Here is a 126,863-nt window from a genome sequence, read left to right on the forward strand (position 1 = left end):
ATTGGATGATAATGGTCTAAATATCAGCGCGTCTTGTATTACAGCCGGTTTAATTGTTCAGCTTCACTACAAAAATAGAACTAAATGTAGTTAAAATGTTCTTGAAATGAATGCATTAGTCCTTGATTTGAGTAGGCAAGTTTAAGTGATCTGCCAAAGGAATAAGATTTTTGCACTTAAAATAGGAACAACTCATCTCCATCCCCTCATTTCAAGGTCAGTATATTTAATCATCTTATTGTAGGGGTAAAATTACTAATTCCATAGTTAAACTTATTTAACTGTTCAAATCAAGGACAAATACACTAATTTCAAGTAGATTTTATTTACTTTTAGTCCCCTTTTTGTCGTGTTCTCCCTTGTAACCTTAAGTGTAGCAGGTTCTATTGCTTATGTTATGTGTTACATTTTAAGCCTAAACCTTTGACCAGCTACCACAGCATCAGAATTAGCCTTTTTCATTTTGATTCTAAAATTATTTGCTGCCATGATGACAAATTACACAGCTAAGTCAAAACTATATTAACGTATTATGTTTACACTGCAAAAAGGGAACTAAACGTAGGTAAAAATTTCTTAAAATTAGTATTTTTTCCTTTGATTTGAGCAGCTAAATAAGACTATTTGCCAAGGGAATGAGTATTTTTACCCCTAAAATAAGATAATTAGACATTCTGCACTTGAAATAAGATGATACAGATGAATGTTCTTATTTTAAGTGCAAAAATCTTATTCCGTTGGCAAATAGTCTTAATTAGCTGCTCAAATCAATGAAAATATACTCATTTCAAGAGGATTTTACTTTTAGTTTCCTTTTTGCAGTTTAGAAAGGCTCCGCTGTAATCTCAGTAATGACAAGTATGCATTTGGCACAACAAAGTGAGCTTTATGATAATGGGAAAAACAAGTTGTTATCTAGGTAAAATATCAGAAAAAAAGCCTACTCAAGTTTTGGACATTCTTTAAAGCTGTGTATATATATATATATATATTGTTTTTATTTAATCAGGCAGTGCTAAGTAAGAACATTTTATGTTTACAATTTATTTTACTTGGCAAATTGCAGGACCTCTTGAGAAAGGGGAAAAAGAGTTGTGATAAATGGAAAAAAAATTAAACAATCAGAAAATTCTAAGCACTGCACTAAGAAAACATATTAACAAAGACCTTTACAAAGACAGTCAAATAAAACACAGACTATTGCAATCCTGACAGTACCTCTGTAAAACTGAATTTGCTTACCATTTGCATCATTAGTTTGATGGATTTGATATCATATATTTCCATGCGTTGTTTAAGATTTTCATTTTAAAGAACTCATTCCACTGAATCGAAAACTACCAGAAAGTGCAAATTCATTTCCCCCACATATATCAAGGCTGCATTATTTCATGTTTCTTTTCACCTCTTTGGGACCATGGCAGTCATCATGACGGCATATAATGACAAATAAAAGATACCTGAAGTTTAGATATGCAGATATATGGTTTGTATATCTTCAGTTTGTTTCTCTGCTAATTGTCATTTTATTTCAATAACAACTTTTTTTGAGACAAAAGTAATGAAACATAATCTCTTGAATTAATCTGCTCTTCAGGGGAGAAGAATATCCAATTAATTGCTGCAAAGTCCAGGTTCATTATTTTCTGACAGTCTCTTTCTTGCATGATAAGAGGTTCCTGATGCTGTGAATTGTTTGGAATGGCTGTTCACAACAGCAAAGATTCTTTCTTGTTCTTCTATTCCACAAAAAAGGGTATAAATTGTATAGAAGAAAAGGAAAAGCACAGAGACGAGGACATAGCAGCTCTGTTATTATTATATTGATTAATATATCTCATAGCAGAGCTTTTTAAAAATATTTTTTTTTTACTTTTTTAATGCTGCGGTGCATCATCGATTTTTCAACTGATTCTCTAGATTCTTTAGAAGATGTTTAATAACTAGTAGTTATTTTTATATGCAGGATTAGCTGGTCGAAGTGTCGGCAACTTAGGAGGACACAGTGTTGCAGGTGAAGCCCTGGAGCAATATTTAGGATGTTTAAAACCTGCCTTTGATCACCAGGAGAGAAAAAAAATGATGTTTTCAAATAAAACTGACAAGTGCATTGAAGGTTAAAGTATAAAGACATCAGAACTGTAGTATTGTATTTGGGATGATTATAGAAACATGTCATGAACTTTGCCAACATTTCAAACACCGTTAACCCACAATCAAAAAAAGAAAGAGAAAAAAAGGTTGACTCTGGGGACGTTAGCGTGAGGAAGCAGAATTAGGGCACAGATCTGCAGAGATCTTAGCGTGATATTTAAAGATTTAAACTGTGCTCATTTTTCTGCGACACTACCAGCTTAGAAACACTTCACCTGCTCCACTAAGGAAGAAAAATGCTGAATCTGCACGATATAAATGCAAGACACACATACAACTTTATTTCAGCTTTGTTTTTTTTTCATGATTTGTTGTAATACAAAGGACATCCTAGTTGCATAATTGGCTTTAATAATAAAAATAATTACCTTCTATCTTATATTAATATTTATTTTACTCATTTTTGTTGTTTTTTGCGTTGATCTTGTGTAATAGACTGTATAAAAAAACATCTATAGGGCTCAATTTAGTGACAATTTAGGGATCAATTTAAAGAAAATGAATTCAATAAATTTCTTTTGAATTTACTTTAGATTAAAATCAGTTGGCAATTAACTAAAATTCGAGGAATTAAATGAAAAAAAAAAAACATACATAATTACTGTATGAATATAGTCCAATAAAACTGAACAAAGGCAAAAATTGCGTCTGTTTCCACACATGACTGTTTTGATGGTCACACAGCCAGTGAGGAGATGAGAAGTCGGAACATTAACAGAATTTAGTAACATCTGATGATGATGATGATGATGATGATGATGATGATGATGATCCAAACCATAGTGGTTAGCTGAGCAGTCAGGAGGAGCATGATGTATACATTGTTTAAATGTCATGCAGGCGCAGGTCTGCAGCTCTGTGAAACCAAGTTATTAAAAGGTCAGCCGCCTTGTCACCATGATTACTATGACATTTTGTTTAATACAGACACCTACAATGTAACACGGATACATTTTTACATTTAAATTTTTATTACAGACTTTTGTTGTATTGGTTTAGCAACAACTTTATGGCAGCCATAAAGGTTTTGGAAAGAAAGTTATGTAACATGCTCTATTGCATATCTTATGCACTTAGAAACAGTCTGATAGGACTAACAAGTTGGTTTTGCAGCAGTTTTCATATCTGACGATTAAAACTGGGAATTCAAATTTTCCATTACCTGCAAAGGCAAAAACGTGTGGAAAAGAGTTGACTTACAGCCTGGTGTGAAATTGATGTTGAGTGCAGATAAAGATGAGGAAGCCGGATATTTCTACTCTGAGCTGCAGGCTTGTAAGATTGCAGCAGGTCGAGCTTGTTGAATGAAAGATTTTCAGAATTCAGTCCAGAGAAAAAGTTGCACGGTTTCATTTTATCAAGGTTACTTGAAAGACCTTAATAAATAATAGAACCACTTGAAAATTGAAAAAATAAATAAAAAAAACCCTTCTTTTCTTTACATGCAGCCTCAAGATTGGTTCTTTGAATTAGTTTTTTTATTGCTTGGTTTAGGCAGAGAACATACCTAGTCTGCAAATGAAAAGACCACCATTATAACATATTCGTTTAAAGGTTTTAACAAGTTGTTGTTATTAACTTTTGGCTCAGATAAAGTTAAAGGTGATAGCATAGTAAATAACCAAGTGCTAAAGATGAACAGACTAAACATTTTTAATGATGGTCGAGCTTTACCTTTACAAAATAAGACCAAAATCCCATACGGTCCCTTGCAAATGTATTCGTATCCCTTGAACTTTTTTACATTTTGGCCAGTGTCATCCACAGACTTCAGTGTATTATGTTGATATTTGACGTGACAGACAAACAAAAACCACTGTGCATGGCTGTGAAACAGAAGGAACATCATACATTAAATAAATATTTTTAGCCATGAATAAATATCTGAAAAGCGTGGCATGCATTTGCATTTTCTCACAAGTCAACCATTTGTAGAACTCCCTTTCACTGCAGTTACAGCTGGAAGTATTTTTGGGCTTTGTCTCCATCAACTTTGCTCAGACTGAAATATTTGAGACTGAGATATTGCTCCAGCTCTGCCTGAGTGGATGGATGATGTCTGTGAACAACAAATTTCAGATGTAGCCACAGATCCACAGTTGGATTTAAGGTCTGAACTTTGACCGGATCAAACTACTTTAGAAGGCAGTTTGTCCAACTGATCCCCCCCCCCCCCACCCAGGAGTTGAGTAGATATGCACACACCATACCGTGTATTATTACTTGATCTTCGCAGTTATGCATTACATTAAGTAAGTATAGAACGTAAAATTCAGATTAAAATATAGCATGGATAGAAGTTTGCTGTTGTGATCAGACAAAATGTAAAGAAGTTATTACTTTTGCAGGGCTCTTTAAAGAATCAAAAACAAGTGGGAAGGTGAGGGTCCACAGATGCCAGTCGAATCAATGAATGAAAAACAAAACGCATCCTACTGGAGGTATTTGAGTCTGCCCTGACCTCACTGTGACAGCCTACGCTAACTCAACAAATGCAGATACTTAGTATTATTATTAAGATTATTATTACAGGAGTTGGGGTGGGGGGCAATTATTGCTTACCCTCCCTCCAGATGTGCCTAATATTGATGCAGCACAGAATAATGTAGTATCTCAGTTAGAACAAACATCACTTTGAGCAAGTAACAGTGTAAGACACAGCAGGGAGCTGCTCACATCAAATCACAGCTGCCCGGGATGACAGTGTGCTCAGATGATCTCAGGTGAGGCAAAGGCAAAGCTCATTTGCTTCAGAGGGGCTGGGGCAACGCTCCAATCAGCAACAGAAACATCGTCAGGGATTAGCCAACACTAAAGAAGATTTATTCTAATTGATGCCTTGTCAAAAAGTTTAGTATTGCCAAGGTGTGATGATTTGATGAAGCAAAGATATAGATACAAAACATACTGATTGCATTAGCTAGAGGTGTGTTTTTTTTATTTCTGAATGTTTCAGTGAGCACCTTTGGGGCAATACTCTAAGATTCACCATAACACAGCCACAGCCAGGTGCTCCTTGCAGCTTCTCTGACAGCGAAAGAAAAATATATAATGACGAGACTTGTACAAGAGCAAAGGGACTCTCTCTAAGACTTTCAAAAAGTCTCATAATTAACAACTAAAGTTTTTAATGAGAAGAATAAGGAATATATCCAACCACAATGGCCTACGTGAACTCTAAGTAAAAAGCACACTGAAGCTTGTTTCAAGTTTGCCGCAGAACATCTGGACAAGCCAGTGAAATATTGGGAAAACGTAATCTGTTTAGATGAGACAAAAATTGAACTCCTTGGCTCCCACCGCACTGCACACACCGTGTTTGTAAAACAATGATCCCAAATACAGCCGTTGAAACGCTAGTTTCAGAGAAAGAACATGTAGCTGTTAGAGCGGCCCAGTCTGCCATCTGGCTTGAATCCAGCTGAAATGTCTGAGAAGGAGAGAAGATCAACGTGTGTAGAAGAGGCTCTCAGATCCTTCAAGATGTGAAGACAGATTATGTGAAAGAATGGGCCAAAACTAAACCTGAGCAATGGATGCAACAATTACTTAATTACACACAGTAGATGTTTTACAATTGTCACCACACAGATGTTTTTTTTCTGATGAGTTGTAGGAAAAAAAACTCAGCATGTTAAGTTATTTAGCAAAATATATATTTTATTACTACTAACTAAAGTTATGGACTACTATCATGTAATAGCTTTTGAAGGATACTTGGGTTTTTAACATCTGTTGTGAATTTCCCATCAACAGCCTTATGATAAATATATTTATTAAGATGTTGTCAAGTGTCATGTTCAATGCTTTTCCAATCTCTATTGAGCTTTTATGTGATGTCCCATCCTGTATTCATTAAACTGTCGCACACATTTCTTACATCCTGCTGTTTCATATTGTCTTACACATGACCTTTCTCTACATATAAAAAGTTATATATTTTTTTGTTTGCTGCGACATTCCTGACAAATGACAAATACTTTTGATTATTAGGATTATTATTTTATATGTGAACGTGCAATTGAATGACAATAAAGTCTGTCTAAGTATATTTTAAGATATTTATTGCATTGATAATTTGAGGGGTGATTTTAAAGTATTTTAAACAACCTCTTAAAATTCTACAGCCCTATCCTCGATCTACAGCTCTGACCTTTGATAAGCCAGAGCCTGGTTTCAGGTTTCAATTGAGGGCTTCAAAAGGAAAGAAGGGAAAGGACTTTTGCTGTCCCAGGCCGCAAGACTTTGCAAAGCTTCGACTATAAGTCAATGTCATCTTTCGTAATCACCTCTCAAACGAGATCTGCACAAATTCACTTGCATTTCCTTTTATTTCTTTTTCTCCCCTTGCTTCTCCTCACTGGAGGGAGAAGGAGAAGAAGTGCTGGAGGACTAGGCACACGAGCTGAGACGCAGACACAGGAGCAGGAATAGATGGATGGCTGGATAGGAGACTGTTGAGGAGAGGAATAGAAATGTCCTGAATGCTGCTGCAGCAGGGTGTGCTGACGTGAGGAGTGTTCCCAAACACAGTTAGTAGCGACTGCGGACCAACTGCATTACCATACACACACACACACACACACACACACACACACACACACACACACACACACACACACACACACACACACACACACTCCCCCCTGACACGCAGCGCCTAAGGGAGGGAGCTGCTTCCAGCCATAGCTAAATAGAATGGGGACAGACTCTCCTGTTCTGGTCCTGAAGAGGTCACTGTGTACCTCAGCATTATTTGTGAATGTGTATATGAGAGTTGAAGTGCGCACTCAGGTTTATAAACCCCTATTTCTGACATTGATAATGATTTAGTCCTGCTCTACAGGTGTGTGAAGCCATGCGTGCTCACCCACTAATATCATTCTATAGTGTGTCTCCCCTAGTCCCCCTCTTTTTTTTCTTCTTCTTTTTTTTTTTCACAGTCCGACAGAGCTAGGTGCATATCATTGGATCGGTAGCTGCTGCCTGCCACACTGTCCAATCGCATCTACGAGGAGAACATAGAGAAAGAAAGAGAGGCAGCAAGAGTGAGATGGGGGAGGAGAAAGGAAGAAAGGAAGGGAGAGGGGGAGAGAGAGGGAGATTGATCATTTAAACGTCCTGGGCCCTGTGTTCAAGGAAGAAATACTTACATTCCTACATTCCAACTATCTGCGCTTTTTTTCTTCCCTCCCCCTCGTCGCTTTCACGTTTGAGCGGACTAAAAGAGAGGCTGGAGGGCTGTGCTTTTTTTTTTCTTCTTCTTCTTCGCTTTTTTCCTTTTCTCTCTTATATGGGTTATTCCTATCCAGGAGACGTGTCGGCACCAGCAGCACGTCTACCAGCAGGAGCAGCAGGAGCAGCAGCAGCAGCAGTGTAGGGATATCTGCCCATGCACGTCGGATCAGCCGCAGCAGCGAAAACACGAGGCGATCATTGCGGTGGACTGGAAGAGGAGAACATGCACCGCGGGATTTCACTCCGCTCACCCCGGTTGGGTACGGTGCCTCTGTCAATTGGGGATTCTCTTTTTTTTTCATTTTTTATTTACTGCAGCGGGGATGCAGATTAAGGGTTTTTTTTGCATTTTGATGTGTGTTCGTGAAAGGACGACAAGGAGGGGGGGAAAGCAGGAGTGTGTGTGTCTGTGTGTGTGTTTTGCCGTAGTCAGCTTCATTGCCGGTAGAGATACAGACGGGATATTCTGCCTCACTAGCCCCCCCCCCCCCCCTCCCCCCAATCTTCTATCTTGTTGGTTGCTGCTTTTATAAGTTATTTCCATATGAAAATACACCAAGGGGGAGGGTGGCAGGCGGCGGGTCTCGCTTGACAAATGGAGCCTTATTCATCAGCGTGTGTGCGATCACCACTGGAATGTTAACTAGCACCTTGGACAGCACCAACACGACCCAGGAAGAGAGGAGATGCTGATGATCATAGCTGTATTCTGACGCGACCGCTGCTCGTAGTGTGGTGAACGTGTGAGAGGGATCATTGTGTGTGTGTGAGATTGTAATGAAATGTCTCCAAGTGTGTGTTAATATTCTGTCCTCGGGCCCTCAGAGGGAGCCGGCTGGGAAGCAGCTGTTTGTGTGTTTGTCCCTTCTCCCTTTGTATGTCAAACGCACACAGTGTGCGAGCATGGAAGGTGACCAGGGCTACAGGCTGAATCCCATTTCCCGAGGTTACCCCTACCCCTAGCTCTACGCCCCTCCCCCCTATCACCGGGCACTTGACTTCTGGTAGTGGTTGAAACAAGATACTCTTGTTAAGATGCTGACACATCATCTGGCATATAAACATACAGGTGCAGCTCATAAAATTAGAATTTCATTAAAAAAGATTGATTTTCTTTATATTTAATTCAGCTAAAAAGTGAAACATGAGTATTATATTACAAACAGAGTGACATAATTCAAGCCTTGATTTATATGAATTTTGATAAGAATGGCTTTCAGCTATGAAACCCCTAAATATGTTTTCATAAAATAATTACTACATAGAAGCAATACAGATATAAATACAGAATCATACACAGTCACTGGAAATACTGCTGAATCTGTCCAGCAGGCTTCCATTGCCACCTGCCACGAGGAGGCTAAAATTATCATTAAAGTAGTTGGCTGTACTCAATGCGACGCCCAAGAATGTTAATGGAACATTTAGAGGAAGGAAAAAGTGCGGTAAAAAAAGATATACAATGAACAAGGATAACTGCAGCCTTGTCAAGCAAAGCCCACTCTGCCCTTTGAAGGATATTCACAAGGTGTGGAGTGTGACTGGAATCAAAGCTTCAGGAGCCACACACACACACACACACACACACACACACACACACACACACACACACACACACACACACACACACACACACACACACACACGAGCTACAATTCTCCCATTTCTTGTGTGTAAGCCGCTCCTGAAGCAGATAGAATGCCAGAAGTGGTCGACTTCAGCCAAGAGGAAAAAGGACAGGACTATCGTTCAGATGTCCACTGTCCTCTTTTTATATGATAATACATTTTGCATTTCAAGTGTGAAGTTTCCACACTCAGTGATGATTTGGAGAGCCGTACCATCTGTAGTTTACTATCAGTTCCAGTGTCAGCGCAGCCAGCTTGCATTGGCTAAAAACAGAAACACAAAATTTAAATAGATAACACTGTGTAATGAATCCATGCATTAGATAAGTTTATTTTTTAATATTCTAATCTACAAGGATACATCTGTAAACAGAAATGGCTTAATATGCCTGTGCATGTCGTATAAACAGTTATCAATGTTTCAGCAAGCATCAGCATACATCATTTTCATGCCTGTTAACGAAGACCAACAACATATCGCCAAATGTAATTTACTGAGAAGTTAATGTGCTTTGAAATATTAAATTAAATAGATTTTTTGGGGGAAAAACTGTTTTAACAAACATTCAAGATTTTTTCAAGCTCTAAAAGAACAGACTCATCTTCAAATATACTCTGTATGCTTGTATACATGGCAATACACATTTTTTACAGTATAAATGTTAGATCAAAATACATCAAGTCAACGTTTTTGGTGAGAAGAACTGAAAAAATATCAAACAACAATGACATGCATTAAATTACACATTCTAATGGTTGTTGTATGTCAAATATTTGATCTCTGCCATTTGAAAAACTGCACATCACAATAGTTATTGTGGCACCTTAAACATAGCCCAACATTACATTTGGGAGTGTGTTTCAAAGCCCCTATCTAATTTATCTGTTTCTGAGCACAGAAACAGAAACAATTGGGATGCTCTACCCCTTAGAAACATCAGATTTAAAGCTAAGAATGATGGGAAACAGTGTGAAATGGGATTCGTGTCATTGTTTGTATGACGTGGAGGAAGAGAGACGGTCTGTCTGGAGGAGAAACAAGTGTGTGTTGGTGTCACATGTGTCCAACCTTATGCTACATGCAGGTCAGGAGCCCCATGGTGCATTCAGGATTTAATTAAGCGTGTGACGTGACACCCACCCCCACACACACTTACACTACCCCCTTCCCCCAACAAGGTCCTGTGATCTGTGAAAGCGTCTGTAGTGAGGATGTGGCACAGCAGCAGCCCCTGACAGTCTGACACCGAGTTAAGCTGAGCGGACAACATCTCGTTTGTCCCATCTATCACTTTCATATCTATTTTTAAAATTGAGCAGCAAGCAAGGTAGCTCAGTGTATGCCTGATGACGTGTGTGTGTGTGTGTGTGTGTGTGTGTGTGTGTGTGTCTGATTAATTAAATTAATCTTTTATTTCTATTTCTCTCCCTCCTTTCTCTTACTTCCAGGAGGCAGTCCAGGCTTGTTATGGGGTTGACCGGAAGGGGATAGTGACAGAAGAACAGTGATGCCACTGTTTACATAATGACACGCTCACACACATGCATCAACACACGTATATACCCACAGACATAGATGCAGGCTCGCATTGCCAGTCCTGGACACACACACACTCACTTAAACGCTCCAGCACATACATGTGTACACTCACGCAGACTCAGTGACTGAGTCACTGCACACACAGAGGCAAAGACTCACTGACTCACACGCAGACACATACACAAGGGGAAAAGGTTGCTCTCAAGAGACAGGACTGTGTGCAGTGTGTGTTATGGGCCAAGCTGAGCAGCAGCTGTGCATTAGGGTTGGATACCTCTGAGGGGTCAGCACAGACGCAACCCTCAACCTGCCTCCAGAACCTCGCCTTCCTCCCCTCTTCCTCCAAGTTTTCCGGCTAAACAAACCATCATGTCTGAGCTGAGGACCAGCAGAACTGTCCCTCCTTCATCCCTCTCCTCCCCCCTCGGATTTCCATCCCTCCTCCTCTCCCTTTGCTTTTCCCTTTCCCTCCAGCCGACCTCATTGTTGGCTGAGCAGACTGTTCCTGTCGTTTCCACGGCGCAGGGCCGCATTCGCGGCATCCTGACCCCTCTGCCCTCGGACCTTCTGGGGCCTGTCATCCAGTACCTGGGAGTACCGTACGCCAGGCCACCAACTGGAGATCGCCGCTTCCAGGCACCTGAGCCGCCTCTGCCGTGGCCGGGAATACGGAATGTGACACAGTTTGCTCCAGTTTGCCCGCAGTCTTTGGATGAGAGGAGCATGCTGGGAGACATGATGCCATCCTGGCTCACGGCAAACCTGGATATAGCAGCAACTTACCTCACTCACCAGAGTGAGGATTGCCTCTACCTCAACATCTACGTACCCACGGAGGAAGGTGAGTGAACTTGGCGATGTGCACAGAGTTTAAGGAGCTGGGGTGGTTAAATATGCATGCGGGGTTAAGGTTGGGATTACATGTTATGGTTCATGCCCTGAGGTGAATACAAGCTAAGAGAATGATACCTTTGGCTGTGACAACTGATTAAAACAAGGCAGTGAGCTGTTTCTGCGCGTACTCAGGCTTGTTGAATAAATAAATAAAGATTTTTTTAAAATGGCCTTGTTTTCGCTCCCCCTACAACATGCCGCTGGTTGAACCGACGCTTAATATGCAGACACCTGCGTCAGTCGCTAAGGGGTTTACGCATTTACTTGTGGAGGAAAATGGGAAGGACACAGGCTTACTCATGCATACATATTGGTTGATACACATGCATGTGGACCAATGCACATACACACACACACACACAAATCAAGGACTGCTCCCTCTGGCATTTGGTGGTTAACTAATGTCACCTTGATGATTTGAACACATTGGTAATCTGTCTTTTCTATCTCAGACATCCATGAGGAGGGGGGTCAGCGGCCAGTGATGGTCTACGTCCATGGAGGTTCGTATTCTGAAGGCACGGGGAACATGATGGATGGCAGTGTGCTCGCAAGCTATGGCAATGTCATTGTCATAACCCTCAACTATCGCCTGGGAGTTTTAGGTAAAACAGTCAGTTATCTCTGTCTAATACATATTCCGTGTAACAATGTGCAGATCATCATGCTATTACTTAGCAGGTAGCAGCGTATGAGTTTAAGGTTCTAGCTGCTTTTCCTAAATAAACCTGAAGGTAATTTTGTGTTAGATTTATTGCATTCATTCAGTTATTTCTTATAGTGTTGCAAGTCATAATCAACATATACTTTGCTATTCAACAGTAAAGCAGCAGTTTTGTTCTATACATCGTTAATGCTTCATATGTTTGACATGTGAAAAGTTCAAAGAAAGCTCACAGGTGTCCTGCAACCATTACTTTCCTAGTACACTTTATATCTAACATGTTGTTGAAGCTTGATGTGTTTGGAAGTCCACAGACATATTAAACACAAGATATGGCCACTTGTATTGTTATGAAAGCAAAATAAGTCAACTGAAATCATTTTTATAGTCATCAAGTTGTTGAGTTAAGCTTTTGTACGTTACAAATTATAGCATTTTCATTTTGGAATCGCCAGTTCAGACAAAGTTTAAAGGTTTCATTAAGTCTGAAAAAGGATCTTTCTGGACCATTTTGAATTTACTTTCGATGGCTCCTTTGTCCAAAAGGACAAGTGCACAGAAAAGCTGTATTCCCTTTCATCCCTTGCCCTTACTCTATAGCTGTACCACTTTAATTTGCTCATCCATGCCAAGGTTGCTGGGTTTTTTATTCCTTTTTGTAATGTTAAGGGTTGGCAGAGAGGTAGCACTACTTGGCTCTTCAAACAGAGATTTGCTTAAAAAACCAGGTATGACCTGAAATACATTTTCCCATGGGCCACTCTATTGAGCATCTGATTTATGTTTCTGTGTAGCTTATTAGTGTAAAATAATTTACCAGCATTATCCTTCTATACATCTGATAATGTAGTGTTTCTAAAGTGATTTCCAGTTAACGCAAGCTCCTTCACATTGTTGGGACACATTTGATAATTTTATAACACGACATGCGTACATTCACCGTACGTATGCTGCAATGACTTCAACATAATGTTGCCTAAACTGCCTGATCTAATGCTATGATGTCCTGTTTACACTGATGAGGATTCTCTCAACTCAGCATGCCGAATGCTTGATGTGGGCACACTCTGGGGCAGTAGTAGACTGTATGTAGTGTTGAGCTTTCGTCCCGAGATGGTCAGGCAATTATGATGTTTTCAAAGAAAATCAGAGAAAAAAAAAGAAGGAAAGAAAAATGAGAAAAAATCTAATTGTCTTTGTTCTGTAGCACACAGTACATTATTCCCCCTTCATTCTAATGCACACATTAAGACGGGGGCGCATGGTAAACTACACACAAACATACATGACAGGACTTCATGTTTCACAAATTACGCTTTATCTTTTTCATTTAAACCCACATAAAAAGATACATGACAAGATGCTTGTTTGTCAAACCTCAATGACATTTCAGATCATCACAAAATTATTCTGAGTGAATACAAAATACGATTTAATTTATTGAATAAAAAGTGATCCAAAACCACCTTACCCTGACTAAAAAATATTATTGGCTCCCAAAACCTAAAACCTGGTTGTACCAAGAGCTGCCATTTTGTGTTTATGATAATTGGCAATGATGCTTACACATCAGTGTAGAAGGATTTTGGCTCACTCTTCCTTGCAGATTTGTTTTTATTTCGGCCACATTGTAGAGATTCTGAGCAGAAATGACCAATTTAAGGTAATTTCACATAATTTTATTTGGACTTAGGTCCAGACTTTGAATAGGCCTCTCCAAAGCCTTGATTTGTTTTAAACCACGCACAGGTGTTCTTGTTGGTGTGTTTTATATCATGGCTGCATAACCCAAGTGCAATTGAGCCGAAAGTCACAAATTAATGAACAGACATTCTGCTTCAGGGATTTTTGGACCATATTCACGGTTCCATTAATCACAGCTAGTCGACCAGGCAAAAAAAGCCTGGTCGATGTATGGCTACAGGTATGATATTATTTTTCTGACGTGCTATGGTAGCTTTACAACTGGATCTACACCTTCCACGAAGTTCTGCTTTTGTCTTGTCCATCCACAAGATATTTTCCAAAAGTCATAGAGATCATGGTCTTTAGGATTTTGCTTGTCAAATATAAGACGAGCCTTCATGGTGTTGTTTTGCTCCACAGTAGTTTTGGAGATCTCCCAGTTTGTGGTTAGTACAATCAAACCCAGAAATGTGGTTAATTACAGTTCATAATTTAACAAGGGAGAGATAACATTTTCACATAGGGCTAGGTGTATGTGGACTGGTGTTTCCCTGAGGAGATTGAATCATAAATGTGAAAACTGTTGCATTTACTCAGGTTATGATGATTTGGTTTTAAAATTGGTGATCTGAAACATTTTAAAGCCCCACGAAGTAACATTTTTACCTTAATGTATCCTCTTCTGAGTCCCTCTGATGGTAATCTAAGTGTTTATGAGACAATTGAGGGGTCTGTCATCTCCTCCTAGTGTCTGTGGCCAAAAACGACACTTTCAACTTTCTGTCTGCCGGCACAGAGGCGGTCATGTGATTCTGCTCTCTCGGTAACACAAACAGCTTTATGGCAGCCCAATGTAAGGCCACTGGCATCAATGACAGTGTTACCAAATCTGCTTATTATGAGCGACGTCTGGCTTGTTTTTTGAAGTCTCTTGTAAATTATGTGAGTCGCAGGTTGCTGTTTATTGGGCTGGTTTTTGAAAGTGAAGTCTCTTATTTGGGCAACAGATAAGAAACTATGAACAAGAGCTAAAAATAGATATCACTCCCGCTGCTCTACAGAGAGCGAACCGGTGACTCTGGTCACTATCCCTCCGCATATACACATCTCTCTCTCTCTCATCTCCTACTTGTCCCTCTCCTAAATAAACAAGATCCTAAAATATAATCACCCGCGATGCGTTATGCTGGGCTCACAGTGAGCTGGGTATTTCCGTCCGCATAGACAAATCTCTCTCTCTCTCTCTCCGTTTCCCTTCAGCTGCTTTGAAAGTGAGGCTCCATCTGAATGCCCTTAACAAAAGCTTCTAGCTCTTGTTTCTTGACCTTTCATGGGGTCAACGGTAAGAACTCTATTGTTTGGCAGAAAGGAGCTTCGGACTGCTGTGCCGAATTCAGACAGCCTTTAACTCCAAAAACATTACGTGACGGAAACGCACATGGATGACGCGAGTCAAATTTGGGCCTAAAGCCTTCCGAAAATTAATTAGTGCATGCTATCTTCTTTCTGGACATTTAAGTAGATTTTTGTGAGGGGCCTATGGCAAGCCGATTAGACCAATTATCGTCCGTACAATAACGCGCAGTTCCAACGCGTATTTTACGCGAGCGCACATTTTTTACGTCACCACACGTTTCCAGCCAGAATGCGCAGTGATGTAAAAAACGCGCGCTCTTTTAAATACGTGCTGTGGCGTTAATGACGTTTGGTGGCATTTTTTGCATATTATATTATCAGGAGGTTGTCTTTTACGTGCTCAGCCACTAGATTTGAAGGTATTTTACCCAATAAGAACACTGCAGCACCAGACACAACCAGGAGGTCCCTGATCGTTGGGGAAAGGCAGAAAGAAGATGCACCTTCCTTTCTGATCCTTTCTAAATCCTGCTTAGTTCAATAATAAAGTCTGATATTACACAAAACTCACTCTGATTGTTCTCCCTACTTATGCCCTTGGTGCAGAAGATAAATGAAATCTTTAACAGAAACGTTATTATTAATTCTGAAAATATTATCATGTGAATATAAATACAAAGCATACAGAAAAATGCAGCTTTATTAAGTGACCTGGTTTATTTTATTTAGCTTTTAATTTCTTTTCAACATTTAGTTCTACTACTTGGCTTGTGATTTGGTAGTTTCATGTTTAAAATGACAAAAGAAATATGGTGCTGCAGTGTTCTTATTGGGTAAAACACCTTTAAATCTAGTGGCTGAGCACATTAAAGACAACCTCCTGATAATATAATATGCAAAAAGCGCCACCAAACGTTATTAACGCCACCGCACGTATTTTAAGCTAGTGCGCGTTTTTAACGTCACCGCGCGTTCTGGCTGGAAATGCGCGGTGACGTAAAAAACGTGCGCTCGCGTAAAATACGGGTTGGAACTGGGCGTTATTGTACGGACGATAATTGGCCTGATCGGCTTGCCATAAGGGGCCTGTGCTGATACTTCATGTTACGTAAAGCATTGTGGGCTACCTAAAGGGTTCTTTACACCGGTAAGGGACAAAATTGGCCGTGAGAGACAGCTTACTCGCTACTTTTCCAACCTCCTTTCTTACTGACTGCATTATTCGGACAGCACTTATCATGGCGACCACTTATGCACTTCTGCTCTGGCTAAAGAGTCCTTGCTCTTAAAGGATATTCACACTGAGCCTGACAGTGTGCTGTAGCTGTGGGGTGCGGGAGGCAAGCTTAGGGGAGCCAGTATCTACGACGGTGCTATTTTCAAAAGGTCCAGTAGGGGTAGCGCCACTCGAAAATTACTTTGTATGGCTTTAAATGTGCAAAACAAGCAAAAAAATAAAAATTATAATCTGTAACACATTTTTTATGTTCTACAAGCATTCTGATGTATTACCTTTTAACATTGTTGACTGAACAAGCATAACAACTAGCAGAAAGGTATTTAAAAAAAAACAACAACAAATTGAAATGGCATTGAAGAGTCCTGGTCAAATATATTACATTTTCCAAAAACCATGGTAATGTGAAGTTTGGCGCACTCTGATCTGTTACATTCAATGTTGTTGATCTTTTAACCCAAGCATAAAAAAACATCAGTTCACATACTGGCGTCTCTTTCCGGCTTTATTTAGGTTTGTTGGGAACTTGAACTATAGGTCATCTTAAAAAATATAAAACTTTGATCTTTCTCTGGATGTTTTGTTTTGTAAGTTCATGATTCAAGTATTTATATACCTAAAATCTAAAATATTAAATGAATCTTTTCATCCACCTTAAATTTTATTATACTTCACTTTACAAACTGCTCCTCTCCAATGTTTACCTTGGGACAGGGCCAAAAGTGAGCGACAGACATCTAAAAGAGGGTAATATGTTGGACAAAAAAGAAAGCATAACAATATATTTAGAAATGAATAAATAAATAAAGGCATATTAACTGGAATGGCCACTACCTCCCCTGCTCCCATTGCAGTTAGGTCACCTTTAATGAGAACAAAACAAGCACTAGGAGTCTAAAACCTTTATTACTTAATATGCATGGATGTAATGATGTTGCAACTCTTTATATGAAGTAATCTGGCAACAACTCATGAAATATTGACTTCTTAAAGTATTAATTCACAGATGGAATATGTTAAAGCTGCAGCAAGGAATTTTGAGAACGCTGTGGACTTAGCCTGAAAATTTGAAAAAGCACAGTTTACAGGTCCCCCTTGCCTCGCTCTCTCCTGTGCTGCAGCCCTCGCTCCACAGCTCCTCCCCCACAGCGGTGACTGCTGTGCCGCTCCAATGTTTACCTGTCGTTGTTTTCTGAGCCGGTGCCACTCCATAAAATGTCAGTATTGCTGTAAAGCAGGATGCTTCTCTGCCATTTCTCCACACAGCTGCAGCCGCCCAGCAATCTTGAGCTTGAATGACAGTGGTGCTGTGCCAATCAGAAATGAACATTCCTGCTCACTCTGATTGGTCGTTTCTGTCTGGGAGCTGTGTATTTCTGCAAATGGCAATAGAACCCCTGGGAGGAACCAGATGCACTTGTTTTGTTCACATATTATCTGTCTCATATTTTACTGTCAGGACATAGTGTCAATTTTAACAAATAGATTAAATATACATTTATACATATGTTGCCTACTGCAGCTTTAATCAAAGTCATTTTAGGTGAAAGGTCATTGTTATGGGGCTAACACTTGTAAATGGAATTCATCCAAACCATTGACACTCTTTTCACTACATCAATTTGTGCATCAATTTTTTTCTGCTGTTGAATAGTTTCATTATATTGAAGAGGAGGAAAGGGGCAACAAAGATTGTGTAACAGAGTATGACAGGTGTAGCCCATGTCCTGGAAACATCTGTGTGTGGTGGCTCTTGAAGCATGGATACAAATGCTAGTCCATTAATTGTAAATCTCCTCTAGACTCTTGAATTCGCTTTACTACTCAGTCATCTCAAAGCTGCAATTAGCCTTGTTGCTAGTATAACTGTTTCTACCAGATTTTCCCTCCACTAAACACTCCATTAACATGATAAGATAGACTGCTATTGGTTTTAAGTAAACAATTTAGCACGCCACAATAATAAAAATGAAAAGAAAAGCACCCAAAAGATATGTAATGCATGTAATGATTTTATATAAAACTTTAACTTCTAAAAATTAAATTGCTGAAATAAATTAACTTTTCATTTATATTCTAATTTACTGAGATGTGCCCTCAGTTTTTGATTTGATTAAGAAGATTTATTATTTAAGTAAACAATTTAGCACGCCACAATAATAAAAATGAAAAGAAAAGTACCCAAAAGATATGTAATGCATGTAATGATTTTATATAAAACTTTAACTTCTAAAAATTAAATTGCTGAAATAAATTAACTTTTCATTTATATTCTAATTTACTGAGATGTGCCCTCAGTTTTTGATTTGATTAAGAAGATTCATTCAGTCAGGATGATAATTATCTTTTAACTTGTTTCCCTATTATCCAGGGAATGACTGATCACAGTTTTGTGTAAGGTGATATGTAGCTTTTATATCTCAACACAACAGCTCATTTTTGTGAACAAATTTATACCGTTTTTCACCATCTGGGTTATTTAATCCTTCAATGAGCTATAAAAATGTTCAAACCATCAGTGATTTGTTTTTTTTCCCCCCACAGCACAGCTTCTCTCCCTCTATTTCTTTTGTTTGAATGAAAACATGGTTCAGCATCCCTTGTGGAAACAAAACCTCCCTGAAGCCATTTTTCCCTCCACTACTGTCATCGACTCGAATCTGATCCTTTTTAACTCCATGGCTCTTCTACTCGTTGCCCTATGAACAAAAAAGAAAAAACCAAAAAACCCTTTGGTTTTTCTAATTTAAGTCAGCCCTACAAAGCCAAGGAGTTGAAAAATAGATCTTAAAATCCATTTAGGCTTTTTGTGGCTGCAGTTATCGAAAACGACATAGCTTAAGAAGGGTCGCATAAGGGTTAAAACATTTAATGCCCTAAAGCATTATTTACTTAGCTGTAGTAACAGTGGGACTATCGAGTTGTTTATGCGAGCAGAGTATCCATGGCCTTAGTATGATTAAGTACACAGGATGCATATTCAATAAGCTGGGTGATATTGATATTTTAGATTAAAAAAAACATAATTATATGTAAAAGGGGCCTTGTTTCAAGTTTGTTTATTAATGAAATGTTCTTTAAAACCTAAAACTGAAGCTAATTCTGCTGCTTGGAAGCATTTGATGACTTTATGAGAGGTTCTGCTCTCAGAAGGAAAGCCACATCTTTGGCTCAGGTTTAATTAAACAGATAATCGTTTTTTTTATTAGATCAGAGCGGCGGAGACAGGAAATGTGGAGAAAGACAGGCCGTAAAAAGTCTAGCAGACCTGGAATTGGTCTTGGGATTCGCTGCTTGAAGGCATTCATGCCCATGTGCCGTGCACCCTCACCGCTTAGCTATCAGGTCACCTCAGGCGGTAAATGTTTTCATGAAAATGTATAGAACCCTAGTTGAACACATTCAGAAAGATTTAAATGTATTTAAATGTTGAATTTCGAGGATTTCTTTAGATGCTGACTTTTTTTTTTTTTTACTCTTCCTGTGGTTTGAGGGGTTTAATTCTGACCTTGTGGAAAATTGATGCTGCAGATATGATTAACATTATGAGCTGAATTAAGATGCTTATTCTTGTCTTCACCCCCCTCCTCCCTTCCATTTTGTGTGTTTATGCCACCGCCAATACCATCGTCACCATTACCTTCATCATCACCCTCATTTCGAGTAGCAACATCACCTTCCTCCTCCTCCTGTTTTCCATCATCATGAGTGGATGCATGAGGTGAGCTCATTTACACAATGCTATGCACTATTATGTCAATGATTATTTTTTTTTGCTAACTCTGCAGTATTCACCCGGAAATGAAGCATAGCTCTGTGAAAATGCGAACTACTTAAACTGCTTTACTTAAATGTTGCTTGAATGCATATGATTCCGTAAACACTCGAATGAATACAATCCTTGTATTTTTCTTTTTGCTCCGATGAAATTTCTGACAAAATGCACATAAGTGAAGTAATGCACTACTTTAGCCTTGCCTTCACGGTTATTACACTCTTTTTGTGCCGGAGGTTCACAGAAATGAGCTTCTGCAGTAATGAGAAATACTGTGGCAAAATGAGCCATTAGGATCGTCTGTGTTTACTTAATAACATCAGTAGAAGAGGGAATAAGGGGCGGCTGTAGGTATAATGACAAGCGTGCACGGTTTTCTGCTTGTGTAAGTTCGCAGGAATTTGAATGCACCTTTGAGGTTTGGTCCAGTCTGAGACAAAGTAGGAAAACCATCTCTTTTTTAGATTTTCCCTTTAAGGCTATGATGAATACGTTGCAAATGAGTTGACATTTTCCATGTTTTGTGATGACGCAACAGCAGGCTTCATTATGCACTACAAGGATATTATGTGATAGACCAACTCAAAGTAGTGCATAGCTGAAAAGTGTGGCATATATTTGTAATCAGCCCCCTGTCACTCTGGTACCTATAATTAAAATCCAACGCGACCACTGTTAGAACCTTTGCCAAAGCACACAGCTCTGATCTGCAGAAAGGTTGTTCCACAAAGTAATTAACTCATAGGGACTAATACCACACTTTACATATTTTTAAAACAATGTATCTTCTATTTTACATGCTACATGCTATTTCTTATGCTATATATACACACACAAATGTAATGTTTCTATATAAATGTATTATTTATGATTAGAATGTTACATCAGGCTAATTAAAGACATGTTTGTTACACAAACGTGGTTAAAGATATTAGAAGCATGGTTGACCCCTGCTTAAAGGTTGTTATCGGAACATGTATTGTAAATCGCTGAATATGACTTTACATGTTTTGCAGTGTGTTATAATAATAATATAATAATACATTTTATTTAAAAGGCGCCTTTCTAGACACTCAAGGTCGGCGTACAGAAGGGTAAAAAACAGAATGTCAGGAACAGAATCAAAACAAAAAACATTTAAAAAATATGACTTCCTTTTATCTCTGCCTCCCTGCAGGGTTTCTTAGCACAGGTGACCAGGCAGCAAAAGGGAACTACGGCTTGCTCGATCAGATTCAGGCTCTGCGCTGGGTGAAGGAGAACATTGCAGCCTTTGGTGGAGATCCACACAGGGTCACCGTGTTTGGATCTGGTGCTGGTGCATCATGCGTCAGCCTCCTCACCTTGTCCCACTACTCTGAAGGTAAGAGTAAATCAGGCAACACTGTTTCACTACTTGCTGATGTTCCCTTTATTTTATGTAGATCTCCATTTCAGAAAGGCGGTTGTTACGCGTTAACATTTAAAAATAATAAGCACATACTGATGAGGGTGGGTGTGTTCCGGGAAGAGTAACACAATTAATGTGACAGTGTTATCCATATTTATCCGCATCCCTAGTAAATGCGTTTAAAAAGCCCTAGAAGCTATACTTTAAGGGTTTTCAAATTTAAAACTTACCTTTTTACTCGGACTTTTACTTAAACCTTAGTGATTCTGTCTTGTTTTTGTTGTATTTTATACATTATCACTTTTTAAGTAAGTGTATCTCTGTTTGGTTAAATTTTTAATTTGATCTTAATGCCTTTATCTTGTTATTGTATTGTTTTCACATCATTATGCATATCATATAATATTTAATTCCACATTTAGCTGTTATTAATTTGTCTTTTAGGTTTGAGGACATTATTTAATAGTGAATTTATTCATATTTTTAGAGTTCTATCACTTGAATGTTTCACCCATATGATTTTATTTGCATAATTTAGCATATTAAGTGTTTTTTTCCTATGGTTGTTTGCATGATTATTCCAAATTTTCACTTTGGCAAAAGGGCTTCCTGCTACATTTAATTGCATGAAAAAGGTTCCATAAATAACAGTTGAATGAGTGAATACAATAGATTCTCTTTTTATTTAAATCACAGTGAGATTAGGATATTTTTAACTCCAATGTGTGCGGTAACAAGATAAATGTTGGTCCTCAATCAGCCTTTGTCGCTATTCTGGCTGTTTTAAACTTTTGAATGATTGTTCCCTCTGCACATGTGAGCAAGTTTATGCGAATAGTTGTTTTCTTCTAGTAATTTAATGACTGAGGATTATCATACATCAACCTTATTTGAATGACATGTTCCCATGTCTTTCCCACTTTGAACAGTGGCTAACAGAAATCTTCTGTTTTGCATTCCATGGAAACAAAGAATTAAAAAGTATGATTTAAAGTTCCTCTATATGCTGATCAACATGAAAAGTATGTACGGTTGAAATTAGACATTAAACACATTGTATAAAAACACATAACCATGTTATTCTTACTTTCTGATTTTAAATCATACATTTCCTCTTTTAGGGTGAAGGATTTGCAAGAATTGCTATTCTTTTTTTTGAAATTCAGACATAGAGATGCATTTTCTGTTGATATTTTGTAGAATTGCAGTTTAAAGTGTAGACTTGCTTCCACCTGGATAATAAAACTCTTTTAACAGCTTCAGGCAGTGTCTCCTTTTGTCTTTTCCTTTTGGCCTGGTGTTGATAAACACATTTTGCATTAAATTTATCTCTAGTATGCAGTGCCTGTCCCCTTCCTTCATGATATGACAGCTGGACAATGAAAGAAAATGTATTTCAAGGCTTTTTACGCATCCCTACCACGGCTTCCAATAAACATGTGGATGTTGTTTGATATGTTTTAGGGTCTAATATGGAGACTGTTTTCCAAGTCTATAAAATGCTTTTGTAAAACAAAAGCTGTATAAATTCTTTGCATTTTTAATGTTAAAAGTACATTGGTGCATTTGTCTGTTGGTGAGTTCTGTGCAATTAATTACAACTACAGCATTTGTATTTTTTTTGTAACAGATCTGTTCCACAGAGCCATTATCCAGAGTGGCAGCGCTTTAGCCAGCTGGGCTGTCAACTACCAGCCAAGCAAATATGCCCAGCAGCTCGGTGAGAGGGTTGGCTGTGGCATTGAAGACAGCACTCAACTGGTCACCTGCCTCCAGGGCCGGAGTTTTCGTGAACTTGTGGAGGAGAACATAACTCCCGCCAAATATCACACTGCTTTCGCCCCTGTGATTGATGGCGACGTTATACCTGATGACCCTCAGATTCTGATGGAGCAGGGAGAGTTTTTGAACTATGATGTGATGCTGGGGGTCAACCAGGGGGAAGGTGTGAAGTTTGTGGAGGGAATTGTGGACTCTGAGGATGGCGTCACAGCCGAGGACTTTGATTTTGCCGTGTCAGACTTTGTGGATAGTCTGTATGGTTACCCAGAAGGCCGAGATACATTAAGAGAGAGCATACGGTGAGTAAAAAATAAAAGAAATCTATGTATGTTTAAGCAGCCATGTGACATTTTGCGAAGTATGATAATTATCCATCTTGCTTAGAATGAATCAGAACAGATGAACATGGGACAAGAGACATAAATGGATCCACATTATGCTCATTCAGTGGTGCATGATTTTATGTTAGACATATGAAGAATTAGCTACTTGGCAAGCATATGCAGATGCACTTTATAGTGATGAGTCTTAAGGTGGCTGAGGGATAATTGTAGCTGGACTTCACAGAAACTTTTCACAAAAAGCAGCAGACTTTTTATCTAAAAAAATATAGTAACCAAACATTATTTGCAAAAATAGAAGATAAAAGCCAAACCTGAAGCCCCAACTGTTGATGTTTATAGTCATATAATCTAGTGTTAGCACTGCAGCACAGCTCTCTAATGCAGGATTTTAGAAAAGAAGTGGTTTGAAATTCAAATCAGATTATTAATGATATGGTTATTGATTTCTATCATGTGGTAACCAGGCACAGATGGGTATGATATTGTTGTGGCTTGGATCCTGGAACATAACTGTGATGTCATGTTTTACAAAAATACAAAAAGGTAAATGTAGAAAAACAGTTCTTCTCTTATATTGCTGTTATATTTACGTGAAAATCAAGAATTATTTTTTACTGCTGCTGAAATAATCTGACATGTTGATTGTTTCAGTTACAATAATATCACAGTACCAAGTAAATAGTCTTATTGGTACACAGACTGATGCAAAAATTAATTAAGAGTTTTGCAAATGATTCTAAATATTAAAACTTGTGTGCAGTGTCTCTCTTAATAGAGTAACACTGAGAGCAGAGATGTACCATTCAGAGTTTTAGCGCTGAATACAGTTTGTTTTCTCCTAAAATCCCAAATTTCCATGATAGTCTGATCCAATATGTAGGGTCAAGACCCCACATGGGGGTTTGTTTCAACGCGTACATGAAAATAAGACTACATAAAATGCACAAACCAATAGTAGTAAAACAATATATAATGATGAATAAACATAATTATACTACACATTTTAGAAGAGATTAAAAACAGTGCTAGTAAAATCGATAAAGGACAACTGGTTGACTGTTGATACTGTTTGTGCTGTCTGTTATGCCTGTTTAACTGACTTATTTAAGGCTTGCATAATAAATTGTTACTCGGGGTCACCAGTCCTGAACAGTGGAAAATAACTATGATTAACCTTTTTTGAAACCTTTTTTTTATCTGGCCTTCTATTGAGATGCCATTAATTCTAATAATGTGCAAACAGGTCAGACAGAACATGTGACTGAAAAATAGGATTTTGATATTTTATTCAAAACAAAGACCAAATATTTAGAGCTGAAAGTGTCAGCTATCTTTTGCATCTTTTATTAGCAATTATCCCAAATACTGTGGTTAACATTATTAGACGTAAACAGCTCTCTCTGTATTTTCTAATACAAAATGAAAACCCTTTCTCTCAGATTTCCAAAAGGGTGCCAACATGTCCATACCCAGCATGTTCCATGACAGATGTCAAAGGCTCAAAACAATACAAAATTTCTGTAACAATTAAAACTTACCTGTAATCTGATTCAACTCCTCCGTCTCTTTCAAAGTACCGTAGCTGCCTTATTAACATCCCTTGTAGAAAATGCAGTTTCCTACCAGGTAACTACTTCACCTTTTAAGCTTTCTCTGACTTAAAATTATATAATTCTGAGGTTTCCAGAAAAACTACTTGGACATGGAGGACAATTTTTTTTTTACCACAACACCGTCCCACTTAGGTATGATGCATTCATTAAACTGAAAAAGAAGGTATTTTTTAGGTTCAGATGGGCCAGTTATGGGACAGCCATGTGTGGACAAGGCCAGCGTAACAGAGAAATGATGCATAATTTCTTTAAATAATTATACAGTCAGAACACTATTAATGAATCTTTGGATAGAGAGTAATGTGTCTGAATGGAGGGTACCAAAGTCTGGTAAGTTGCATTTCTATTTTTCACAAATAAACACAATATACATTTAGATTTTTCGCTGTAAAAACATAATTTACAAAGTCAAGCTAAGCATAACATCAATTCCATTGCAAATTAAATGGACTGAATTCATTTAGTGTTGTTCTAGTCCTACTGACCCCCCAAAGAGCTCTGCACTATAGCCACATTCACCCAATCCCACTAACTAACGAGCACACATACACCGTTACACAGATCAACAGGTAACTTTGGGTTAAGTGCCTTGCTACATGTGACAGTGGGAAGCTGAAACTGAACCCATAGCCTTGCAATTGTAAAACAACTATTATCCAGTTACCCTCAGTCGCCCCTTCATCCCTCCACTTTCATTCAGTGCAGAGAAACAGCTGCTGAGAAAAACAACCCACTTCTATGCCAGCAGATGTCAATGGTCTTTACGTAAAACAAATAAACTAAATAAATAAAAATCCACTTCCACAAACGATAAACATGGTAGATAAGACAGCTATCTCTGAGCAGTACAATCCCAGATATATTGTTCACACAGCAACTGTAGCCCATAAACCCCCATAATTTACTGTGCATACAAAGCTCTGTGTTGCCAAGTAACACAGTGATTGCTGGACTTCTTTCTGGACAGTAACATCCATTAGTCAATTTGTTGTACTCATTGGTCTGATCATCATTCTGCTCTCAACTCCTCTGTACTTCCCTCCTCCCTGCAGTAAAAAACACTCTCTAAAGATTTCAAATACTCAGCTATATAATGTCACAGTAGACATGCACGATTAATGAATTTAACATTTAGACAGATCCAGTGTGCACTTGTTGGTTATTGGTTGGTTATACACACATAGGCTGTGTTTGGTTGAGACCATTCAACTGGATCTCTCCTTAAGTTTTTTTATTTGTATTCTGTCACTGTTTTAAAAAAGGCTGCCAAGCTGATCTTTTTTCCCCCCAGACTTCCTTGTAGATGGCATCCTTCATTTTACTGTCTTTTTTTCCATTAAAATGCTGTTAGAAAACTGCTTTGCCAGCACTGGTGTGACTACTCGGCTTACACTACTCTTTACAAGCTGAAAGCTTTGTACTCAATGAGCAGCAGGGAAGAACTGAAGGTCATTTTAGAAAAATAACTTAATACCTTAAGCTAACCGTCTGTGATGCTAACGTTTGAAAAGATAGTGGATTAAATGCAGATACTTGTCCATGCAAAGAATGTATTTAGGAGGACAAGCTAGAAAATGTGAAATATTTAATTCAGTCCAGCAGCCGGCTAATGTCAAATGTGTTTTTTGAAGGTTCATGTACACTGACTGGGCGGACCGCGACAACGCAGAAACCCGTCGGAAGACACTGGTGGCCCTTTTTACAGACCACCAGTGGGTAGCGCCAGCCATTGCTACAGCTGATCTCCATGCTCAGTATGGGTCTCCCACCTACTTCTACTCCTTTTACCACCACTGTCAGAGTGAAGCCACGCCGCCTTGGGCGGATTCTGCCCATGGCGATGAGGTAAAACTGCTATTTCTTGCATGTTATTTGCTTTTAGGTTGGGAACATACATATTGGATGTTGAAAAAGAGAAAAGATACTGACTTCCTTTTTGTAGCGCTGGTGAGATGTTTCCATACACTCATCATGGTCATAAATGTAATTCTAGTTCTTATTAATTTATTTAAATATCTTTTGCAAAGTAAAATGATAATGCAATATACAACTTCAATAACTTTGGTGCACAAATGTGAAATTAATAAGGATTTTCTGCAAAATCAGGAAATCATAATATAGCAGTACTGGGAAATATCGCTAAGACAATATTAGTTCTGATAAAGCCACATTTTTCTCTCCTTGCTGCACTCTGTGACCGTTAGGCTCTCGGACCTTCAATGTCAGGTGTGGAGATCTACTGAATCTCCCTTTGGCATGCAAAGTGTGTATTAATGTCACTTTGCATTCAAAATAGCCAATAATTACTGCATCCAAACAGTCCTTTCCAATATTGATAGTGCACCCACTGATATTCAGACGCCAATATTTCCACAATATATATTGCACAACCCTACATATAGAATATAAATTCACCTTAACCTGTTTCACTTCCTCCAGATGCTTTTTGTAACAGTAAGCCAGCTTATTGAGTAGATATTTTGACTACCCTTCTTATTGAAAATGGTGGATTGTTTTCAAATTTGTTATTTTCTTGACATGAGCAAGTTTTTTAGACATAGTCTATACCAGTGGTCCTTATTCCCGGTCCTTGAGGTCCAGTGTCCTGAAACGGTTAGATTTGATACTGGTCAGACATACCTAAAGCTGGGTCCTCAGTATATAGTCAAGTTTACCAGAGTCCTGACAATGATCCAATTATTTGACTCAGGTGTGTTGAAGCAGAACCTTGCAGGACATTGGACCTGGAAGACTGGAGTTTAGGATCCCTGGTCAATACATTGAGGTTTGGGAATTTACAGAAGCTCAATGTTTATCCTGCTTTGTTCATTAAGAAAACCAGTTTCGGTCATTGTCCACTTGGTGCACGAGCTGATAGAAAACAGCAAATAGAATGACCTACATTCATTTTTGCTTGTTTTCTACTCCTCCTCCACCAACATATAATGTAATAGACAGATAGGGAAAACACGTATGGCTGACAGTTTGTCCCCTTTTGGCTTCTGAAATCAGAAATAGCAGCGCAACATGGGGCCTCCCATTGGGTGCACCAACACCTATGTATTTATAAACTACTAAGTCTAAGTTATGAGAACACTTTTGATGTGAGGTTATTAGACTTTGCCAGAAGGTATATTTGCTTGATTTTTGCTACTGATTTTTTATTTTTTTTTCTGATGTGAAATGTTTGGAAACAGTTGTTCATAGTTTGATAAAATCTTCAAAAATTGTTCGAAAAGCCTCAAACTTATCTTTTTATTTTGGAAGTCAGTGACATTGATACACTGATCTTTTATTCGTTAATAGGCTCCTCCCTACTCCTGGATGCTAAAAAAAAAAAACTGAAGTCAGACACTTTTTATGAGAGAACTTATGAGATGATTATTTTTTATTTCTTTATTTATCAGAATCAGAATCAGAAATACTGTAATAATCCCAGAGGGAAATTACAGTTCCAGTACAACCATCCATCACATACATCACAAACATTTCAGGGGAACAATTGACTGCGGCCTTGCTGCCGAGGACCCCGCCTGACACCGGTTACCATTGGGCGCTGCCTTTAACTCTGTGGAAAGATAGAAGCCACATTTGGGGAGGAAGAGGAAACAAAAGACATATTTCATACTTTATCCTAATTCCAGCATACAGTTTGAGATATCAAAAAACTTGCACGAGAAAAGCACATATGACGAGACAACATTTATGCAGGAGGTTAACCTTGGAGACTAGTCGCATTAAGTTTGTGTGTTGTTGTGGGCATCAGTTATGTGTGTCTGTTTGGGTGAAAGTTGTTATATTTTCATGAACATTCTCTAGAGGGCCATTGTCCTTGATGTTGTCAACTGGACCACAGTTCAGAAAGCATCCACAGATGTCCGCGGGGAGGAGGGAACAGGGGGTAGTTCTGAGCTCTATTGGCATAACATCAAGGGGAGTTTGTTTATTTTTTTTTGATAGGAAAGGCATAATCCAATACACAATTTGTCATGAGAAGAAGCTGCACCAATTTTTCCTTCAGCTTCAAGTTTTTTGTCGCTGGCTCCACATGGCGAATCCAATATTCCAAATTTGTTGGCTTTTTTCCACGTCTCACGTCCAGATTTTATCATATCTCCCCTTTGAGTTCAACCACCGAAGCCAGTCTGTGGTCCAGCGCATCCAGCTTGTGGCTCTGCTCCTCCAACCTACAGTTCTGTTCGTTCACCGCCATAGTGATCGCGTCATATGCAGCCGGTAGCCTGATCAAGGCCATAATTGCTACCGACATCTGCTGAGTTTGCCAATACATAAAAAATCCACCGAATCCAGTTAGCAGAAATCCAAGTATCATGAATCCAAACATGTATATGTCTTCCACATCCTCGACTGACAAAATCGAAAAACACACCATTTTCCATGTGCTCCAAGAATCTAGGGTGTATCCCACAAAGTGTGTCCCGTCAGGAAAGGACGGGTCCCCTCTTCCCTGCCTTCCCATCGAAAAAATTTGATCAATAGCATTGAGAGACCAGCTTAGGCAGATCCATAGTTTCTGGCGTTCGGGTGATATGAAGACAGTGCTCAGAAAGACAAGACACGGCAGCAGCAGGAGGGGGCGAGGGGGGCAGAGTCGGAGCAGAGAGAAAAGCGACAGTCTCCGCAGAGAGAGAGAACAAAAGGTTACTTTATGTACACTTTTTTCCCTACAAGTTTGATGGGCGCAGAGCCAATGTGGAGAACGAATGGTTCACTGAGAATTTAAACTCAGGGTTTCCTCTGTTCATATTACAGAGATATACAATTATATGATTCAGTGATTTCATTTGTGGTTTTTATCAAATATGCTTACATATTTGTTACAAAAATAATATCGTGACACCAACCTCAGCTTGTGATTAAGTGACATTAATCAGTACTAATTAGTGCTGTAAAGCTTCACAAACAACACAGATGGGCAGAGTCTACTAAACACAGTGCCAACATGACAATCTTTATGCTTTGCTAGATCACCACCATGATACAATCTTTTACGATCTTTACGATCATCCTTTATGCAATCAACATGGTATACAGTGGATATAAAAAGTCTACATGCAGTAACTATGAAATGTGTATATACCCATCATAAAATCGCATGTTTTTGTGATGTAAATTACAAGGACATTATAAATCCTGATCATCAAAGTTTGTTACCCCTATATTCTGAAAAAATAACTTTAAGTTAAGCAAAAAATAAATAAATAAATATGTTTACCATTTAGTCTTATTCTTCAAGTTCAGTTCATTTTTCCTATTGGTAAAATATTTTCAATCAAATGAAACGCAGCAGATTACATCAAGTCACTGACTTGATACAGTGTTCACTTCTTCTGGACAAGCATTACATTAGTGGACAATCACTTGGGTCGTGTCATTAACTTGCAGCAATCCTTTACAGTGAATATGCGTGGCAACAACGGAAAGAAAAACTGGGGATTTGAGAAGTCAGAGCATACACACCAAAAACAAAAAAGAAACACAGAAGCACTGATCTACGAGTAATCTCTATGTTAAAAAAATTGTAAGGTTAAAAGCAATTGTAGCTCCTGTACTGGCTTCATCTTGGAGAGAAACACAGCTAAGCAGTCAAGCCCTGGGACACTTTTCAGTCCTAGAAGACGAAAGTGAGAACTTACAGTTCGATACAATAAAAGCTCAGCCTATAGCAATGTCTAGGAGAGAGATAGTGTCAAAAAAGACAAGTGTATCATCTATAAAAAGAGAATATTAAGTTTTTGACATCAGTATTCCAGTCAGTGCTCTCCTTCAAGATGGTGTCACACTGGAAGAGAACACCAGGTCAGATGTATCTTTTACATCTGACCAGGGCGATGGTGGCACAGGGTTTAGGGAGTTTGTCCTGCAGGACAAAGTTTGGCGGGTTGCCGGTTCGATCCCCCACTCTGACTGTCACTGTCGTTGTGTCCTTGGGCAAGACATTTTACCCACAGGCTAAGCCTAAAGCAGCATAACTATAGAGATAGCTCAGGGTAACCTAAGCCACTCTAACTATAAGCTTTGTCGGAAGGAATGTTTTAAGCCTAGTCTTAAAAGTAGACAGGGTGTCTGCTTCAGGGACCAAACTGGGAGTTAGTTCCACAGGAGCGGAGCCTGATAACTAAAACATCTGCCTCCCATTCTACTTTTAAAGCCTCTAGGAACCATCAGTAGACCTGCAGCCTGAGAACAAAGTGCTCTGTTTGGAACATAAAGAGCATTCAGATACTGATGTATAAAGGAGTTTAGTGCTGAGGGATTTCTCTTCAAACAAATTTACAAAATCTACCTTGTCTGAGTTTAAAAGCACAGAAAGTAACGTCATCGACCTGTTTATGTCTCCATGCCAGTCTGTCTAACTTATTAGATTTATCAAAATTTAGGAATAAATACATTGTATACATGTCATGATACTCATACATATATGACTATCAACAGAATAACTGAGGAACTTTATGTTGGATTGATCAGGTTCACTATTGATGACAAATGTAGACAGAATTTTAGGATTGGATCAAAATATTATTCAGCAATGCATTATTTGAATGGTGTGCACACTCATGCAGTTAGGTTATTGTAGCTGTTCATTTTTATTTTTGACATTTTCCTTTAACAGCTTTGGTTTTTCTGTTGTGGAACTGTACAGGATACATGGAAAATGTTTTTAATAACTCATATTGGTCTATTTATCTACAGCAAAAAAAGCTAATAGGAGTGTATTCACTTTTCTTTTCACTCTCTGCAAGTAATTAAAGCTAATGTTGGCAGAAAAATAAAAAATACAAAATAATATAGCTTTAAAACTGTGCTCCAAATATACAATTGTGAGTTGTATTACATAGTTTGTTATTTATGATTATCAGAACGGTACACTAAACAGAAGGCTAAACAATGGACAATAAAAACACTAATTGGCTGTTTTAATTATAGCCAACTAATCACACCAAACCCTTTGGGTATTAATTCAAGGAATATCCAAACAAGAGCAATAACACGCTTAGAATGCAGCAGTTAGAGGCATCATAAGTTGTGCAAGTACCCAAAGAGATGATAAAGGTTTTAATGTGCATTATTTGCTCTGTGTTTTTGTTTCCCTTACTTATTTATTTTTCAAATTTGAAAAGGGTAAAGGAGCTGAAGTCTAATTTTCATTTAGACCACTTGAATTACAGTCTGTTGAGTGGTTGTGAAATTTTAGCTCACTGATGCCCAAAATCTACTGCTTTAAGGCTTTAAGAAGATTGCCTAAAAAAAGAAACTCTTTCAGGTCCGACATGAGCTGGAATCCTTTTAAATTTCCAAACGAATTAAGGGCTTTATTTTAAGTTCATTTGCAGATTGTCAGGTTTTAACACTGAAATAGGGATTGGTTGTATTGTGTAAGTTATTCCAGTGTGTGTGTGTGTGTGTGTGTGTGTGTGTGTGTGTAGGTGCCCTACGTGTTCGGCGTGCCCATGGTGGGTCCCACCGATCTGTTCAACTGTAACTTCTCCAAGAACGACGTGATGCTGAGTGCAGTGGTAATGACTTACTGGACCAACTTCGCCAAGACTGGGTAAGCTGAAAAAGATTCACTGATGTGAAACATCAATCAGTCGGAAAATCCCACTGACAGGGCTTTTCATTTTCTCTGTGCGGCAAAAACTCATGAAAAACAAAGCATCTCTCCTGCTAATTGGCTTTACTCTTATATCAATATCTAATCCTTGCCCATGAGCAGAAGAGGTCTTATTTTAATGAATGACGGCCCAGACATTTAATCACATTTTCGAATGTATAATAAAGTGCACTGATTGATTTTTCCTCCTCGTTTTTTTGTATGACTTCACAGAGACAAGGGTTTGGCAACATGCAGTGTTGTTTGTGTGAGTGTGGACAGCTTACTCTTGAATTTACAGGATCAAATCTCATCCAAGCTTGCAATGAGGCGGCCAAGATTCAAGTCTACGTTGTTATCAAGATAAACAGCTTTGTGCTTCTTCACTGTGGAGCACTTAATAAGCTTTACATATGTTGAATTTTTTAGTCGGATTAAAGGGACTCACCTCATAGATTTCCATACATATCCGCTTTCTTATTGCTGATAGAAATGTAGGATCACATTTATAATATAACATTTTAACTCCACACATTTTTTTAAGTATTTTAAATTTACTTTGGAAGCAGAGTATCCATCAAGGAAAGATGATTTTTACGACAATATTAGCAGAAAACAGTGTTAAGAGGAACAAACATAATGAACTGACAAGTGAGGGATGTGCTTTGTTTTTTTTTTTTTTGCTTCAAAGCATCTTTGGCGTGACGAGGAGATACTTATTCAAATAAAATCATGAAAGAAGTACTGCAGATTATTTTGGCAGTGGTTGGGCTGTGATGTTCTGTCAAAATCTTGACAGGCCTCTTCATTTTTGGGGGGGCCTTGAAGTTACTTACTCCCTTCTTTGCTCTACTCCATCATTTTAGAGGGATGGAGTGCTTACTCAAATTGTTAAATGAAAAACTACTGCCTCTAGCCAAATAACTCAATTTATTAAACTGAAAATTAAATGATCTGCAAGTGGCTGAGAAAAATAGGAGTGTATAAGAAAAATATCACTTTAAAACTTTGCAATCTAGACAGAAAATACAGTACCTTGCAAAAGTCTCTAACTTTTTATAATTCTTTTAATATTAAACAGCAAATCTCAATCTAATGCTTATATTTCATATTAGACCAATGCAAAGCAGTGCACTCATGTAAAGTTGAAGACAAAACGTGGTTTTCAAAATATTTTACAAAAAAAAATTTTATAGACTAGGATGAATCTGTGTAGATCCCTTTTTTTCTGATTCCTCTACATAAAATCTATAACAACAAATTACCTTCAGTAGTCACCAGTCTACCTGTGTGTGTAATTTAATGTCAGTAAAATTCCAGCAGTTATCTGAAGGCCTCAAATATATGTTAACAAACAGTATCATGAAGACTAAAAAATAAAGCAGGCAGGTCATGGATACAGAATTTTATAGTACGTTTAGGCTCCATCACAATATCCCATGGCTTTGAACATCTCACAGAATGCTATTCAGCCCATTCATTTACTGTCAATGTTTGTTAATGTTACTGGAGGGTTAATGCCTGCTCCCATTAGATATTAGGTGAGAGGACGGGGTACACATTGGAAAAACAAGCTTTCAGACATGCTCACTCTTTAAGGCCATTCAGGATGACCAGTTAACATGCATGTTTTTGGACAATGGGAAGTAGCTGGAGAACCTGTAGAAAACCCATGTATACATGAGGAGAACAAGCAAAATATGTGCAGAAAGAATCCTAGCAAGTGTGGGAACCCAAAACCATTTTGCTGCAAAGCATCAGTTCTAAGCCATCATGTAGCCAACTGTTTAATCCAAAGCTAGAAAAAAATAATCAGACACAACTTCAAACCTACACAGATGTGGCTATACACTTAAACGCACTAGCTGGACAAGGGAATCATTATTTAGAGAAGCAACCATTTGACCATTAACTGAGGAGAAGGGGCAGAGATCTACTGCTCAGGTGGGAGAATCTCCTGACACGAACAACCTGATCTTTATGAAAATGTGGCAAGAAGAAAGCCACTGTCGAATGAATGCTATAAGATTTTCAATCTTCTCGCCAGAAGTCATGTTGGGGGCACCTTCTTAGACAGCAGGCATTTAGAACAAGGTGCTCTGGTCAGATTGGACCAAAGCTGAACATTTATACCTACAAGTAAATCGTTATGTGCGGTAAAAAAAACTAGCAGTGAACAGAGAAAACATCATACCCATGTGAAATGTGGTTGTGGCAGCATCATGCTTTGGGGATGCTTTCCTTTAGCAGGGGGCAGAGAAGCTGGTCAGAGTTGATGATAAAATGGAGGAAGCTAAATGAAGGGCGATATTTGAGGAAAGCCTGTTCGAGGATAAAAAAACACTTCAACAACCTTCAGCATAGAGCCAGAAATTTTGAATCTGCTTTATTTGCTAGGATTGTGCACAAACAAGGAATTTGACTTTGGTCTCAAGTGCTCACAGCATACAGACAAAGTATAAACAAACTTTAGGGAAAGTTTAGGGGGAATAAAATAAAAGATAAAAACAATAGTGTATGTTTATATAAATCCAAGCTTGTTTTTATATTAAGAAAAGGAGCAAAGAAGAAGGCAGGTTTTGTTGGTGGAATATGCTTATTTTGTTTTACAGCAGTGTTGCTGACTCCTCAGGCTGTAGGGCATTGATTGTGTACACCAGTGAGATAGCCTGGGGGAAGAAATTGTCACAGTGGGTGGCTGTTTTTTTTTTCAAATAGCGTAGTGCCAACCTGAAGGTAAAGTCTAAACAGTTTTGGTCCAGGATGTGTGGGGTCTGCAGAGTTGTTAGTTGTCCCTTTCCTGACCCTACACCTGTACAAGTCATGGACAGAGGGAAGGTCAGCTCTGATTATCTCTTTTGCAGACCTAATTGTACATTGCAGTCTGGACCTTTTATGAATAACCCAAACAATAGTGATGGGTGTGCAAAAACAGACAAAAATGGCAGTGTAGAAGATGACCAAGTTGAAGTCCACAAATACGATCCAGGCCTACGTTGTTGGGTAGTCGAGATGGCACAGGATACAGTTGACTACAACATCTTCCAACTTGCTTGCCCTGTAAGCAAATTGCAGGGGTCCAACAGGGGGCCTATGATGCTATTCAGATACTTCCACACCAGTCGCTGATAGTACTTCACTTTACACTTTACTACACTTTATGAAGATCTGAATGAAGATTGAAGCAAGTTGGTCAGTGTGAGTTATCAGGCACAATGGGGAAATACCATTAGATCTCGGAGCTTTCCTGGTACTCTGAGGCTGAAACTCTTTCTTAATGATCTTTAGTACAAGCAGCGGGTCAGAGAGAAGGGGGGAGGGGACTGTAGAGTTGTGGGTTGGGGGTACAGCTAGTCCATTTGTGTAGGAGTGAGGTGTGGGCGAATGGGTATGAGGTGTGAATGGCTGTTTTTCAAACCTGCAGAAGAAGCTGTTGAGATACGTTGTCATCCAATCTTAATCACCGTGTGGAGGCACAGGCTCCTTTAGTTGTAGGGCGTTCTATTTGCCTCAGAACTTGAAAGTAGCAAGTCAACTATCAGGAAAGCAAGATTACTACCTTTTTGCGTTCCAGTTTCCTTTTTGTCGGATAGTAGGAATAAACAGAAAAAACCCATTGCTAAACATACAAATACAGCCAACCTGAGTCAAAGAATGCCAAATTTTATTGCTAAATCTTTGTCTTTTCTTTAGCTGTGCAGAACTGTTCACCAGAACATGAAATGTAAATAACAATGGGTGGCAATTCTTTATCGCTCATTTAGACTATGGCTACTGTTGTTAAAACAATAACAATCTCAATAAGACTGTTCCATGTGGTGTTTTGTGCAAATAAACTGCACTGAAACTTCCCATCTTATGAACACTGAAAAGTAGTATGTGTACGACTGACTAAATGATAAACAATAGAGAACTACTAAAAACAAAGTACGGAGTTTTGCTCAATGTTGCTGTAAGTAGCAGCCATCATGAATGTCAGGTATGATCCTCTTACACCGACCTTTTGACTCATAATTCCAACTTGGAGGTCAAAACTCCGACTACCGAGGACAAATGGAATGCACTCCTACAAACTGCAGTGGGGTCATTAGCTGAAGAGCTGCTTTTTAGCTTCTCTCTGTAGCTTCTCTCAGGTTCCCTGATCTCCTAGTCAGTTTGTTTCTTTCCTGCTCATGTATGACCCGGTTACCACCGCTGTAAGCTTTTTCTTTGGTCCGACGCAGCTTACTCAGATATGAAGTGAACCATGGTTTGTTGTTGTAGTTTCAGTAAGGTCAGTGGCTGAACACTTTAGTGGAGTGGTGGCCTAATGGTTAGAGAGGCCACGGATGTCAGCAGTTCGAAACTCTCTCCGTCACTCCGTCAACTTTACATGCTGTTTGTATTTTGGTAGCTCATTTGAGGAGTTTCCCCAAGAACAATGATGAGAGGGTCTAGGTATTTTCTCCCCTCGTCTTCACATCTCAGTGAGCTTTTTTCAGCTTCTGGTCTTGTTGTGTGATCTCAATACCGGACAGAAAATGCAAAGAAAAAGAAATAACACTGTGAAATAAGTACACCAACCTTCATTTGCACAAAAGCAAATTACACCTCCTCTCTTTTTCGTCCAAGAGCTCCCCGCTGCAGTCCGCTCGAAACGGCTGAAAGCCCGATATCTGAAGTGCACTATCCATGTTGTTTTCCCTGAACCAAGCTTTTGTGAAGCAGAGGGCGGCAGATCCATGGACGTCCGACCTTGTGCTGATAAGGACTAGCTCAATGTCCAGTACCTGGAGTTTTGTTTGTCAGGTAATGGACATTCGCCAGGTGGATAGACAGAGCGGAGCACGCAATCTCTCAGTCTGTCTGTGCCTCTGATAGTTCCCTCAGAAAGGGAAGAGTGTTTCTCCTTTTCCAGGCACTGATAAGACTTTTATTAATTTCTCACACTCCACAAAACAAATATAATGCTTCAGGATAACCCAAAAAAGTGAGAAATTAATTAATCAATTGAGGTTCACTCCACTGGGATCTGGGATACAGAGCCATCTTCAGTGTATACGTTGATCTAAATAAACACAGAGTCACACTATCTGACAACATAAAGAATGGCAGAAGCGCTTTAGGTGTTTTGGACTCTGACGTGTGAAAAAACTGCATCTCTAATGTGGATAAATTAAAGCAGTAACTTCGCATTAGGTTTGCAGTTTTTAGCACAGCAGAAAATTGTCCTTGCCGCCACAGCAAGCTGCTGAGCAAACTCACCAAAGGTGGGATGTGAAGAGTTCAACCCTCCCTTCAATTATCAATGGGGAACTTTCTCTGAAAAGAGATTTCACTCTGCTGAGAGCGCCTCAGACGATGATGGAACTCTGCGACAGCTCAATTTAACTGGCGAGAGGCGAGGCTCCCTGATGTACATTTTGTAAGCTCCGTGGGCGTTTCAATCCTCACCTTGTGCACTTGCTTGGGTGTTGGTAGGGCTTCACACTATAGCAGCCAGTAAACTGTATTTTAGTTTAAAAACTGGTGTTTGTTTTACAATATTTTTCCTGCTGATTGAAATACTGTGTGTTGATTAATACAAATGAATGTGTTCAGGCAGATTGATGATTTTTTTTTTTTTGCTTTTCTTACTTTATTATTAGAAATAATAATGTCTTTAATGATACATTTATTTGCATTTATAATAATACATGTCTTTGTTGACATAAATATCGTAACATATATATAGAAGTGGCTTCAACTGTGACATAAACTGAGCAAAAGACAGCTATTCACACATAAATCACCTTAGAGTTATGTTCAGGGGAAAAAACATGGCAAAAACAAATGTTTCCTTTGAGAATTTACTTGCTGCCAGTAGTTTGTTTCATTTCACCTTGATATTGATTGGATGGATGCCTGTGTGAAATTGTTGGCCAGCTTTGAGAGAAACTCAGTTCCCTCAGAGGACTTTTGCCAGCTAAGAAGAAGCGCAGAATCTTTTTTGGACTCCTCCAGCTTTGAGAACATCAAAGGAATAAATACATATAATACATTTCCAAAAAGATATGAAACACATAGGGTTGAACATGATTTACTAGAATAATTCTATTTCATCTTTATGATATAATTTTATCTAATGTAAATTTCTGCATTAAAAAGTGATCATGTTTAATGGCTTTATAGGGGATAAATAGATGTTCAAGTTAAGCTCCTAATTATTTTAGTGAATATCAGCTACCTTAAAAACATCACTTAATTACACTCACATCAGACATTTCACCAGTTTCACTGATTATCAAAGATCAAATCAGTCTTGTAAGTTGTCAGTGAGAGTAATTTCCTGTGAAGCCTGAACTCCTTTACCTTTTCATCAAGTTAACAGTTGAACATATAAAGAAGATTAAGTTTCTTAAATTTTATTCAAGGAAGAAAAAAAAATCAACATCATAAACTAAAACTTTAACTATTGACGAGAGAAAAAAAAGGGTTAGGGTAATGTTTCAATTCAATTCAATTCAATTTTATTTATATAGCGCCAAATCATGAAACATGTCATCTCAAGGCACTTTACAAAATCAAGTTCAATCATATTATACAGATTGGGTCAGATTATACAGATTGGTCAAAAATGTCCTATATAAGGAAACCAGTTGATTGCATCAAAGTCCCGACAAGCAGCATTCAATCCTGGGGAACCGTAGAGCCACAGGGAGAGTCGTCTGCATTGTACATGGCTTTGCTGCAATCCCTCATACTGAGCAAGCATGAAGCGACAGTGGGAAGAAAAACTCCCCATTAACGGGAAGGAAAACCTCCGGCAGAACCGGGCTCAGTATGAACGGTCATCTGCCTCGACCGACTGGGGTTACAGAAGACAGAACAGAGACACAACAAGAGAGACAAAAAAGCACAGAAGCACACATTGATCTAGTAATCTGTTCTCTGAAGATTAATGTTTATTTGCTGGTGATTAAATAGAAAAGCCTCAAACAAAACATTGTCAATGCAAGGGTGATGATAATTTGAAAATATTTAAGGTAAATTAATTAAAGCTGCTTAAAAACCTAAAAGCTTTTAAAAGACAAATAGTCTCTCAGTAGCCAAAAGGCAAATTATTTCTGGTAAAATGTAGATCTTTGTGACATATTTCAGTCTAAAAGGGGAGATTAAATGGGAAAAATTAAAGTTGCATGATTATGAAACACCAGAGAGTCTACCATCATTCACATCAGAATCCACTCAGGACAAGGTGAAAATACGTTATTGAGTTTGAAAAATGCTCTTTTTTGTTGCCTGTGGAAAAGATTGTATCCCTGAAGACACGGTGCCTGTTTCTGTAGCTCTGATATATATCAGAACACAAAGGACAGTGCTGCTTCTGTCGGCCATGGACATCACTATCAGAATAAAAATAAAAATAGAAGACCTCTTTTGGTCTTTTTGCCAGTCAAAACAGGCATGGTAAAGCAAAAAAAGGGCTGGAGGCTTAAACACACTACTGATAAACAAGGGTAATGTTGAAAAATGAAAATTGAGTCTTTCACTCAAACATGACCGACTCATCAGCACAAACAAAAGTGCAATTGTATTACTAATTGTCACAGTCCAGAGTGGTAACACTATCCTGGTTTTGACTTGATCACGTCCGGTTTCTTTGATCAACAAACGTTTCAGGTTCTGCCTGTGTCTAGTTAGCAGTTCAGCCTCTCAACATCAGAAGCTTCGTCAAGAGGGACGGATCAGCCATTCAGGAGTGGAATAATTTTTAACTTAGGCCACAAGTTCAACAAGCAAAAAAAAAATAATTAAAAATCAACATGAGCATGCATAAAAGTATGTTTTATCTGTCAGTGTACCATATGTGTTTAATCCCAGGGCTTTTTCTTTCTTTTGGCAGAGATCCTAACCAGCCAGTTCCTCAAGACACCAAGTTCATTCACACAAAGCCCAATCGCTTTGAAGAAGTTGCCTGGTCTAAATACACCCCCAAGGAGCAGCTGTACCTCCACATTGGCCTCAAGCCGCGTGTCAGAGACCACTACCGTGCCACCAAGATCTCCTTCTGGCTCCAGCTGGTTCCTCACTTGCATCATGTCAATGAACTTTTGCAGTCTGTCTCCTCCTTCACACACAGCCCCTCCCCACAAGATGACACCCCTTATTCTTACACCAAGCGTCTATCCAAAGGCTGGCCTCCTATAAGCACACGCCATCCAGGCTCACAAGGAGGCACGCCACCACCACCGGAGTCTGCATTGGGCCAGGACGGAGGGGAAAGTGGGATTCGGATCCCGAAGGAGGATTACTCGACTGAACTCTCAGTGACGATAGCAGTAGGAGCGTCGCTACTTTTTCTCAATATACTTGCGTTTGCGGCTCTGCTGTATAAGAAAGACAAAAGACGCCTTGAGCATCGCAGACCACGTCCGCTGCCTCCTCCTAGAAGGGACATAACACCCGCAGACGTTGCAGCTCACCTGCAGGGGGAGGGACTGATGTCATTACAGGTCAGTAATCTGTTCACCCATATGGAGTGTACATAGGCCAAATGGCCCTAAGTACACTCCAAAAACTTTCAAAACAGCACATTTTTTATTTGTTATTTATACAAATCCAGTCCGGGGTCAAACCCCCATTCAATCAAATCCGAAACTGAGTTAAATTATTTGGCTTGTGTTATGGGCTCAGTACAGCTTCCTGAGCAAGGATTAAGTATGAATATCAAGGCTACTTTAGTGTGGGCTTAGTTTTATTGTGCAAGAAAATTTTACCTACGGTTATAATCACCCAACCAACAAATAAAGAAACAATCTACCTAAGAGGAAATTTAATAAAATCATGTAACCAGCTAAATTATAAATATTGGTTAAAAAAATTGTTTAAGATATGTGATAAGAAAACTGATTGAAACCGACACAATTACACGTCATGAGACAATTATATATATTTTTTTCATCTTGGGAAAGAAGTTCAGTGACGTCTGATCAGGTTGTTATGAAGGAATATTAATGTCACTTTATCCAAAAAAAAAAAAATGTGTTTTCCAATACAGACAAAAGGTGAAATATTGAAAATTAAGTCATAATTTGATTTCAACAATACAGTTTAAATGTTGACGAAAGCAGTCAAAGGTTAAAAGAAACACTGGAATTCTGTTTGGTGATCAACGTAAAAACAATGAGAAAGAAGTGGATATAATATGTTGAAATAAAGACAAAAATCTTAAACTGCTGTGTTCTTTCCAAGCACTATTGGCATGCATGCTGACTAAGAGTTTGCATCTACGGGATATTTATATGTTAAAAGGAAAAGTATTTCTGTTAAATCTGTTGTTAAATCCTTACCCCGAGTATAAAGTTTTACGCTGATTTACAAAAGCATGGCTGTCACCGACCTGAGCTCAAGATCAATACTATATGTGAATCCTCAAATGAAGAATAAGATTATATCCAATTTCAAACGGACTCCGGAGCTTGTGTGGGGTTGATTACTGCGCCCCTACAAGGCTCTGAATAGCCAGGCTCCTGATTATTTGTGTCAGTGTTAACAAAACACTTTGCTGCTCGTAGCCTTCAATCCCAAGCCCAGAGACTCCTGGTTGTTCCTCGTACGAGGCTAAAAGCTAAGAGGGACAGACGTTCAGTCCATGGCTCCTAAACGGTACAACACTTTGCCCTGCAACTTTGCTTTGCTGACTCAGTTGATGCTTTTAAAAAACCAACAGAAAACCGTTTTGTTCTACCAGGCTTTTTTTTTTCTTGTCATGATTTTCATGTGCTTTTTTTATGCAAGTTTTTTTTTCTAAGTTTAAATTAAACGTGATTTTATGTTATATTGCGCTTTGTGACTTTGTGTCTTTAAAAAGCGGTTTATCAATAAACATACTTATTACTTACATATCAATCAGTCAACTTTTGGTATACAGATAATGATATAATAATTAGCTGACAGACTATTTGTATCACAATTTTGGGCCCATTGTTTTGCTAAAACTACTAAACTTCTGTCCAAACAGCACAAATACAGCATTTCCCTTAAAGAAATAACTGTTTTTATTTTCTTTCTGCATGAACTGATGAGTCTGAAAAGACTTAAATAGCAGTAAAAATTAAACAAAAATAATGAATTAATATGAAGCTGGTTGAAATGTCAGGATTGACGAAACTCTTGGCACAGCTGCTGGCAGATCGCTTCTCTGACTCACAGCCTGTCATCAGAGGACCTTATCAGTATGAAATTTAGTGAGAGCGTTCAGATCCGTGCGCATGTGTGAAGGGCGTACAATTGCTTGAATTGCTACAAATTGCCTCCCATTCATTCACTGAATAGTGTTCGACATGTAGTAGTTAAAAATACTACACAGTGAGTGAAGCTTTTAAGACATTTTTATGCTCGACAATTTCTAATAATTAGAAATGCAACTATGTTGCTCTGCACCACAGCTGCTTTTATGGCTTTTTCTGTTTCAATTATCTTATGTAAGAAAATAAATAATGAGCAAAACCATTAAGTTTCTGCACACATCATTGTCATTGATGCATGTGTTGAAGACAGGATAATTTGCTAATTTACAAGTTTGAGATGTCTGCTAGAACAGGTTTACAGGTGAAATATGCTTTCAAATAGGTAATATTAAGATTTAGTATGTGTTGGCTCTCAGAAAAAGGATGGATGGATGGATGTGTTGGCTCATTTTATCAATAGCAGAGCTAACTGAAGTGACCAATTGGTATCTAATGTCACTTGAATGGATAAACCAATTGCTCCACTGTTGATTAAATAAGATTTTTTTTTCATCTTTACTAGTGATTATTAGATTCAAAAGTCCAATGTTTTCAGTTTGTGAATGCACCGTAGTATTTAACTTGAACTAATAACAGCCTTTCCTCGCTAATTGCGGTCCTCAAAATGATATCAGAGGAAGAACAGGGGGTGTAAGGTGTTTCCTAACAGAAAGGTGGCCTATTTTAGCACAACATCTTTTGTAAAACCTTAACATTAAAATTGTTAAAGTCAAGAATCTGAGCATGCATACATTTCCAGTAAATTTACTAAGGTGCTAGTCTAACAGATAAGCTAAATACCTGCTCATTATGTTTAACAGTTGGACTCTGTTTTAAATTTAGATTAGTTACTAGTGGAGTTGATCTCCATTCAATGAGAGAAATGAAAATAATTTACCCATGCAAATCAGAAAACTCAGTGAAAGAGAAGTTACCCTATAAGCAGGGCCAACAATAAAATAATAGGAGCCTTTGGACACATGTCTAATTGACTGATGTGTCGTTAATACTGGGCCCCTTGATAAAGTGTTATTCCTTTATATCACTCTGTGATGCATTTGAAATCAGATAAATTTCTACTAAATGCAGAGAATGATTGGACAATATTTTTAAACATGTTGCTAAGTTTAGACTCTAATTCCATAATGAATACATGTCAAATGTTCACACGCTGTGGTACAGAGTCTTTTGGAAAGCATGTACAACACTGTTAGTTGTTGTTTATATGCTTATTATTTATTCATAGTATTGCTGTTGAACGTTTGCATTCACCAGTGTGCATGCAGTACACATCAGGATGGATAATTGATTACAGTCAAGTAACAGGGTTTCTGTTTCATGTCACTGTAAATTCAATACTCTTTATTTGTTGGGGAGAGAAAACACGTACAATCAAGATTACATACAGTGTTGATCAGAAGTTTACATATATTCAGCGTAGACGTAGGCATTTTATACATTTTAGGCCTTAACTGATGCATTTCAAGCTTTTAAAAACAAAAATGGGGCACAAGTATGGATTTTATTTCCGTTTCCACTTTTCGACACAAGTTAAACATTTTGCACGCAGGTTGATATACATCAGCGTTAATATCTGGATAAATATTATTCAGCTATTTGGAGAGAGACCACATGCTCTGTGCAATCCATTAGCTTCTGGTTTAAGTCTTGCTGGACATTTGACCACTCTTTTTACAAAAACTGTAGAGCTCCTTTAAATTGGTCTGTTTCCTGACACAGAACCCAGCTTTTAAACATAAACTAAATATTTTCAAGGTTAAGGTCAGGCCATCCAAGAAGCTTACAAGACCGGTTTTTATGTGTGTTTGGGATCAGCATCCAATTGTGTCTCCATGTTTTTCTTGTCTGACCATTTAGCTTTTCTTCAGAAGGCATTGGATATGTCAATATAAGCTTCAATCTTAAAGCTGTAGTTGGTAATCCTGTTCAGAAACACTTTTTGTTATACTGTGTGAAATTGTCCTTCCATCCTGAAAGTATGTATTTAGAAAGAGGTTAAAAACGCAGATCTCTGTGAAAACAACCAGCTTGTAGTTTTGGTTCTGCTCCCCCCCCCCTTTCCCCCAAGTTCTGGGGGTATCGGCGTCATATCTAATGGTTGTCCCACATGCCAGTCATTCTGACGTCATTCACGTAACGCCAGTGTCCGTGCTCATCCCTTGTTAGTTTCCGGTTGCTGGCTGCGCATGCACAGTTTTAGCGTTTATGTATCCGGTTAGCTTAGCGATTAGCTTCGGTGTTAGCCATTCATTGTAGCTCCGCTGCTCTCACCGTATACTTTGAACCCCGTTCATGTTTATGAGAAGAAGAGGAAGGTCTCAGTAGAAAGAAATAAGACCAGGAGTGGATTTGGGAGATTTTTTCACGCGATACCCCGAGGAGCGGAAGAGCAGGTAAGACGGTCATGCGCAGTTATTCAAACAGGGACTTAGAGAAGACTTCTGGAAAAATCGCAGACTTTACCTTTAAGTCCTGCTCAAAGGTTTTAACTTTTGAGATGGTTGAACCGTAGACACAGTTGGGTGTTCCAACAGAACAAAGACCATCAAATCTTTCTTTATATAACTTAACGCTAGTTGGGAAAATCTGCATTGATGACTGATATTGCGGTAAAATCTATAAATTTGCCTCCATCCTTCTCTTTTCTTTATCCTCGTTCTGTTGTCTTTCCTGCTATTCACGCTCCAGGTTAAGCAGCTCGAGTGTGACGTGGCCTCCGCGGACGAGAGAAACAACGCTCACCACCATCACACTCTGGACACGCTCGACGCCCTGGACGGCTTGGACACCCAGGACATTTACAGCACGCTGGACACCGTGCGCCTCACCTGTCCACCTGACTACACCCTAACCCTGCGCCGGTCTCCAGATGACGTTCCCCTCATGACCTCCCTGACCCCGGGCTCGCTGCCCGTAACCCCGGGGTCGCACCCTGTCACCCCTGCAACACCAATGACCCCAATGACACCTGGATCGGTGGCTGGGATGAGGATGGGCCACCCTCACCAGGGTTACACACACCATAGCCCGTATAGTAATACACACTTGCCCCACACACACATCTCCGCACACACACACTCCACCACACGTGTATAACCGCAGCCCGTCACAAACACACACAAAGTCAGAGCTCACACTCTAACGCACCCACACACGCACACACATTCACACACACATGCATAAAAACAGACTGAAATACCTCTAATAATTGCCCTGCAGGATTGTTACAGATTGAACCACGGAGAGACGTTTTTTCCAGAATGGGAGGGCAGCCGTGTGTGGGTTGCATGTTGGGGAACCGCAGTTTTACTGGATTCCCCGGAGGCACAGCTCTGTGCAACGTTTGCTCACAACCCCAATGCGTCAAGACCTGCTTTGGATTTTAAATAAGCTTTTTCTACACCTCAGGAGGAAGATGAAGGGTGCTCGGGTCAGTTATGGTCCTCCTCTACTGCACCTGAGTGACCATCCTGTGAATGAGGAGATCGAACACAGATGTAGAAACGAGTCGCGAAGTACCACACACAGACTGCTGATGTCATCTTGAACAACCTGTTAAAATGTGAATGTAGCATTTTTTCCATTAAAATAGATCAAAGGCCCTATCTGCCAAGGATCCAGCTAAGCTGAGAGGGAACGAAAAGGAGAGTTTCTTTTGGGAGTGATAAAGAAGAGGAAAGATTAAAAAGACGACATCGGCTGAAGGAAAAATTTAGATTGTAAGGGAGATGAAGATTTTATTGAGTGGGGTTCAACAGGAAGGGAAGCAGAAGAGGATAGAGATATAAATAAACAACATGGAAAGTTTGCCAAGAGACAGAAGTTAGGTTCAGATGAAGACCAGGCCTCTGAAGCATTGCCAGACTTCTTGAAGAGTCACTCTAACCAGCTATGTGTCAAACTCGTGTAAATAGAATGGAGATACAGATGATATATTATGATTTATAGCATTTATCTGCTACTTGCATTAAAACATGACTTATTTAACCACATTATTGCTTTCATTTCAAATATTAATATATTATTGTATAGATGTCCTGAAGCAAGGCTGGTTGTCTTTCCATCTCACCCCCTGTAGTATGTACACAGTACGTTGATATAAAAGCTATATTTGCTATGCAGTCATTTTAGTGTTTTTTACCTATGTGACCATTTAGATACTTGTTCAGTAGCTGAACTATAGAACATTTTTCACATCATCTGGCCTTTTTTTTCTTTTAACATAGACCAGTGCGCTAGTACTGTGTAGATAATGCAATATTGGTTTGATGATTAAACACCAGCCAAAAAAGAGAAGAAAAAAAACCACACAAACTCATTGACCCTATAACTCTCCTGTCCCCGATTGTTTTCTGAAGCCCAACTCTTAATAATGCCTTTTAAAGGTATTATTAATAATGCCTATTAAAGGATGTATGTTGATGATTAAAGGGGCCCTGCAATTTTATGGAACATCTCAGAAATTCAACGATGAATTATCTCTCTCACAATGCTTAGAAAAAGGAATCAAATCAAATTTTTCACGCAACAACCACAAACTTTAATGTATTTTAAGGTGTTTTTTTTTTTGTGACAGGCCAACACAAAATAGTAAATAATTGTACAGTTGAACAAAATGAACGATACTTCGTAGAATCACCTATTAGAGGTGTACATTTTTTGTTTATGTCACTGTCAGGTTTACACCTAAAGAGGCTTTCTGTTCTTTTAGATAATTTTAGATAATTTCCCCCCCATATTTCTTTGCAAAACAGTTCAAGCGCACATTAACTGTAAAATCTTGCCACAGATTCTCAATTGGGTTTATGTCTGGACTTTGACTGGGCCATTCTAACCCTCTGATACGAGTTGATGTAATTCACTACATTGTAGCGCTGGCTGTATGTTTAGGGTCGTCCTCTTGTTGGAAGGTGACCCTTCCCTCAGGCACCAAGTCTTTGACGGCCATTAAAAGTTTTTTTTTTTTTTTTTTTAGAATGTCCTTCGTTTAGCTTCATCTCATCTTCCCATTTTCTCTGACAAGCTTCCCTGTTACTGCTGAAGAGAAGCATCTCCACAGCATAAAGCAGCCACCACCTTTCATAATGAAATTAGAGTTTTTTGAGTGATATGTTGTAGAAGGTTTGTGCTAGGTCTAGGCGATACAGACAAAAAATTGTCATGCTATTTTTTCTGCATTGAATGGTTTTGAACTTATACAACATCTTAAAATAACCTAATGAGATTTATTTAAAAAAAAATAGCCTAAATTAAAGACTAAATTCCCTTAAGATTTGCAAGACTTTTTTGTCAATAATGTTCTTTTCTCAACTAGCTTTATATTGATGTACAAATCCACATGCCGAACTGTGTAAATATGTCAGAATTTTAAGGCAAATTCAGTTCACGTTACTAGTTGCTATTCTTTCCTCCATCATGTAAAAATGACTGTAAAAATAGTGGCCTTATGCACTGCTTGTTAGGCCTAATGTATTACCTGTCTTATTGAATTTTAAAGCCTACTGTATTATTACAATTGTAAAGGAAATTTTCTGTTTTTCAAAAAAATATTAAAATGGTTTTATTGGCTAGTACTAGTTTGCACCACACAAAATGTTTGCATGGAAGACCAAAACATCCTCTGACCAGAGGACCTTCCACATGTTTGCTGTGTCTGCCACATGGCTTGTGACAAACTGCAAACAGGCTTTTTGCGTTATTCTTTTAACAATGTTTTTTTCTTCTTCCCACTATTCCCATAAAAACAGATTTGTGGAGTGCATGACAAATCATTTTATATTTAACCGATTCTCTCAGCTGGGCGGTGTATATCTGTATTTATCTCCATGAGACGTTTGAACCTAACCTTGCCTCAAACTTCTCCACAACCTTACTCGGCCAACTTGGCGTGTCCCTCGGTCTCTGATGCCATTCGGTCACTAATCTTCTTAATGTAGCAATAAGCGACTTTTCACCACTAGGTGGGGCTTGAGCACTATCTTTAGACCAAAACAAGATGTGTATCAAGCCACGCCTCTCCCCACCTCCGCTCCAGCTGCAACCCGGCACCCATTTCCCCTCCCCTTCTCACCCATCGCCTCCTATGTGCATATTTGCAAAGGACAAATTAGAGCTGGACGATAATTCAATAACGATATATATCGATCGATAGACGTATATCGATGATAGAAAAAAGGGTCAGTAAAAAGTTCAATAGAATAAAAGTTTTCCTTCCTTATGCATTTTGGCTGTGTAGGTTAATATCACAGTCATTACATCCTCCCAACCGATCACAAACACAGACCCAGGAACCGCCATCACCAAGCTCTGCCCTCTTCAAAGAGTTCAGAGAGCACAGGTTATTTTTTTTAAAACTTTGGTTAAAAGTTGGTTGAATAATGGGTTGATTTTGAAATCTGTGTTTGTGTGTACTGTATCTAATAATAGGTTGCAAAGCAACAGCATAAAATGGCCAGGGCTGCACTTAAAATATATGTTTTGAATTTGTTGATAATTATTGATATCGATCAATATGATTTCTATTTTATCGAGATGTTTTTTTTTTTTTTCTGTATCGTCCAGACCTAGGATAAATACACAGCAAAACAGCATCACCCATCGGAGGAACATGTCTAGTGAAGAAGTAAGTAACTCATAAGTTTATAACACTGTTGGCCAGAGAAGGTTTTGATCCATGGGGCGGGCTCTCCGCCATTTTGTGCCTGGAGGTGGCATTTTATGGGCAGGGAGGGGCTAAGCCCTGAGTGGCAGCTGTTTACATGCACGTGCATGCATGAGTGGTCGTCCTGGCTATAAAAGCAAGGGACTAGAGAACAACACAGCGATGGTCTGTGATGTCATAATCAGAATCAGACATACTTTAATAATCCCAGAGGGAAATTGCTGTTTCAGTACCATCACCATAACATAACATAGTCGATCTAAAAACAGAGTTCTTAACAAAACAATTTTTTTGTTTGTTTTTGTTTTAACAAAACAATTTTGTAATTATTTCTATCTAAAATAATGAAATGTCCCTTATGAAGCCTTCTGAGACCGGTTTGCTGCTCTGGACCTTGATTGGGGTTATCAGAGTAAAGGGAGTTTGAACTGTTTTTTTTCTTTCTCATTAAAAACGTGCATTTTTTTCTTTCACTTCACAATCATTGAAATCTTTGTGTTGATCTATCACATAGTATCCTTTTAAAATATTTTAAAGTTTGTGGTTATTATGTAAAAGAAGTGTAAATACATTTGCAAGGCACTGTGCCTTATTATTTACACTTCACGACAAGCTCTGGTTTGTCAGGTAAAGCCCCTGATTGAACAACCAAGTACTGACTGAAATCCTGGCAGTGATTAAAAACAAACAAAAAACTTTGCTTAAATCAATTTTTCTAAAGCTGTAAGTTTTGGTTTACTTTCTGCGACCTTGGGTTGAAGCAAGACTTGATTAATGAGGTGAACATAAAGTGGCTTTGGGTTATAATGAGAGAGGCTCGACGCTGCAGGAAAACAAGGCTCCAAACATGCTGCTTCTTAAGCCTTAATACTCAGAAAGGAGCAATTATTTTAGGTTAAAAATGTTGCGTTAAATTAAATCTACCGCTCAAATCCCAACCGTCAGCTTGTGGACACAATGGCTTTACTTGAGGGTTTTCTTGCTGAATTCACTGTGTGTGTAGGAGGGCTATGGTTGTTACTGGTCTTAGTCATTAACAGAGGAGATCAAGCATTTCTCAAATCCATTATAAACAATTTACATGCACAAGTAAAGTATTTAATATGAAGAGCTCCCATGGAGACCACATTAAAGCCTTTTCCTGTGCTCCAATTAACCAAATGATTTAAGGGGCCCACAATGACTTTAGATCCAGTAACTGAACCAAGGGTCCTGACAAAGGTTTTGCAGCATTTCTGTATGACCCTGCTTTTTCTAGCCCTTTTCCTTTACCCAACGTTATTGTGGCCCTCTCATTTCCTTTCCCCTTTCTTTCTCAACATTAGTTACCACAAGCAGCTTTGTCACATTGAGGCCTATTTAATCTCTGCTCATCCTAAGTAACTTCCTCATCAGTTTTCCTCTGAGTTTTTTTTTTGTCAATTGTTAACTGAATATGTGAAAAATTTAAAATCGCTGAGAAATTTGTGGTGAGCAAAGAACTTTTACAAAAGTATACAAAAATAATATTTAAAGGACGTTTGATTGAATATTTGTTTCTTCTTATGGGTTTACCGTCTCAGCAGACGGATGGCGTGTGACGAGCCTAAAACATTTCTGCTGCATTTTTGAAAAATAAAAATATCAATATTTTACAATTTTTGTGCATTTTACATTTTTTATATCCTTGTTTTAACATTTGTGCCATTGTTTAAAAAAAAGTACGGAGATAAATTAGGGTTTTTACACGCTTAAAATGAATTTGCTCTGGGTTTATTGTCTCTGTAAAGTGGCAGTTCTTTCAATTATGACCTACATTTTGGGTGGTGTTGAATTTTAACTTTGGGCTTTATGCTTGGTTATATACAGTGACTGTCTTGGACCCTGGTTTATGACACAATGTAATTAAAATAAATCCACAAAACTGGACCTCCTTTTAAAAAACAAGGTGAAGAAGAAAAAAATCCAGTCTGAACATAATAAAATTCAGAATACGTTTTAAAACTTCAGTAAAATAAATACACTGATGTCATCAACAAAAAGCAACAGCTGCGAATTTATTAAATTTTATTCCACATTCTGAAGGAAAAACAGTATTTATCAGAAATTTTAATTTGGCAAAAATGAAAAGGTTTTCCCCAGCTCTGCTTTTAATGTTATTCAGACAACATGTTTCCTTTATTTTTAACTATTCTTTAACACAATGAACTGACTGTTGTACATTCATTATACAACTGTTTACTGCAAATATCTGCTGAAAATCCTGCATCAGTAGATATGTTGGAGGCTGTCCCAATCAACACTTTTCATCCCGAGAGTTAATCAAGTCAATTAAAGGACTAATTCCCAATCTGATACTTCATTAAAGGCAATAAAGCCAATGCCACACGTATGCATGAAAACTTGGTGGCTTACGGTGCAGTAAAATAACCCACTACTTTTCATAGATGTTACTAATTATTGAGCTCCAGTCCCGTATTCACAAAGAATCCTAAGACTAAAAGTAGCTCTTAGTGATGTTATTTTAGGAAAAATCTTAGAATTTCCCAAACTCTAGGGTTTTTATTAAAATTTTACCTCTGTAACATCAAAGTTATTCACTAAGCCACTTAGGCTTTAAGAGAGCTTCTAAGGTGAAAAACTGTCAGGGCTAGTGAGGAGGACTTTCAGCGAATCTAAGATGATGGAAACAGAGAGAGCTGACTGGCACATCCGCCACCTGAACAGTGGAGGAAATGAGCATATAAACTTCTTTAACAATCATACAATTATTAATATGTAGATAAGATAAACCTTATCATCCCCATAAAGGGAAATGAATTAGTTTCAGCAGGAGGACAGGTTAACTTTGTGGTTCTGGTAACGAAATTTTACTGAGGATAAATAAATAATAGGAAAAATATTAAATGATCACCAATTAAATGTGGAGAAATGTAAATTTTTTATATTATTTTAGAAATGTTGTCAATAATACACATTAGAAATGGAAAAAGTTACAGGAACAGAAATACAATAAATACACACTCTGGCCAAACTAAAAGAGGTGAGAAAGTATTTTCTGTATTGCACGTGATGATATCAGGAGCCTAAATGGTCATATGAAGTTCGCTTGTGTGATGCCATCTCCTCGCTTTGATAGCTGTATGGAGCGCTTCTTACTTTCCAGGCTGGTGTGTAAAAACACGAAGATGTGCAGAGAAAAGGCACATTGATCTGCTGCTATGTGCTTCTATTCTCCAGACCTGTGTGGACAGAGGCACTTTTTTACTCCACTTTAGGCCGGCTGTTTTGCCAAAAACAGCCGCTTTATTCAAACAGGCAATCACTGTAAAATGCTGACAGGTGAGTGCAAAATTAATATTAGAAGGAGTAAAATGACCAGTATGGTGAGTAAAGATAATAATAAGTAAATCAGATTAACGATGTAGATGTAAATAAGGTGCGTTGAAACATTATGATGAAGTGTGACAATTACTTTATTTTGCTAAGCTGCATCATCATGTCACAGATTTCTTTATCCAGTCTGATTGGTTATTTTGTCAGCTTTGATTAATAGGAGTGTATGTGTGTGTGTGTGTTTTCCCTTGTACTATCAACCAATCACACCTTTTAAAGACTGTCACACCTAGCAATGGGGTCAACCACACCTCCTCACTAAGTTAAACATTTCTGACATTTCCTTACTTGAAGTTGCTCTCAGCAGCGATCTGAATCACTCTTAAGCTAAGACTCCTAGGTAGGAATCTTTAGGCTGAGATAGAAGCTCACTGAGAAGACTCTGAGAATCTTTGTGAATACGGGCACAAGACGTCGCAGTCTGGATCAGTAGATCCATCATCAATAGATAAAATAGTTCAAAAAAAGCTCACAGCTTTATTTGTTTCTAACGGAATCTTTGACTGGACACATAAGGCTACAGTCTTTGAAAAACCAACATCTTCACAGTTAGACTGTTTTGTTGAAGTGTTGCTTGTGTTAGCATGTATGGTCTTTGTATGTATATTCATTGTTATTTTGACTTGGGACATTGCCGTGCATTTACGCTTATTTGTTCGTAGACGGAATTTACAGAAAATTGTTTTAGTCTTACTTCAGAAATGTTTTGGTTTATTTAAAAAAAATGCAATAACCGTTTAAGCTATGCTAAATGCTGCTGTATACGGCGCACAAAAACTGTCTGTGTGTGCATGAGTTCAGCTAGATCACATGACAAAGACAGGGAGGGACTGTGAATGGCATTGTAAATTGTAAAACAAAGACAGCCGTAGTCAATCCAGTTGGCCAAATATATATTAACCAAACACAGTTGGAATGCTTGGCCCCTCAATATAAAGACTGACCTAAGTCTTTTTCCATTGCAATACTTTAGACACTGAAACTGCGATGACAACTGAAATCCAATATCGTGTGCAGCTCTGCCTAAGATTGGATGGGGACATCCCTATTCTATATGTATCTGATTGAAGTCACCGCTGCAGAAGCAATTAGTAGACATAAATGCAAATCATCATGAACCATCAGCAACTGCCAGCTGGCCAGAGAGACCCTGTGAGATGTCAACAAACTAAACTCATGGCTGACTTCCAGACCAGATTGATGTCTCCTACATTGTGTCCCTCCTCTAATCCCATTAACCGCACTTAATTTGATTTGTGGAGGGCACCATGTCAGAATGCATGAGTTGAATCCGTGACCAGGTGTTCCTTTACTTCATGTCAAGTCCTGTTAGAAACTGTTCAGAATTGAAAACACGCTCTTGCTTTGTAAAGCTCGGCAACCATTACCTGCATGACAGGCAAACAAGGGACTATTAGAAACATGAGGACTTTTTTAGTTGATCTACTTGGATGTTTCCCACACTGCCATGCTATTAAATAAAATAGTCTGAAATAGTGCCTTTATAGTTGCAAAAATGGCGACTTTCACAGACATCCAGCTTGATATTTGATAATGAACTAAGAGTGAATTTTAGATGTATTTGATAAGATGACATCCATCTCAAAAGAAAAAGCTTTTCTTCTGTTTTTGTCAGTTATCAAAAATGCATCAAACTTTTATAAAGAGTGGTAACATTTGGTAAAAGGACTATATAATGTGCCATTATTAAGCCTTGGTGCAATTACAGTGTTCTGTTTCTGCTTGGTTTTTGTCTCACTTAAATGTTTCACCTGATCAAACTTTTATTAGCAAAGACACCTTGAGTAAATAAAATGTAGTTTTTAAAGATTATTTCAGTTATTGTGAAAAAACAAGTTAACAACACCAAATTGCTCATATGATGAGAAATGCCCTATAAACCTAATAAGTTGTTGTACAACTATAGGTGCCCAGAATTACCTTGAAGCATTTGGGATTACTGCAATGGGTCTTTACATCACTGTGGAGGAAATCTGGCCCACTTTTCTTTGGCCATTCCAGCATGAACGGGATGTTTATTTAGGGTTAGGCCTCACCATCTACGTTGTACGTAGGTTCGGTCTTTGAAGAGATTGCCCAAAACCTTCATTTTACTTTATTTAAACCACTTACAGACTGAATTGCTGCTTTTCTTGTGATCCTTGTCCTGCTATTTAACCAAAGTTGTCTTGATTCTACGAGCACAAACTGATGGCCTGACATTCTCCTTCAGGATTTTCTGGTAGAGAGTAGAAGTCATGGTTTCATCCGGCTGTCCATGTCCTGAAAGACCAAAGTAGTCCCAGTCTGCTGGTCCAGTGCTCCGATTCTGAAATTCTATATCAGTTTTACGCTAAATGCAACAGGGTAAACACAAAGCTCCACTTTTTTCTCTTCAGTCCGAGGCATATTTTCCATAAGTTCTGAGGATCATCAAGATGTTTTTTGGTAAATGGGATTTGGACCTTTGTGTGCCTTTTGGTCAGTAGGGTTTTTTGGATTGGAAGTCTTTCCTTGCCATTTTGTCTCTTTTTTATTGTTGAATCATAATCACTGACCTTAACTGAGGCAAGAGAGCTCATACAAGGCCTTTGATGTGGTGATTTCTTTTGCGTCCTCCTGGATGAGTTGACGACCTGCTCTTGGCAGCATTTTGCTAGACCAGCCTCTCCTGGGAATGGTCAGCACTGTTCCATGTTTTCTCCAATGGCCGTGGTTTGGTCTTAGAAATTGAAATAATAGGTGTCAATGTCTTTATTTGTCACCTATTCTTTAATTATTTTAAATGATGTGTTGCTTTTTGATGTCTTTGTCTGCTCCATGTTGTCAGAGAGGTTATTAAGTAATCAAGGCTGGGGTGTGACTGGTGAGATTGATTAATCACATCTCATTCATGATTCATGAAGGGCGGACGGGGTAGGGTGTTATTGCTGGATGGTTGAGGCGGACTATTCTTTTTAAACATAGAGCCTGGCTATTAATATAAATATCAGTGAGGTTTAACAGGAATTACAGTTATTTACAATTGCATAAACACTAAAAACAAAAGAATGACCTAATTATAAACACCTTACACTGAAGGAGCAAGGTGTTGGACCAGATTCTCACCACTATAAACACAAATTCAGCTCCACACTTTTTTGCAGAACCATACACACAGTGTATGGCATATTTCCCAAAACAGTAAACATACTATGTTGACGTCGTTTCCTTGCAATTCCAAAGCACCGACAAATCCAGGAGGCAGTGGATTAAACGCACACATCTGGCGTGCAAACACTTGATTGCTTTATTGTAGGCACACCGATCAGGTTTGAGCACTACAAAAGTGCAGCAGGTGGGTTCAACCTTTTTTTCCCTTCCTCTGCACGTAAGCAGAGGAGGAAGAGTGGGGGTGAGAGGAAGAATCCATGGAGGATGAACAGCAGGTAGAGGTAGAGGAAGACATGAAACGGGAGGAGAATGTCATCAAAGAAGAAGAGGACCAAATATGTCAAACGTCAGCTGTGCAAGGATGGATTCATCATGCAAGACGGTCCTTCCCACATTGTCTTGTCAATGAGGATATCGCCTTCGATGTATGAAATTTTCTGGCCAAATCCAGTTAGGATACTGTAATTTGTTTTATTCTGATGCTTTTTTTGTTATCTTCTTTTACTTTACAGTACTTTTAACCTGTACTGATTGTATAGTATTTTTTATTTGTCTATTTTCTGGGCTTACACTGTTGGGACATGTTTTGCTGTGATTGTCTATGTTGACTGATTTTAGTTATACAAAGATAAATATGTCATATTTTCAATAGTCTGCAGCATTGATTATGTGTTGTGTTTGGTGAACTTACTATGTTGCATAGTTTCACTTTCTCTGTGTACTTCACTTACAGTAATCTAATCACCGAGAGGTAGAATTGTCAAAAGTGTTTTAAGTTAAACACAGCAGTGTGTAACTGGTTCAAACAGAAATAGGCCTTATGAAATGTGTCTGTTCCATATGGTAACATAATCTGGTTTTTATAAATGTGTGTATAGTTTTTTTTTCATTTTGTAGAGGATCTGAGGTGTTCTGCATATTGTGTGTGTGGCTGTGCTATTTGTGTGAAGTGTTTTGAAAGTCTGAGCTCTGTTTTCAAAATTGTGCTTAAGCAATCATAAAAGAAACTATAAGTATTAACTGTAACAAGTTGAAGGTCTGAAGTTCAACCACCATGACTGACTCTTTTTATGCTAGGAGTCCTTTAGAAAAACAAAGATTTGTTTTATCCTGAATGTATTTAGGCCAAATTTAACCAAGAAAACTGTGAACACGTTCATGTTTTTAGAAATCTGTTCAGCTGAAAGAGCTTTGGAGATTAAAAAGGAGTTAAAACCAAGTTAGATGAGAGCAAATCTTAGTCAGTAAATACCACAACTTTTTCAGTAAGACGTTTGGAAAACATTCTCCCTCGAGGACGTTGGATTGCTCCTCTGATCTGGCTTGGTGTGATCATCTGGGTCAAAATGTTCCAGCAATCATGGTGGTGTTTGTTTAATAGCAAAACTACAACAAACTCTGCAGGTTTCTGCCATTCAAAGGTGTTCCATATACTTATGAGGACACAGGTTGATAGTCTACCTGCTGGGAATTGCTGCATGTCGCACCTGCAGCGATGGCTTTGAACTTAATATTGTACGGTTCAAGATTGCGTTACCACACTTTGGGAAACCGAAAATCACAGCCCAGCCTTTGCTTTTGTGAAAAACATTTTTCCTGTTAGAAAGTGGTCTTCCTGCATCAATGTGCGTAGGCAGTCTTGTCTTTCAAACATTAGTAATATTAAACACGACCGTAAAATTAAACCACTGTAAATTTCTCTCACTTGATTTCAAATGAGAGGAATTAGAGCGCATCAGAAGGGACAAATACTTCAAAGGTGAGACAGGACTTGCTATACCAAAACTGCCCCAATAATGCATTACGGTATTAACCCTGATTTGACTCTTGGCTGGGGTGAGGAAAATTGTTCTCAACATAGATATGGCTGCAAATCTTCAACTCCATCTGTCCATCCATCCGCCCACCCGTCCATCTGGTACCTTTAACCATCGGCCATTGAAGACAAGTCGCCAGTCCAACTAACACAAAATTGAACTCACTAATTCATATATATATATATATATATATATATATATATATATATATATATATATATATATATATTTTAAGTTATACATAAACTATAATATGCATTGAAATGAGTTTAGCCAAATCTTAATGAACCATTCAGTCATTAATCTCAATGAATTTGTTCATGTAAATGAGTGAATAACTTGGAAATATTTCTCTCCTGTGCAGCTTTGTTTTAGATCCAGTGATGTTTTGAGTTAAATAATAGAATCAGCATGTTAACCGGCTTACAAGTACTTAGGGAAATTACAGCTGAAGCAGATGTTAATTTTGCAACAATTTGGTCTTGAGACAAAAGATCACCAAACTCATTAACCTTTCTCAAGGGAACATGATTTTCTGAGCAAAATATCATGGCAGTACATCCAAAAGTAATTACAGTCTCAGCCGTCCCTGCAGAGCTGTCCTGTTTAAGGCAGTTAAGCAGCTGTCAAACATACACAAACACTGATTTAATAGGGAATATGTTCAAAAGCAGTCTAACTCAAGATGATTACATATCAAGCTTCAGGTCTGATTGAATTACATTTACTCGTGTCACATGCCACAATCTATAATGCGTTCACCATGTTATTTCTTTAGGATTTATTTTAAATTTAAGGCAATTGAGTAGGCAAGGGTAGAGCAGCAAGATAACTGGTGGGAAGAAAACAGCCGAACCAGAAAACATCGAAAGAGTAGAAGCGCAGGATGAGAGATGCATCATAATGGGACATATGCGGGAGAAAGAGCGAAGAAGATACTTAACAGAGAGTAAATAAAGGATGCATGTAAGGAGAGGAGCGTGCGGTAACTGATAAGGGTAACTCATTAAGAAATGGAACACAGCCGGCCTGCTTGTTTATTGGCTGGCAGGCTCCCAGCACTTCATCACCTTTGCCAAACTGCACATTCACATACATGCACAAACACACACACAAATACAAACACACACACAAATACACACACACACACACACACACTGGGATGCAAACCTGCAAAGTTTTGCATATCGCCAACCGACTGATGCATAGGTTAATGCAGGCCTGCACAACTCGCATGGATCTGCACACATGCACACACACAGGCAAACAAACACGCTCAATGCATGCCTCCTGGCATCTTGAGTCATTTTCTTTATGGTCTTCATTCCTCCTATTCACCTCCTTCTCTCCTGCTTTTTCTGTGCTTCATCCATCTTCTCTTTTGCTCTCTTCTCTTCCATCATACCTCCGGTTGGTCTTCTCACTATCATCCTCCCCCCCAACAACTGTCCCACCTTTGCTTCACCACCCCCATCCTCCTCCTCCTCCTCCCCTCCTCCTCTTTGGTCTGAATTGGTCCCCTCTTATCTAACAACCTTGAGATGATCTTCAAAGCATTATTGCAGCCTAGCATGTGAGGTCGCAGCTTCCTGTTTCTCATCTCTCATTCCACTCCTCTCTCCTCTCCACTACACTCCACTACTCTTTCCCCACGTCTTCTTCCTTCATCAAATTTAGCTTCCTCCTCCTCCTCCTCCTCCCCCGCATGCTCCCTCTGCATCCCTCTCCTTTCTTCCATCTCACACTCCATTTCTCTCCTTCCTTGCTACCATCTATCTTTTACCTCAAATGGTTTAATTTTCTCCCAACTGATCCTCACTCCGTCTCTCCTTTGAGCCACTCTTTGCCTCCTCTCTTCTCTCATTCATTCCTTTCCCACTCATGCCATTCAACCCCCCCCCCCCCTCCACGGTTTTGTCTCACACAACTTGCTGTGTGTTTTTTTTTTTCACCTTCCTTCTGACTAAGATTTCATGAAGAGGGGAAATGGGGTTCTTCCATCATGTGCTTACACACGCCTTGTTTTTGCACGTGTCTGGGTCTGTTAAGTCTTGTAGTGTGGGCGTGCTGTTGTGGTGATCTTATATGCTTTAAGCAGCCAAAAGCCCTGCAGTCTTTCCGTTCTCAAATTAATTAAGCGTAGGACACTTTAGCTCAGATATTGCTCATCTGTCTAGCTTGCGTTGACCATCTGTCTGTCTCACCTCCCTGTTGCCGTTATGTTATAGTCTGCACTACCTGTTAGGAGCCCGTTCACCATCTGTCTGCCCCCCCCCCCCCCCTGTCCACTGTCTACCTAGTCTCACCCTAGCCTGTTCCTGTCTTTCTGCTCGTCTCCTTCTTTCTGGCTGCATGCTCGGTTAGGCTTTTTGTCTGCTGGAGCCGCTACATTAGTCAGTCATCTATGCTGCCCGCTGCTTCTCATAAAGGAGTGTAAACAACAGCAGTAACTTACAGGGTCCAGCTGAGGTCAGCATTGTTCCTGGTTATTAAGGGAGTAAATGACATGAAGAGGGAGGATTAGAGGGAAGTTTCTGCTTGTGGGATGTTTTTTTTTTCCCTACTTTAAAGCATGATAATTAGGAAACCACAAGGGTACTAAAGCACAGAGGTTGGAGCTGGGAGGCAGCTTCAAGCTTAAGCTAACACTTTAACACGGCATGAACATGTGACTTCATATGCTGGCCGTTTCTATATGGCAGTGAGCCATGATCTTCAAATTGTTTACTCAATGTGCGGAGTATTTTGCTTAGCGTTTACGCCGAGTAGTAAAATATTAGCTAGTCAGCTGAACGGTAGAAATGAAAGAACATCCTGAAACTAAATGAAAATAACCCCCTGGTTTTGATAAACAGTGTGCTGAAAAAGTATTCATATTTCTTGAACGTTTTTGGATCTTGTCACATGAAAACAACAAACTTGAATGTATCTTGTGGGTCGTTTATGTAAGAGACAAAATTTTGAAGTGAAGGGAAAGGTGTAATGTGCCTATTTATTCCACCCACTTTTTACCCCTACATAAAATCAAGGGCAGCTTAGTGCCTCAGGGATACAGCTGTGAAGACATATAAAGCAGAGTTGGGTCATAAAACAATAGCACAAGACTCCAGCATCTCACGGAGCGTTATTACCTGTATGATTTTGAAAATGCAAGGGGTATTTCACAACTGCAAGCCAAGACATACCCAACCACCTAATCTGACGGGCTGGGTGAGAACATCAGGAATCAGAGAAGCAGCCAGTGGTAAGCTTGGAGAATCTGCAGAGATCCACAACTCTTATTGGAAACCTGTGAACTTGACAACTATCAGTTTTGCATTCCACAAAATACCCTTTATGGAAAAGTGACAATACTGTAAGAAAGCCGTTAAAAGAAATTCTTGAGATATCCCATTTCCAGTTAGCCAAACACCACGTGAGAAACACGGCAAACATGTGGAAGAAGATGCTCTGCTCAGATGATCCCTGAACTGAACTATGTGTGGATAAAATCCAGCACTCCACTTGACACTGAACAGACTATGGCCTATGCATGGTGGTGGCAGCATCATGCTTAGGGATGCTTTTCTTAAGCAATGACAGGGCATCTGGTTAGAGTGAACATGAACAAAGCTAAATACAGTGATGGAAGAAAAGTGTTAATGGGGCTGCAGAAGACTTCATCTTCAGAAGGTTCATCTGAAAGCAGGATAACAACCTTAAAGATACAGCCAAAGCTACAATGCAATGTCTAGAGATCAAAGCATACTGACATGTTATGACTCAAAGTCCACATCTAAATCCAACCAAGAATCTGTGCCAAGACCACCAAATATGTGTTCCCAGAGTAACTCAATCCATGCTGACTTAGCGAGAGCCATTGTGCAAATAAGAGTGGGCAAAAAATGTCTTGCATTATAACGTATTGACCATACGAGGCTGAAGATCAATGTACAAAACCCTGTTTAGATTTTTATTTCTACAAAATAAAAACTCTGCCTGCTCATTTCACAAATATAGACTGCTTTGTGTTAGTTGCTTAAATCATAGATAAAATGCTTAAACTTTGTGGTCGTGGTGCAAAAAAAATAATAAAAATTTACAATTAAGTCGGTGTTAATAGTTTTGCACGGTTGTGCACAACTTTACTAAGGAGTCAAAACTGCAGGATGAATTGTGTGATGATCGTGTTTTTGGGAATATCCATCCATCTCTCCTCCAGTCTGATCTGTGAGTATAGTGTCTACATCTAAAGTGAGAGACAGAGAGCGAGAGAGAGATAAAAGAAAGAGAGAATGTATGTGTTATTCTTGGACTGTGTTGTCTCAGACAGGAAGGAAGCTTGGCTTTTCAGCACCGACTGTCCCCTCTTTAAAAAATGTTCTTACCAAACTCTTTCTCTCTCTCGCACAGTCAAGGTTCCCTCACTTCTTACTTCATGCCCACTTAGACTCAATGACTGAAGAGGCTACAACTATTTGTCTAAAATTATCCACACCTCAAGACAAGGGTTTATCCTCACGTGCATGCATGCTTGCATTACAATTTTAATCACAAAAACAGCTCGGTTCTCTAAAGTGTTGCTGTGCATGCTCACACAGGCACAAAAAAACATAATTCGTATCATGTGTGCGCAAACTCTCTGTGACTCTGTGTAAATAGAATCTGATCATCTCGAACCGCCTAACCTCTGCAGCTGCAGGCAGAAAAACCAAAGTCATTTCTTTTCGCTTTCAGATTCTTCACCAGTTCTCATGCATTATGCCACAATGTCCCCTCAAATAGCGCAGAGAGCAGGCTAATTGGTGACCCTCTGTGACACACCGAAGCCCAGTGTGCTTAAAGTTTATCTGGCTTGTGTTTGTTACGTGCTGCAGTGCTTCTCTGCATCCCCACTGCACCTCATTTATTAATTTTTCAATATGTTTGCAGCATTACAATGAGCTGGGTAGCTGAGTGTGGCAAATGGATGCTGGAATCATCTCATCATTATTGCTCGTGTTATTACGGTTTGGGCTTTTATTGGTTCAGTTATGCAATATGAGATTGACTTCATTCCAGTTTCCTGTCACTTTCTTTGGCCATTAAGTCTAAGTTCTCTTCAATATTCAGAAAGCTGCAGACACAATTTAAAAACCTGGTAAAACTTAGTCACAAAAGAAAAAATAAAAAAATCGAGACAAAAATACTAAATGAAATAAACCCTTAGGGTTGTATCCAGATTGGGGTCCTTATGACACACTGAAGGAATTAAGCGGGTGCCTGGTTTAAACTGATGGGCCATTAACTGTCTTTAGGACTTTAAGACCATCTGTAATTATTCCCTTTAAATTACCTCGGATCGCAGACGCAACTAATTAGTACATACAGGATACTACTTCTAAAAACACTGCTGGAGAACGGTCTGTGCTAACGTAATCGTCAGATTTTGTCTTTGTTAAGCTTTAGTTTCAGAATAAATGAAAAAAAAGGACTGTGTTCAGCGCTATTTATTATTTTAATAGTGAAGTTAGTACTGTCAAAGAGTCACATCACAAGCTCTACATCCACCTCCACTCTCAGATGTGGCTGAATTAAAACACGTCTGTAAGGAAGAGTGGGCTAAAAGTGTTCAACAAGGCAAGGCAAGTTTATTTTTATAGCACTTTTCAGGAACAGGACGATTCAGAGTGCTTTTACAACAAAGATGTAAAAGACTCATTGTTAATTATCACAAATTATTGTTGTCAGTATTTGTCACCATAGGTGGCACAACCAGTTGTGTTTATGGGGCAAATACTTTTGAGATGAAGCCAGGGTGGTTTGTGTAGTATTTTTACCCTCAATTAAAGAAACCATTATTTAAAATCTACTTTGTGCATGTGCATTGGGTTTATTTGTTAAGCATTAAAATGTGTTTAAAATGTGAATTAAGTGGGTAAATACCTTTTCACAGTACTGTGTATTAGTACGTGCAGCCTTCTGCTGATACAATGTAATCGATTGTGCTGTTTAAATGTCATATTTCATACTTCTTATGTCTCTGTTTGAAGAAAAGCATAATCAGATCATGCTGAAACTTGATCAAACACAAATGAACCTTGGCTCTCAGTTATCAGATAAATGTGTCTGTTTTAGAGCAGCTTTGGTGCTGAGATGTTGGCTACATTCCTGGATGAACAACATGTTTCAGATCCGTCTCTATATTTCCATTCGATCAAAATCAGAAAGGAGTTTTTGAGTTTTTCAGAATAGGTTTAATTAATTTTTTGGGTAGAATTACAGGTGTACTGTTTTGTTGCACATGTTGACTTTTAATAGTGAATATTACAGTTCTGAGTCAGTACCACAAAAAACTTTCTGAAAAAGAGTTGATAATTTGACAAGGACACATTTTTTTTTGCAAGATTTTTCAACACATTACGTAGATTTAGTCATTGTTTTTTATTATTTTGGGTCAAAACTTGGTCAGCTTGCATTGCAATTGCTTGACTCTGAAACTGTAGCTTTTATCTGCTTGGGATTACTGTCTTTACACATTGGGTCTATAAAAAGCTTTTATAAAGCACGGTGCAGTTTGGAGTCTAGGAAGGGCTAATAACAAACTAAATATAAAAAACAACCTAATATCTCCTTAATTGTTTTTCAAAGTAAGCAAAACTTGTTAGATTGGGAGTGTCCCCAAAGCCTGCTGTACAGTTCAGAAAAGCATAGCTACAGGTCAAACCATCTTGCATTGTGGTTTTGGGCAACAAAACCCTTGACCTTGACCACTAAATTGGAGAGCCTTTGCGCAGCAAGTGAATTTAAAAGGGACGGATGCACAACAAAAGGGACGAGAGGGAGGAAGAAAGCGGTGAGGGACTGACAAAAGTAGGCTTGAAATCAGAAGTGGCTAGCAATTAGTTATATTTACTTGAGTAACCTTTTGAAAATAACATACTTCAGTTAAATAAAATTCAATATTACTTATGTAGCGGCAATTCACATCACGTCATCTCATGACACTTTACAAAGTCAAATTTAATCAAATCATAAAGAACTTCTGACAGTGGTTCTACTGCACTGTGCTTTTTACTTCTACTTGAGTAATATTATTTAAAGTAACACTACTCTTACTCGCATGTCATGTCTGGCTAGTCTACCCACCTCAAGTTACTTCACTAAATGAAGATCAAGCAGGTTTTAATAATAAGAAAATGCACCAGACACAGACACAAACCTACATAGTTTACCTATAAGTGAGACTTGTGCTTTGTTGTTCTATTATCTATTAAATAAGTCTGCCATATGGTGTTCAATAAACAATATACCAACATCGTCACAGGAAGTACTTTGGATTCAAAAGTTTTCAGTTGTAAAACAAAACTGAATGGGAAATGTGTTTCTTCTGCCTTAACCTGTTATTTTTTTTAAATCTTTAAAGGTTTTATACGCTGGGAACCCAAAATTCATACCGGACACAGAGTTTGTGCTCTTTTTTAAAGATTTATTAAAGAGGGAGTGGATGACAGGCAGGCAGGTACGGCTGGAAATGGCAGGAGATGATTGAGGCTGACCAGGTGAAGATGGTAGAGACAGGTAGGTGACCAGATAATCTTGGTAAAGACAGACTGATGCCCCGACTTCACCACTCATGAGTCATCGGAGAGGCCAGAAAGGGCACTTATTCGCATAGAGACACCCTACAGCTGGCAGTTCACACAAGCACTAGAACGTGGAACTAGTGAGGGCAAAGCGAGCGCAGGAACAGCAGGATTGGATAACAATAATAGCAATAAAACAAAAAATAATAATAAGGAGTTGAGAGAGCCGTTCTGGCAGGGAGTGGCGAGTAAGGCAGGTATAGTAGCTGGAGTCACAGGTGGAACGACTTGGTGATAATTGGACAGCAGCAGGTGGAGCTAATTATGGTTCTAAGTGGTGTCTGAGAGGAGCATGGAAGAAAAAAAAGCCAAACAACCCCAAATCATAACAGAAATTGTGTTATTAAGTTGTGTTTCTTCTTTTATTTTAATCTCTAACATACCAGAGTTTGCACATAATTTTATATTTGTTGCTTTCTGATAACATATTTTTCCCCCCAAATTAATCAGCTGTCATGATAAGTTACTCAGTCCTTAAGCAATGCTTTGGCCAGGTACTTTTTAACTCATACCTGGTGTTGGATGTTCACCAGTATATAAGAAAACATGCATGGTGACCTGAATGTGGTTCGTTAACTAGCTCAACACCAGGTAAAATGCAGAACACGACTCTGTAGTAGGGAGCCAAACCCGTTACACCTGACAACATCACGCCTGCGCACAGATTAGGACAGTCAAGACCAACATAACTAAAACAGGGAATTGTTTAGGCTTGGGTAAAGTTATGGATTGGCTACGTTTTGCTTTTAATTTAGCAATAGCATGTTGGAGTAATGCTACTCTTACTTAAGGACATTTTCACCCGCCTCTGTTTGGAACCCGTTTCTTAATTGCTTGCAGTTCTTGTCTTAAATACTCATTTTTATAATTGACATGTGTTTAGCAAAAATGCTGGGCAGGAAGTACAAATGGCTACACTGCTCCAAACAATGGTGCTACAGTCTCCGTGTTTTCTAGCTGTTAAGTACAGATATAGTTGGTTCCTTCCTCCTGACATGAGGATCCCTTTATTAACATTTCATATAAGATCTATTAAAACAGACACATTTCTGTGATTTCCAATAGCCTGAAGGCAAACAGCAGTGTTCTGTTTTCAAGTGCAGAAGCTATCTCCATCTCCTAGCAGCCCTGCTATGAATTCAGTTGCTGTCCAGTGATCGTCTGATGGCAGACTCATTAACATTACCCTCACAGGGAATGTAATAATAGTCTTGAATTTTCTTTTTTTTGTACACGATCCACCTCACTCTAGATCGACAGACCCTATTAGAGAAAGAGTTGTAACTCTGTGTGGCTTGATGATAGTATCAAAAAACAATTGCATGATAGCATGAGTCATTTTATTCAGAAACATTAAACCCACATAGCCTCCTTTCTGATGTATTAAATATCATTGAGAATAATTCTATATTTACTATTAATGTCATTTTTACAAAATCGGATTTCTTGAGTGGCATCTTTTTTTCAATTCACTGTTTTTTTTCTTTCTGGGAATAGTTTGGGTCACCCTTTACCCTTTGTTACCCGCAGTCTTCAGTCATTATGCAGTCAGGATGTGCACCAGCTCTGGCCTCTGTGCCTTAAGTGGCACGACTCTCCCAGACAAATGGTTCTGCTTACCCAGTCTGGTCATGTAGAGATAGATGAGGCAAACAGAATCACTTGGCCTGCTCTCCAGGTACTGTGCTGTGTCTCTGCTCTGATTCAAATGACAGATGCACAGTCACAGCCTGCTCAGACCGAGCAATTCCTAAATTTAACAGGCTTGTTTCATGCCAGGACACAGGAAGTTGCACATTTATGTCCAGCCTGTGTATTAAATATGTAAAAGACACGTCAAATTTTGTGCATGTAGGTCTTTGCATATCCTTGCTCCTAGTGTGTGCACATGCAAAGTACTCCCAGGTGTCGGTCTCATTTGGGATGTAACTCAGGTTCTGGGCTCACATCTGGAAGATGCAGATAACCACTTACACATTTTGTTTTGTTTGTGTGATATATTTTAATATTCTGTGCACTCTGGATGTACTCTTAAGCAGTTAAGCTGATTATGAAAGTTCCTATTTGACCTTGTGATGCCGCTACATTTCCTTAGTGAAACTGACCAAATAGCCCTGAGCTATTTGCTGGACAAAATGAAATCTGACAGTGTTCACACCTTTGGCAGACCAAACACAGGCCTCTGGAAAAGAGGACGAAAAACATAACAAATGTCAGGTCAGGTTTCAGTCCAGACTGCATATAATACATGTTAATACTGTAGAGGGTTCACCACGGCGCAGAGGCCAGCAGTATGCAGTCAAACCGATCACAGCTTTGTCAACAGCGGTAAAAGCACTTGGTGCAGGTTCGCCAGGAAAAGCTTGCAGAAAACTGCAGAACTCTCCGTCTCGTATCCTGGTTTTCTCACTCACACACCGAACAAGCTCTTCCTTCTCCCCTCCACCAAACACCGCCCAGCGCACTGACCAATGCACATGCTGGCCGGGGACAGACGGAGAGGGGAAAACTGCCAGGCTGGCTCAAACTCCTGTTGGGAAGACGCTTCAATACTAAAATGTGAGGATGGGTTCAAAGCCATGGAGCTACTAATTTAAAAACAAAGACATCATTTCCTGAAAAACTTTAAGCCAACATTCATAGTTTAAAAGGACTGGATCTACTGGAGAATTTCATTACTAAAACTATGTGGATACCTATGAAATGAAGCGAAAAAGCAATTTATTTATTTATTTTTTTTTTTTTTCCAGTGTCCTGTCTAGCAATATGGCAATAGGAATTGATGTCTCAATGCCAGATAGAGCTCGACAGATTTTGCTTTTACAAGTGGAGCGAACAGCTTTCGCCATAGTGCTCCACTTGATTTATGCTTGTAAATAGCTTTATTATGATTCCTGCAAGGAGAATTTCAAATTATATGGACATGACAATAGGAGAGTAAAGGAAGAACAAAAAGTAAAAGAGAAAGAAAAGAAAAAAAAGAGTAGAGGTGAAAGAAAGAGGAGATAAAAGGGAGAGAATGATAAAACCTTCAATTTAAAAAGAAATACAAATCTGAAAAATGTTGTATTTCAGCCCTCTTTAATCTGAGACATTTAAATAAAAGTCAGGGTTTAGAAGTAATCTAATTACTAAATACAATCCACCTGTGTAATTTAATCTCAGTATAACCTAAGCAGTTCTTTCAAGGCTCCAGGGTGCTGAGGGGGAACAACAGTGAACAAAAAGCATCTAGTGGACCAGAGAACACAGCAGACAGGTCAGGTTGTGGAGAGATTCAAAGCAGGGTTTGCTTTTAAAACAACATCCTAACAATTTCATGAAACACTGGTCAATAAAAGCATGACACAACATGCAATAAAACTGCTACCTACCAACACGTAGCTGTCAAATGAAACGCCTGCAAGAACAGTTTAATACAGAGAAAGTGCCAAGAAGCTCATTATGGAGGAGCTCCAGGGACCTACAGCTCAGGTGGGACAATCTGTCGACAGGACGGCTATTGGTTGCACGCTTCACAAATCTGGCTTTATTGGAAAAGGCGAGAGAAGAAAACCGTTCACTTTGTGGAACATGGTGGTGGCAGCTTCTATCTGTGAGAAAGCGACAGGGAAGCGGGTCAGAGTTTAATGGAAGACGACTGGAGCAAAGTGCAGCGACTGTGCTGCGTTAAAGAGTTGCCTCAAAGGCAGTCATGGAAGAACCTGTTTTGGAAGTGGCAGAAGACTAAAGACTGGGGCAAAGATTTCCGTTGCAGCAGCACAGCAACCCTAAACAGTGGCAGGACTTCACGTCTGATTTATGCTTTCAATCCAATCTGTGTGAACGTGAGCTATTTTGGAAAGAAGAAACACAAATGATATAGGAATCATTTTGATCTGTAGACCAGAGGTAGTTGTACGGACTCAGTGAGGCTGAAAACAAAAGCATGCGACGCTTTTAAAATTGTTTTGGTAAAAAAAAAAAATGAAAACCATGTGGCAATTTCCTTCCTGTTCGCAATTATGTACTACCTTTTGTAGATTTATTAAATGCAATCTTAATAATTAATCATAATTGGGCTTGTTGTCATTCTGTGACAAAATGGGAACAAGTTCAAGCAGTATGAACACTTTTGCAATTTGATCTGTAAATCAAAGTCAATGTTGCAAATTCAACAAACGCTGAATCTAAATACAAATTTTTAGATTATAATTTTAACAAAGATGATCTTTAGGTGTGCCACACTAATAACACATTATATTCAAATCCATCCATAATTTTTCTAGAAATGAGCAAACTAAGCAATACAAACACACAACCTTGTTATCCTTAATAGTGTAAATCTGGAAGCTTTAAAAGACATAAAATTGAAAATGATTTGACCATATCACCAAGATCTTAACTCTACTATAATATCTTCTTCTCGGTGCCTGCAGGAAATGAGAAATTAATTTTTTTCCCTCTCCATCAGCTTCAGCTGTTATTAGTTATTGCAGCTTTGTTGACACTATTCGGAGAAATGTTGCATATTGCAGTTCAATTTTGATGGTGAGGACGATATGATTTGGAGCAGTGAGCACATTCAGCACCAGAATGATAACAGTCTGAGTAAAAAGCCTCAAAGTAACTTCTCAGTAAGTGAGGGTGACTCCAAGCATTCCTCCGAGTCAATTAATAGGCCTCTTTTCTCTTTCATAACATGCCCATGCATCTGTGATTTTATATAATGTGTGTTCCAGGGTGAACGGAGCTGCCAGTAACGCAAAGCGTGACTAATGGGATAACATTGAATGTTAAACAGTCTTTTAATCTGGGACGCCAAATAATGCTTCTTACTTTGCTTAACAGAATCCTTTCAAACTCTTTGTAACATAAAGGTACTTAACGGTCAACCTTCTCTATCACACAATGAACATGAAATGACTGAAAGGCTGAAATCCTATTAAACACCTACACATAAAAAAGCAGATATTAAATGGGCTGTTTTGTCAGGGGACATTTTCTGTAATTTTTTTTTTTTTGTGAATACTTGTACGCTCTGTCTTTATTAGGAATGTATATAATGTGTTTAAATGTTGTTTCACCACTTCACCATTTTGTACTTTTGCTTTCTGGTTGTTTTGAACCAGCAGTGTGAAAAGGAGCAGTTTATCATGAGATATTTTGCACAACCCGTGCATCAGTTTGCACCTGGCCTGCAGACGTTCCTTTCTGCTTTGACAACTGCTGACTGACACTAATTTTCAATAATCTATTCATAGTCTGCTGTAAGGAAATACATTAGTGAGAATCTAATTAGGATGGAGGTCAGTGAGAGTTTTGTTTCATATAAACTGACAGACCCAAATAGAAATCTGTGCTCTAGTCATTTCAGATATGGTCCAATGTATATGTCTACAAAATAATGGACTGTGCATAGGACTATATCATTCTTAAAGCTCCATACAGGTATCATTGGTCTCGAAATACACGTTCATTAAAAGGTTCCCACACATCCTTGCTCATTTTCACAAATCATGTAATTTGCATTAAATGAACCCACAAAAACCTTCACAGCATGCAGCCTTTTAAAAAGGACTATTGGGGCTAATGTTCCATAGTAGATATATTTAGAGTTGGTGTGTGTGTGTGTGTGTACGTGTGTGTGTGTGGGGGGGGTGCTTCTCTTTTTCAGATCTTTTATTGGTGATGGTAAGTGATGGAGCTGAATCTCTTGGACTGTTAGTCTCTGATCGAAGCAATGCAGTTCCAGAATAAACGCGAACGCTCAACCTGAGCCTATATGCATCAGAGAAATGGTGTGGAAAATGCACAGAAATAGTTTCCTTCTTCATATGGAATTGCTAAGAAGGCATGCTTAAATAAAAATCATATATATGAAGTACAGCAAAACTGATTATGGAATTAGGACCTTATTCGTAAGTATCACATTTTGGTGTAGTGTGTGCCTCGTTTAATAGCATATTCCTTTGAGTAAACAGCAGAAAACAAAAACAAAGTTGATTAAACTACACCTTCATTATGGCCAGTGCTTAGATCTAAATTACCTTATCGTGTGCATTTATAGTGCTCTAAGGCAGGGATCTCATTTTATTCATAAATGTGCTTTTAGAGCGCAATTTCAGAAATCAAACTCCTAGGTTATGGATAATAAAGAGCAACAGCTTTCTATCAGCTTTTCCTTCTAAACTTATCTGTAACGAAAGCACATCTTCTTAGGTTGCAGGTTTATTATTATTTTAAGTCATACTCCATTTTACAGGGAGTGGGAACAAGGATTTGGGAAAAATAAGGAGTATCATAATGTTATTTCTTAGTCGTGCTCTTTGTCTCTCGATATATGGTTAAAGTCTTGAAAGGTATGCTAAATTAAGGAACGCCTGAACATGTTCTTTTAATATACATAACAGCTTTACATTTCTGAGGGCATATATCATTATTTATATAACGTTTTCAATTTGTTATCTAGCTTGTTTCCTGTGACAATGTTTATTTTCATGTTTAAAACTTAGAGAAAAATAAATGAAAAAAAAAGTGAGCCCAAATAGGATTGCAGACGAGTGATGACATACATTCAGACCATCAGATGTAGGGTTCAGGATTGGACACCCAAGAAGACAGGAGTGACAGAAAGTCTGCCTGGAGTTCATGAGGCGATGATATGTTTTTTGATTTAGAGGGAGGATGTCAGGAGGATTGCTGTCTGAGAGGAAGTAGCTTGGAGACTTAACAAACCTACCCTCGGTGGAAGTATTTAAAAGCACTCTACCCAGCCTGCCTGCAATTCATCATAATTGTTACTTGTGAAAAAAGAAACTTGCATTAAAAACCCTAAAATCCGCGCTACAATCAGGAAGAAGCTGTAATCTGCTCCAGTTCCGACCAGCGTGGTTACTCTGATGTACATGAGAATCAGTTCTGGCATTTCTCACCATAAACATGTTCCCAAAATAGAGAACAACATACAACAAAAAAATCACGCAGTGGTTGAGCAAGTCGGACTTTTTTTTATTATTGCAAGTCTACCGTTTTCACTCACAATAGTGTAGATAACAATACTATGTAGCTGTCAAAACCTTATTTTGAGGAACATCTCCATCTCTCCTGCCAGTCAAACTCTATTAGTGTATTTCTTGTTAGTTTTCTCCCAACCACATGTTTGGTTTTAATCTTTTGACCATTTCAAGGTATTGCTACGCATGTTGGGTTTGAAACAAAAGTTACGATTTCTATACAATTGCAACCCAGTGACGACCACATGTTAGTTTGACATGTTGCTATTAAAAGGTCATTGTTGTCAGAAAAACAAAAGCCACGATAAAATTTGCTGACTCTAAAGAAATTATCATGTTTGGTCTGTATTTGATCATTGAATCAAAAGAATAATGAAGCACTGAAAGCATAGTAGTGAGCTGGAGCTTTAACATAAACACCTTTAGTTTATTAAAGTTTCTTCTGAGTAACTGTATCTTTACAGATGTCAGAGGTCAAACCCTTCATAGAGGGGAAACTCATATTCTTTCCTTTTTCTTTGATCTTGGCTTCCCTCCTCTTTCCCGGTTTCACTCTCTTTTGACAGCTTTACCGAGGCACACGAGTAACAACATTTCATCACTTTCTGACCTCTTTAATCCATCTGACTTGGTCCATCTACTCCATTCTTTATTTCTTTTTCCCTTCACCCCACCTCTGTCAAGTCTTTTTAACCAAACGGTTTTTTACAGGACCAATATCTTCAGCTTTGAATCTGTCATGGTCTGAATCTTTTTAAGAGTATTTCTGTTTTAAAGTGAGTCTCTATCCAGCCTAATCTTTCTTCTTAAAGATCCTGAAAAAAAAAAGGGTATATGTTTTACGCTTATGCAGTCATCATCTGAATTGGAAAGTTCCGTGAAAAAGAATGCACCTCCTTACAGATCCTTTCTGTTTTTGTGTTTTGGTCAGTCTTAATTGTTTCAGGTTGTGAAACTAATTTTTTTACATCAAACAAAGATATCCTGACTAAACACAAAATGCATTTTTGTAATTTATTCTAATAAGAGAAAGAAGTTATGCAAACCAACCTTGGACTATCGGGTGAAGTACCTTCCCATATAAACCTAATACCTGGTTGTGCGACTCTTGGGGGCAACAACTGCAATCGGTCTTTTGCAAAGCCGTGAAAAAAACCTGTGAGTCAGTTCATTTTACAGAGCTCTTTCTGTTCAGCCACATTGGATCCCAATCAGATTCAAGTCTCCACTGGTCCACTCCAAGACCTCCTGTTTTTGTAGCTGTTTTGGTGTGCTTGAGATCATTGTGATCTTCAGCATAAGGTCCCAGGGTTTGACCAGAAAGGTGTTTGCTGGCAAATGTAAAATAAAGCTTTCAGTTCTTCTTGGTCATCCATGGTTTTTGCCTTAAAAAAATGTTCTGGGTTTTTGCAGTAATTCTGATAAGTTGGTCACTCCTGTGAAAAGTCACAGTTCATGTTTTCTCCATGGCTCTAACTGTAGTTAATTGGAGCCTCGAAGACTTAAAAAAAATTTATAATCTTCTCCAAAAAGTCATTTATGAGTTCTTGAGTTTCTTCAGATCTTTTACTAAATTAGATTTTCAATCCTACTTCATGTTGCCGGACAGGTTCTATTTAAGGGATTTCTTGATTCTCCAGGTCTGGCAGTAATCAGTCCTGGGTGGATCTTGTGAACTTGAACTCAGCATCCCAAATAAATCAGTTAATCGATCAATGGGCACAATTGCTATTTTAAATAAAGCCACGTTTATTTGAGCAGCTTGTCTTGCCTTCATAAATGAAATCAACATTTAAAAATTGCATTATGTGTATACTAAGATTATCTTTGGTGTGATAAAAAAAAAAAACATTTAATGTTTTTTTATGATAATATTTATTTGATTACTTCAGATACTTAAGTTTGACATGAAAACAAAACACTTTAAGGGGGGAAATACTTTTTCACAGAACTGTATGTTGTGTAAATGATGTTAACATTCACCCCTTCACAGGGACTCTCTTACGGCGCACAGTAAGGTGTAATGTGGAGTTCAATGCCTTGCCCAAGGACATTTCCACACATCACAGGGCCAGAAAGAGGAGGGAAATCTCAGCTGTACAAACCTGCAGCTGGACTTCTGTTTCTCCAGTCTGCTTGGGCACTAATCCATTTGTCTGCTTTTTCTCAGGAGAAGCAGGTAGTTTCATGACCTTACAGCAGAGTTCACTTCCCCTTGGGGCAGCTGCAGCGGGAAGTGACAAATTTATTTCAGACTGTTTGTGCCCAGTTTCATGCCTAGTTTCTTCACAATTTTCATTTCTAAATCCATTTAACTTTGTTTTTAACTCGCATGTACACTCCGTGAGCAGTGTTCGGCAAACTTCACAGATTCCATCCTAAAAATTTTGTTTGAACAGGCAGATATGGAAGCAGATGTGTCAAGACCAGCAGAGGCAATGCCTTGGATGACAAACAGGTGTGTGCGGGTGACTGTGTGCCAGAATGTGTGTTTGGCAGTGTGTGCCTCGTTTAAGTGTTTGTGTGTCTGTGTGTTCAAGGGGTGGGTTTGACCGGAGGCTACGCTTTAGTCTTTCCGCTGAAATTAGTGACTCTGTAAGTTCACCTCAAAGTGCAAACGACTACCTCTGTCCCCATTAAACATTAACCATACCTCTTTATGTAGCTTTATCCATGTGGCTCTGTGTGTGTGTGTGTGTGTCTGTTTTGGCATGATTCGGTGTGCACACATGCGACATTCTCTTTCTATGGCGACACGACAGAAAGCATATGTGGGTTTTGCGATCACTTCAGCAATAAAAAAAAAAGCATCCAGTCTGGGAATGTAGCTCATTCCTCAGCCAACGATCAGCATGTAACTCTGGTATTTTACTTTTAAAGCAGAAACACTTGTCTCCTTTTCAGTATGGTTCAGACTTATGGGTGGTTTGAGATCAAGAGGCTGGGAAAACACTTAGACAAACAACCTCTTTCTGCAGGAAAAGCTTGTCTTCTAATGAAATCTGGGGCCTGCGCAGGATATCTATTTTTTTTATTTAAGTCTCATATTCAGTGATGCGGAATTTAAGACTGAGCTGCAATCTGCTCTGTCAGGTAAAATATAACCACAATTCTTTACCTTCTAGAAACATAAATTGCTTTTAGAAACACAGAAATAAATCAGAATGATATCTTTCTTGCACATCCCTGCAGATAGGCTTCTCATCTTCCGTAAGCTGCTCTCGACACAGCAAAACATATATTTTAAGGCATCCGAAATTAATGATATGGAAAAATAATATGAAGCTGTTTAATATTTCATGTGAACAACAGTTTAAAGGATTTAGTAACAAAAATATTATAATTTAATAATGTACAATAATCATGCCCCTTTTTCTAACACTCAGGTTCAGTTTTCACTTCACAGTAAATTTCTATGATTTATGGAAAGCTCATTTTATTCTTGGCACAGTTTATTGTAATTTACATCAGCTTCTCTTCTCCTGGCTTCTTTCTCCAGTAAACCCTGCAGGAGAAAATCCACCAAGAAGAGAAAAAAATCCACAGAGTGAACTTATTGAAAATTTGATTAAATTATAACTGGTGCAAGTGCACAACAACCATGAAGCTGAAAACAAATGTTTACATTAACTGTATAAAAAGACAAATAACCCCCAGTATTTTTTTTTTTTTTTTTTGTCTCTGACTTGTGTTGAATCAGATACAACTTTCTGTTTTAGGTCAGTTAGGACAATGAAAATTATTCTAATTTGCTACACCCAAGAATAATCAAAGAGATACATTTTCTAGAGGACTTTTAATAACTTCCTTTAAATTTATTTCTTTATGCACTTAATGTATTTAAGCAATATTGGAAAGCTAATATGATAATGCTATGTCTCTTACGCTTCTGAATAATTCACAACTTTTGAGTTAATTGGATGCACATCTGTGGATGCATTTTAAGACATCAGCTCAAACAAGTTATTTCCTTGTATGATTATAGAACAAAAATCAAAATAATCCTGCAATAATCAGGAAAAGAATGGCGCAGGCTACCTCCTCAAGTCTGTTTTTTTTTCAGTGGGTACAATTTCCAGAGTCCTTCAGGTGCCACACCATCTGATCAAATAACTATATGCATTTATAAAGACCATATTTATCTCTCAGAGATTAATGCATTTCTGTGAGGCAGTTTGTTATTGACACCCTCATGCATGCAGAAACTACAGACAACTCAAAATGATTTAAATGATTTATTATTACAGTAAGGCAATGGAAAATTTCATATTGACTTGGAAGTGTGTTCTCAGACAAAGCTATTATCATTGGAGTCCAATTTGGGTGTGAATTTAGAGATATGCAGAACGGCCCTTCCCAAAGTTGTGAAAGGCCTTTGGATAAAAAAACAAAACATTTTCAACAAGAACTGAAGTTTAATTGCTTTTGGTTTTTAACATTTTTGGCATTTGAATGAAGACTCATCCCCACAAACCAAAGTCACTTATGGGCATTTCTCAGAGTTCATTGCTTGGCCCTTCGCACCCAGAGGGCTAGTTTACTTGTGGTTCCACAAGTTCTTCATCATAGAACAGGACGAAGAAGCTTTGGCTATCAGGCAGCTCTTATGTGGAATCAGCTGCCAGCCCGGCTTCTAGATTCTAAGATCCTCTCGGCATTCAAGGTTAACAAGAAGATTTGTCTGTTTGAGCGAGCTCTTAATTGATTTTTGTAACACATTTTTATCAGATGTTTTTATCTTTATCTTAATTTACATGCCATAGGCTTTCTTTGTTTTGAATCAGGTATTATTTTTAGAGTCTTTCATTTAAATTTTAGCTACTCACAAGTTGAAAGGTGCTATGTAAAAAAAAAAATTTTATCTGATTAGAAATGTGAAAGCTTTGGTCTGGTTTAACATCAGACATTGAAAAAACAAAAATCATGTTTATTTTTACACAATGCATGCCAAGATCTGGTTTCAGCTGTAACATAAAGCATCAGGTATGTGATTTGGCACTGCAGAGGTGTGTTGTTCTTGTGCTTACCTTTCTCCTGCAGGGTGTGATAGATGGGCGCCAGCCGCCGATATTATCCATCTTTACTAATCAGGAAGCGGCTGGGGACAGATGGAAGGTGTCAGAGCATTAGCTCACATGAACAGTACCTGACCAGAACCTTATTCATAGTTGGTACTGTGAGCTGAGAAATACCACCATGTCTGAACCCCCGTTCTTCTCCTCCCTAGATCCACCTATATTCCAGTCCGATCCTGTCAGTCTCTCCTTGGTCATCATTATCCAGTCCTCTGAAAGCTCCGGATCCCTGGAGCCTTCCTGGCGCCCCAGTCGGCCGTCGCTCCTCAGTACCAGCTGGCATCCGTCAGTCACCTTCTGGCCTGTCCACCCTCCACCGAGGACGACTCTACCAGATCCGAAAACCCACCTCTGGTCTTCACCGGTCACCACAGCCACACTCTTTCCCTCCGGTTCTTAACTTATTACTCACTCCTCCACGACCAGAGCCTTCCCTGCCAGGCCAAACTCTCATCCACTTCCATAACCCTTCTTTCCCTTTTTCCAATAAACGGTTTAAACCATACAGTGCCTCCATGTTTGACTCTTCCGGGTCACCGAGGAAGATAAGGATATGACATAAAGTTTAGTTAGAAGACATTTGATTTTGACGATCGATTCCTTGTAATACAGTTGTGAGCCACTGATGGTTTTGTGCATGGATGTGTTCAAGTGAACTTTTTAATTTAAATTAAATAATGCTTTTTTTCATGTCAAACTAGTGCCTGACATCAAAAGAAGGTATTTTTTTATGGAGGGAACAAAACATGTATTCTGTGTTTTCCCCGTGTAAGCTTTAGTTGTTGTATGCAGTAAAAAGCTCGGTGACCGCTTTGGGTGAACAGTATGCAAACAGGCAGTCTTTATGAGGACCATATATTAATAATGTATTCCCCTTTCCTCTCTTTAAACTGTGTATAAGGACTTCTTTTTCACTATATTATTTAAAAGGTCTATGCCCTAACCAACAAATTTAGTTAAACTGAGTTATATTCTCTTCACCACAATTTTGTTGTCACTGGAACAGTTCCTGCAGAGATGGTCATTTATGGTTATGGTAATGACCAGTCACAGATACAGACATATATTAAGCTGGATTGTTATTTTATTCCAAACCACCCCCTTTTTAAAGCATATTTGATGGTGTGGCCTCTGCTTTTGCTTCCTTTGTCTAAATGTTACAACCTTTCTTAGCATGTGTTACAACCCTACCCCCCATAGTGTGATAATTTGGGACAAAGGGGCACCATGTATTTGACATTGCAACGGGACGTCTATGATATTCCTTCAGGGTTTTTAATTTGTGCCATTTGTAGAAAACACGTTTGTATTTCACTTTGAAATTTGAGAGCTGTAAGTCCAAAAAAAACCTGTGTGTTACAGGGATCAAGCAACAAACTATACAAGTCAGCCAACATTTAGATACACGGCTGACGAAAGTGCAATGAGACTGCTTTGAATGTTGGAACATAGATTTTTCCTAGTTTAAAACATAGCTAAATTCTTTCATGTTTATTTAGGCAGTAGTCATATGTAGTTTAGGCATTTTCCATATGAAGGTTTCATCAGGTATGCTTTGTTGTTTAAGTTCTGTTGAAGTCTAGTTCCTTCAGTCGGAAAAAAATATGTCTAACTGTGTAACTATGTCTAGCCATGTCTGTTTTTTGAAGCAGATGTTTTGTAAACCTCCAGAATTTCATTTTACTCAAGTCAGGGTAAAGTTGAAGGATTGAAACGGGAAAAGGGGGGTGAACAGTCTGTGATGTTAACCTTTGTCCTTTTTTTCAGTCTTCCAATGATTACCCATCTGTTTGCATATGTGGCCTATGCCCACAAATTATAATTTTTTTTTCCAACAGACACCTTCATCCATGTTTTTACAGACAGCCAACGATGAAGTTTTCCGCACTAACCCGTATTTTAATACACTCTTCAGATAATTGAAGATAAACTCTCTGGTGTGCTATGGCTCTAAATTCCATTTGACAAGGAAGTGCGTATAAGATAAGATGTTGGCTTCAGACAGTAATCCCACATGAAAAGGCTTTCCTTCATTACTTTTCTGCAGACATCTCACAGGGACATACGCCGCATAAAACATTTAACCTCTTTCCAAAATTAAAAAGCAAAAGAGAGGAAGAGATTGATTGGAAATTTTCACAGAATTTCAATTTGGCATCTGTTTGGGGCTTACCTCTGTGACTGATTACTTATTTATTGATAGCGAAAGAATAGCTATCTCTGAAAGTCAAATTACAGAGCTGTAGCATTTTCTCTGCACGGCTTGAACTTGTTTTTGCAAGAACGGATGCAACCAAACCCAACCATATAGGCCACATTAGAGGGAGAGCAAACAGATGGGATTTAGCAGAAAAGGTCTGATTTGTGTGTGTCAAGCACATTAAGCGCAGAGCGATCACTGTGTCTCCATCCAAAATTGCTTGCATGTGTACGTTTTACATGTATGCATCTAACAGTGTGTGTGTGTGTGTGTGTGTGTGTGTGTGTGTGTGTGTGTGTGTGTTTGCTCACTGTAGTTGCCTCTTTAAGGCTGCAAGTTTTTCCGTGTGTCAGTAATTATTAATCTGTAGGTGGTCACAGCAAGGCCAGAAGGGGAAGTTTAATACCCGTGCAGCCGCGTGTGACGGTGAGTTGATTAAGAGGTGAAGTGCAGCCAGTCAGTGACGGATGTGTACATTTGATAGTGTCTGTCATTTACCATGCTGTGGCCTATAATTTAGTACTTTTTTTTTTGGTTTTAGAGCTATCTTGTTGTTTGTGTGTTAGCTTGTGCAATGCACTGCTGAATGTGCGTAGCATGGGGAACAGCCTTATTGGTACCTGGGGTTCAAGGGTTAGGGTTAGGGTTACTCAATGAGTAAAGTTTGCATTAAAGATTTCACTCATAGTAAATCTGGTCATTACTTTGGGTTACCATGTTTTGCAGAATTATTACAATATATCACAATGTGTAGCACTCATTTTCTCTGTATCACTAAATCTACTTTTTATAATCCTGCTCACATGAAATTCAAAAAGTTGGCAAGAATCTAATTATTTCCCACGTAAATAGGAAATCAAACATCAAAAATAAGCAAGATATTTGAACAAATGATTCCTTAGGGTATTTCTCAAGGCACGTGTAATAAAGTGAAATGGCATACATAATGAGTTTGTTCCTGTATTAAGAAACTAGTGGCATGCAGGCTTGGGTGTGATTTCTTCTTTTTTTTTTGCCATTCTTCCACTGTTTTAATTTTTTAGTTCTGGTGGCCTACTTTATGCACTTTGATCCCCCGTTCATGTTCAGAATCATTGCCTAGGTGAAAAATCCTCCCACGTAACATCTTTAAATCTTTATCAAGAATGTCCTGATACATGTATCCATTGATCCTTCCTTTAATTTTATCAAATCTGCCAGCTCTAAATGCTGAAAGACATGATGTTCGTACCTCCAAACTTCTATTGTTAGTATGCTGTTTTTGGAGTGGTGTGCATTAAAATCAGTCTTCCGGAAAGTATACGTGCAATGCCACCCAAAGAGCTAGATTTTGATCTCATAAGACTAGGATATATCCTCTGATTTTTTATGGTTTTTCTAGCAGCAAACATTCAGGAAAGCTATGGAGGTTAAGCTCGTTTATTATTGTTTCCATGAAAAAAAAAACTGTACCTCTATTTCTTGGTCTTGCTGAAACCTTTTGACACCACTGCCAGAAATCATGCAAGGAACACAAGGTTGATGTTGGATTATGTTGAAAAGATGTACTTCCTACTTCCACTTTATTGCCCCGGCTTTACTCACAGGAGCATTCAGAAGTTTAGAAATATGTGTGTAACCAATGCCACCAGTGTATTTGCCATAAGAGAGTACTTTGCTTTTATGCATCATAACATGCTTTTCTTTTCAATCAATCAATCAATCAATCATATTGTCAACTACAATTTGCATTGGTTTTCAAAATTTTTTAAAGTGCGCCATCAGACTTGTTACACATAATTTATAAGGTTAACTGCGTTTCATATCTTTGTATCTACTACTTGAGTTATTACCAACATGTGTACGTTTCATGTTAGCCGCATAAGAAATATACTATAGATCAGTTTGATGCTGATTTTTCCTGCTGAACTACCTCTCATCAAACCCCATGTCTGCTTTAGGCCTTCAATGACGCAGACGGGGACCTTTCTTTAGTCGTCCAACCCACATATTTACACGACTAAAGTGATTTCCCCTAGTCTAAGAAAAAAAAAAAAAAAAAAGCTCAAAAAGATTATCTGATCTGTGTCTCAGCTTTACTGTTGATCCTTTCACGGTTCAAAATGAAAGCTGGGGCAGATTTTAGTCTGGGCGAGTTACATAACCCCAAACAGAGTCCAGAGTTTTACACACATCCTCTCCCTGGCGGTTGTCATAGCAGCAGAGCGAGAGAGAGAGAGAGAGAGAGAGAGAGAGAGAGAGAGAGAGAGAGAGAGAGAGAGAGAGAGAGAGAGAGAAAGAGAGATTCATAGCAGCAGAATGATTGATGTTCCTTCCTTTTTCAGTCAGACAACAGGTGGAAAGCAGCTTAATGTTGTACTACAGATGGAAGTCTGTGCAGCTCATTTTTCAAAAAAAAAAAAAAAAAAGAAGGGATTCAGAAGAAGCTCTTAATGTTTCTTATGGTGTTCCTTTTGTCAATTAGCTTCTTGAACAAACTGACAAGTGTTACCTGCTGGTAGTCAAAGGTCTTCTTGTTTTGTGTTGAGTGGGCTAAAGGAATTCAAATGTAGGACACAAAATTCAGCCCCAGTAGTTTAAAAGTAATACTCTCATGTCTGTGCTACACGTAATCCTGGGGATTACAGATCCGATGCTTGTTCATCAGCAGACATTTAGCAAGGGCTTTAGTGAGTGCTGAAGTTGCTCTTGCTTCAGGGGGTTTTCTGTTGCTTTCTCAAAGGTCACTCTTTGAGAACAGATTGAAGGGAAGTGTGCTCTTTATCAGAAGCGCAGGAGGCTGTGAGTCAGTGGATGTAGAGCGCGATGATCTCATAAAAACAAGCTGAATCCTCCAGTTTCTCTGCTGTGTGTGTTTTTTTTTTAAATGATCTCTTTGGGTCTTGTGTTTCATGTAGGTTAAGCAATTTGGTATGGTAATAGGTCTGAACCCCAATGGTCACCATCTGGACATTGGTTAGGAGAAACGGTAAATGTCCAATTGTCACTTTGAGACTTACTTTGTCTTAAATCTAAATTATTTTTTATTTATTGTGTGTGTGGAAACAGTTTCTGCTCCCATAGAGATTTCTACTAATTTAGCTTTTTTTGTCCCACTAAAAAGCATCAGACTATAAAACAAATTTGAATAATCCACATAAGTCCACAGACTTTTTCCCCAAATGTCCTGAGATGATCATTAAGATGTTCTTTCGGATTGTGTGAGACAGAGCTTCGAGTTATTCCATGGATTCCTTTCTGCCCAGCCGCTCTCTTGCTGAATCATGAAGACTGACATTCGCTGAATAACTTTATATGTTTTACTGGGTATTCATGTGAACCTCTGGATCAGTTGATCTGGTCTTGGAATAATGTTTTCTCCTTTTTAAGATAATGTCTCTCACCATGGTTCATTGTAGTGCTGGTGTCCAATTCAAAACATTAATTTAGTTGATGTATATACTGTAGTTGATATGTTTTTACTTATTTTTTTTATCTGATTTTCATGATTTAGTGTTCATGCTTTTGTGTTTATTTGCAATGTTCTTTGCTTCCATTTTCATGTTTTACCTCCCTGAATAATTTTCTGTGCCTTTTTTCACAGTTTATCTTGATTTCACACCCACTCCCTTTCCCCCAGGATTGTGTTACCTAATTACTGACTTTAGTGAAGCATTACTTCCTTCTGTCGATAACCCATTTTTCTTGAAATCTTTATCTATGCTCTGTTTAGTGTTCTTCTAATTCTTTGGATCTTGTCTTTTGTCTGGATCTATTTTAGTATTTGGTTTATTTTCACTGTGGCACCTTATGTTACTTTGTAAAAAAAACACTTTTCTGTTTAGTATAAGATAGACACTGCTTCTTAAACTTGGATGTTGTCCCTGCCAATGATTTCAACTCAAATCTTTGTGACATGCAAAATAAATTCTGTTCTTTTGTATTCTTAAACTTGCAGCTTGAAAAATCACTCCCATACAATGTTTCAATAGTCAAGTTCCCATCAAACTTTCTTTAATGCACATTTTGAAGTCTTGCATTAGAAATCGTTGATGGAAATGGGAAAATTCGAATCAGCTTACTAAATTTCGCAAAAAGGTTTTTACGCTCGCTTGGGGTGGTTTTTGACGTTTTCGAAAAAGAGTAAATGTGCTAAAGGGGAGATGAAAACACATTTGTTGGATAAGTTCTGATTTAGCAAACATTTACTTCACATGACTGATCAGCTGCTTCTGCTGCCAACATCTTCCCAGCTGTTCCCATAATGTTCAAAAACAGGGCTGGAAGCAACAACAGGTACATGTGGGCAGACTCAAGCATTTCTTAGTCTCATCTGTGGAAAAAAATATTGCAACACATTCATTAAAACCTCACTCTATTACTGATCTGTGGTCCATACTAGTTATCAACCTCAACTTCCTGTTTATTAGAGCATAAGGCCAACGTATAACTACTTACCGCTTTGTGCCTCCTGGTTAATTCACTGCAAACCAATAAAAGGAAACACGCCTGATCCACATTTTCTTATTTGCAACATTTTAAAAATACGCTCAAAATTTACATGATAATTGGATGAAAACATGACAAATGATTCCCTGGATAAGTTGCAGTGATCCAGCCCTCACAAATTAAGTTTACCCTATGTGTCCTTGTACCCCAGAAACACCTGCCCGTAACTTACCTCAATATCGGAGAAAATCTATGAGCTTCAAGTAAATCATTTTCAGCATAAATTGCAACTCCTACTATCCTCCTGATCTCTACATCTCTCCTCTCCTTCAGGACATTCCCTGGACTGCTCAATGTGATCTCCAACTTCACTAAACCATCAATGCATCCTTCAAATCTTTGTTTTATGTGTGGTAGGGGTCTAGAATTTTATTCTAGGGTCTACCACATCCTGCCAGACTGAAAACGACCCTTTGTTTTTGTCACTTTGGTGGAGAGACTGGCAGTTGATTTTTGTGGGAAACCTAACAGTCCCAACTATTTGAAAGTTGTCTGCATAAAATCAGAGTTTCTTTTTTTGTGTGTGTGTGTTCTTTGACATTTGAAGTCCAAATTCCAAGTTGGACAAATCTTACAGAATTAATCCTGAAATTAAAAAAATAGACTTGAAGGGCAGAGGTTCCTAATTAACCTCAACTTGATGACCCAATATGGTCATCACTTTTTTTTATGTATTTCATACATAAAAAAAAGTGTTTGTATTCCTAAAATCTCTAGCCTTTTCCAATCAACAAATTCTGCAGATTTTACCACTTGCAACCATAACCTGGTTAACATGGATGCTCTTTCATCATCTGGATAGTAGAAACATTGAATAGTGAGAAACACTGAATGCAGCTTTAAACATCTCCTACTTAATTACAGATGACTGACACTTAACAAACATGCTCACCTCGAGTGGGCGAAAACTTTTTATTGACTTTTCAATGGCTTTTGATTTAATCCAAAACCACATACTAGCAGAGAGACAACAAGAACACACTAACTAGTGTTTAAAATGGCACAGTGTCCGATGCTGTGGTGTCGTCTACAGGTATGACCCATGGTTGAATTTTATCAACTTTGTTTTTTTTAACACAAGTATGCTGAAATCAGCACGAGAGTCGTCACATTATAAAGAATGCTGAAGCCCCTGTTGGCCATGACCCTGTCCTATAAGATATTCTGTAATGGTCCCAGTTGTCTTTCTCGCACATTAACCTGACCGAAATAAAGGAAATGTGCATAGACTTCGGGAAGACTCCTCCCTCTCTCCCTCCACTCTTTATAATTAGACAAGTAGGGAAGGTGGTACAGGAATACAAGTACCTGGGCACAATGATGGGCAATAAAATGACATTTGAGTGCCAGACTGATGCAGTGTGCAGAAAAGCCCACATGAGGATACATTTTTTACTGAAAATTGAGGAGCTTTCAAAATTGATTGTGTTTTTTATGAAAATGTTTTTCAGTTGCTGAATATAAATGTATGCTTTAGAGCAATCCCTTTTTAACTTGATGAAGCTGCCTCTTATCCTCCTGTTTTGTCAGTTGTCTGCGTAATTGCTTTTGTGATTGTATGATGATTGTTACTGAATTGCCCTTTGGGGACCTAATGAAGTAAAGTCTAAAGTTTAAAGTCTTGTACAACATAGGGCTGGCAATATCTTTAATAAAAAAAGAGACATAAGGTGAGACTATGTTTATATTGAGTCTATGTTTATATAGTTATAATTATACATTTATGTATTCCAGTAGGTTCTTTTTCAGCCATTTATTTTATTTATGCACAGCTTTTTGTTAAAAGAAAATTGCCTGTGAGACATTTGGGATAAAGCTTTGATTCAGAGACTCCTTTTTATAATTACTTTATGAAAAGAAAAACATATAGAGATGAATATCGTATTTCAGAATTCAGCCTGAAAAATATTAAGATATAAGCTTAGGTCCATATCGGCCAGCCCTAGTACAATGTATTGTACTAGGGCTGGCCAAGTATTGTATACAACAATATGTGGATCACGCTTGTTCATCCCCATGTGGAAATAACACTGGATAGACACTGCAGAGGAAAAAATAGATGGCTTGTTGCCTCAGCAGTTAAGCAGAATAATTATAAATACATGCATTGTCCCATAGAACTTGGCCATGGTTGTCACCTTGATAGTTTAAGTCATCTCTTAAAATCAACGTTCATGTATCTGTCTGTCTGTTTGTCTGTTTGAGTAGTTATGCTTAATAATTTTGTCTTACACAATGGCAAATTATGTTAAAACGTGAAAACACCCAGGTTTATCAGCCACAAACATTTTATTTCCAGCCAGAGGTGGTAAATTATGATGTTCCAAGAAATCATATCTTGTTTTGTTTCTCCACCTGATCTGTTGCCGACTGCAGGCTCAATCAATCCCCAGAAAGAGAAACATCTAATGTTTTGCTCTGCATGTTGCAAAAAATTACTCTAAGTGGGTATCCAGTCAATACAAATTTGATATCCCACGGCTTTAAATCAAGCACCAGTATTTGTTGAGTTGGGAGAGAAACTTAGAAAACTGAACAGAAGAGAAAGCCCACCTCGCCACTCTTATGTGAAGTGGTTTATTCGAGTAGTTTGAAATTATCCAAAAATTAACGCCTCATTTCCTGTGCTTAAAACAGGACTGTTTGAAGCCTTTATGAGTAGTTGGTGTTTTAATGTTATTGGTCAGTGTGATGAAATTCAGATGTGTAACCCAAGCTTACGTCACTTGAAACAGAGACAACATGGCAACAATTTTAGTGCCATTTGAATATAATCTAAAGTTATTGTTGGTATAACATATCAATAACAGTTTTGCATTCTGTCTGTAGGGTGTACATAAAGACCTGTCTGGTGTAGATCCTGTATTTTCCCAGTAAAACAGCATGTCTCTGTAGTTACAACTTTGTGGGCGAAAGCAACCAGCTCTTTACCACATAAAAAGAGAAATCTGTGGGAAATCTCACAGAATTTCCTGTTTGTGGCTTTTCTTTTGCACTACCAACCAGAAACACCCTCTGTACATGCTAAGAGCTTAATGTAGTATATCCATGTCCTACTTATGCATGTAAGGATTGCTTCTATGTGTTTTATAGCTATTTCCAGTGCTCCTCTGCCTTTTTTTACTCTTTTTAGCCATTGTTAAAACACTTGAAGTAAGTGGATGCACATGTTAATGTGCCTTAATGAGAGAGAATCCTAACTTTGTTCTTTTACAACCACTGATATTATTACAAAAAAGACAAATAAGTAACAAATGGTGACACAACTTAACATGAATGCACTCTGTGGACCAGAAACAAAAAAGCAAAAAACAAGAAAGTGATATGCAGACACCTGGGAGCCCAGAGTAAACGGACCCTGCCAGCTTTGCTAACAACACAAGCAACAGACCAGGCAATATTTTGTATTCTGCCTCATAGTGGACGACAAATCCAGGGAATAACTTCTTTAAAGCCTGTGTTTTCTGGAGCAAAACAATATTAAGATATTTGTCCGTGGGTTTTCTGACTTTGCTACAAACGTTACAAAAATGCCTCAGATGATGTCAGCAGCTGAAGAAAAGCTGACTGGACAGCACATTAAAGGTGATACAAAATCTTCTTTTATTGCTTTTCCTCTGTCCAACTCCCATTATTTTATGACTCAGTATATCCGACTCATCATGTTTACAGCTGCAGACACAGAAACAGATTCTGTCTACTAAATAGTACAGTGAAGAAAATTAAGTTTTGATTAAATCAATAAAATGGAAAGTGTGGGAGGAAAATTGGGCCCAGTCATCAGTCTAATAATAACAGCGTTTTTTAATGTGTGCATTTAATACTGCCATGGATATAGTTACATTTTCTAAATCAGACCTGCTGGGACCGAGCCAGGTATTATTAAGCATGAATAAAACATCTGACTCTATTTAGCTTGAGGTACAGCATTTTCTCATTTCTTCCTTTTAATGAGCAGCTTTTAGCACATTTTTCCGATGATGAAACCTAATTGCAACATATAGGGATATTTGCGTGCACGGTGTCCACAACTTTTAGTTTCCTTTTGTCTTTATTAGGCATTGTGTTTTACAGTTTGTAAACCATTCTTCATTAGAGTTCAACTAGAGATGTCTCAGTCATGATTCTTGCCATTTAAAAATGTACAAATAGTAATTTTCCGAGTGTCATTAAAACCAATGCTATGTATATGCAAACAATAACACAGTCCCTTTTGTAGGTGCACCTGTTAACTGTGGGCTGGATTCTCCCAAATGTCTGCTGAGAAAATATCCCCTGTGCCTGTAAACCACCACCAGCAACATGAAGCACCGATGCAAATCAGGATGGACGTTTATGTTTTATCCATAATTCTGATCCTATCCTCTGATTGACAAGTTGAATTTGAGACTCATCGGACCAAGCAACATTTGTCTAATCTGTTTGTCTAATTTTGGTGCGCCTGTGTAAAATACAATCTTCAGTTTCCTGTTCTTAGCTCACAGGAATGATACGAATTGTTGTGATTCCAGAGACTGGTATTTTTCATACCTTTGTTTTGTCTCCCTGTCATCTCAGACCAGTATGCCTACTCTCTTCTGAAATCTGACATCAACAAGACAATTCACTGATGGTTGCATTTGAAAATCCCAGTAGATCAGCAGTTTTTGGAATACTAAGACCAGCCTGTCTGACAATAAAGGCAATGTTTACTTTCAGACTAGAATAAAAGAAAACCAACTATTTAATAAAAAACAGCTGGTTAGAAGAGCAAGCTGGGAATGGGTTTCTTTTGCCTTTCTTCGTAATCTCTAAATCTTAGCTGCCCTTTATGTTTTTCATATTCCCTCCCTCTTACTCTTTTTATGGAGTATTTTAAGTCTTCAATCCTTCATCATTGCTGAAAACACAGAGCTTGTGGAGAGACGACAAAGAGAAGATGGTTCATTTGTTTAGACTAGGATACATATGGACAGGCTCATAGACACACATTCTCTGTGCATCTAGCCAGTCATAGAACAAAAAAAAAACATTGGATGTGATCTGATTATGACTGGATCAGAAATCCTGCATTTGAGAGCGCACACACGGAAACTGTGGGCCTTTGTCTTTTGCGGTGTGATTTTGTGCAAGTGCGCATTAATGAGCAAAACCCTGAGGTAGATAGGGCAAATCCCTCTAAATAATCATAGTAACCTCTCTTTTCATTTTATGAGGACTTTATCCTTCCAGCTCTCTAGCAATTCGCTATCTTACTAAATCTCTCAGTGTCCTTGTGCTATAACTTGGTTATTTGATTGCACGTCCTCCTAATCCACTTCCAATTCAATGAGTTGCCGGCATCAGATCTCATGATTACGTTGAGCTCTGGATGCCAAATCCCCTGCGCAATCTCTGGACTCGCCCTACGAAGGCTGACACAGACCAGCGAAAGTCATTTAAATGTCTGAATGTGCTACATCAAAACTCTGATAACAAATCAGATAATCAGTTTACGTATTTTGTCTCACTACAACCACAAAACTAAATGCATTTGATGTTTTCATGTGTGAGGTCTAGCCAGAATTGCGTATAATTGTGAGGTGGAGGCAAAGAGAAACATCCTATTTTTCCCTAACATATCCCAGAAAAGTGTGATATGTTTTTACTAGCCCACTACTTACAAGGTATTTTACAAGTCAATACCTTGTAAAAAAAAATGTTTTCTTCTTTTTGCTGTATTCACTCCAGCAATCCAATCCAGCTTCTTTTCTGAACCACTTTAAAACTGTAATACTCAGACAAGGATCCTGATATTCTAGCCAGACACGATGTGTTTTAAAAAAGGTTTACTATATAGTGGGAAGAGAAGACAGGCAAAACAACCTGGTAATAACAGTTCAAACAGGCGAGGGCTGGACCAGCTGGTGATGGAGTGAACAAGACCAACAAAACCAGAAGACGGTAACTGAGGCAGGTTGACCAGATGATGATAAATAAAGCAGGTATGGCCAGAGTAGAAGCCTATGAATCTCTAGTCTAGAGAGAGACGAGCCAGCACTACATCTACACAGGAACACACTATGAAGCTGGCGGTGCACACAAGCACACAAATGTTAATCTCGTGGTGGCAGGGCGAGTGCATGAACACAGGATCAGCTGGCTGAGGAGCACAAACTCTGGAGAAGACACATTCAGACAGAGAGATGAGCCGATCTGGCAGGGAATGACGGTAGGAGGCAGGTAGGAGGAGCAACTGGTGAAAATACTTAATGCTAATTGGCAGCAGCAGGTAAATAATGACAAAAACACAGTATCAAGAATCAGGAATCCTTATTATCATTATGTGTTACCGTACAATTTTTGTTGAGACAGACACTGGCTCAAGATGCACACAGATTGCATATAACAGACACAAGACAATGTTTGCACACTTTTTTTTTCTTTGTATGCCTTAAGTTGATTTCACTGACCAACATGTAGCTTCCTAAAAATCTTAAAGCAAGCAAATTGTCTTTAGGGTCTAATAAGTCCAAAAAGTCAGATAGCAGTTCCTTTATTAATGATTTACATTACTAACCTGACTCTCTCCAGGTGGATTTTGTTCCTTTGATTCAGAGATTTGATTTCCTCAGAACTCCAATAGTTACCAATATTAGCATCATATCATGCCATCTCTTAAACCCATATTCCAGTTCTTGTTTAGCTTGTAATATACACATCAAGATTTTTTTTTTTAATTTGTAAGTGTGGGATAGTATATGCTAGGAAAGGAAAAACATTTGGTCCATTGGCAACTTCTTAGCTAATATTTGAACAATCATATCAACATTTTGCCAAAATTATTTAAATGACATTTTAAATGACAATTATTGCCGGACAGACCTTCAGAGAAGCAACTGTTGGGATTCAGACAACAATGGCGGCTTGCAGCGAGGAAGCATGCAGTAACATTGAAGCTGCTGTTTCATCAGTGTTGTCTAACCTACCAAATATTAATTCTTTAAAAGAACACCAGAGAACGGCTTTGAAGGCTTTTGTTAGTGGAAACAATGTTTCGCCCTTCTCCCGACCAGGTTTGGCAAGAGCTTGTAGCACGTCAGTAAAGATGACGGACAAGTGGTTTATCCAATCATATTCAAGGATTTTTGATAAGGGCCCCTCCTTCTGAAATACATCTCCAATGGAGAAATCCCAAATGGATGTGTGGAGCTCTGTGGAACGAAATCCATCTGGCGAGAGTCAGGTTAGTACATTACTGTGCTGTTACATGAATTAATCACCCGAATACTCCATCGTTGATATGGGACTAAAGTGCTATACATATTCAAAGACTTAAAATAAACTAAGGTTACATTTACACTGCAGGGAAATGTGCTCCAAATCGGATCTTTTCGCCCATATGCGAATCATATCTGTCTTTTTCACTGCAGTGTGAACGGCCCAATTCTGATTTTTTTAACCCCCCAAAAAGTGATTTGTGTCACTTCCATATGTGGTATTAATTCTGATACTAATTGGATATTTTTAAAAGCGTCTGCAGTCTTAACAGTCATGTCGTATTTGTCACTCTTCTTGCTCCAACTACACATCCACACACAGTAGTAACAATTAGCGCTTCATAAATGACCATTGTTAATACCTGTGCTGCTTTTTTTCTTACCTTACGTCATCTTGCTATGATATGGTCTTAATATTGTCGGCTCCCATTGCTCAGCAGCTTTACGCCGGCTGGCATCCGCGTTTTTCAAACATTTTTTAAAGTTATTTTTAAACCAAACTTTATTGAACGCTTCTAGAAACCATTACAGTCGCAATTACTTCCCTAAACAGTGCGCCTCTGTGTCTCCCTCTGTTATGTGTGCCTGCGGGTCACTTTGCAGTCTTGAACCATTCATACTGCTGTCTGAACGGTTCAAAAGCTAAAATGGGGTTAATGGGGGTAATGTATATATTTTTGTGTGTGTTAAAATAAGTGCTGAAGCATTTTGTACCATCTGGAGCTGGACAATAGAAGAACCAATGACACCTCCATAAAGTGCATTGCAGTTCTCAAGATATGTGGTAAAAAGGCATGAATCACAGTCACATGAATCAGCAGCTGTTCAATGCAAAATCAGAAGAACAGCATGATTACCAGTCAATAAAATAGAAATAGAAAAACTTTATTAGCTAGAAATGTATTGATTAAAACGTTTAAAAGAGCTGATTCGGTGTTGTGTAAAGCTTTGTAACCAGATTGCAAAACCTCTAAAACCTTCTAAAATATTCTGCTTTGAATTAAAGTAATTGATTGAAAATAAACAACCTTTTCAAGGATTTCAGAAGTGAAAGACCATTTAGAGCCTGGCCTATGAATTGCCAAGACTTTATAGAGCAGGATTTCTAGTTAAAGGTGTGACAACTTAGCCTCGTGAGACCATCCTGATCTCGCGAGGTTTCAAGGTTTCACTCGCAGATCAGTCTGGATACTCTCCGTTAAAGAAAATTTGGAGCCGTTCACCAAACGAACGTCCAATCAGCGTTGGCTTTGAGGCGGGTTGAGGTGTGACGCAACCGGAAGCGCGTCAGTTCAGTCTAAAGAACATGGCGGCTTCAGCTGATGAAACTAGCGTTAGCGCGGCTATCGAGCAAGTTTTATCGGAATTACAGAGTATTTCTCTGCTGAGCTAACGAGCCTTTACCTGCAGCAGCAAGAGTAGCTTGGCTTGTGGTTGTGTTTTCGTCTTCGCTCTGTTACGAGCGACGACGAATCTGATTGGTTTATTTGGCCCGTCTATCACCAACATAGGCCAATCAGCTGACCAGTATTTTCGCCCCTTCCCAAAATTACTTCAACGGAAGGTTTCCAGATGGATATGCGGAGCAAATCTATCTGGCGGAGTCAGGTAAGTGACAACTGCACGTTTCAAACTTTCGGGAACAATGCCAGACAACAAAATACTGTTAACAGAAGAGCACAGTTCTGGATAAAAAACAGCAGAAAACTGAACAGCAGTGGAAGAGTATAAAACACAAAAGCTAATCAAGAATAGAATTTGAAATTCTCACATATAATGCCTTTAATAATGAAGCTCCATCTTATATCAGAGCTCTGATTACCCCGTATGTTCCTAACAGAGCACTTTGCTCTCAGACTGCAGGTCTGCTGGTGGTTCCCAGAGTTTCTAAAAGTAGAATGGGAGGCAGATGTTTTAGCTATCAGGCTCCACTCCTGTGGGGCAAACTTCCAGTTTTGGTCCGTGAGGCAGACACCCTGTCTACTTTTAAGACTAGGCTTAAAACTTTCCTTTTTGACAAAGCTTACAGTTAGAGTAAGTTACCCTGTGCTACCTCTATAGTTATGCTGCTATAGGCTTAGGCTACTGGAGGACATCAGGATCTATTTTTCTCACGGTACTGATTTCTACTGTTCTCCAGTTTTGCATTGCATTGCATTGAAATGACTGTTGTCATTTCAGCTTTTAACTTTTTGTTCTCTGTCAGGCTTTTTTTACTTCATAGTAAGTGCACCTGGTCTGGCGTTCTGTTAACTGTAACATCATCTAGGGAGGACAGATTACCTGCTATTGCCATATAATGTAGAAAAGATTCCTGGATCAATGTTTGCTTCTGTGCTTTTTTTGTCTCTCTTGTTGTGTCTCTGCTCTGTCTTTTCTAACCCCCAACCGTTCACACTGAGCCTGGTTCTGCTGGAGCTTTTTACTTCCTGTTAAAGGGGAGTTTTCCTCTACACTGTCGCTTCATGCTTGCTCAGAATGAGGGATTGCTGCAAAGCCATTGATAATGCAGACAACTATCCTCTGTGGCTCTATGCTCTTTCAGGAGGAGTGAATGCTGCTTGTCAAGACTCAATGAAATCTGCGGGATTGATTTAGATAGAAAACTTTTTGACCAATCTGTATGATTGAATTTGACTTTGGAAAGTGCCTTGAGATGACATGTATCACGAATTGGCGCTATATGAATAAAATTGAATTGAATTCAAAAGCGCGGAGCAGCCCTGCAACTCATTTTAATTATTTGTCCACCCGATTTACATCTGTAGTGATAAATCTTTTGCCCATTAATTTTTGGGTTGTTGTCATGCTCAAAGGATAAACTTCACACCATTTTAAAGGCGGATGCAGCCTCAGACAGGTTTTCCCTCAGGATTGCCTTCAAGTGAGGTTCAAAATTGAACCCACAGCGCAATATTACCACCATCAAGTTCCACAGTGCGGATGTTGTGTTTATGTTGATAGCATTAGTTTTAAGACAAACATAAGATTTGGCATGGAATCAAAAAACTTTAAATCTGACCCAAGTATGCATTTGCTGTTACATGGTTTATCACAGAAAAATCCAATAAAATACAATGAACTTTGCTGTTGCAATGTGACAAACTTCTGAAAAAAGTTCATGAAGGTAGTTATAAGTGTTTTCCAAACATGGCATAATCCCTGTTGACTTGCTTGTAGTGGGAGCATGAATCACTCTGGGGAGTTATTGTAAATCCCCTTACTTCAACAGTATTTCATGTTTTTAAACATCATTTTGACATTTTTATTTTTCCGATATAAACAGATTTCCTCTAAATGTGTTAAATTCTCTAGTTCTTGTTTAAGACAACATGACACATTTATCTAAGCCTTGTTCCACTGAATGTGCCTCTAGTGAGCACCAATGGTTGGTTTTGTACAGGCTGGATTGCCATTTTTACACCTCAGCAGTTTCTGTATTTACTCTCTGGGACTGTTTGTATCCAATTTTGGCAGCAGAGTCATCCAGAAACTGTGCACTGTGAAGGACTGCTGGTTTTCTGGGTTGTTTGTGTGTGTGTGTGTGTGTGTGTGTGTGTGTGTGTGTGTGTGCGCACGTGTGAGTGGGAGCTCGCATGTGGCACTAATCACCTCACACCATACAATGAATTAGGAAAAAAATTGTCTTTACTCCAGATGGTCAAGGTTTATTGAGCCCTTTACCCAGTAAAAGAACAAAACAAATATAGTCATTGTACACATGTTTCAACTGTGCCCACTCAGCTCTCTCGCTTTAAAAGTATCTTTCTTTAGTTAACTGTGGAAAGCTGCCATACATAGGCAAGGTCAATGATGATCAGGCTGTTCAACAGTGGGCACTAGTTTGTCATCTTTTTCTCAATCCAGAAACTAAAAACCGAACCCCGAACTTTGTTGTCAATTAATTGTACATGTGTCAGTGACATGGATGCAGAAGTCTAGCAAGCTAATAGTGGGATATTGTCTACCAAGCATGATTATACAACAATCAGACATATCATAATGACTGGTGAAGTGAATTACGCTAAGTTATCTTTTTATCCAAAAACAAGATCCAAAAAACTGTTGGCCGATTTAGGTAGGGGGCAGTGAGGAATCTATGCCTATCTGTGCTTTTTATTGCTAAGTAAATCAGTTTTAAGAGTATTACAATCTGCAGCTTTACTTGTTAATGAAAAATAAATAAATCACTGCAATGCTATTCCTCCGAGCAGATGCTGTTCTTACAGTTTTGAGTACTTAGTCATCAGGTCAGGGCCTGGGGTTCCTGATAATAATAATAATAAAAATAATAATAATAATAATAATAATAATAATAATAATAATAATAATAATAATAATAATAATAATAATAATAATAATAATAAATTGCTTCTGTCAACCAGACCTGATGGACAGGACTGCTCCTGTGTCTATTTTATGTAGTCTGCTTTGTGAATCTGGGGTTATGTATGTAACCATATCTACAACAATAGTTAGGTAGATTTCCCCCTCAGTTTCTTTTCTTTCGCTGTCTGTGGATATTTGCCCTTTTGCCCTTACTAAAGCTTAATGATGTGCTAAAAGGGGTTGGAACTGATAAGAAATTCTATGTCGATGCTATGGTTTGTTTAATTTGTGTAATTTTCCGTTAAAAAGTAAGGTTAGTCTAATCAGACATATGCTGGGTGGAATTTTTAATGGATCCACTCTCCCTGTGATTTAGAGACGTCCATTCATTTAGCCAGCTCAAAGACACCCACCAAGTAACACACGCTGGAAACAGGTAACATCTCCATGACAATACACTCATACAGGCATCAAGTGAGGAGACCCCCCTCCACCACCCCCCCCCCCCCCCCCCTCCCATGGAGCGGTGTGTCTAAGCTTAGAAAAAGAGCATTTGCTTTTGAATCAAGACTCTTCAACTGCAGGACGTCGCAGGCGTCAGGTGCTGTAATCTCACAATTGTTTCCCTGTTGTATTAGAATAAATGGTAAAGCTAAACTCTGAAGTTGAGTCATCCTTAGAGGATGTTTATAGTGGTAAGCTGCTTGGAGGAGTTAAAAGAACCAGGGGAGCAACCATGACGTTAGAGTGTTACTGTGGGCACCAACACATAAATACTAACACCAATAAAAACGGCTCTACATTTAGGAGAGAATTATTAGCTGTGCTCTAATGTTTTCCCCTTGTATTTTGACATTGTAATAATTCAGCTTGATTTAAAACAGTTTTTTTTAAATGCAGGAGAACATGCCTGTTCAAAAAAGATCTGGACCGCTTAACAAAATTCAAAGATAATGTAACTATTTAGAACTGCAATTAAATGTTGAGTCTGAGTTGAGTCTGAGTTTGTAGTAAGGGCATAGTGACTACTAGAAGTATCAGCATTATATACAATTTCATTGTATTGTCTGTAAAAGAATATAATTCAATGTAGTTGAAATTGAATGTATGTGTCAGGGTTCTCTGCGCTGCTCTGCTCTAACTCTACTCCTCAGGTGTGTCTAGTTGGCTGAGGAGACGTGGCCCACACCTGCAGCTCGTTGCAGGCGGCTTCCTCTGGCTTCTTAAGCAGAGCGCTGACAGATGGAAGACGCCAGAGCCTTAACAAGTCGTGGTACGATGTGGCCTCTGTCCCACTCTCGGAAACCAGCTTGTGAGTTTTTGCTCTTTGACTTTGACTAATTTTGGATCTCCCTGTTTTTGTCTCAGATTTTCGGTGCTCGAAAGCACTCACCTGTCTTGACGTCTAGTCCGAAGAAACAGACCAGCAGAACCGTCTGCTCAGATTTTGCTCTGGCGCTCCCCTCATACTTCCTGGATGTTACCCAGCGAGGCCTGAGATCCCCTCTCCTGGATTCTGCTGGTTCTGCGTTCACTCTGGTCAATCCATCTGTCAACCGTTGCCGACGAGGCTCGCTCAGGATCCCTCGCCAATTACATCTGCCGTCCTCAGCCACTAGCCGCCTATCTCCAGCAGAGTAGAATCATAGAGTACTCCCGACGCTACTTCTCCCCGGTTAGGTCCGCCCAGCCCAATGGTAAGCAGCGCAACTTCTAGCAGTTCTCCTGGTTCTCCTTTCAGAGTTACTTACTCCCTCTCTCTTGCAGACTCTCCAGCCGTGACGTTCTGACCCAGCCGAATCGCCTGTAGTTCCGTCCGTAGATCTGCCTGTTTCCAAAAATAAACATCTTAAAACTGTGCATTGCCTCCCGATCGTATCTGCATGTGGACTCGTCACCTGAAAACCATGACAGTATGTATGTTTACTGATTAACCTGGTGAGGTTAATTCAGTAAGATGAAAGAAAACAATTTGTAGTCAGGATTTTTACAAATACTTTAATGAACTACATTTTTGTTCTATCAGCCTGTTCAAAATGTCATGGTAACAAATCAATGTGTGCTGAAGGATCTTTTAGGTATTTTATTCTTGTTTATATGGCTGCCATGATCCCCAGGGGTATGATTACTTATGGTAGCTGTATTTATGTTACTATATTAATTTTACCCTTAGACTTTTTGTCACCCGTTTAGGTTTCTGTTCATAGTTAGTTTTAATAAGTTTTGTTCTGTCAGATCCTATTTTATGTTTTTTTTTTTTTTGTCCTTTTATTTATTTTTCTGTCAATGTTAGGTTATTAGATTTTTGCATTTGTCAGATCCAGTTTCTGTTAGGTTGTGTCTTTCTGTAGTTCCGTTATATCTGTTTCTTAGTTTAGTTTGGGTTTTTTTTTTTTTTTTTTTTTTTTTTTTTTTTTTTTTTTTTTTTTTTTTCCCCCCATTTGTGGTCCATTCTCCGTCCTCTGTAGGTTCTGTTAATTCCCTGCACCTCCCAGTTCACCACCCCTCCTTTCCTTAAGCCTGATTGCATCCCTTGATTCGCCTGTGCCTTACTACCACCCTATTGTTTCCCTCCATCTTGTCCCCTTTAAGTTCAGTTCACGTTGTCAGTCTCATTGTCAGGTCTTGCGTCTTCTTCCGTCATGTTACCTTGCTATGGTCTTAATATGTGCTTCTGGTTCCTGTAAACCTGTAAGCTGGACCGAAGTGCAGCTGTTGTCTGCACTTTGGTCGCACTCCTCAAAACATGACAATGGCTAGATTATTAAAACCAACAAGAATATGTTTTCTGCCATGTGGTTATTTAATCTCAAGTTCATCAATTATTTCAGTATGTTTCTTACATTTTCACTCTTACATTCTCACATATATGCTTGCCACTGCCAAACGCGTTCTGTAAATTATGCTGCTACTCGGTCCTTCTAAACCCCACAGTACTTGGCTCTTAGTATGTCCCAATGAGGGAATCCTCAATATTTTGTTCCCCTATCTCTTAGGGCTAACCCTGAAAAGTGACAATCACATTCATTTAAAAATGGTAAATGTTGTGATACAGATTTGAGATAGACTACATCATCTGTATATTTTTTTTTCTCCCCCGCAACATGCATCACCTAGCCAGAGTGCTATTTATAAATAAAATTGGGAGCAAATCAACTGGAAAACTGAACTTTCTGGGTTGAAGAAAACTGCTGGCATGGTGATACTGACCAGGTGTAACCAGATTTATAACAGTTAAGCAGTTTGGTGTTTTGGTCCTCTCACCTGTTGAGATGTCTCATGCCAACTCAGGTGCTTTTCTGGCTTTAGGTTTTACATGTTTGTCTTATGACTGACAGACTAGCGACCTGTCCAGGGTGTACCTCACCCATTGACGAGATAGGCACCAGCATCACTCACGACCCCACAAGGGACAAGCGTGACAGAAAATGTATGGATGGATGTTTGTGTTATGCATCAATAATTATTTGTAAATATTACTATGAAACATGCTTTAATTGCAAACATTACAAATCACATTGGATTTTAGAGGAGACATGTTCAACTCCTGGCAACCCAGTCCAGTTGGTGGATGGACAGACAGAGATGGATGGATGGGTTACTCATCATTACTCTCATAGATGGCAGAACCAACACTTGCTGTTTTTATGTTTTTTTTGCAAGCACATTCATGTGTATTATTGAGCCAATGGCCTTGTGTTGTTGGCTGGCTGATAAGCCAGATTACAGGTTAACTGCTTTTAATGGGGTTTTACCATACAGTTAAGTCTGTGCACGTATGCATAGACTTGCATGCATGTCTGCAGCCAACGAATCATTCCCTGAGGCCGGCAAACTCGTCATTAACCTTCAATTCATCTTTATTCTCCTCATTTTCTTCTCTTTTCCTCTTTCTGCTCAATCCAGCATTTCTCAGTCCCTCCTCCTCTTCCTGCTCTGCAGGCGCCAATATCCACATCAAAGAATTTTCTGGGCAGGAATTTACTAATTATGTATTTTAATGTTTTTTTTCTGTGCTAAAAGACATAAAAGACATGTCTCTTCAAAGACAGACCAGTTTTCTAAGGAACTCTGCATTGTTTCTTAGTCAGTTTGTATATTTTTAACAGTTAAAAACAACAAACACAGTTGGCACTTTAAAATTTTTGGTCTCACATAGATTTACATTACAGACCAACAACTTTCCAGCCATCATAATTAGGAAATAAATATGGTTTACTAGCTCAAACATCAGAGAAGCTGATAAAGATTTCCTTTGGTCTTTCCTAAACACTTTTTCTGTTGGTATCATGTTTGGTTCACATTATTGTAAATGTTACCTTGAGAGCCTGAGGGATTCTTTTTGTTTTTTGTTTTAGATTTCCAATAGAACAAAGAAATAAACAATTTCTATCAGACTCTGATGTACAAATGGTGAACACAATTCTAAATATTTAAAATACATTGGGACCCTTTGCTCAAGAATAGTGGTGACAGCAAAGGTAGCTCTTCTTCATTGGGTGGTTCATCTGATTAGTTGGGCTCTTCTCAGAAATTTTATGGAGAAATACTTCATCCATCGTGGATCTTTTCAAGGAACTGCCATATTCTAAACAATTTCAGTGAAGAACATACCAATAATGATCTTCATATCAAACATAATCTTAAAGTGTTAAACTATGTTGTCACATTGAGATTAAATCAGATTTCCTAATTTGACCATGAGTCTGGGCCCACAGTTTGAAATCATAACAGAAAGTGGTTGCATTTTTCTCACACGGCCATGGGCTGTTGCAGATTCCTTTGACAAACAAAGCTAGACATCACTATACCCATATATGCTGTGTATAAAGCCTGCAACTTTTTTTGGGGCATCCACAAATCCTCTAAGTTGGGTTGTAGTGGTTCATTGATATGGTGGTCAATTGAGTAGGCCCTTGGTGTGGATGAGTTTGGCAGCACCAGTCTGTCCTACATGGATTTGGCATTAGGCAATTTGAAGCTTTAGTCAAGAGCTGCACACTAATCTCAACCACAACAGGCTGGCGGTATCGCAGTTCTCTCTTTGTGTTCTGTTCTCTTTTGTGTGTAGTGTAATATTTTTGCTTCATACATTCTTAAATTCTCTTGCTTAGTCTTTCCCCCAGCTGTTTGATATTCTGTTTATTATGACTCACCTGATTTTCATCCTGTTGATCACTTCATGTTTTTTTTTTCCTGAGTGCCGTGACAGCAGGCAGCTTGTGTCAGTGGCTTTGTATTTCTACTGAGCTTTTCTACACTTTGTATCTTTTTTATTTATTTCTAGTTGTGTGTTTGTTTCTGTTTTTTTTTTTTTTTTTTACAAGAGATGGATTTAACCATTTAGTGGTCAATTTTGCAACTCATCCTATTCCTACACAGAATTTGTTTTTTAGAAACCTTAGAGAGCAGTGTGTGGCCATTGTTTATACCAGGGATCAGCTGCTAGCCCTTGCCAACAACCCAGCCACAGCAGCAGTGGCTTCGCCAAAAATCCCCAGGAAGATAAGTAGAAAGAGTTGTGGGAGATGGGTAGGGAGAAGCTGACATACCTGGAAGAAAATATATAGTCCCATGTTTCCATCCATCATCATTGCCAATGTGATATCCATAACAAATAAAGTGGAGGAGCTTTTAGAGTTTGTATAGAGAAGCTAGTTTACTGATGCTAACTGAAACCTGGCAAATAGAGCAAATCCTAGACTCCAGTGTTAACATGGACAGCTTCCATCTGATCAGAACCAACCGAATGAGGGAAAGTGAAAAGAAGTGAGGAGGCTGTGTACCCATGTTTGTTAACAACAGATGGTGCAGCTTAGGACATTTTACAATTAAAGAGACACTTTGCAAGGATATTGAGCTTCTAGCTGTTGGGCTGAGCCCTTAAATGACCCCCTAGAGCTTTCACATGTGATCCCTATAGCAGCATATCCCCCCCCCCCCATCTGCAAGCAAAGAGGCAGCCTGTGACAGCATCCACACCGCCGTGAGCAGAATGCAAACAAAACATCCCCAGGCTCTTTCTTTTATCTTAGGGGACTTTATCCATGTATTTCTGTCCTCCACCCTCCCTATCTTTAAACAGTATATTGCCTGCAAAACTAGAGACAGTAAAATTTTGGACTTACTGTATGTAGTAAATTTAGAAGACGTATACAGTTCATCACCCCTCATGTCCCTGGGGGGGGGGGGGGGGGGAGTAGATCACTACTTAGTTTACCTCCAGCCTATGTACAAACCTCTTGTGCACAGAAAGCCAGTTATAACGCCAACAGTGAGGATCTGGTCTGAGGAGGTTGAAGAAGTCCTGAGCCACTGCTTCAGCTCTGCTGTGCAGGTTGAGCTATGCAATCCTCATGGGGAGGACATAGATAAATCAACAGAATGCATCACATATCAATTTCTGTGTGGACTGTACTATGCCCCTTATGAGAGTTACGTGCTTCTCCAACAGCAAGCCTTGGATAAACCCTGAAATAAAATCTTTGCTGAAGGAGAAGAGAGTGCTTTCAGGTCAAAAAGTAAAGAAGAACTGAGAGATGTACAGAAAAATCTAAGGAGGAAGATCGGAACTAAAAAGAGAAAATGGAGGTGCAGCTGCTAGAACAACAACAGCAGTGATGCTTGGAAAATCCCCAAAACAATTTCAGGTCACAAACAGAATGCCCAGGAAGTGGGTGAATGTGTGAATAAGCAGAATCAGCACTTTCTGAGGTTTGACCAGTCAGCCCCCCCCCCCCCCCCCCCCCCAACTCAGTCTAACATGCTCCAAGCACCCTCATCCTGTACGACTCCCTGATCTTACACCCAGAATTGCACATCTTTCAGCTCTCAGCTATCATCAACCCCCTCCACTTCAGATGTGTCCACAAATGAGGAACATTCTGCAAAAGACCAAAGTAAGAAAGGCTGTAGGTCTGGATGGCCTGTGTGGATGAACTGTTTGGCATCATGGGACACATCTTCAACATCAGTCTGAAGCACCCTAAGGACCTCAACAGCTACAAGCTGGTAGTGCTAATGAAGACCCTTGAGAGGCTGATCCTCAACCATCTTCGCTCTCTGGTGAGGTCTTCACTGGATCCACTGCAGTTTGCTTACCAGCCTGGCATCAGGGTGGATGACCTGAGTTCTGGCCCACCTGAAGAACCCGGTGAGCACTGGAGGATCATGTTGTTTCATGTACTTTCAACACCATCCACCCACAACACTTGAGGGACAAGTTGAAGCGGTCAGGAGTGGACCACCACCTGTTACAATGGATATTGGATTACCTAACTGGTCTACGGCAGTATGTGAGGACACGGTGCTGTGTTTCTGACAGGCTGATCTGTAGCATGGGAGCGCCAGAGGGAAAAGTACTGGGAACAATTTCTGTTCACCCTCTATACCACATACTTTTTCCTCACCTCACCAGGCTGTCCCCTTCAGAAGTTCTGAAGATAACTATGCCAGATTCTTTTTGGAATTTTTTTTTTTAAAGATTGAGGATCACACACTAGATAATTGGACCTGTTGAGAGATAACAGAATACTTGATTGTTCAAGCCAACAAAAGGCAACTAAGTGCACCAAGAAACTCTTTCGAGGGCGACAGTTTGCAGAATCAAACATTCCAGTAGGTGGCAGTAATAGAGAATATTCCTAGAATATAGATGCCTATATTTAAGTTTCACTTCCCTGTAAAATGAAGGAACTTATTTTTAAAACACTTTGTCCCACAAGCGAATATGATTTGTATATTGTTGACCATATTGTTTGTAATACTCATGATGACAGATTGGAACATTTCTTTTTGTCACAAATTTATTTAGGGTTTTTGGGATTACTTTTGACATAATTATTTGTACCTTAACGGACAACAATATAATGTTTGGGATATTTGGAAACTATTTTATTGAGGAATGTATATATATATATATTTTTATTTTTCCCCCCTTTACCTTTATGGTCAAATTGTGAAAGGTTTATTTCAGTCATGCCCTTGATTTACTTTTAGTCTTGAATAACTGACTGTCTCCCTTTTTTATCAAGATTGTAAATATTTAATTGACTGTATTTATGATGCCAATTGCTGTTTCCATGTTTATTTTTATAATGGTGTATAGTTACAAATAAGATTTTGAATAAAAACGAAAAAGGTGGCTTACAGTTGATGTTTCCTTGGCTATTGGTAACAGCAAATAGGAGGTTGGTCGGTTATCAGTTCACACTACACGACTGCATCCAGATTCCAACATTTTTAACTGTCAAACTGTTGGATGTTTGACTTTGACTGATGTCAGATTAGGTAATTTCCTCTCTCACACTTGCAGATCTAGTCTTTACTGCTCACAGATTTATTTTGCGAACTCCCCTTGCTGACTGATCATAATTACTGCAGACTGATTTAGGGGGAATTAGGGGTAAAAAAAATCATGCAGTGTCTCCTCAGCTTTGAGACATGCGTATTTATGACAGTTTGCTTCTTCTCACTGAATTGGTTGCACACATACATAACTGGTTTAAATGAAAGACATAAAAGGGAAGGCATAACGCAGGTTTACAAGTTAGTATTAAATACATTTTAGAAAGTCTTAAAAGAAAGCCACCTTATGTTTTGAGAGAACCCACCAAGGTTTGTAGTTGGCTGAGATGTGGATGTACAGTGGTAAAATTATACATTCTGGTGACAATATAATGAGAAAATAATGAGGTTTCATGAATGACTGAAATGTTTCAACCGTTTCCTGACATGCAGTAGAGTTTGAATTGTGCACAAAACAGCTGTGACAGTTGCATTTACAGCGAGGAGGATGCCAAAGAGTATAGCAAAGAAGTATGGCAAAAAAACTAAAACACTCTACCAAAGAAAAAAAGACCACTCATAACACTGATATATAGATATCCCCTTCAAGTAAACATATTGTGATAGCATAAATATTTTTTCTCTCTTCTTTGGTTATCTTTTTCTTTCCTTCGCTCCTTCTCTCTCAGCCTTACCCTTTCAGTCTTCCCCCGTCACTGTCAGTGGGGAATGAAGACCATCTGCAGCCCTTCTGCCCCTTGACATCTGGAGATGGGTTCAGAGACTGAAACATGCAGTCTCTTTACAGTAAAGCATTAGGAAAGAAGGAAAGGAGATGAGGAATGACCTAGAGAGCAACGGGAACAAATGTAGATCAGAGAGAAGTTTAGAGATATGATACATTTGGAGTGATTTAAGTCTCCTCAGGTAAGGGATTGAGCTGGTTATTAAAACAAAGTAGAGACACTACTTTAATAAAGTCCCAGTGGTCTTTATCTTTAGGATATTGCTTGAAGAGCGACCTGTGTTTCTGCCAGAGGCTTTTTTATTATCCATACATCGTTTTTAATGACACCATATATCTGTTGATTTTAGGGCACCATGGAAAGAAAGGATGGAAGACAACATTAAATTGAAGCCATCAGATAAAATATGATAAGAACAGTAAGAGCAATAAAAAGCAGCTTCTTTCTTTCTTTCTTTCTTTCTTTCTTTCTTTCTTTCTTTCTTTCTTTCTTTCTTTCTTTCTTTCTTTCTTTCTTTCTTTCTTTCTGTCTCTCTTTCTTTCCCAATACTTTTAAAATAAAACAAATGTAATATGTAGATGATAGCTCAAGACTACCGACAACCATTTTAATAAATATTTTTAAACAATATCCTTCAGATTATAAGCGAATGGAAAGACGTCTGCCATCGTATATTCAGACAATGTAACAAATATGTCTGTCTTGTTCTTTCTTCTCTGAAGCCTCACTGGTTAAAGATGATGTCAGGTTTAATACATTTAAATGCTTCTTATTCATATGCTAGTCACTGAATCCCTCTGGGAGTAGAAAATGCATTTCCATACATCAGGGTTTGCTCTCCTTTTACTGTAATAATATATGTGATGTGTGTTTTCAAATATCTGTCCAGCCCCACAGTGACTCAGTAACAACAACCATTCAGAGCTTGGTATATCTGGTTTCAGAAAGTAAAATCCCTGCCTGGTTTTCCTTCATCCTTTTCACTTAACCAAGTGATTTTTAAACATTGGCCCCTGTTTTTGGTGTGGAGCTGGAAATGCAAATGTTTGGAACTAAGCTCTGTATAGACTTTTTACTTTCTGATCCTGGATTACCCACCTCTGCTGTTCAATTCAATTCAGTTTTATTTATATAGCGCCAGTTAACAACACATGTTATCTCAAGGCACGTTACAAAGTCAAATTCAATCAAATCATTCAAACAGATTGATCAAAAGGTTTCCTATCTAAGGAAACCAAGCAGATTGCATCGAGTCTTGACAAGCAGCATTCACTCCTCCAGAAAGAACGTGGAGCCACAGTGGACAGTAATCTGCATTGCCAATGGCTTTGCAGAAATCCCTCATACTGAGCATACTTGTGGCTCCCCTTTAACAGGAATAAAACTTTTCAGCAGAACCATGCTCAGTGTGAATAGTCATCTGCCTCGACCGACTGAGGGTTAGAGAAGACAACACAGAGACACAAAAGCACAGAAGCTCACATTGATCCATGGATCCTTCCTATTTTATAGTGTAATGGCAGATGATCTGATTTTCATCAGAGCTCCTGCTGCAGCATTTTGGATCAGCTGAAGGCTTTGAACTTCATTGTGTGGACTCCATGGTAGTAAAGAATTACAATTTGAAGTTGAATTAATTTTATTGTCACCCGTTGGGGAAATACCATTTCAGTACAACCCATCAAGAGAAAGACAAACATGGGTAGACAGGTTCACTGGTAGAGAGCTTTGGACTTTTCTGGACTTTTCTTAATCTGCCTTCACATCTAAGCCATCATCCAATCAGCTCAGTCTCCCTCCAGCCACCACTCTGCTCTAGATCAGCTCCACCTGTTGCTACGAATTACAGTCAACTCGGCTCACCTGTTAACCTGTCTACATATGCCTGCCTCAGTCATCTACTCATGGCCGGAACTCATCTGACTTCATCTCATCTTTTGTGATGTGCCTTTCCTCTGCCAGTTCCTGTGAGCTCAGCCAGCTGGACTCTTCTGATAAAGTTGCCTGTGTCTGCGTACTGCACAATAAAAGTTCCGTTTATTTTGGCCTTATGTTAGAAACAGGGCTGTGTAGTCCAACTACTCTGTCTTCCCGGCAGAGACAGATAGCACTCTCTCTCAGGAAAGAGCAGTGTTAAAGAGGAAACACGCCGGATTTGTTGCAAAGTGCAACGGATCCGGCGTGTAAAGATGAAGGACAAGTGGCTTTTTCCAATCATTTGCAAGTATTTTTGCTAAGGCCTCTGAAATACATCTTCAATGGAGCAATTCCAGATGGATGTGTAGAGCTCTGTGGAACGAAATCCATCTGGAGAGAGTCAGGTTAGCACAACAGTCTGTTTAAGAGCATAAGTGAATAAAAGACAGGGATGCCGGGCATGTCTTTAATGTAAATTATAGCTGGACAGAAATGTTTGTTTTGTTATTTGGATCTAGGGCTAACATGTCTTAGCTTAGTTAATTTTGCTGCACAAACAAATACAGCTATTAAATATGATTTTTATTAAATTACTAATATACAACGTAAAGCATACATCTTCTTCATAGATTTTGACACCTTAATTTAACATTTTAGTTCTTGCAAGCTCGATTATGATAACAGACCTAATTTTGGGGTGAGCCGGTATGTACTGCTTTATCTGGACCAGCTGAAGTATGTTGCTGCCCATCTGCTGAAAAAAGAAATTATGTCACATATATGCAATTTGAGCACCATTGCACATGCTAAATACTTGTTTTAAAGTCCAGTTTAAAAGTCCATTGTTGGATGTTATGGATTATTAAACCACTCTGCTTGCAACATTTGTTGATTTTAGTACTTTCTTGGTTGAATTATACAGCTTAGTTTAACTACTAAGATACATATTTCTCTTAATGGCTAAAATGCCAATAATGTTTAAATTGGTTTGATTTAAATGTGTTTTGAAATATTATGGATTCAGCTGAAGAACATAAAAAAGAAAACAGTAATAATTATTTTTTTACAAAAGAGCCGAAATCATCAGTCTAAAATGGTGCTGTATGAATAAACTGAAATTTGAATTCTCTCTCTCTCTCTCTCTCTCTCTCTCTCTCTCTCTCTCTCTCTCTCTCTCTTTCTCTCTCACACACACACTGTATGTCCCTGCCCTGGGTGCAAACTCCCTCTATTACTGAATGACAAAGTAGCCTATTTTATTATGGTTAGCTCATTAAAAAAACAGTTGCTGGGAGCAAAGGGAGATAAAATGAAATTATGGAATTAAAGTTGGCACAGTCATGACCAGTGTTTCTTCGACAAGGTTTCCAGATTCATTCTGACTGAAGGCATTTATTAATGAACTCTTTTCTGTTAATACTTTGCATCTTATCAGGTTGAATGAATGCAAAAAAAACCCCAAAAATATTGCAGTGAAACACGCATACCTCGGAAGTGAACTTTAACCTAGAAAACTGTGTTTTTGCATGTCATTTCAAATCATAGATTTAGTCAAAACAAACTCATCCATACTGGTAGTGACCCAGCATTTTGAAGCATAAACGAGCTATGACCTTGCAAGGTAGTTATTGTACAGTTTGTGTCTGACACTGTCAGGGTTTGTTTATCGATGAACTCAGGACGTACACACGGGACTAAAAGTTTGAGTTTTTATTGAAGGAAGTATGCTGGGTGGTGAGTGATGAAGACCGGATGTTCAGGACTGCAGAAGGTCAGGGATGTAGGTGATGGCAGGAGCTGACGGCCTGGAGAGAGAGAGGGTCAAAACCAAGCTGATCTAACCTGGGTGGTTAGAGGGAAGGTAGGATGGTGGGCTAAAATCAAACCAAAACTACCCACTACGGCGAACTAAAATGGGGTTTCTAACAACCCCTGGTAAACCAAACAAAGGGCGTCTAACCGACGCTGACAGGCGATGAAAAAATTAAAATAACAGAAAAATTAAGTCAAACCAGAACTCAACCATGACAGACACAATATGTAAATGTTTCTCTCCAATAAAACTGAAGAGTTTTACGACGATTAAAAATCCTCCAGAAAAAGTTTATATATCTGCAGGTATGCAACTATCGGCTTAAGCTAGTTTATACTCGCTGCATTAAATAGTGTGCGCTCCAAAAGTGACACAATAGTGCTGTCCCCATCCGTGCTGTTTATTTCAGATTGCCGAATTTAGATTTTATTTATTAAACCTATTCTGCTCACTCCTATTTTAAGAATATTAGACAATATTTTTCTAACACATAACTAAAAAATAAAATAAAAATTAGTGACTAATAGTTAGAAAAACTAAAATATTTCTGTTGCTGTGTAGTAGAAAGGGGAGTATATGCTGAAATATTGAAGTAATGTATAGGTACATCTAAGATGTGTTTAAACATAATGTGGATCATAATTAAGTTGCTGGACTGTATGTCTGGCCGCTCTGCTCCTAGCTTCAACTTGCAACGTTTAAGGTGTTTGTTGCTAACATTCTGGTGCCAGATACCACATGAGGGCTTGTAAACGTCATGGCTTAGTGAGTCAGGGGAACCATTGGAATGCTTAGCTGAGATAAAACCGTTTTTTTTTTTTAGATGATTAACTGTTTTCAACTGAAAATATTGATAAATCAGCATCCTTGCACAATTTAATCAACTTTGCACACCAAGAGCTGTTAATTGCATCCCCATCACAATATTGAGTTATTTTCTAGCATTTTACGTACCCCAAGTGTAGCTCCTGTTTGAATGATAAATAGGCAACCTTAAAGTCTAAACTAATTATGTACACAAGCTCCTGAAGTACATGAATGCTAGTATTTCTACCAGAGTGAGTTTAATCAGCTGCCTGCCTCTCAGTTATGCTTAGACCTAACTCAAAGGACAAATTCTTGCAGTGGATGAAGGGTCATATTTCTACTCAAACCAAATTAAGTACTTTTTTTTTCATCACCACCAACAGCAGAATTACCCTATGATGAGCTCATAAAAGTTAAATGCCATGATCTCTCAAACACCACTACAGAAAAATACCAAACAAATTAGATAGATCCCCAAAGGTTTTAGATGTTGACTGTTAGCAGATGTTGATTAAAGGGGACATATTATGCTTTTCAGTTCTGTCTTTTCACATTGAAAACATTCAGTTTTGGTCGATTTAAAGTAGAAGTGCAACGCTTTGGTCTTAATTTACCCCTCCCCCCCCCCTTTTATCCCTGTTCTGAGGTGCGTCTGAGAGCAACTTGTTTTGGTGCTGTCTCTTTAAGACTAAAGGAGGCCCTTCACACCCCGTCCCCCTCCAGGTTTCACTCCACCCCGTTCGGTCATTTTTGTAGTATACTGGGGGATAGTGTGATGAACAACTGTTTTGGCTTATCCACTTATACCTTCGACATCCTTCAGCTTGTACAACAAAATTGCTCTGAGAAATAAAAATGCCCAATTTGCGAGATTAGTAAACCGGAACTCCATGAACTTGTTTCGCAGTTGAGCAATTACTGTGATGTTATCATTCATAAAACACTATAGAAAACAGAGTAAACTTAAGGGCTTGAAAAATATGTAACATGTGGGACACATGCCAATTTGTGTCTCCAGATCCTGCATAGATATAAAGATATCTACGCAGGACCTGGAAAGACTACATTTAAACTTTCTGCACTATTAGAGACTCCAGGTACACAATAACATTTATTTAGGGCAAAAAAGGAGGATTCTGCATTATGTGTCCCTCCTAAGTTACTCTTGAAAATTCTTAATTAATAAATATATTTACAAAATAATGTAAAATATGAAATATACCAGTAACTGGTATCAAGTTGGTGACAGGTGTGACAAAGTGCTGAAATAACTGGGTATAACATTTGATAAAGCATTTTCAACCAATAAGCAAACAACATGTCTGGAACATTACTGGACATATAAAGAGCATCCTGAATAATCTAATCTCACAATGATCTGTTGAACTTGGAGTTGTTTTTGTTATAGTGTTACATTGTTTAGTCATGTTACATGTATTATTATATATAATAAAAAAGTATGTTAGTTTGATATGTCATTCTGTGTGTGTCAGTGTGTGTGTGTGTGTGTGTGTGTGTGTGTGTTTTGTTTTTGTTTTGTTTCAGGAATGAATTTGACAACGTGTGGCTTTCTTTTGGTTTGAGCACCTGCCCTCAAACATTTCTGTGCTCTTGGTAGTCAGTAACCATCCGTGCCATGTCAGGGTTTGTTAAAGGTGACCTATTATTATGTCCTTGTACTTCCATTTGGGTCTCTACTGCTTCTAGAAAAAAGTCCAAGCACAAAAAAACATCCAACTGTTTTGTGGCAATGAGTAAATGTTTTGTTCGGGTCTGGAAAACAAGGCATTTCAAAAACCTCCCGATTATTCAGTTGCAATCAGTAAGCGCTGCCTCTCACCCATCAACTCTAGGTGAGCTCAACCTTTCTCCCAGCAATTCAAGCCAAGTAAAACTGTAACATACAAAACTTTAACACATTACTTTTATATCACGTCTTACATTGAAGTTATAATTATTATTGGAATAAATCACTTACACAAATGAATGTACAAAATATCCACAAAGGGAGTTTTTCATCATAGGTCCCTTTGAAGTGTCATTCATCAGACCTAGACTGTCTTTACATCCCTGTGGGGGCCTGGTATTGGTACACTGCTGCCCTTTGTATATAAATGCAGAAATAGGTCTGGAATCAAGGGCTGGTGGCATGCAAAAAAACATCTTTTGCAAGGTCAATTGCTGTAAAATTCAGCCAATTATGATGATGACTAGCTAATATCCCGAATTAGATTCTCTGGAAAATTGCATCACACTGTGACCTACAGGGGACAGTGGCAACCCCCTCCGGCGCTGGCTCCAAACCCTCCTAGCACAGGGGAGGCAAACTTTAATACCACTAGCACACGTGCATGCTTAACTGTTTAGTCGATGACAAGCTCCACAGATTGGCCTCCACAGGGAGGCCTCTTTCCTTTTTAGAATGATGACCCGGATGCACTGCCTCGTCTAAAAAAGAGGAATTTCAAAATGGAGAACAGCTCTTTAAGGGTGCCATGGGACATTTAAGACAGCAATATGGTTCATTTTTAACAAGTTATTTTAAAGCTATAGTCGGTAATCCTATTCAGAAACACTTTTTGTTATACTGGGTGAAATGATCTTTCCATCTTGAAAGTAGTAAATTCATTATGTATTCCCAAAAAGGGAGGTTAAAAAAACCTGGCAGCTGCAGGCCTGTAAGACTATACCCAATCTCTGTTGTTCGGTCCAAAGGGCATGGATTTGTCAAAGTTGTATTCCTGCTCTCACCCATAGACGTTTTATACTCACCCCCCTCTATCCCTCAAGTTCACCTTATCTATTGGTTGTTCCCCATGCCAGTCATTCTGACGCGCTTAAGTAATGCCAGTGTCTGTGCTCTTTCCTTCTGAGTTTCCGCTTGCTGGCTGTGCATGCGCACTTCTAGTGTTTGTGTATCCGGTTAGCTTAGCAGCAAGGTTAGCGGTTAGCTTTGCGGTTAGCTTCGCGGTTAGCCATTCATTGTAGCTCCACCTCTCTCACTGTATGCTTTTAACATGGCTGAGAGTCGCAAGAAGCGAACCGTGTTCATGGATATGAGAAGAAGAGGAAGGCCTTAATAGAATAAGACCAGAGTGGATTTGGGAGATTTTTTTTGATGTGAACCCCCTGAAGAATGGAAGAGCAAGGTAAAATGGTCTTGTGCATGCACAGGTATTCAAAGTGGTACTTGGGGAAACTTCTGGAATAAATCGGCAACCTAAGCATTAATGTAGACAACATATGTGCTTTATGTAACACTGAGTGTAGTACTTTGTCCATTGAATTAACTCAAAACTCAAGCATAAGCATACACACTGTGATACACATCAGCCCTGATGTCAGGCTGAACACTGACTAAAGTAAACATTCATACTAGGAGAGGTAACTGCAGCAGCTAAAGAGCACAAGGATCAGAACAAACCAGTGCTTCCTTTTGCCTGCAAGTAACCCAAGTTTCTTCCATTTAGCTCAGTTAATGCTCGGTTCTACTACTTGGGCTCCGTAGCTACATTAGCTGACACGCCTAGCATGAATGTCTATTCCAGTGTTGACTTCAGTGCTTATGTTTCCAACAGAAATTAATTGCTGGTTCCTGCTCACTCTCGTTTGCTCCATTATCACTTCTATTTGAAAATAAGTCTAAATGTCCACACTGCACTAGATATGGTGACCATAGCCTTCCCTGAATACCAAGTAGGCTACACTATGAATGTATGTGGCTCCTGGAGCTCCCACTCCCCCTGGCTCTGCCTTGTCCTCTCCAGTTCTACTAGTTCTGCTATCAAACTGAAAAACACAGAGGGACACTGTTTAATTTTGTACCAGTGCAGTGTTGTTAGTGGCCTTCATGACGCTAAACCTGGAATTTACAGGTATAGCGCCCCTAGTGGCTAAAAGTTGCATGATGCTGCTTTAAAGAGCTCTGTGGAAAATTTATTTGCACTTGGGTCCTCCATTTACCACCAAATGTGACCGGAGATCCAGTTTGGTTAGCAGATCTTTTCCCAGCAGGTTAACAGGGCTGCTGGGAGCAAAGAGAAACTGAAGGAAAGGTTTGTGTGTCACTGCCAAGAAAAAAAAACAATTTCTTGCACGCCTGGGAAAGAGAGCAAATTGCTCAGGTCTTGCAGAATATGAGCAGACCTGTAGTTACTGCTTTAGTTGTTTCTGATTTCTGTTTCCCACATCGAGTTTTGATCAGGCATTCTCTGCTATTTTTGCGTTCCGTACATCTAAAAATATTTTTCCACAATTAAAGTGCTGTATAATTAGTCTTAAGGTATACAAATGATTTAAAGTAGATTGTGTTTATTCAGAAAGGTTTAGCTTGTAGTTTTATATTTCACAACACTTTCCTAATTAAACAGATAGCTTATCCTGCTGGGAAAAAAAATCAAATCACAGTATGTATGTGAATACGAGAATTTGTGCTCCACAGTTTTGCAAATATGAGGCCTCAGAAGAGTCCTTAATAAGCCAGAGATACCCAAAATGAAACATTTCCTATTTCATCAAATATCCACCCTGGTGCTCATAACTCAGCACCGAGCTCTCCACAGGCACCACCAGAGGAATTGGATAACATAAAGCAGCGTTTTCCTTGTAGTATCAACAATGTCCCAAATATCTATTTCTACTTTCAGCAAAAATAGACAGTGCAAAAATAATCCTCTTTTGGACAACAGACAAAATCCTATGAGCCCCACAAGTTTTTATTCTGTTTTAACCAGATTTAATCCCAGCTGAGAGCGCCGTGTTTGTAATAATTCCTACATCCTAGCTTCTATTTATTTTTTATTTTTTTGAGTGTACATGAACTTCCCAGCTAAATTTATTCACAGAATGTTGAAGTTTGTTTCCTTTGCCTCTGGCAATCTGTGACACAAAGCTTAGCTAACATGAGTAAGCTAAGATTTCTTGAAACATAAGGTTTCAAAAATGATTATCACACCACATGATGCAAACTTTTTGCTTTAGACTGGGCTATACTCTATAGGCAAAAGTGTTGAACCTGCGAACCCGCATCCCGTGATAAAGATAAAGATAAAGATAAAGATAAATTAAGAAGTAATGCTTTACCTCTCTCTGAATGACCATGGCAGAAGCAGATGAAATAGGAATTTTTGGTCCCTAATGAATAAAGAGTTCACAATGACGCAAGTCCTGTGTTGCAAGGTTCAGCTGAAAGGCTGCAGCAGACACATGTTCTCGGAATTAGCTTGGCACAAAAACTGAAACAGGAATTTAATTATTTGTTATTGTTTTCTGCTTTTGGACAGAGCCAGGCCAGATGTTTCTTCCTGTTTTCATTCCTTTTACTAATCTGACCGTCTACTAGCTGGATCCTTGTATTCTGTGATATATGGAGCAATAAATCCTTTCCTATGACTTTCTATTGCAAGCAGAATTCCTTTATTTCCTCAAAAAAATTAAAATTAACCCTTTTATGTCAATGAATATGTGTTTTCATGTCATGTCTTACTCAGGTTATTGGACTATGTCCAATAAATTTATGAAAATGTTGTAATCACATATTTTACCAACAATAACATAGTCATAACACGCAGGGGAAGTGACTCCATTAGAGCTGACCAATTCCATTATGATTTATTTAAAGAAGTTAAAGGTCATAGCTGCAACATTTTCATCAAAAGGATAGCATTTTCAAAAAGAATACATCCACAGAACATGTAGAGTGGTGAAGAATAATTATTGATTATTGAAAAAAAAAAAAAAAATGTTGATGTGTCCAAAATGTACAAAAAACATCTCTTTCATTTAAGTATGAAAAGTTGAGACTATAGTCATGCATTTGCTGAGTTATTTATATATTTTCTACTGCTATGGTGGATGGAAAGAGAACACATTTTAATCCAAAGTGTTATTAAGCATTTGAGTTGCACATGCTGTGCACTGACAACTAGATTTACTCAGAACCACAAGAATACCACCAGTTTGTTTAAGCAAAAGTGAAATGTTGTTTTGAAGAAGTTCCACCAAAACTGCTACAATATTATACAGAGGCAGCATTTCTGTGACCAAGTTGTTCATGTAAAATGTCATTACAGCAGTAATTAAAGCAGGACAATTACACATGAAGAATGGAGTAACACAAAGCAAATCCTACCTCACCTGTAGCTGCGTGGAACCGATCAGTTGGCTGAAAGAAGGGTGCTTCACTTTTCACACGCTTACAAGAAGAACAAATACTTCTGTTTGAATATATTTTGTCTGCTAAAACATGGTAGTAACAGTGTCAAAACCAGCTCTCTTGTGGGGAGTGGCGGCCTAGTGGTTAGAGAGAAGGGTTCTTGTGACCTGGAGAGGCTGCAAGGTTCCTGGTTCAACTCCCAAAGAGTGTAACTCTGAGTCTCTGAGCAAGACTCTTAGCCCCAGAATGCTGCACACAGTGGCAGCCCGCTGTTCCCTGAGGGATGGGTTAATTGCAGAGGATGAATTTCATTTCATATGCTGCAATGACAACAAAGATAATCATTAGGATTATTGAGGTGACACTGTTTATAATTTTCGTGTAAATACTAAGACACTTTACAGCTAGTATTTTGCTCAAAGTTATACTGTGAAAAGGTCATAATGCCCTGTAGCTAATTGATACACAGTGGTACACAAAAAAAAAGCTCTGCCACAAATCTCTTCTAAAGGATAAACCCCATTTGTGGCCAGCCAATAACAATCCCTCCACACCTTTACAAAGTCAAGTACTCTGCCTTGCATTGCCATACTTTAGTACATCCGGGTCCAATTTGTGTCAATAGTATGACGTTTTTAAAGTCAAAAGTTGCACCCTTGTTTCACCTTTGTACCTGTAGTTATCTAGTAACACACACCATCTGCCATCTCTACTTGAAACCCCCACCGCTGCAAGGGAACCTGTCCACAAGTTGACCTTTAAAGAGCCGTGCCTGCATTGCTTGGCATGTCAGAGGAATAACAGGGACAGGTTAACTTCAACACCCCTCACCTCCCCACTGTCCTATGAAATCACACAGAGACAGCCTGAAGGTGTCTTTGTCCCAGCTTCAACTGTTTTGTTGCGCTGATGCATGACACTGCAACTAAGTTATCCTTGTGGATCAGAGTGACAAAAAAGCAGGATGAAGGGGGTAGCTGACCTGATGTGAGAATGACACAGATTGTCCCTCATGAGCTTTTGTTATTGTAAGGTTCAGGGTAGCAATTTAGAACAAACAGGGGTGTTTCATGCTGATTTAAAAGCCCCTTGTGAGGCGAATATGCAGAAGACTGCAGGCTACCAGACTATATGCCTCCAGGAGGGCTAAACAGCAACCCCCACACGGCGCCTTCCTTACTCTTGTGCCCCAAGTCTTTATCAGTTCTCTATTTTACGCTAAACATCTATCAAACTCTACCCCTAACCATATCTTAAAGTCAGAGTTCAAAGACCATAACCATATAATAGTAAATTCTGATCCTTATGAGTAGATCACTCAATAAAACTAAGTCATTCCAGTCCACCGAGCTCCTGTCTCTGATGCCCTGAAAGGCCTTGACTCCATAGGGTGTGGGAAACCTCAAATCAGTAACAGACCCTAAGGTCCTGGAACCTATGCCACAGTTTGCCTTCAGGCATTGCCTGAGCTCAGCTTCAAAGTTAGACTCCAACAAGGTAGGCCGTTATGCAGACCATGAATCTCAGCAGATGACAGAGACGCAGGAAACAAAATGTAAAAGAAGAATTTATTGAAATGTTAATCTGCTACCAAAATAGGGAAGAAGCATGGTTTTATAGCTGGTGTTGGACTACTTTTGAATACGAATAAAATGCTCTTAAATACTTCTGAGTAATGACAGCAAAATGACCTGCCAAGCAATGGGTGTCTCGTGTGTGTAGCTGTCTTTCCAAACTGCACCGGTGTTAGACAACCTGTCCTGTCCTGCAGCCAGTCCTTAATGATCCTGAGTCCCAATGCGCTTGAAGCCGTGAGGTCATCCAAAATCTAATTGAAGGTCTTGGTCTTTCTAAGGATAGCCCGTGGCACTCTGCCCTTTCTGATCCCCCTGTTCCTGTTTTCACTTTTTCTAAGTTACATCGGCAATAAGGGTAACTTTAAAACAAGCTCTTGTAAAACATATTTCTGTATTTTATTCCTAGTAAATTTTATCCATCAAACATGAACTTTAAACAAGTGCATACAATGTAATACAAATTGAAACTTCATTTACACTATATTGTTTGGATTACCTGCACACAGACTGGTGCATTTCAAGCCTTTATTTTGATGCCTATAAATCATGATATAGGCAACAAAATCTGAAAACTATATAAAACTAACAAAACCTAATTTTTCACACAGAAATGTCAGGTTTCTGAAAAGTATCTCCAGGATGAAGGATACTGACGTGTGAACTGTCTAACAGACATACAACCCAACAAGCCAATGCTAAGCTTCAGAAGACCATTCCTAAAGAAGCTGGTTGTTCAAGATGCAAACATATGGTAAGTTTACAGCAGGAAAGAAAATTGTGGAAAAAAGAAATATGCTGAAGATACAGGAGTAACCACAACCTCAAGAGGACTGCAATGCCAAACCCATTCCAGAGTTAGGTTGGAGAATCACAAGGTTTGAACTGCGCATGGCGTCTCCACTTCAAGAGCCACCACACACAGACGTATCCAGGACATTGGCTACAACTGCATCATTTGCCAAAACTTTCCCCCCAAAACATGGGGGTCCCGTTTTGGATTTTGTTATGGAAAGACTACAGACTGTAAGGTTGGGGGGGAGGGGCATGCTTCAAGCTCAGTATCAGTACTGAATCACCACAGAGCTGTTGACTCACCCACAACTTGATCCTCATGTTGTCTACAGAGGGTTGGTGGAAAGTATCCCTACCACTGCTATCACAGTGTGGTACGAGAATAGCGCACATATAGAGAAAGCTCTCCAAAGAGTCATCACCAAAGCAGAGCGACTCACTAGAACTGGGCTTCCATTTATGGATATTCTATACCCACAAATGTGGAAAACAAGGTCATACCACATCATTATGAACATAAGCACAAACTCAATGCAATTTGAGAAAAAAAAACATAGCAGGCAGCATCATAACACACAACTAGCTCAAAGAACAGAGCTGTCAGTCTCTCTATCTGCAAATATCAACATTTGGTTTATGCAATATTTTTATTAACATTTCTAAGAAACTGAAATTTGTGTTTTCATGGGATATAAACATTTTTCTCGAAAGACTAACGGAATGAAATGCTTGGACTATATCACTGTGTGTTAATGAATCAAAACAATACATCAGTTTTACTTTTGAATTACTGAAACAATTGACCGATTTGATGATATGTCAACTGACTGAGATTCACCAAGAGCAGCAACTAGAAAGTCTGTCAGCAGTGATTTTGTAACACCAACTGCTACAGCATATACTCTAATTAAGGGAAAGTACCTAAGCCTTGTTTAAAGAAAAGAAGAAGAGAAGAACATAATTTAATGGGATGTTGTAATTTATTGTAGCCTGTATTATTAAAGGATTTATTTTTTTTAGCAGATCAAAGCCAGATCAAAAAGAATACATGCATGATTTGAAATAATGTATCAGCAGGCTGTTCTCTTCTAGGCAAAGAGTTGTTTACATCCTGAATTCACGAATCAGCGCTCTAGTCATTGACCTAGATTGCAACAAATCCTCAGAAGCAAAAAGGTGGAGACCACTCCCGATCGAGTGTGCTTTTTAAAATCTCACAGGGACTATAGGGAAGACCTTTACTGCCTTTACATTTTGTTGGTCAGCATAGTTCCTTCTGGGATGTTCTGACCTAACTTGTTTTCCTTGTTTTTTCCCACACATAAAGTTCATATTGATAAAATGCATGAGCGATCTTGATAACAAAATCATACATTTATTTTAATTAGTTGCAAAAGTTGACATGGCATCAATGTAACTTTCAAATTTAAAATTATTCAGTCCACTCCTCACATATTAATGACGATTTAAGCTAAGATAACAACTGAACACCTGCATTATTTAGTTTATTGCAAGATGAACTCTTACTTTGTTCTAACAGGGCTAGATATGTCTGTCATCTTTGTGGCTGATAAGCACCCCAACACCCTGACGCTTTCCTTGCAGCATCCTGATGAGCACTTCTTATATCTTTATTTCACACAATCCTTGAGATTCGGCCTACCAGTTGAGTTTTTGACTCGTCGGATCAGAAAATCGTTTTGTCCGGGCTCTGAGTCCTTCAAATGCATTTTGCCAAACGCCAAGTGGGCTGTCATTTGTCTTTTCACTCTGTGATTTCCACTGAACTGCTCTTCCATGAAAGGCTGACTGATGATTGCAGTGCTTTTGACAAGTCCTCCGGTCTCTGCTGTGTGCGTTTAAAGATCTTTAGGAAATACTTTCAGGGCACTGGTCATTCCCCTTCCAATGATACATCAAGACAAATGCCAATTAGGGTATTTGCAAATCTTTTTTATAATGCAACACGGTTGGAAAGCAGTCAATTTTTTTTTAAGATTGAGTCAGCCACAGTTCAGGACAATTTATTTTCCTGCTATATTAATGTGATTAGTTACAGATGTTTCTCTCAGTAAGCATGCATATCTGTAGCAGTTTGGCTGTCAGCAGGTATGAAGACAGACAATTATTATCTGGTCTGTCTCTGGGCATTTGGTTAACAGATGGGCTCAGCATGAACTACACGAGAGGATGTTACCACCACGGTAAAAATAGCCAGATGGGCTTGGGGGTGCCTTGGAAATCCATTTGTCTCTCAGTGAAGTCCAGCATTGCATCCAAATATGTAATGTGACAGTCAAGGTTTTTATCAGCAAAGAGTGCAAAGGAAAGCCAGTGTTAGCAGTGGTTGTAGATAAAATCATCCCTGCACACCTAATTTACTTTGCTTGATAAAATTGCTGGAAGAAACAAATGTCACTGTCATAACATCAGAATTACTGAAGAAATCCCTGTTTCAGGTAGAAAACACAGGCATGAGAGTCAGTGGTTTCATTTACAATTTTAGAATGTGCCAAAAGCGGCACATTAAACCTGGATAAACATTAGCCCCTGACCACATGGACAAGCCAATTCCTTTACAGAGAAAAGTTGTATGGTCAAAGATTGAGCTAAGTGACCACAATGAGAAGAAGTACATTTAAGAGATTCATGGTGAGGCTTTCAAATTTAAGAAAACTGGAACTACTGTCAAGCATTATGGTACAATCATTCTCTGAATCTACTTCATTTGCAGTGGTACGGCACAAACCCAATCAAAATGAAGGAGGGAGACATCAAACTCCTGTTCAGAGCGTTCACCTCCATCCAACTGTAGATATATAGATTATCCCCAAATGTTTGGTCTGTACCAGTATTCTCCAAAGAAGAGTGATTTACTGTCCAGTCATAATGATGTTAGGACCTTGTTGATGGCTACAACAAAATCTGTGGGTCCTCTGGAACTTGGAATGGGATAACCAAATGTTAGCGAGGGTCTATGCATAGATCTGTGTCTGTATACAAAAGGTGAACCTGTGCAGGTGGGAGAAAATCTCGAATAAATTCTCAAATAAATAACTTGAGCACCTCATTCTTCATTAATGAAATTATGTCGCATAATATCTCCATGCTCAACAAAGCACTGTTCAAATGAGCACTTAAAGTCTCAAATTAGTATTCAAGCATATTAGAAGTGTTAATACACTTCTGAGCATCACTGTATTTATTTTAATTGGTCCCATGAAAAGTATTTCCTATAGAGGTGCACGTAATTGTAACTAATTCCAATGTAAAGTTTTTGTTACATGTTACAAAACCAACTACCGTAGACTGTAGATTTGAATTAACAAATGCAATAAGAAATCAATAAGCAACAAGTTGAAATTATCTTTGACTAACCCTAACAAAGCAAACATATGCAAATATAATGAATCATAAATGCTGAAACCCAAGCTTTTCTGAACATAACACAATTTGGATTTCTTTCTACGTTAACAGTTAATTCATGTAGACATTTAAAGTAGTTTATAATTCATTTCATTCTGAAAGTAACTTGCCAACATTGAACTGATATTGACTTCAATCTAGCATGTTATTAATTTAGTTACAGGCTATCACTTACTGAAAACTGGTTATTATCCTACAAGGAAGTCAAGAACACAACTTTTACCACACTTTCTCCTTTTATTCTGTCATACAGCTTCCCCAAGGAGCTATTCATATTGTATTGTGTCATCATTCCTTACTTGTTTCCAGTCAGATCCGCAGCAGTTCGTACGTTATGGTCCACCACATTGCGATAACAGTGTTGAGAAATGTAATGAAGTAAGCGCGGATTGAGATGAGTGCTCTTCTCGACAGCATCATAGCTGCAAGGGATGAGTTCAGCTCTGTTCAAAGAACAGCGTTGCCTGAAGAGACAAAGGCGATAAGGTGGCAAAGATTGCTAAAAAAACCCATCAGCGATGATGTTGCTGGTGACTGTAAAACATCCAATCACATTTGCTAAGACATCTGCGGATGCTCACTTGTCGACTGCTGCGCTGCAGGCTGTCAGCGGTCATACGTGATTAATGTTATAATTCAGTTCTGAGGCAGCTGATGAGAGAAAATTTAAAACTCTTCAGTGGTGACCTTATTCTCACACCTAAAGCTGCTGTTCTTTGACATTAATGCTGTCTGAGATAAGGGGAAATCTTTTGCTTCTATTGAAGTGTGCAAGACATGCATTAAGAGAAAAAAAATCTATTACAGTATGGTGGCAATAAAGAGAATGTTGGAACATCTCACTACACTGTCTTGTAAAAACTGCCACTAGCATTCCTTCCTGTCTACAATCAGTCACACTCTGTCACAAACCTACCAACACAGACTGAGGTGTGTGAGTGCTGGAGGTTGCTTACCGGAGACAACAATTGAGAAGCATCCATCTATTTTTGGTTCACCCACTAATAAGCCCCTCAAAAGGTAGGTGCAATCAGTATGAGCTGTCTGAGAATGATCGATCATGCAAAGGGACCCACACACACACACACACACACACACACACACACACACATATATATATATATATATATATATATATATATATATATATATATATATATATATATATATATATATATATATATATATATATATATATATATATATATATATAAGATTAATTGACTTTTTACCTAAATATGAACACACTTTTGGTTAGCTGTTTTTCCATTACTGATTTAGTGTGTAGCTCTGTGTTTTGTTTTTGTTTTTGTTTTTTTTGTCACAGTCATGCCCGACTTGCGGGACAAAGAAAGGAGTTTCTCATCAAACTGAATTGAATTTGACTCTGGGAAGTGCCTTGAGACGACATGTTTCATAAATTGGAATCTTATGTTACATAACAGTTTTATGTATGAGTCTATATATATTGTATAACTCACCTCTTTTCACTTCATCTAGAGTTTTTTTTGCACTTTTTGGATCTTTATTTACTTTGAGTTTTCTGCGCCATTCACCACATACATTTCCTAGTCCTGTAAAATGCTTTCTTACCTGGCAAGAAAGTGTTTCTGACTCTGATTCTGATTTTTCACTGAGAAGGTCCCACGTTGGCTGTTAAAGCCACATTTCTGCACACCAACAATGAACCACTTCAGCCTTAATGTTAATTAGGCTAATAAACTTTTTGGTTAAACGTAATAACATAATAAAAGAAACAGGCCAAACTCTCTGCAGTAGGCTTTTAGTTTTGCGAAAGCTCAGGACGACTAAATTGATTAGTTTTAATTTAAAATCCAGTTTAATTCAACAAATCCCAGGTAAAAGAAGTGCAGTTCCACAACAATTTTTTTCTTTCTTGTAGAATGAAAAAAGTACTTTAAAGGGTGAGAACCAGTGGTATCCTGGCATGTAAGAGAACATAAGTTTTTCTGTACTTGTACTTTTCTTATATGTGTATCAATTAGGGATGTACAATTTTAGGACAACATGCAATAATTTAGATAACTGTCACGATAACAACATAACTTGCAAGTAAATAACTTATAAGTAAACACGTACTTCACCGGACAATGTTCATGTCTTTCTGCTTTGAGTTATTGAAAACATAAAACCCAGATAGACTATCAGCTACTGCTAATTAATTATTTCCAGTTAAATAGCATGACATTTTTGAAGAAAAAAAACTGGGATCTGTCTACATCTCCTGTTTTGGTAAACAACATCTCACCAGAAAAAGTTAAATACTTTTTGCCATTCATATCAGAAAGTTAAACTATTATTTTACACAGATTCATTCCACATAGTAAAATGTTTCAAACCTGTACCTGGGGTCCCTTTTGGGCATCTGGGGCGCTTGTCTCCCCGATCTCTGCGTTTGCGCTCTTGGGGGGTGTATTTTTGGCTCCTCACTACCACTATTGAGCATTTTTCTTATGGATAAAGCTTAAATATACAAGCGCACTCTCACTAAAACCCACAGGTGTTTGGATTCAGGTGTTACAGATTAACTTCCATACAGATAAAAACAATAATTAGCTTTGGCTGTCACTTATTACCTATGATACATTTTTGGTTGGTTTTGCTGTTCTTTTTAAAGCTCTCTCAGCAGGTGTAGAAACAGACTCCAACCTTTTTTTCCTCTGCTCTATTTTTGTCACCTCTTCTCCCTTTTAACATTTTGCCTCACCTTTTTCTCTTCCTTGAACTTGAAATAATCCCAAAATAATTATTAGTGCTACACGGCCAAACAGGATACGCAAAAAAAGTACAATAATCAATAATATTTTGTTATATTATTTTAAGATTTTTTAACCATAAAAAAAACAAAACATTTTATCACAATATTCTAATTGTTGAGATGCACATGGAGAAAGTACTTTAAATTATAATCAGATAAGAATAGCAAGTTGTTAGCACTGTTGCCTTGCCTTGCTGCCAGAAGGTCCATCCATCCATCCATCCATCCATCCATCCATCCATCCATCCATTTTCTGACCCGCTTAATCCTTCATGGGGTCGCGGGGGTGCTGGTGCCTATCTCCAGCGTTCACTGGGCGAGAAACGGGGTACACCTTGGACAGGTCGCCAGTCTGTCGCAGGGCAACACAGAGAGATAAACAGGACAACCATTCACGCACACGCTCACACCTAAGGACAATTTAGAGAAGCCTCTTCCTAAAGTCCCTAAAAATGAATCTTGTCTGCAAACTGAATTATAGAGGAATTCAGAGTGGAGAGTGCAACTCATATCAATCTGGTTTACCAGGTTACAGGATGGTGCATGGGCAGATAGGTGACCTAATAAGGGACCAGAACATTGTTTTGCTTTGCATCAGCGTCCGGGAGACAAGGAGAAGTTGCATAAAAAAGTATTAATTCAAAAATGACAAGATCTAGTTTTTTTCATTTGCTCATTTGATAAATAAGTAAAGTTTATGAAGAAATAATCTGTGCAGCCGCAGCTTGACTTTTTACTAAGAGGAGTTTCCGCCCCTCTTAGGACAAACCCTTCTGCCAGAGCCTCTTTCTCTTTACTTGCGGTCCTGTCCCACTTTGTGAGACCTAATACACACTCATTGTTGCCCACACAAACGCGCACGCACACACAGCGATCAGACGCGTTTGCAGCCCGCCTGCCGCGTGTGCAGCGCTCCTTCTCCTCTCCATTGGCGCATCAGAAGACCTGCTGGATTTTTGCTGCGGGTTTGGAGGGGTTTAGTGGGAATTTTTTTAAGTTGTGAAAAGTGCTTATTTGTCGGATTTTTCTCGCACTCTTCGCACGTACGGTGGTAAAAAATGAATGAATGAAGGTGGGAAAGTGTGGATTAGAGTCCCGAAGCGCACGGCTGGATTTAAACCATCATTTAGAAAATGAATAATTCCGTAAAATAACTTTTGCCTCCGGACCAGAACACCTAAAGGTATGTTTTAATCACCCATGATCACACATAAGAAAATCTTAAGGGGTCTTGTTTGCTAAATTCGAAGAAGGTGGGAAGTCTCAGCCATGTGTCTCCGGTTTGTTTGAAGTTAAAGTGGTGTAAATTTCTGCGCTTGTGTGTGATTGGATAAGAAAGTTTCTGTGGATTGTTTCATTTTCTTTCTGTTGTTTATTCTGTCTAAAACGGACTCTAACTTCTAACCTTTAATGAATTTAATACATCTGCAACGATTTATTGCAGAGTTACTTTTGCGCCTGTAGGTGTTCTGAACTTTGGTTGATTCAATTTTACTCCTTTACCGCCATTCCCGACTAAACCTAATAAAAAGCCGGATTCAGGAGGATGAGCGCCCCTAGGCTAGAGCCTGTTCTATCTCCTACACACAAACAACATTCCTTTATACCTGCAAAATGTATTGGTTTCATAATTAAGTAAGCATGAAAGTTGTTTGGACCTGCCCACATGAAAATACAAATCATCCACCCAAACTGTTGTTTTTAATTAGCTGTTAATTAATTATTTAGATTATCTACATGGAAATTCTTAAAAAAACAAAAAAACAAAAACAAAGCATCTCCCTGTGAATTAGTTTACATCTTTAATACTACGAACGTAAATATAAAAGTCCATGTTTTCGAAAACATCCATACTTGAAAGTTGAGATTTTTCCACTACCAACAGTGGTGCAGTTGGTAGCATTTCTCCCTGTGCATGCTCTGCGAACTCTGGCTTCCACAGTCCAACAACATGACTGTTGGATTAATTGATCTTTCTAAACTGTCCTTAGGTGTTCCTGTGTGTGTGCATGGTTGTTTTTACTGTGTGTTCTTGTGTTGCCCTGTGATGGACAGGCGGCCTGTCCAGGGTGTACCTCACCTCTCGCCCAGTGACGCCCCTCCCCACAATGACCCTGCACTGATAAGCAGGTGGATGACATACTTCACTGTCACACTACTCATTGTAATGTGTTGTGTGAATGCACAGCGAGGAAAAACATTTATTGCAAGCAAATTCTGAATGATTACTAAACTGGTTGGGAATAATTTCTTAATTTGTTGGCCTTTTCAGTATGTCTGTTTGAACACAGTGCCTCCCCTTCTCTTTCAGAAGCTTTGGCTTCTGAGAGAGAAGACACCATGAGGAATTGATAAGCCAATCAGAGCCAGGCCTTGGTATAATGCATGGCCTGTGTCACGTTCTGCGACCCAGGAAGAATAAATTCTAAAATTTGTTTTTACAA

At 38.7% G+C, this 126,863-nt stretch overlaps 1 protein-coding gene across 1 annotated transcript; it reads left to right on the forward strand.

Moving 5' to 3' along the window:
* The first annotated feature begins 7,189 nt into the window (after positions 1 to 7,189).
* LOC105931840 (neuroligin-4, X-linked) lies at positions 7,190 to 48,760 on the forward strand. Its single transcript, XM_012870715.3, has 9 exons — positions 7,190 to 7,652; positions 10,470 to 11,401; positions 11,907 to 12,059; positions 21,350 to 21,535; positions 23,193 to 23,643; positions 26,933 to 27,146; positions 32,750 to 32,874; positions 40,781 to 41,390; positions 45,876 to 48,760. The coding sequence occupies exons 2-9, from the start codon at positions 10,930 to 10,932 to the stop codon at positions 46,281 to 46,283; spliced, it is 2,619 nt and encodes an 872-aa protein (XP_012726169.2). The 5' UTR covers positions 7,190 to 7,652; positions 10,470 to 10,929; the 3' UTR covers positions 46,284 to 48,760.
* Positions 48,761 to 126,863: the final 78,103 nt, after the last annotated feature.

Source organism: Fundulus heteroclitus, chromosome 7 (assembly GCF_011125445.2).
Source record: "Fundulus heteroclitus isolate FHET01 chromosome 7, MU-UCD_Fhet_4.1, whole genome shotgun sequence".
NCBI lineage: Eukaryota > Metazoa > Chordata > Actinopteri > Cyprinodontiformes > Fundulidae > Fundulus > Fundulus heteroclitus.

Coding starts and splice junctions, on each gene's coding strand:
- LOC105931840 (XM_012870715.3), top strand. CDS start 10,930: ATGTCTGAGCTGAGGACCAGCAGAACTGTCCCTCCTTCATCCCTCTCC. Junction 11,402..11,906: donor CTACGTACCCACGGAGGAAG/GTGAGTGAACTT, acceptor TTTCTATCTCAG/ACATCCATGAGGAGGGGGGT. Junction 21,536..23,192: donor CTTGTCCCACTACTCTGAAG/GTAAGAGTAAAT, acceptor TTTTTGTAACAG/ATCTGTTCCACAGAGCCATT.